At 33.2% G+C, this 144,179-nt stretch overlaps 3 protein-coding genes and 1 long non-coding RNA gene across 4 annotated transcripts; 1 reads left to right on the top strand and 3 right to left on the bottom strand.

Annotated features, from left to right (window-relative positions):
* Window positions 1-10,869: 10,869 nt before the first annotated feature.
* On the top strand, window positions 10,870-26,518 carry LOC132721722 (uncharacterized). Its single transcript, XM_060706093.1, is given in 10 exon segments — window positions 10,870-11,246; window positions 11,786-11,849; window positions 13,952-14,060; window positions 14,331-14,722; window positions 18,582-19,098; window positions 21,514-21,521; window positions 21,756-21,815; window positions 22,214-22,364; window positions 23,421-23,501; window positions 23,504-26,518. Coding segments are annotated over 10 exon segments (2,610 nt in total). The 5' UTR covers window positions 10,870-11,100; the 3' UTR covers window positions 24,586-26,518.
* A 131-nt stretch (window positions 26,519-26,649) lies between these two features.
* On the bottom strand, window positions 26,650-32,830 carry LOC132721725 (ATP-dependent DNA helicase RecQ-like). Its single transcript, XM_060706094.1, has 3 exons — window positions 32,580-32,830; window positions 28,985-29,031; window positions 26,650-27,004 (listed from the first exon to the last, which is right to left on the bottom strand). The coding sequence occupies exons 1-3, from the start codon at window positions 32,669-32,671 to the stop codon at window positions 26,751-26,753; spliced, it is 393 nt and encodes a 130-aa protein (XP_060562077.1). The 5' UTR covers window positions 32,672-32,830; the 3' UTR covers window positions 26,650-26,750.
* A 10,950-nt stretch (window positions 32,831-43,780) lies between these two features.
* On the bottom strand, window positions 43,781-46,698 carry LOC132721724 (uncharacterized). The gene is made up of 2 exons (XR_009624505.1): window positions 46,328-46,698; window positions 43,781-45,534 (listed from the first exon to the last, which is right to left on the bottom strand). It is a non-coding gene; the product is annotated as an uncharacterized LOC132721724 (long non-coding RNA).
* Window positions 46,699-54,788: 8,090 nt separating this feature from the next.
* Window positions 54,789-132,207, bottom strand: LOC132721719 (uncharacterized). Its single transcript, XM_060706091.1, has 9 exons — window positions 132,189-132,207; window positions 131,563-131,694; window positions 126,336-126,440; window positions 102,476-102,610; window positions 95,047-95,073; window positions 64,998-65,100; window positions 63,662-63,697; window positions 61,950-62,021; window positions 54,789-61,037 (listed from the first exon to the last, which is right to left on the bottom strand). The coding sequence occupies exons 1-9, from the start codon at window positions 132,205-132,207 to the stop codon at window positions 60,848-60,850; spliced, it is 819 nt and encodes a 272-aa protein (XP_060562074.1). The 3' UTR covers window positions 54,789-60,847.
* Between the last annotated feature and the right edge of the window lie 11,972 nt (window positions 132,208-144,179).

The raw sequence follows: 144,179 nt of genomic DNA, 5'->3' as shown, positions 1-144,179 counted from the left end.
ACAGGTGCTCCCACCGCGCCACTGTTCTGTCAATCTTATGACTCTAGGTCAAATATTTTTTGAAAACTAAAAATCTTTTACTAAGTAAAGGGCAAGAACTTTACAAATACTGAATAAATCCACAAGCAAACCCCAAGGTGCATAAGTACACATGCTGACCTGAACATTCTTGTAAACTTTCAGGCCTGCAAGTGAAATACTTGTTAGCTCTGCATGAACAAGTTGAAACTACTGAAAGTCAAGGGCAATAACTCTTAACAAAACTTCACAGTGATGTGAATCATTATTCCTGTAATTTAGTGATGTTGATCATTATTCCTGTTAAGTTGGTTGATTCTAACTCAAGCACTCAAGAAACAAATAACAACATAATGAAACGGTTTTTACTAAGTCAAGGGAAATAACTCTACAAATACTGCATAAATCCACAAGTGAAACCCCAGGTGAAAAACTAAATATGCTGAGCAACCTTCTCGTAAGGTTTAATGACTCGATATCAAATCCTTTTTGAGTTTCATGCGACACAAGTTGAAAATTACAAAATTTTACTAAGTCAAGGGCAATAACTCTAAATATACTAAATGAATCAAGACAAAAATACCCAGGTGACAACTACACATGCTGATCAACATTCCTGTAAAATTTCATGACTCTAGGTCAAATACTTTTTGAGTTGCATGCGACACAAGTTGAAAATTACAAAATTTTACTAAGTCAAGGGCAATAACTCTAAAAATATTCATAATATCAAAACAAAAATACCCAGGTGCACAACAACATATGCAGATCAACATTCCTGTAAAGTTTCATGACTTTAGGTCAAATTCTTTTTGAGTTACATGCGACACAAGTTGAAAATTGCAAAATTTTACTAAGTTAAGGGCAATAACTCTAAAAATACTAAAAATATATAGAAGAAAATACCCAGGTGCACAACTACACATGCTGATCAACATTCCAGTAAAGTTTTATAACTCTAGGTCAAATACTTTTTGAGTTACATGCAACACAAGTTGAAAATTGCAAAATTTTACTAATTCAAGGGCAATAACTCTAAAAATACTAAAAATATCCAGACGAAAATACCCAGGTGCACAACTACACATGCTGATCAATATTCCTGTAAAGTTTCATGACTCTAGGTCAAATTCTTTTTGAGTTACATGCGTCAAGTGGAAAATTGCAAAATTTTACTAAGTCAAGGGCAATAACTCTAAAAATACTAAAAATATCCAGACGAAAATACCCAGTTGCACAACTACACATGCTGATCAACATTCCTGTTAAGTTTTAAAGTGGGGGCACGAAAAATGGATCTCTGATTCTTTAAAAAAGTAACCAAAGATTACTAGATATTTAATTTTTCCTTTGCCTTTGTTTGCACCATTATTCATGTGTTTATCCGATATCCCTTAGTGATACAATGTTATAAATTCAATGCAGTACTAGAGACATTTGAATGAATTTTATACTTTAATTTTTAAAATAATTTTCTACTTTTTTAACTACACTGTTAGCGAGTTAATTAAAAGTTATGGATGTTTTAAGATCTTTTTGAACTAATGAGATGAATGAACATATACCTGTACATCGGAGAAATGGTTTTAAACAACAATTATTATAGAACATGTTTTTCGACCAAATAACCATTCTCCCAGATTAGCCCTGCACCATTTGGAAAATTCAAGTGGTCTAACGGACCAGTTTCCTGTAAAATTAGGTGGTCCTTGCCAAAATCAGGTGGTTTCGGACCAATGGACCCCTAATGTCGAGGCCTGTATAGTAATCTATAATTATACTTGATATTATTTTACTACAACTATTTAAAAGTTAATATAAGTTGATTTCTAACAATGTAATCGTTCAGCAGTTGCCAAATATAAACAAATATGGCTGATGTAAAATCTTACTATGATCTAAAAACGTCACCTAAATTCAGCGATTCTGACTGGTTGCAGTAAATTTTTAGCTCACCTGTCACAAAGTGACAGGGTGTGCTTTTGTGATCGCTTTTCGTCTGGCGTCCGTCCGGCATCTGTAAACTTTTACTTTAAATGACATCTCCTCATAAACCGCTGAGCCAATTTCATCCAAACTTCATTGATTTTCCCTATATGCATAAAGTAAAAACTTTAAAAAAATCTTCTTCTAAAGAACCCAAAGAGCTAAGGCTAAGATATTTAGCATGAAACATCTTCTAATGGGTGTCTACCAAGTTTGTTCAAATAAAAGCCCTGGGGTCAAAATTGGCCCGGCCCCAGGGGGTCATTGATTTTCCCTATATGCATATAGTAAAAACTTATAAAATCTTCTTTTAAAGAACCCAAAGAGCTAGAGCTAAGATATTGAGCATGAAACATCTTCTAATGGGTGTCTACCAAATTTGTTCAAATAAGAGCCCTATGGTCAAAATTGGCCCTGCCCCGGGGGTCATTGATTTTCCTTATATGTGTAAAGCAAAAAAAAAATCTTCTTTGAAAAAACCCAAATAGCTAGAGTTTAGATACTAAACATGAAACATCTTCCAGTTAGTGTCTTCAAAGTTTGTTCAAATAAAAGCCCTGGGGTCAAAATTGGCCCTGCCCCGGGGGACATTCATTTTCCTTATATGTGTATAGCAAAAACTTAAAAATCTTCTTTGAAAAAAACCAAATAGCTATAGTTTAGATATTAAGCATGAAACATCTTCTAGTGTGTGTCTTCAAAGTTTGTTCAAATAAAAGCCCTTGAATCAAAACTGGCCCCGCCCTAGGGGTGTCATTGCTTTTAATATCAAATAAAAGCCCTAGGGTTAAACTGGCCCCGCTCTGGGGGCCTATATACAGGTGAGGGACTTCAGGGCCATCATGGCCCTCTTGTTAATTTTGGCGGGATTGTGACGTAGTATGTTGACCTAGATCGGCAGTAAAAATAGTAAGATAACAGACAGCAACTGTCAAATTATTTTAAGCAACAATATCAAATAGAGGAAAGTGTAGATAAACTTGAAATTGCATCAGGTAAAACACACAATTTTCTCCAAGTCATTTTAACGTTTACCAGCTGTATCGCCATCTTTAGCGCAGAAAATCACTCGAGTTGTAAAAATAGACCGTGGGACATAAACATATGATACATATAGTAAAAACTTAAAACAATCATCTTCTCGAAATTGACAAATGCTAGAGGTTAGATATTTTGCATGAAACATTGTGTAGTGAACCTCTACCAATGATCAAATTATAGCCCTGGGGTCAAAATTGGCCCCATCCCGGGGGTCATTGATTTTAACTATATGTACTTAAAATACCTTTTTGTCTGAAGGTACAAGGCTTAGAGCTTTGCTATTTGGTTTATGATATCATCTATAGGTACTCTACCAAAGTTGTTCAAATTTTGCCTCTAGTGTCAAAATTAGCCCCGCCCTGGGGGGTCATAGGTTTTCCTTATATGTTTATAGTAAAAACTTTTTAAAAAATCATCTCCTACAAATTGACAAAGGCTAGAGGTTAGATATTTTGCATGTAACATTGTGTAGTGAACCTCTAGCAAGATTGTTTGAATAATAGCCCTGGGATCAAAATTGGCCCGCCCCGGGGGTCATTGATTTTCACTATGTACATATAGTAAAAAATTAAAAAAACTTCCTTGTCTGAAGGTTTGCCAGTATGAGCATTAGACAAGGTAGATTTTTTCCTAATATGCTGTAATTAAGAAATAATGTATCCCAAACAGTGATTTTGCTAAATAAAATGATTGTTTAGAGTTCGGATGCGAGGAATTTTATCAAGAGGGCGTAGCCGGAGTGATAAAATGATGCACATCCAAACGACAAACAATAAAATCACTGATATGGATATATTATATTGATTCTAAAGCAATTTAACAAAATAAATGGCCTATTTATAAGCAAAAAGGCCTGTGTTTCAGCCCTTTTTTAAAAGGTTTCTCATATGTCAAAAAGGTTTCATACATTCAAATATAGAAAAGTCAAAAAGTATTTTTTTGGTTTAATGACCAAACCCAAAATTTATATTAGTTCAGTAGGGAAAAACGGGATGTTAGAATTATATACAAACTGATGGGTAGACATATGTTATTATGGTGTTAGTATGGAAACTATTTACACATATATATTACAGATTTATGTGAGACGATGAAAGTTGAAGATGAAAAACAAATGAAGAAAACACAACCAATGTTACAACAACAAATTGCCAATCAAATAAGAAAGGAGATATTGAAAAAGTGTTCTCTGTTCGTAAGTCACTCTCGGCTGTTGAAACTGATTGTGGGAGCCATTTAATTGTAAACAGATTGAAAAAAAAAACAAATACGACTTCATTCCTAAACAAAAAATAAGTGGCCAAGGACACTGTAGAACAATAGAAAAAAACAAAATGGCCCCTGTACATTGAAGTGGCATGTGAGCACACACTCTCAGGTGACATTATGGGATGACTGTCTGTGTTCATTCCATACAGACTGTACTTGCAGGGAGAAAAGTTGCTAATGTGGTGAAGAAGTGTTGCTTATGGGGTTTTAGAGATCAAAAAAGAGAAAGAGATATGAACCCATAATGTCTACTCGGTGAGAATGTCCATTCAGACTCAAGAATCATATCTTAGAACATCACTGTTCAATTAAATTTAAACTTGGCAGAAATGTTTATATAAATTGACAGATAAAGATCATCCAAAATTTTCAAGGGTTTTTAGCTTGCCTATTTGAAGAATATGGAGAGCTATTGTTGTGGCGTTGGCATCCACGTCGGCGATTGCGTTGGTTAAAGTTTTTTGTAAAGTCAAATATCTCAATTATTGCTTGAGATATTCAATTGAAACTTACAATACTTATTTATAGTAACAATGTACATCAGATTGACAAGTTGGATAACTCTGCCTCCAATATTTACGCAGTACGATTAATTCTTTTTCTTTTTATGTTGAGTAGTTTGGGTGATTCTGAAAGATTGTTCCGCCATTGTAGTCGTGGTAGGATGTCACACCAGATGATATGAGTGTCAAGAAGAGTATCTCTTAAATATTTGATGTCTTTGTTTATGACTGATATAAGTTTTGTAATTTTAGTATTGTGGATGTTGTTACCTCCAAGGTGTATGATGAGGATTCTGGGTGGTGGATTATGAAGCATTTGTAGCTGGATGGTTTGAAGAAGGCCTTCCCATCTCATGCCAGACTTGCCGCACCTCCACACAGCATATGCAATCTTTTGTTTATTCAAGTAGTTTAATCTTTAATAAATAAGTAAACAATACGTAACAAAGAATTGATATCAATTTATTTATAACTATTATTTGATATTACAGACATATTATCGCTATTTGTAAAATAACAGACAGTTCGTCCTCAAAATCATTCGAACATTATGCAATTCGCACCAATATTTAAATGGACATTTTTCCCGGCACATATTGTCTTGAATTAATTTTAAGTTTACCAATCGTTTTAATTTCACTTGTTATCCAATTTATTTTGCTTCGACCAGACGTTTCAATCTTTGTCGCAACAGACAAACATTTCAGAATTTCAGACATACCAAGAACATGGAGAAAAAAATAATTAGTGCTTTGGATATTCAACTGTAATAGAGAACGATTTTCAATTCTGATTTTGTAAATTACCTGTTACTGTTCACATCATTTGGCGGCGTCTTTGATGTGCAGCATCAACATTTAACCTGTCACTTCTTGTAATGAAAGAAAAACATTTCAACACATTAATTAATATATATAATGATAAACTCAGTGTTTTTTTCCCCTACTTTGGGAATGGTACCGGTATGGGACAGATTGGGAAAAAATCCATGGGTTTGACTCAAATTGGGAATTTTACATAGGATGCAAAATATTCTTTGGGAATTTCTTTACTCCAGGGAGACATGAAAATTATGCATAATATACACTTTAAAACGATTTATTATTAACTTAAATGAGGTTGAAAAAAAATTGATAATCATAACAATTGTACATAAATAATGGTAAGGTGTGAAACGCTAAAAGTACAAAATTAACTAGGTACGAATATCACTCATGTGGTTATACTTGGTTTTTATCGCATATCACTTATCAATGGCATTTCTGTTTTTGTTTACCTTTAAATTTGCCGATTTTTGAGAAAATTTTCATTGTTATTTTGAGAATTTATCAGTCATGAATTGGGAAATTTGTTGTCTATTTTCTATTGGGAACGGTACCATTTTCCGGTATCAGTTATATAAGGAAAAAAACACTGTAAACAATTGTTTAGGGATCGGGAATAGATAAACCAGCGGAACACCTGCCTTTCTAGTCTAGAGTATTAGAATGTTCAGTTATAAGCTTAAATATATCCACTGAAAAAATAAAAAGAGTAACCCAAAATAGATTTTTAAGTTGAACATAATCAAATACTGCATCTGGCACAGTTAACATCATAAGTTTCTGCAGTGGACAGTTTCCAAGCACGTGCAGAAGATAATAATTATGTTAACATCAAAAATGAACAATCACTTGCAAATAAATGCCAGCTTGAGTAATTTTTGCTGGCAATATTATATTTTCACTGGCATTTTTCCAGTATGCAAGCTTAAATTCGAAGCCTGCCAAGTGTCCGCACAGATATGTATATGACGTTGATTTACTCCAGATAAAGGCTTGGGTGTTTTATTTCTTTATTTTTAACATGATATACAGTAGCAAATGCTGAAGTTTTGGATATTCTATTGTTTACTCTGCAAATGATTATAGCTAGTGTAAGAGGTCAGGTATTGCACTCTTGATGTTCAAATTTTCAATGTCAACATTCTGGAAATAGACAAGATATTACCATTTAAGAAAATTGAAACAAATTTTGTCATTTAGTTTTAGAAGAAATATGCATAAAATGTTGATAACAAAAGGACTGATAGATCTGGACAATCACTGGACAAAGAAAAAACTGAATCAGACATTTTTCAGTGCCGTTCACAACTTCGGGTTTGGTGGTTGTAGGGTTTTGGTGGTCGCTGACCAGTAATATATGTATATTTTTCAAATATCTTTGAAGTTCATCCCAATCAGGCAACAAAGAGTTGGATGGCATCCAATGATACCCCTGCCTTGAGCAGATAATACTTAATACACTGCATTTTTATATGTTGTTGTGTTATGGGGGACCTGAAACCATGGATTAAAAGAAGAGCACTTACAGAAAGATTTTCCTTGTTCAAATAATATTTTAATACACCATTTCTCTTTTCAGGTTATATTCAATGCAGCTTTATTGTCCCCCGCCTTTTCGAAGAAAAAAGGGGGATATAGTAATAGGCTCCGTCCGTCCGTCTGTCCGTCCGTCCGTCACACTTTCGTGTCCGGTCCATAACTTTGTCATTTATCAAAGGAATCTGAAATAACTTGGCACAAATGTTTGTTATAATAAGACGATGTGTCATGCGCAAAAACCAGACCCCTAACTCCAAGGTCAAGGTCGCACTTGCTCATTCAAGGTCACATTGTCTATTTGATGGTATATGTCGTGTCCGGTCCATAACTTTCTTATCTTTGAAGGGATTTTGTAAATACTTGCCACAATTGTTCACAGTAATGAGACGATGTGTCGCGCGCAACAACCGGTCACCTACCTCCAAGGTCAAGGTCACACTTGGAGGTCAAAGATTAACATAGTCTATTACAGGGTATATTTTGTGTCCGGTCCATAACTTTTTCATTTATCAAAGGAATCTGAAATAACTTGGCACAAATGTTTGTTATAATAAGTCGATGTGTCATGCCCAACTACCAGACCCTTACCTCCTCATTCAAGGTCAACATTGTCTATTTGAGGATATATGTTGTGTCCGGTCCATAATTTTCTTATCTTTGAAGGGATTTTGTAAATACTTGATGTGTCATGCGCAACAACTGGTCACCTCCCTCCAAGGTCAAGGTCACACTTGGAGGTCAAAGATTAACATAGTCTATTACAGTGTATATTTTGTGTCCGTTCCATAACTTTTTTATAGATCAAAGGATTTTGTAAATACTTGCCACAAATAGTCACTATAGTAAGACAATGTGTCATGCGCAACATCTGCATCCCTACCTCCCAAGTTCAAGGTCACACTTAGAGGTCAAAAGTTTACGTATTCTGTTTTAGGGTATATTTTGTACTTCTTCAGGATTTTGAAATAACTAGGCACAAATAGTCACAATAATAAGACAATATGTCAGATACAACACCTGCACCCCTACCTCCTAGGTCAAGGTCACACTTAGAGGTCAAAGGTTAGCTGAGTCTGTTATATGGTTTATTTTGTGTCCCGTCTATAACTTCTTCATAGATCAAGGGATTTTGAAAATACTTGGCACAAATAGTCACAATGATAAGATAATATGTCATGCATAACACATGTGTCCTTACCTCCAAGGTCAAGGTCACACATAGAGGTCAAACATTTACATACTCTGTAATAGGGTATATTTTGTGTCCAGTCCATAACCTGGGATTTTAAAAATACCTTGCACAAATAATCACAATAATAAGATGATATGTCAGGTGCAAAACATGGGCCCCCTACCTCCAAGGTCACACTTAGAGGTCAAAGATTGACATAGTCTGTTATAGGGTATATTTTGTGTCCAATCTATAACTTCTACATAGTTCAAGGGATTTTGAAATTACTTAGCACAAATAGTAATATTAATTAGATGATATGTCATGCACAACACCAGTTCATCACCCCTACCTTTAAGGTCAAGGTCACACTTAGAGGTCAAAGGTTAACATGATAGAATTTTACATTCCGTGTTTCATTTTACTAGTATTTCTTTAATAAATTCATTGTTGCATTTGTAGATCTAGCATTGATCATAATTTTGGAATGAAAGTCCTGACAGCCATACCTCAATCTTTTGAAATAGCGCAATTTTATGCTTCATATAAAACTTCCCGAGGCGGGGGACGTTGGTAACTCTGTTACAAATTCTTGTTACAAATGTAATGTATATATTTCATTAACATTCATTGCATAACTGTCAAAAACCATATGTACTAAGTACAAAATTTGTTTATACTATACAACTAAATCTTTTACACTGGTTGCATCGGCTTGAGAATAAATGTTTTAAGGTGTAACCAGGCAAATTCTGCACTGCTGAGTTACCTCTAAATAGTTACCTCAGAGCCTGATTGTCTTGTCAGTATTGACAACCTGTGTTTGATTCTTTCAGAGTCCAAATTACAAAAAAAGTAATATTCGGTTAGTATAATAATGATTGACAGTATTTTTAGGAGTAGTGCATGAATTAACAACTTCATTTGTATGCAAAAATGATGTCATACTCAGCATCCAGATATCAATTTCAATATAAGTTCACCAAATCTACTTTCAAACAATATACTGTTCTTCTCATTAGCTCATTATTTACCTGTATAATTTTCAGTACTTAATTTGAACAATTTATATGCATGCTTGTTTACTAAAATTTTGGAATAAATACATGTGTACAGGATGGAAAGCGTCAAGTTCCATGGAGGATGAGACAATTTTTCTGGAGAGCTTCATAAATGACAATAGCAGTGTAGAGAATGGTGAATCTGCTATGCAGTATTGGAGGAAATGTGCAGCTGCACTAAATAATAAATGCGATTTAAAATTTTATACAGAATTGAAATGCTTATGAAAAAAAGATAATAAGGAAATAAGATAATGATTTCAGTATTCATTTGCATAACTTCAAGAACCATGCATTTTATTGTTAGACATTGGCAACACAAAACATGTTATTTTATAACTTTTAAGTGAGGTGTTTAGGGCTGCTATAATATTTTTTATTAATAATGTTACATTTAATGTATGAAAACTAACAGAGAGGAGCTTTTTTATATTGACTATGAAACTATGAAGCAAACAGAATATTTCTGCAAAAAAAATCTTCATAATGGTGGAAAGTTTGACAATATAGTATATAATATTATCACATAAACCGCGGTGCAGGAGTGTAATAAAGCCATTTAATAAAAACAATACACTAGTGGAATAACACTTTGACGTGACGTCATTTGCACTATATAGAAACATCGCGTTAAAATGTGCTAATGTTAGCGTTACACTATAGGCGCGTCATTGAAAAATACTCATTTTAACAGTTTATTGTTCTTACTTTATATATGTGATAAATAGAATATTATATTCGTGTAGATTCAATACTAAATAGAGCTGTCACTGCCAATTAGAATATCTTTTTATTGTGTTGCAATACAGCTTTTATTTTGTGATCGCTTTTCCTCCAGCGTCTGTGCGGCGTCCATCAGTAAACTTTTACTTTAAACGACATCTTCTCATAAACCGCTGAGCCAATTTCATCCAAACTTCACAGGAATGTGTATTTGGTAGTCAACTTTAAAAATTGATCAAAGAATTTAATTCCAAGCAGAACTCTGGTTGCCATGGCAACCGAAAGAACAAACTTAATATATTTTCTTTTAGAAAAGCAAAAGAGCTAGAGCTTAAATATTTTGAATGAAACATCATCTAGTCAGTGTCTACAAAGTTTATTCAAATAAATGCCATGGGGTAAAAAATGACCCCACCCCAGAGGGTCATTGTTTTTTGTATATTGTAAAAACTTTAAGAAATCCTCTTTTAAAAACCCTAAAGAGCTAGAGCTAAAATATTTAGCATGAAACATCTTCTAATGGGTGTCTACCAAGTTTGTTCAAATAAGGGTTGAAATTGGCCCCACCCCAGGGGTCATTGATTTTCTTTATATGTGTATAGTAAAAACTTTAAAAAATCTTCTTATAAAAAACCCAAAGTGCTAGAGTTTAGATACTAAGCATGAAATATCTTCTAGTCATTGTCTACCAAGTTTGTTTAAATAAAAGCCCTGGGGTCAAAATGTTTTTGTTTTTCCCTATATGTTAATAGTAAAAACTTAAAAAATCTTCTTATCAAAACCCCAAAAGAGCTAGAGCTTAGATATTTATCATGAAACATCTTCTAATGGGTGTCTACCAAGTTTTTTCAAATAAAAGCCCCTGGTTAAAAATTGGCCTTGGCCCAGGGGCCTTTATACAGGAGAGCGATTTCAGGGCCATCATGGCCCTCTTGTTTTATTAAATAGAAGACTCATGCAAACGTATGGCCAAGCGTCTGTCTGTCAATGCCTGCAAACCAGTGTCATCAACTGTTAAAGAGCTTGAACTGGGGTTCAGAGAACTAAATGACATAAAAACAGTTGACATTGGGACACAGACCGATTTATCACTGCCAGTAAATTGTGCCAGGTATATTCACCCTTCAACAATTTACTTTAATTTCTTCAAAATATTTAATTTAGAAAATAAATTAAAATACATCTGTAAATATTATTATAATACTGCATTTTTATAACATCAATTTTCATTGGATACTTGTGACGTTTATATAGTTTTATATACATAGCTGTTGTCAATTTATAAAGAAATCTCACCTTTTTCTCTGGAAAAGGAAATTTTCTATATTACAAATTCATCATAAATATTCCTGACAGGTTATATGACTGTATATAAATGGTTTGTTTCTCAAAAATCTAATAACTAATAATACTTTCAGCTTTTTTATACAAACAACAAGACATGAATTGTTTTTACATAGCCATAAGTCAGGTAAAGTAATGTTACAGGTAATTTGTGAAAATACAGGAAGCTGTTCATAAAGTAAAATTGAACCCATCAATGTATCAGTATGGATTAATTTAATATAAAATATATTATAAATTTATATGACCTTATTGGGAATCTGTAACTGTATGAAAATGTTTAGCTATCAATTTTCATTTATATAGTTTTGGTGAAACTGACAGGAACCCAGGAGATTGGGTGTTTGTTGAGCCCAAGAGAGACTTAAAGGTATACCTCACAGAATTTAATCATAACCTAATGCTTTTCATAACTATGTTTAAGGCAAAATCTGTAGTGAGCAATAATACTTTCAAGTCATTGTTTTATCCACATGATGTATTGCGATATGCTTTTTAGCTCACCTGAGCTTGCTCAGGGTGAGCTTTTAGGATCGGTGAATGTCCGTCGTCCGTCGTCCGTCGTCCGTCGTCCGTCCGGCCGTCCACAATTACTTGTGAACACTCTAGCGGTCGCATTTTTGCCTCAATCATCATCAAACTTGGTCAGGATGCTTATCTAGTTGAAAGCTCGGATGAGTTCGAACATGGGTCATCTCGGATGAAAAACTAGGTCACAAGAGCTAAAAATAGAAAAACCTTGTGAACACTCTAGAGGTCACATTTTTGACCCAATCATCATCAAACTTGGTCAGGATGTTTGTCTAGGTGATAGCTCGGATGAGTTCGAACATGGGTCATCTCGGATGAAAAAGTAGGTCACAGGAGCTATAAATAGAAAAACCTTGTGAACACTCTAGTGGTCACATTTTTGAACCAATCATCATCAAACTTGGTCAGAATGCTTGTCTAGTCAATTGCTTGGATGAGTTCGAACATGGGTCATCTCTGATGAAAAACTAGGTCACAGGAGCTAAAAATAGAAAAACCTTGTGAACACTCTAGTGGTCACATTTTTGACCCAATCATCATCAAACTTTGTCAGGATGCTTGTTTAGATAATAGCTCGGATGAGTTCGAATATGGGTCATCTCGGATGAAAAACTAGGTCACCGGAGCTATAAATAGAAAAACCTTGTGAACACTCTAGTGGTCACATTTTTGCATCAATCATCATCAAACTTGGTCAGGATGCTTATCTAGTTGATAGCTTGGATGAGTTCGAACATGGGTCATCTCGGATGAAAAAGTAGGTCACCAGAGCTAAAAATAGAAAAACCTTGTTAACACTTTAGCGGTCACATTTTTGCATCAATCATCATCAAACTTGATCAAGATGCTTGTCTAGGTGATAGCTCGGATGAGTTCGAACATGGGTCATCTCGGATGAAAAACTAGGTCACAGGAGCTAAAAATAGAAAAACCTTGTTAACACTCTAGTGGTCACAATTTTGCCTCAATTGTCATCAAACTTGGTCAGGAAACTTGTCTAGGTCATTGCTGGGAATAAATCGAACATGGGACATTTCGGATGAAAAACTAGGTCACAGGAGCTAAAAATAGAAAAAATCTTGTTAACACTCTAGTGGCTACTGTTGTGATCCAAATATTCTGTTAATTGGTCTGAAAGTTTGTTTTGATGATTTCTAAGTCAAGATCGAACATGGGTCATCTTGGATGAAAAAACTAGGTCACACCGCCAAATATGGAAAAACCTTGTTAACATTCTAGTGGTCACATTTTCGACTCAATTATCATCAAACTTGGTCAGGATGTTTGTCTAGGTAATTGCTTGGATGAGTTCGAAATCGCATGTGAAACTAGGTCACCGGAGCTAAAAATAGAAAAATCTTGTTAACACTCTAGTTGCTACTATTTTGATCCAAGTATCCTGGAAATTGGTCTGAAAGTTTGTTTTGATGATTTCTAGGTCAAGTTTGAATATGTGTCACCTGGGTAAAAAACTAGGTCGCACTGCTCAAATATGGATAATCCTTGTTAACACTGTAGTGGTCACATTTTTGACTCACCTGTCATGAGACTTGGTCAGAATGCTTGTCTAGGTAATTGTTTGGATGAGTTTGATAATTCAGGTGAGCGATCTAGGGCCATCATGGCCCTCTTGTTGATATAACTTTCAGGTGTACTGCTACAACATAGGGATAGTTTATTTGTTATGAATAAGGTAGCGAATTAATTGTCCAGTAAAATTAACTATAAAAAACTAACATTTTTAAAACTATATAAATGAAAATTGATAGCTAAACGTTTTCATACAATTACAGATTCCCAATAAGGTCACATAAATTTATAATATATTTTATATTAAATTAGTCCATACTGCATCAATTCTATTCAAAAGCATCTTAGGAGGTTGTATTTTAGATTGGGGGTAGGGGAAGTTGACAACCATGCATTTTAAATATTTTTCAGGAAACTTCAAATCCAGGTGCAAAATTATTAAATAAAACAGCTGTGAAACGTCTCCGGTCATTTCCAGATATGAAGAAAGGGGACAGAGCTATTCTTATAGACTTATTATGTAAGTAAACAATTTTGCTTCTGTTTGATTGTTTGAAAGTTCTCCTGTAAATGACATAACTGCTGTTAGCTGTACTTTTCAGAACCATAAAGATCGAACAATAATGCACAGCTTATTTGCTGATAAACTTATTTTGTAATAAATTTTGGAAATAACAAAATGAATTACTATTTATAAAATACATGGTATCACGTAGTGTTCTTCTTTGTTAACTCTGTTGAAGAACAATCTAAAATACTTATATAAAATACAGACATTATCATAATTCAGGTACTGGATCTTCAAGACAAATAGCTAGGGCAGTCATGGCATCTCCTCTGTTTGAAGAAATTAAAACAATGATATTAAGTGACATAGAGATTGATGCCCGTGAATGTGCCAATACAGGCAGTGCCTTGTACTGCAACAATTACCATGAATTAATGCAGTTCAAATGGGATGCAATATTGACAGAATTAATAGATAAACAAACATTTTTAGCTGAGGTTTTGATGGCTGTTGCTTATCCAGTTCATATGATTGGTAATAGTAAGAAATCAGAAAGTCTTGTTCCAGTTTTGAGCACTGTTTATGGAATTTTAATGAAACATAGGTTCAAGAAACTTTCTCTGATACAGAAAGTGGTGTCCATTGCCCTAGCTAATGAGCATACACATCAAAAGGTTATTATGGATGTCAATTGTTTTCCTTCTTTTTTTTTTCCTTGTTTTTAGCTCACTTGAGCACAAAGTGTTCAAGGTGTGCTTTTGTGATCACAATTTGTCCGGCATCCATCATCAACTTTTATACAAACAACTTCTCCCCAGAAACCACTGGGTCAAATTTGGTGAAATTTTCCAGGTCTGTTCCTAGTAATAGTTACATGAATATAGTAAAAAAAAAGAAAAAGTATTATTCTCTGATTGTGCATGGCCTAGAGCTTATGTATTTTGTATATAGCATATATATAATATTGCCCCCCCCACCCCACCTGGGGTCAAATACTAGGTCACAAAGCCTAAATATTGGAAAACCTTGTTAACCTTCAAGGAGCTACTGTTCCAGTCTAAATATCTTGGAAAATGGTCAGAAACTTTGTAGTAATAATTTCCAGGTCAATTTCCAGGTTTTCACCCTAGAGGCTACTGTTGTGATCCAAATATCCTGAAAATTGTTCAGAAAGGTTGTTTTTGTGATAGCTCGGTCAAGTTCGAATATGGGTCATATGTGGGCAAAAACTAGGTCACACAGCCCAAATAAAATGGGATTGAGCCTTCATAATCAGGTGAAAAGCCATCATGGCCCTCTTGTTTGTTTTTTGTTTTTACAATCATGTTTCTGATATATTTCATAAGCTTTTACAGTAAACTTGGCTTAAAGCTAAAATTGATATAGCAAATTTCTGGCTATAAGGAAACATCATTTTTGGCCCAAATCAGGCCGTTCCTAATTCAAGACAAAAAAAATATTACTTTAGCAAACACTGTTATAAAGAGTTATTGCTGTTAAGGAATCTTATATTTTAATCCAAATTAAACAAAATGCACTGAAAATAACTCCAAAAGAAGCTTCTGATATAAGGAACAAATTGTTATTTGCTACAAGGAACTCTTAATATATATGGAACAAATTTTGAATGCCTCAAGCAAGGGCTAGTTTACTGTAAATTGGTTTTATGACTGATGTGTATTTTTAAGTTTTAAAATGCTTATGACAGAATAATTTAATTTACATGGTGACTTAAAATTGAATTTGTGTATGAAATTTAAATTTTATATGTTAGTGTTTCCGTTGAAGAGTTTATTTTGTCATTTATTGTGTTGCCTCTACAGAGTAGTGGCAACATATAGGGATCACTTCTCCATCATCTGTGTGTCCATCAAAAAACTTGTCCGGACTACTCCTCATAAACTACTGGTGTAATTTCATCCAAACTGTACAGGAATGGTCAGTACCAAGTCTAGTTTTCTTCAGCATTTTCCGGTTGCAAAGGTTTTTTTTTCCAGAGTTTTGACCCTTTAATTTACTTATTTTTAGCTCGACTATTCGCAGAATAATCGAGCTAATGCAGTCACCCATTTGTCGGCGTCGGCGTCGGCGTCCCTGTGGTTAAGTTTTTGTATGTAAGCTGGTATCTCCATAACTACTGAAGGGAATGGATTGAAACTTCACACACTTGTTCTCTGTGATTATCTAAGATGATTGGCACAAGTCCCATAACTCTGATTTGCTTTTTTTTATAATTATGCCCCTTTTTCGACTTAGAAATTCTTGGTTAAGTTTTTGTATGTAAGCTGGTATCTCCATAACTACTGAAGGGAATGGATTGAAACTTCACACACTTGTTCTCTGTGATTATCTAAGATGATTGGCACAAGTCCCATAACTCTGATTTGCTTTTTTTCATAATTATGCCCCTTTTTTGACTTAGAAATTCTTGGTTAAAGGGACTCCACTGAGGTTTTTTGACATGAGGGGACTGGAAATAGTTTTTTGAGATTATTACTCTATTTGATGTAGATCTGTACTAAAAGCTTATGTGCAAAATTTCAGATCATTAGCTCATTCCGTTTTTCCAAAATAATAATTATAATAGTGAAAAATGACCAAAAATTTAAAAGCGTTTAAACGCTTTTCACTCGAATCGGACAGAGAATAGCACAAACATACGATTTTTAATGTATTTCCTGTATGTTTCATAGTTATATTTCATTTATATTTCTGTTTTAATAGCTCATGTTGATCTATGTGAAAAATTAAAATTCTATGTTTTTAGGCTAATTAACCTCAGTGGAGTTCCTTTAAGTTTTTGTATGTAAGCTGTTATCTCCATAACTACTGAAGGGAATTGATTGAAACTTCACACACTTGTTCTCTGTGATTATCTAAGATGATTGGCACAAGTCCCATAACTCTGATTTGCTTTTTTACATAATTATGCCCCTTTTTCGACTTAGAAATTCTTGGTTAAGTTTTTGTATGTAAGCTGTTATCTCCATAACTAATGAAGGGAATTGATTGAAACTTCACACACTTGTTCTCTGTGATTATCTAAGATGATTGGCACAAGTCCCATAACTCTGATTTGCTTTTTTACATAATTATGCCCCTTTTTCGACTTAGAAATTCTTGGTTAAGTTTTTGCGTGTAAGCTGGTATCTCCATAACTACTGAAGGGAATGGATTGAAACTTCACACACTTGTTCTCTGTGATTATCTAAGATGATTGGCACAAGTCCCATAACTCTGATTTGCTTTTTTACATAATTATGCCCCTTTTTCGACTTAGAAATTCTTGGTTAAGTTTTTGCATGTAAGCTGGTATCTCCATAACTACTGAAGGGAATGGATTGAAACTTCACACACTTGTTCTCTGTGATTATCTAAGATGATTGGTACAAGTCCCATAACTCTGATTTGCTTTTTTTGCATAATTATGCCCCTTTTTCGACTCATGAATTCTTGGTAAAGTTTTTGCATGTAAGCTTGTCTCTCCATAACTACTGAAGGGAATGTATTGAAACTTGAAGAGTTTGTACCTTTTCGGACAATTTTATGTATTCATATAGGTAAGCATTATTATACTCAATGAAACACCCTTGTGACAAATTTTCGAATAGTCGAGCGTTACTGTCCTCCGACAGTTCTTGTTAAAGTTTGTATGGACTACTCCTCTTATGTCACTTATATTATGCAATTCCAATAAAAACTTTAGTGGATTGATCTGTAGCTCAGGTCCTTAGGCATACTGCTAGGATTTTCCAATTGAATGATTTTTAACCGAGTTATGGCTCTTTATGAAAAAAAGATGGTTATCTTGTGTGTTGCCAGATATACAAAAGCTTGTCCGCACTTTTTCTCTTAAACTACTGGTGCAATTTCATGCAAAATTTACAGAAATGATCAGTACCAAGTCTAGTTGTGCATATCATTGACACTTGATGGTTCAGTGAATTTTGTTGGAGTTATGGCCCTTTAATTATTGTTTATTCTTTAAAGTTTGCTCGCACTACTCCTCTTATACCACTTATGCAATCTCAATGAAACTTAACATGATTGATTGGTAGGCGAAGTACATGTGCATAGTACACAAGTTTTTGGCTTGAATGATTTTCAGCCAAGTTATTGCCCTTGAACTAAAATGTGTTTTGCCCTGTTAATGATTTTTGGGTCCCCTGCTTCACAGTAGCTGCAACATGCGAATGGCTATCATGAGGTGACACTTGTCATCACTGATGGCCCTTGTTATGTTTTTTAGGTTCTGTTCATCAATTGTCAAGTTAATTGCTTTCAAAAAACAAACTTAAAACAATGACAAAACAGTACCACTTTAAGTAAAAGTGAATAAATACACTGGAAATAATATGAACTTGTAGTCAAAATCAGAAAAGTTTTATTAAGAAATGTTGCATTCTTAGGTATTTATCAGTATTCAGAACAATTTTTAATTGTCTTGTGTTACATAAGAATTATTAAAAAAAATTACATTAATTACTGTCAAAACTTTTTAAGCAATAATTTTTATTTTATTTTGCATAACAGGTTTATGACAGACTACAAAGACTTGGTGTTTGTTTAAGCCACAGTGGTATGCTTGAACAGATGTCTGGCATTTCCGGAAGTTTTAATGAAGAGTTAATAAATGAGGTTAGAGAAGGCAAAAGATTCAGAATTGTAGGAGACAATGTTAATTTCCATATGCAGGTATCACAGGAACGAAGTGTTGGGAAGAAGGCTCATATTGAACATTGGTTTGGGTCTGCAGCAATCATCCAAAATGTCAACTTCAATCACTTGTCAAATGTTACACCACAGAAAGATTTGCGTCAGACTGATTGTGTATCATTCATTCCCACAAATGATGAAATGGACCTTATTGTTCATGACTTCACCATGCATTCTGCTGAAATACTTATTGAACATTTTAGTTGGCTGCAATTTGCCAAGGCTGCAGTAACTGACACTATCTATGACTTACCTGTTGGAATGGATAAAAAAAATAAGGTAATACCTTTGCCAGTTCTTCATAAAAATGAACAAAAATGTTATATGTTATACAGTTAAGATAAGGTAAAATAGGAAGAAAATTACACGTCAACACCAGGGATGTTTATATTATTTAATTATCTACCAGCCCGTCCCTAGATTTGCCACTACTTGCCAGCTATTTCCACTGAAAAGGGTGGCATTAATTGTAAAAAAGGTGAAATTAACTGGAAAATGACAAAATTCCACTCTTTTTCCACTGTAGTGGCAAAATTGCCACCAAACGCCACTATCCTTTGGTGGCATTTAGGTGGCATTGAGTGGAAATTTGAACATAGACTTTTTTCATGGTGGCAAAAAGGTGGAAATTGGTGAAAAATGAAACTTAGTTTATTTTGAAGGTGGAAAATGAGTGGCTTTTAGTGGAAAAGTGAAACTCTAACTATTTTCTGGGTGGCAAATTAGTGGAAAAAACTTAGAAATTTTTTTGAATAACTTTTAGTCGAAGAGGGAAACTCTTCACTATTTTCTGGGTGGCAGAAAACTTGGTGGAAAAAACTGAAAATTGATTGTGCATTGCAGGGTTTATAAGATTTATTTAAGTTAAAGTTCCAAACTGAAATAAACCTGTTTCTAGTTTTTAACAAAGCATCAAGTGAACTTTTTATCAAACTGACTTAAAGTCAAAAATGCCTATGTTCCATTCTATGCTTGTAAAATAAAGTTACGGCTGTAAAAGTGTACTTAGCTTTTTTAGTTGCAATCTGTACATTCAATAGTTGATATTTTCTTCAATGCCCAGAAAATGCATTTTTCTGCATAAAGTTTGTTGTGATATTTAATGTCAATCTTGAATAAAGTTTGACTTTGGTCTTTTCTTCTAATTAAGATTGGTCTCTTTAATATTACTTTAAACTGATATCTGGTGAGTACAAACACTTTTCATGTAATGCTTACAATAATTAAAGTGAAAAATGCAAAGGGCAATAACTCCAAAAGTATGCAAAAGAGTTATGGTTCGTAAACACAGCACATTACTCACAAAGATCTATATCTGTGAAGTTTCAAATTAATATCTCCAATACTTTTTAAGCTTAATGATCAAAACAAAAATTAAGCATGGAGAAGTACATAATGGCAATAAACCCCAAATCATACAAAAAAGAGTTATGGTTCCTAGGCCTTGTACTTCTCATTGAATCAATGAGATTTAGTTATATGTGGAGTTTAAAATTATTGTATCAAACATTTTTTGTACTATGCTTTGCAGATTAAAACTTTCAAAGGGCAATAACTCCATAACTTTGCAGGAGAGAGTTATGTACATGTATTTTAAAGAAGAAACAAACATGAATCAAACTTGTTAACAATAATATTTAAAAGCTATTTAATAAATATACATAAAAAATAGATCAGACTTCAAGATAATGAAGTACTGTGCTTGCTTATTATACATACACAATATAGTAATAAGTATGCCTTTCAGAGGCTTTAAATCTATTGTAAAAATAATTGTGTGAAAAGTAATTAGCTAATAATGTCTGATAATTTCTTATAATCAGGATAAGTAAATACTAGCAAGTAAATACTGCATCCTCTAAGATTTAACACACAGATCTGATAAAACTACTGCCCTCTTATCTAGTAATCTCTTCATGGGGGTTAATAGTTTACTCAAGCTGACCAGACTGTTCCATTTGATTATTTTGGGAGAGGCAACATTATACATGTTATATGTAGAATCTGTGTTAAAATAGCATGCTAAATTATCTTTCAAAAACTTATTTCTACTCAATCTATTTAGGTATTAGACATAGTTTATACATTCAAATGAATGTAAAAAATAAAATGATGGGTGCTATGGTTTTTGAATAATCCCTCACAGTTTAAAATTATAATGGAACTTTCCAGTTGTACGGTTGTAAAGTTTGAATTCAAAGGAATTGAGGTCAGTTAAAGCTTGCAAACACAAAGCAAATGATTGGTGTTGTAGCAATTCTGGAGATATTATTTTGTTTAAAATGTAAAGGTGCATATTTTTGATTTCTCAAAGAATACATTAAAAGTCTTATAAGTGTGGCAAATAGAAATGAAAAGTTTTAACTGAAGTGTGAATGTGTAGATTATAACATTAGACAAGAAGATAAACAGCAGAATCATTCCAAGTCAAAGTTTCAGGTAAGCAACTTTTACATATAACAATTATAATAATTTTTGCAGAAACTATTAATTTTTTTAACATTAAAAATATGAAGTGGTATAATGTATAAAATTATGTTTTAAATTTGTTATGTTTGTAACTTGACTAAAAAAGAAAGCTGCATTTACATATAAAGAATGTAGGAATATAAAGAATGTAGGAAGAGCTTCATCATTTCATAAATACAGTATGTTAGAAATTTTAAGTTTGAGAAAATAATTATAGAAATTAATCAGTAAGTACAAAATAATCATTAATATGTACAATATTACATCAATCAAACTATAGATAACCAGGTACCTATTACTACAACTTTCATGCTATAAATAATTTTCCTTGTGTGTCACATGTGAAGCAGATCAACAGTAACTGTTTTAATAGTAAGCTTCATTCCTTCATTGTTGTAATTCAGCTTTCATGGTGCAGTAGATAATTATATAACCATAACTAGACAGTCTAGAGTAACAAGCTGTTAGGAGAATGACAGTTCATAACAGAAACAGCATTAAATAAGAATTTTTTTTTTGCAGACACAAAGCAATGAGGAGCAGCCTGGAGCAACACACTTGTTCTTCAGTGGCTTTACAAAGGTATCTTGTTAATTCAAAGTTATTTTAGAATTGATAAGAAAGAAGTGTCACAGTACCCAATAAGACACTTTTCAGTTCTTAATAAATAAAGCTATAATGCACTATTTACAAACTTACTTTTATTCAAACTCTTAATGACACTTAAATTTGCATTAACATTTAGTTTTACAAATTTTAGAGTTTTTGTGCACCTAAGTTTGAAAATTTTGTCAAATATTTATCCTGATGAAGGTTCGTTAAGAACTGAAACTGGAAGATTATTAAATTACTTAACCTGTACTGATGGTGACGTGTTGTATTTCTTTATTTCTTTCTTAATATAAAATTTTGGAGTTGTATACATATACCGTGTTTCATTTTCTGTCTTTACTTATTGGATATTGATAATTATATTTTAGGACCAAGTGATGGCAGAACTGAGGCACTATGCCTCAAATGAGAAAGGTACAACAAGGCTCTTCAGAATGCTATTCAATATAGAGGAGATTAAAGGCTGCTCATTGTTTGGTATGAGGAAATGGAACAGAGAGTCTGACGCCAGACCTGCTGGTGCAGACAAGGCAAAACTTAAGTTCTTGAAAGGTAACTAATGAACTGAATGAAAATATCATTTTTGATTCTGCATATATTTTCTGCCTTGGAGTATTAATAAATAAGAAAAGTTTGATTCTTCCATGTCTGCAATGCTGTTTTGTTAAGGTTTAAATCATATCTATGCACTCAACTTGAATATAGAAATATCCAATAGTCATGTAAAAAATAATGTAAGCTAATGTTTTTCATTATTGTAACAATTATTCAAAATATTTGTTTGTTTTAGATTGTGCGCTGAAAAAGTGGCTGACAACCCAAAGGACTGAAATCCATAGGGTGATTCTGCACCTCCTCAAACCGTCCAGGAATAGAAAGATAAACTGAAGATAATAAATGGACTAATGTGTTGCTATTTTTTGAGACAATTATTTCATATGGAGACATTAAAAAGATTATTTTTAAAATTTGTTTGTTTCTCTTTAAGGGTACAGGGTGACTTTTAAGCAGTTTCCAGCTATTGCCACCCACAAGGTGGAAAATTTCTGAAAGGGTGAAAATAGGTGGCATTTAGTGGAAACTGAATTTGCCACTTTGTGGTGGAAAAATGGTGGAAAAGTGTCTAAATACTCCACCAACTTTCCACCCTAATGGTGGCAAAAGCTGGAAATAAGTGGCATTTGGTGGAAAATGAGTTTGCCACTCAATGGTGGCATAATGGTGGAAATTCGTCTAAATACTCCACCATCTTTCCACCATGATGGTGGCAATTAGTGGAAACAAGTGGCATGTAGTGGAAAATGAGTTTGCCACCCTAAGGTGGCATAATGGTGAAAGTTTGTCTAAATACTCCACCAACTTTCCACTCATTGGTGGCATTAAGCGTAAAAAAGGTGGAATTAACTGGAAAATTATATAGCATCAGTCCTGCTCAAATTTTTCACCATTTTCATGATTTGGGTGGCGTTTTGGTGGCATTATTGGTGGAAAATTGTCTAAATACTCCACCATTGAAAACGGTGGCATTTAAGTGGCAAATCTAGGGACGGGAGTTGTTAGATTCATAACATTCAGTCTACCATTCTGCTGAAAAGAATCTCCCTACAGTTCATATAGGTGGAGACCAACTTACAAGGGAACGATTTTCTGGAGCAAAAAATTATGTGCTGCTAGCTTAACTGAGTCTGAAAGATTAACAAATCTACAACCAATTACCTTTGAATTGTTTCATTTGCAAATGGCAGTTTTAACAGCATTTTATCAAATTCTTTATGATACTCAAAATACAGAACAGTTTACTTTGCACTGCCAGAAAATACGTCTTATAAGGAAACAAGCGGATGGTAAAGATGTAAAAAATCATTACGATAGTTGCAAAGACTTAGCTGAATCATTCATCAAAGCCTTTATTGTTGAAGCAGCGTGTGAACATATTGGACTTCCAGACACAACTGTGGTCCCAGACAATATACCAGATTATTCAAGTATGTCTTTAGACGAGATTAAAGTTTGGGTGTCAGAGCAGTTTACACCTATATTTAATAACATTACATCTGTAACAAGAGAGTTTCTGAATGGCACTGATAATCAGCAAAACAATAATGATGGTGTAAACATTTATGCAAATCTAGTTGTTGAGTTGGGTCTCGTTTACTTGGAATTATGCAACATAGTGAAAAGGCCAAACAGGGACAGACTGCTCAGACTGATGAAGTACATAATGCTGATTTTGAAAGGGCATAATAATTATTCAAAGTATGCTTTAGAAATTTTAAGACTTTTGTGTCAGCAGTTTGCACTGCTTAGCGAACAAAGTGCACATGAAGTGATATATGGACTATTTGTAAACACTGGCAAATCAATCATTCCTGCTGATTTACAAATGGAATACATAGTAAGACTTACAAAAACACACCTGCGTTCTATGTGTTCAAATGTTACAGAAACATCATTGAAAAAACGAAGTAGTGCCTTCTTTGGAATGAATGAAGTGTCTGAACATTTGGATGTTGAGACATCAACATTGAAAAGAGCTCAGAAACACAAAAAATTGTCATCACTAGAAGATGAAAAAAAAATCATTACTTGTTTGAGGAGGATTCGCCCTTTCCTACCTGTAATAGGTCGTAAAATTAGCTCACAGAGAAAGGACCCTAAAAATCCTATTTCAAAATTGAATATGGATGATTTGAAGGAATGGATTGAGAGACACAAACTGAACTTTTATTATGAACTGTAATATGTCACATCCAAAGCTGTCATCAATATAAACAACATCCAGTAACAATCAATACATGTTTGAAGAAATTTACAATGTTTACTCAAAATTAATTGTCTGGAAATATTGTTATTCCATCCAATATATACAGAAGCAGGCGTCCATGACTAACACTTAGGTCTTTTTACATAGTGGAAATAAGTCATACAGTTGATCACAAAAAATTGTCAGGAAAGAATTATGCAATGGACATTTAGAAACAAGTCAGAATATAATTGTATGAACAGAACATGTTTTTTACTGAAATCCTTTAATCAGGTACGAAAGAAAAATACAAAAAGAGTCGTGATGACATCATGAGGAAAGAATTAGACATTTATGATAACATTTACACCATAATCCATGATTTCTATGAGAGGCGCAAATCCCAAAAGTAATTGTGACCTGTCACCACGCAAGCAGAATGGTTTAGAAAAAATGAGGTTGGGGAAAAATGATTGCATTTTATGTATTGGAAATGTAATTTGTTATCACTTCTTTACTCATATTATATTTTTATCACAAATTATGCATTACATATTATATAAGACACAGAATTTATTTAAGAGTGAATATTTGGACTAAGTACTTACTCACTTGTTTCAAGTAATATTTAAATGCTTTCTTAAATTGTTGTCTTAAAAGATTACATACAAAATTAGTTAACGCTATCAGAGTCGTTAAATTACTCTATATATATGTGTGTAAATTATATCTCTTTGATCCAATTAAAAATATGTATTTTTCCCAGTAATTATGTAAATGTTAGTTATTTTACAAATTATTGACTCAAGTCAAGTTGGATATATACAGAATAATATGTTGTAGTAGCTTTTTGGGAAAATTTATATGTTTTTAACAAAAACATTTTATATTAAGTAAATCAGATGCTAATTAATACATGTATCTTTCTAAACTTAATCTTGTTAAAAACTTAATGTTTCAGTACTATGAGACATAAAAATCAAAGTTCTGAACATGATTTTTTTTATAATGCATTGACAAATGTTACAACTGGCTATTTGAAACATGTCAGAATTTGTTGGATTATAGTTTATATTTCTTGTAATATTTATTGTGGAAAACCTATATATTGGTTCTTGAACAGATATGGGGAATTTATCTGTCTCTTTGGTCATTGGAATGTTAACTTTAGATGTTCCATAGTCTGTCATGCAAAGTATAAATTACATACATAATATATTATAAAATGATTGTCTGAATCATGTGAAAGAAAATTTACACTTTATATATGATTGAACTGACATGAATATGATTGAATTGATGTGTATATAATTGAATTGATGTGTAAATAATTGAATTGATGTGTACATGATTGAAATGTTGTGTATTTGATAAAATTGATGTGTTCATGTACTACATGTATTTTTTATGCAATCTCATAATGACCATCAATATAAATATTTTAGGGCCAGTTTTTCATCTTATAATTTTGATGATATCTTATATATATTATAAAAATGACTGATGTAAAGTTTATTTCATACAATTTTAGAGGTTTAAATGATAATAACAAAAGATAAGATGCTTTTCGGTTGATGCGATTAATTACACTGTTTGCAAGATGTTCACTTAGTTTGCAGTATGCAAAAACATTTATATTCATTATGGAATGCTGAATGTTATTTAAATTTTTTTAAATTAAATGCTCGAGGAGTAGCTAAAGTAAGTTGGTCTCCACCTATATGAACTGTAGGGTAGCTAATCTGTTTAAAAGAAATCTAGATGTTTATAATTAAAAGTAGTAAGATGATGTATAGTAATAACATACAATCTTTTCAAATAGTATGTGCATTTCATAGAGGATATTGAATGAGTCTTAGTTTATTGCTGAATTTATTGAACAAGTTGAATAAAGTTATATTATGGAAGTCTCTGGCAAATAGAATTTTATCATGCAAGTCTCTGACAACCATAATATTTATTATTCAATTATTCCAATTAATTCAGTTATGAACTTACACAAATGTAATGTTCTATTTATCATATAAATTAAATGTATTGTACACATAAGTAAAGAATCTGTACTTATTACAGAATTGCTAAAATTATTAGCTTCATATTACTTTCCTGTCACATACAAATGTAGCACTTGGCACAAAAGTCACACAAATTGTAACTGTTTATTACAGAAGTAAATTTCCAAAGTCCCATTCTATACTAAGTTCACTTTGGCAGACACTGCAGCAGTTTAAAGGTTTGATTTCTGTGGAAAACCCAAAGAATTCATTAATAACTTCTCTTAAGCATTTTTTTGTCTGGCAGTAATTCTTCATTTCTGCACGTATGTGCTTCACACCAAGGTCACTACTGTTATAGAACAGTATAGCTTGTGCCTGCATGTCCTCTCTCCCAGCCCTTCCAACTTCTTGAACATAGGCTGAAAAGATATTATTTGCATGTTCAAAAGGCTTTGAAATATAATCAGCATCATATACGACTTTCATTTTTGTTCAATCCTGTAATTCATTAATAATGTTGTCACTCAAAACCAAAAATAATATCCACCTTGTAACATGACTGTCATTGACAGCAAATTTTGTATTGATATATCGAGAGACAAATATCGACAATATATTGATATATGAGTATCGACTTTGACAGTAGAGACAATGAAAAACATTTAAATATTGTTATAAATCAGGATCATCATTAATTGGGAATATAGTGTTATGCAAGCTTGTATTAGAATTTACAAATACTACAAACTTACTGTTTTATTCTGTTATTTTTGTCACTGACATTTGAAAACGTAATTTAAAGTTCAAGTTAGCAAAAGTCACTTCTCTTATAAGTCAAAATAGGTATATTATCTAACAGAATTTTGTTTTAGCTTGTATCGATATTTGAAAGTATGTTTCGATATTGCATGGGATGATGAATATCAATGATATATCAATATTGTGATATTCCATGACAGCCCTAACATGTAATAAGTATGTTATTTTATATATATTTTTACATTATTGTTATTTCATTGTGATAATTGCATATATAATTATGTTTTTCATTGATTGTTACTGCAGTGAAATATTTAAATAAAAAATATGTTTTTACATGTTTCAATGATGCAATTCTATACATCTGTTTTCACATCATTGGTAATCCATTTCATACATAAGTTTTTACATGATTGGTAATTAATCATAGTTATTCCATACATATGTTTTCACATGATTGGTAATTTATCATAGTTATTCCATACATAAGTTTTTACATGATTGGTAATTTATCATAGTTATTCCATACATAAGTTTTTACATGATTGGTAATTTATCATAGTTATTCCATACATAAGTTTTTACATGATTGGTAATTAATCATAGTTATTCCATACATATGTTTTCACATGATTGGTATACCATTGAAATTATTTCATACAGTCATAAGTTTGGTATTTCACTGAGGTAAATCTATACATATATTTTGACATGCTTGGTATTGTAATTTAGTAAATGCACTTACATGCTTTTGCATTAGTGATATATGATTGCAGTTTTAAATGAGTTATGTTCCACTTTATTTTTGACACAAGGTTTTAAAACAAAACAGATTTAAAGGGACTCCACTGAGGTTTAAAAGCCTACAAACATAACATTTAAATTTCTTACTTATATGAGCTGGGGTACTTTAAACAGAAATATATGCAAAAATAGTTAAGAAATATACTTTGAAATAAATTGAAAAATGTATTTTTATTTTTTTCTCAGCCCGATTTGAGTTAAAGGCGTTTAAACGCTTTTCGTTTTGGATCATTTTCTTATAATTTGAATAATTATTCTGGAAAAACGAAGTGCGCAAATGATCTGAAATTTTGCACAAAGATTAGTGGTCTAAACCTACATCAAATGGTACATTTATCTGGAAAAAATATTTTCAGTCCCATCATGTCAAAAACCTTAGTGGAGTCACTTTAACATACATACATAATCAAGTGCTACTCTCACAATGTAAAAATAAGATTGAAGTTATTTTTTCACCTCTTTGGCAGCATGTGATCTAAAATCTATGGACAGACATTACATGGTCATGCATGTAATCAGTTTATACATAACATAATTTATTTCAATTTGATTCTATATTACATTATGCCTCTGTAACAAAACAGTAATATTCCATCAGTGTAAATTCTCTTGCTTAAGAAAACAACAGTTTGCCCCCAGGACTTTTTCTGGTATTTTGTTAACATGACCAATACCCGTGGAAATGGGAATTTCAGCTATGTTTTGCTAAAAATTGGGGAAAAATGCATGAATGAAGTAGAGGCAGGCATTTGACTTGTCATCTCATCAGCCTAAGTATATTTGTCAATTAACTAAATAAAACGATATAACTTAGAATGCTTGACATATTGTTTTACCTTCCATTGTTGTAGGCGGTCCTGCATGTATTATCCTACTTATATGCCTTAAGGTAGCTCGCTACTTTCCGACCGAAATTTGACAATATCTCAGATCTTGATGATTTTTGGTATACAGACATGTAGATATGTATGCTTTACTTCTGCAGCATTATTTTATAATTAACAGCGTTACTATGACGTCAAAGCGCCCTCTATCGGTGGTGGCGAAATTGCGTCTTTTTTATCAATAAACCGGTCTGTTCTTATCAATTTTCATCAGATTTCCTTCATTTTAATTTTATAATGTTCAGTAAATGTATGTCTTTGTAACGATGTCTTTCTTGAACATTTGCTTAATACTCTGCGATTCTACGTTATTTTCCCTCCCGTTCTGACGTCCATATTTGATGCAAATATCGCGCGATATCGCAATAAAGATTGTGAAATAATAAAAAATCAACACGGTGAATTTTGCTATAATTTTTTTAACATGTAGTGAAGTCATAAAAGAAAATCTTTATGCAATAAAAATATAGGGTCAACGCGTAAGATATTTTGCTATTACTATTTGAATATAAAATAAAGGGTGAGTAAAACGTAATGATTTTGGTGACGTCAAATATTTTTCTCAAGGAAATTTTCACGACTTTTTCGATAAATATCATACTGACAGGAATAAAAATGTGTGAAAACCATCAACAACAATAGTATTATGACATGTTCCGTAAAAATGTTTTTTTAAAAGTCCTGTCAGATGCCTGCATTTCGATGAATATCTTCAATTATATACATGTACAACAAATCAGGGTAAAACTGCAAAAGTTGGTATCAATCTCTGAAAAACTGCAACGAATGGATATAAATACTTCGAGGACTGAAAGACAATTCAGAATATTGAAAAATATAATTAAAAGGCCACCTAAGTGGAAATTATAAAAACATAAATTTTGCAAAGAATGTCAGAAAAAAAGAATGAAAAGGCTGGTGCAGTCGCAATGTCATCATGTTATGTGTATCCCGGTACAAACTTCCATGTTATCATATGTAACAATTTTGAATTGTATAATTTTTATATCAGTTAGTAGGAACAGAGACATAGATAACATCTATGTCTCTGGTAGGAAATGAATCAAATTTACGTTTCAAAAATATATGATCAACTGGAAGTAGCAACGATTTGTACGTAAGTCATGATTCACTGGTAGTCTTAATTATATTATAAAATCTAGCAGACATTAAATTCAAAAATTTCTACAAGTATAAAAATTTATCTATTAAAAGCCATCAGTTATTCTATTTTCTCTCGCAGCTAAATACCCTGCACTAAGCGTGAGACTCAGATTTAAAGCAGGAATCACGCTCTCATGCTATGGCTTTAATTTCTCACGTATTTCACATAATTACAGATATTCTTATTTATCTTAAACCAGCCGCCCCCCTTCAAACTCCCCAAACAGAAGGGGCCACATCCCCCTTCTGGCATACCCCTCATGTAACATTTGGATGGGGGACGGCGCCGAAAAAGTGGTCACTTTTTTTAACAACATTTCTCAAACGAAAACCAGTGTTTGAGGCCTAAATAGGGCATTTTTTCACTGTTTGAGGCCTGAAAAAAGGGGGGGGGGGCAAAAAGCCGTCGAAACACGCTTATTTGAGGGAAAAGGTTAAAGCAAACTGTATTGTATTAAAAAATGAACACGATAACGTCAACATAATACATTATTCGTATTCAGTGGTAACAAAAGTTGCACAAGTTATTTAATAATTATATTTTGTATTTAATTAAAATATAGTTACAGTATAACCTTTACAGAGAAATGCCCTTTGTTGCCTAGAGTGGTTGCTCTACAGAGGTAAAATGTAGTGGAACTTTTTAGAAATAAATAATACTTTGAGCCCGCTATGTTATACTGTAATGAAAAAGCGGTAATGAATCCGAGTTGAGTAATGGTTATATTGGGTGTTTCACATTCGAGTCTGCAGTTGCGAATATGCTTATATAATTTTTTATTCAGTATGATTTTGCTTCGAAAATAGTTTATAGTTTGTCACACAAGTGCTCATTTTCTAATTATCATGACATTTTAATTAGATTATAATTATATAATCTATGTATTGCACAGACTTAAAAATGGTAAGCAAAAATAAAAATAAAATAAAGGTTTTTGTTTCTTGTACAGGTTGTTTTTAAATATTCTTAAAGGGACTCCACTGAGGTTGAAAAGCCAAACACATAACATTTGAATTTCTTACATAAATGACCTGGGGCACTTTAAACAGAAATATATGCGAAGATAGTTAAGAAATATACTTTGAAATAAATTGTAATCGTATTTTTATGCTTTTGTTAGCCCGATTTGGGTGAAAAGCGTTTAAACGATTTTCATTTTGAATAATTATTCTGGAAAAACGAAGTGCGCGAATGCTCTGAAATTTTGCACAAAGATTAATGGTCTAAACCTACATCAAATGGTACATTTATCTGGAAAAAATATTATCAGTTCCATCATGTCAAAAAACCTCAGTGGAGTTCCTTTAACATATTTGAATATTATTTCTGAATTTTATTTATCACTTATTTCGGCACATTTGTATGCATATCTATTTTAATTGTATTTTTACGATGTATTTTAACACCGAGGCTCGTCTGCCTTTGTGTGATTTTATGAAAGTGTTTAAAAGCTGAATGTAACGTAAAATAAATATTCTACGGGTATAAGCTAAGCAAACTAATATTCTTACTTCATTCATACAGCAATATGTGAATCTTATTTTTTGCGCTGAAACTAGTTACATGTAATTCATATAATAATATAACACTTTAACAACATCACATTATAAAATTAGAATTAAAAGATGTATGAGACTGTGTCCTGCAAATTAGGAAAGTATTTAAAAAGGGATTGTCGGATTAAACATTGTAAATGTGCTCATCTAGCGCATACTTTCAATGAGAAAATTATCAACAATTTAAAAAATATACATTTCATCAAGTCCCTGTGTTGTTTATACTTACTATCGTAATGTTTGACGTAAGAAAATTGTTATTTGGTATTATTCTTTGAACTCCAACATCTATTAACGTCACCAAAATCATTACGTTTCACTCACCCTTTATTTTATTTTAAAACAGTAATAGCAAAATATCTCACGCGTTGACCCTATATTTTTATTGCATAAATATTTTCCTTCACTATCTCACTACACGCTCGGAAAATTATAGCAAAATTCACCGTGTTGATTTTTTTTTATTACACAATCTTTATTGCGATATCGCGCGATATTTGCATCAAATATGGACGTCAGAACGTAGAGAAAAATGACGTTAAATCGCAGACTATTGAGTAAATGTTAAAGAAAGACATCATTACAAAGATATACATTTACTGAACATTAAAAAATTAAAATGAATGAAATCGGATGAAAATTGATAAGAACAGACCGGTTTATTGATAAAAAAGACGCAATTTCGCCGCCACCGATAGAGGGCGCTTTGATGTCATAGTAACGCTGTTTATTTATAAAATAATACTGCAATATTTATACGTTCGCATACAAAAAATCATCAAGATCTGAGATGTTGTCATATTTCGGTCGGAAAGTAGCGAGCTACCTTAAATCAGCACCCATTCCCAGAGCAATAGAAGAAATTACAAGTCGGATGCAACAATCTGTATCTGACTTTTGCAAGGTCTCTAATATCATTTTCTTAAGCTGAAATATTAATTGATTTCTCAATTACGACAACTAATATAAAATATATGTATATGTTTTGTATTCTGCTTAAACAAAGAATTAGAATGAGGTCAAATTTGATATTGAATTTGAACAGCTGATAGAAACAAGTAAACCATTATTTAATCTCTAAATTACTTATAAATATAGAATTTTTAATATCATTATTTTCATGTACTTGCCATTCCATTTCCAGACTCCTTTTCCATTGAAGAATGAAACATGACAACCCTTGCTGTTTCAGGAGAGCTGACTTCTTCATAAAAATTGTTTCCCAGGTACCTTCTTGCCAGCTCATAGCAATATCCAATCCACTGCATAGACTTGCAGTAGATTATTGTTATTGGGAATGAGCCAAGCTTTATTTTAACTACTCAAGAACTGGTTTGAAGATGCCCGTACGAAAATTCCAGCCGTAAAGTAGCAGGAAAAGACACGGAAATTGGACGTAAAACCACTTTTCCAGGCGTAAAACACACGTAATATTTTAAGAGCAGGAAAAACATGAAAAGTATGGGCGTAATCTACTACTACTACTAATGTTCTTCTGTTACTGCTTTGCTACTGCTGTGCTACTGTCACTGCTACTGTTGTGCTTCTGCCACTGCTGTGCTACTGCTACTGACAATTTAACGTTTTATAATTTTGCTACTGCTACTTCTGCGCTACTGTTACTGCTACTGCCATTGTCACGTTTTATAATTTTGCTACTGCTACTGATGTGCTATTGCTAGATCTACTGCCAATTCCACTTTTTATAATTTTGCTTCTGCTACTGATATGCTATTGCTACTGCAAACTTCACGTTTTATAATTTTGCTACGGCTGCTGCTGTGCTACTGCAAACTTCACGCTTTATAATTTTGCTACCGCTGCTGCTGTGCTACTGCAAACTTCACGTTTTATAATTTTGCTACCGCTGCTGCTGTGCTACAGTAAACTTCACGTTTTATAATTTTGCTACCGCTGCTGCTGTGCTACTGCAAACTTCACGCTTTATAATTTTGCTACCGCTACTGCTCACTTCTACCATTGATAAAATATATAACAGACGACATAGATCTACATCCAGTTTCATGATGTGAAGCCCTGTATTATCATTTGAAAATAGTGAATAATCCAAAATAAAATAGGGTCGGTTACTACGGTTACAGTATTTTTCTCGAACTCTATCATTAACATCTCACTGAATGACACTGTAATTTAAATAAAGGGAAATTGCACATTCTTTTGAAACCAAAACGTACAATAAATTGCTTGAAATGTCACCCCTTTGAAAATTGATTAAACTGATAAAATAAAATTGCAAAGATCAACATATCATATTTCATAATGAACACTGGGCTGGAGTCGTATGTCTCTCTGTCATCTCTTTTGAATTAATGAACTAATTTTAGATGAAGCGCATATTATTTACATCAACAAGTCTATCTGAACTATTTTATATTGCTACGTGCGTGCTTGGGTGAGAGAATGAATGCGTGCGTGCGTGCGTGTATTAGTAGGCAATTTAAAAAAATGTTTGCATATAGTTTTCATTTTCGGTAAAGGAATATAAAATCGTATGATCCTGTTTGCCGGTAAAACGAAGTGCATTCACATTTTTCCTGGCCATGATTTTTCATAATAAAAATTGACCCATCTATAATAAAGCGCTGATTTGAAGTAATATATAACTCTGTAGGGCCTACATATGTATAAAATATTGCCCGACCCAAATCCTATCGATCTATAATCGACTACTTTTTATCGTAGAAAGAGTAATTATTAATTCAATTCAATTCAATTCAATCTTTATTTAGCAATCGGCATAAATATGCCTTTGGCCACTTACAAGTAAATAATTATAGAATATGGCCAAGACAAAATAACATATCAATGTACAATGATAATTCAAATGCATATGATTAATCAAACACATAACATATAAACATTACAATACAATGAAAATAAATCTACAATTAAGCACTGTTAATTAATAGTAATTGTTTTTGTTGCTGCTGTTTTTTTGTTGTTGTCGCATTTTGGGTACTTGTTAAAGGCACACTATGCCTTAAGAGTGGTTTGTTTACTTCTTTTCAAAATACTAAATCACTTTAACTTTACTAATTGCCAAAATTCTACAGACGCAAAAGATGACACAGCCATATGTCAAATTAGTATTCTTTAGGATACCTAAAATAAAACGCCTTTGAAATATAAAAATTATGTAGCATTTTTCGGACTGAATGCGTCTGAAGAGTTTAGGTGGTGAAGTTAAAAAAAGAGTGCCTTCATTTTTGTTAATGTTAAATTATGACGAGCTGCTTTATTAAATGCGAAAAAAAGAAGAAATAATTCTGAACATAAACTTCATATTACTTCATAGAAATTATTTTTCTCTATACCTTAACGAAGATCTCCAATTTTACAAATGTAGTTATTTAAACAAACCACACAACTCCCGAAACAAACAAAAACCGAGCGCTACTTGGAGGCAAGGTCATTTCTTTTTCAAATTCATAAGCATATATTTGTACTATATAATACTTGTACAAGCATTAAGCCTCAGAAATGAAGATTTGTTTTCTTTACACACATGTTTTGTATCGTTTTGATGATAAATTTAAAACATATAAGATGTTTATCGCCTGAATTAATAGCTCTCTTTGGTGGCTGATTCGTGCCATTCGTATTTTCGCCTCGCGACCCCTCCAAGCGAAAAGTCGGGGTCGCGGGGCGAAAATATGAATGGCAAAAATCAGCCACCATAGCTCTAAGTGTAAAGGTTACACAAAGTGTTTTTTTTTTTTTTGGCTTCCATACAAGATACATTATAACTATAACTGTTCTAATTGACAAATTTCGAAGAAGTAAAAGAAGGCTCAGGTATATATTATGGTCAATGAGTATTTTTTCATATAACAAGACACATGAATAAAACAAGTTTTTTTTGGTTTTTTTAGATAAAAAATTATAACATCTTTTGGCTTAATGGGCCTTTAAATCACACAAAGTGTGTGATACATGTAATATGAAAGAGCGGCCATTTAAAGATAACCAAGGAGCATCATTCATATGCACACTTAACTTCCTAACATTGGGACAAAGTCCATCAGGAGGTATAACGAGACTTTCATCTATTAACAGAGAAAAATAATGTTTGCTAGTATGCACACACTCACAATCAAAATAGTGAAATATCTAGTAAATATGGAAAAATAAATCGAACACAGGTTTATTCTTCATTTTCGGGTTATGAAAGTTAACTTGTCTGAACCGACTTTGTAACTAAGTTATTGAACAGACGACTGCTCTTAAATCAATAGTTACTAAAGGGGCTATAACTCCACAAAGCCTGGGGAGCCGTTATGTACACATAGTACTGTGACATGTTGCCAAGTTTCATTAAGATGTCATACATATAAAACAAAATAATCAAAATAAAACACTAGAAAGAAAGTGTTATGGGAAAAAAAACTTACGATACAACAAGACATCAAGAGGGAAATTAACATGGCAGAATTTTATAGGAAGACTTAAGCGTACTCCTTTGTCATGAACAGTATTACACCAATAAATAGGTTCGATACTAACTACATAAATAACCAATGAATATCGAATGAAAACCAAAGTTTATAAGTAAAGTCGATCTTGCAAATGCAAAACAATACAAATGATGTTAGTTAATAACGACTTTCGAAAAGCTCGTGACCTTAGCTTCGTATAAATAAACACTTCAATATATATATTTTTACAATACACTTAAACTAAAGCAGCACGCCTCCAGATTCAATCTAACTTTCATGAACATTTTGAAAATGTATTTGAATGTATAATATTGTGAAATTTCCAAAAGGAAGCAATTTACATATTATCAATAGCACTTACAACCCACGTTTATTACCAAAAAAATTTGTCAAAATAAATTATGCCTCACTGCGTAAATAACGCAGTAGAAATATAATTGTAAATACAGAAAAATCAGTCAGTAACCGCACATAACATGTACAATATTACTTGAATCATGAATCATTTTACTTTTCCTAAAGTCGTAGTACATATTTCTCAAAATTGATTTTATTTATATAGTGGCATGCAGCTTTAAGGTATTAAGCGTATTAGATACATAGTTTATGTCGGGCATGAGTTCAAGCCCAACTGATGACAATTTTTTTGTACTTTTTTTTATCTTTATGCTTGGTATAATTGTGGTTTTAATCTTTATTTTATTTATTTTTTTCCCGAAAGATAATTAATAAAGAAATATTTTCAAATTTATATATACTTTTTAGATTTAAATGAGTGTAAATAGGGTAGTTTTACAACTTAAAATATTTATATTTCCAAACCGCGATGATAAACCTCCCTCAATTTTGACACAAATGTTCAGAATTGTATCTAGATAATGATATAATGACGTGCCATTGAAAAGTGACAAATATGAACCCACCCTCTTTCTGTTTTATCAAATTTGACAGATACCGGTTTCAATTTACCTCATTTTTTGCAGGATATGCTTTTCGTTTGCTTTGATTCTTTTAATTTCAAAACTATAGTAGTCTCTTAACACTTCTAAAGTTAGATTAAGAATTTATCTTTTACTGATGAAAACATATGTGTTTTTTGTATTTGTTGTTATTGTTGTTGTTGTTCTTCTTCCTCTTCTACTTCTTCATCCTCCTCCTCTTCTTCTTCTTCACTATAATAAACATTGTTTCAAAAGCCATCTAAAACTTCCCATTATTTACCTTTATCATAATCTATACACAAACACAACGTTTAATAATGTGAACTTTACATCTAATACCATAACTAAACATTTATCGGCATGTTTGCATATTATTAATAAAGAGAGTCATGCAGCCGGTTACATAACAGATAAGAAAATGTTGTCGTCTGCAAGTTAGGAAATTATTTATTGGTGTATGATCAATAGATATAACTGCCTGGTTAGATAATCTACACCGACATTTTTTTAGTTCAACGTAGCGCAACTGCTCAGTGGTGAGATTTTATTATGGCAATTTGTCCGTCGTCATCAGTCGTTGTTCGTCGTTATCAACAATTTGTTTAAGCAGCACCTAAAGCAAAAATCCGACCAACCTTCACAGTGCTTGTCATTAGTTGACCATATACACACATATAATATAATGGTTCAAGTCCATAAGCAGGTCACAATAGTTCAAACTAGACTTTAAATTAAGTCATTGAAAACTACAATGCCTAGCCTAATCTTAAATTATTCGTGGCATCAATTAATCATGCTCCTGATGCAATATTGACCCCGCCCGAGGCTTAATTATTATACATGGATATATTTTGGCGTGTTTCAGAACATTGTTGGTGATTTATACACAAAAGACATGCATGTATATAAATTATGTTCCTGCGGTCAAAATATTCCTGTCCTGAGGGTCAAATGGTTATCAAAGAGTTTTTAACATTCACATTCACAAAGTCTCTGAAACTACAATGCCAAGAGCATGTTACATCCAAAGTTGGTCCTCTACAAAATTCTATGAGTCATGCCATACAGCGCCGCTTCGGGGTTCACTTACGTTATATAGACTTGTACAAAAAAAATTAGTGTCCAGCTTTATTTTGTCATCCAATGAAAACGCTGTATTTCTTAAAAAATGCTGGGTGCTTTTTAAATTTGTCTTTTGACGTCGTATCTGTGATATGCAGGCTTATCTCAGATAAGCTACTAAAACAGGGCTACCGCTATAATAAATTACGTAAATATTTTACAAAATTTTACAATCGTAACTTTGATTTAATTTCAAAATTCAATAGTGATCTAGAAATATTTCTGCGACAAGGGATTAGCCAGCCTGATTTTTACGGGGATGTTGTTTACAAACTTCGTAAGATCTTGGGTCATTGTAATTTTTCTGTTGTGTTCACTAAAATTATTAAACGTTTTATTAAAAGGGGTTATGACCCTACTATTTTAAGACATACCGCATACTTAGTGTTCAACCCATTTACAGTTGGACACTACGCTTTCCTCTTTTGATTACATCTGACGGATCAAGTGGGAGACTCTATGATGGACAGTTCTTAAAGCCCTTTGGGACTGAATTGCCTTAATGTTTGTCTTCTGTCTTGCTTCGTCGGGCCCTTGTAGGTGATTTTCTTGTTGCTCTGTCTTCCTTTAAGACATCGAGTACTTTTGTTATGGTCATTGGGTTTACTTTTATATGTTTCTACATGATCATTTTGGTGTTTTACTTATTTAACCTTTTGTAACCATAACAACTGTTAGAATTTCACTTGGCGGGGATTCATTTTATTTACACTGTCTTGTTTATAGGAACATGGTGGGGCTAAGAGCGAGGTTTGGTGCACCATTAACCGGTTTAAACTCCCCAGCAGTATTTATGCTGCTGACCGTTCCAAGGCGGCGCCCCTCTATGTTCCTCAGATGTATGTCTATGTTATTTTATACTGTTATGGTGTCTCTTGTTATTTCTCGTCTCTACGGTAAGTATCTTTCCCTTTGCCCCTAGTTTTTATTTATTTTATTTATTCCCCCCTTTCCCCGGGTCTCATGTCCCCTTCCCCTGTGCCTTTTTTGACTTTATGGGCCTAATATTCAATCATTTATTTGTTTTCTTTTAGTTCCTTATCAGTTACTAATTATTTATTCTTATGTAGTGGTTTGCCTGCCCGTGCTCTGCCTTCTGCCCTGTCCTATTTTTGTTTGGGGTCCTCCTGGGCTCCTTGCCACTGACGCTTGTTACTGGGTCGGGTGGGGGCTGCGTTCATTGAACGCCGCCTTTCCTTGTCGATCTTGTTTATCATATTTCATAACCTCAGATCCCCTTTCAAAATTCCATTTATTTCGTTCAGCCCATTGTTTTCTCGTTTAGGGCACATGCATTTTTTTTAATTAGGAACCATACGCCGCTTCTCATGAAATGGTACTAACGTATCACAATGAAGCTTCCATGGTAAACTGCCGTAAAGGACACCAATCTCGGATTTTTCTTAAAAATTCAAAATTTTCACCGATTTTCAAAGTTTAAAATGGGTGAAACTCCCTCCTTATGCCGGTCAGGGGCCGTGGACGGTAACATGCACTTTCCAGGCGCCCATGGAACAGGGGCTCAATTTCAAACCGACCAATGCCAGCATTAAACAAATTTGGGTCGTTTTAGGCGTTTTTTTAAGGGAATCCAGTTTTTTCTCTTTTTTAAAAATCAAATACACTGTCCCTGAGCATAAAATAGCTTAGTTTTGCGAATCACCTTTGGTACCATAGTGCACAAAGAAACATAAATCAATGCTCCCTTGTCCGACCGAGATTTTCTAAGTTTATACATCACACTGGCCATAGCTTTTCGCAGAAGCGATGGTCTACCGGTGCGGCGATGGAGAATTCGTCGCAGAAGCGGTGGAAAAAACATGGCTGTCGGATAGTTTTTGCTGTGTCGGTAAGTTTATGACTTATTTTTACGTTATGTTTTTTATGTTAAACTGATAACACATAGTGGAGACTGGAGCCCACATATGTACTCTTCCAAACTTATTACACGCATGGGGTGCCAAATCATGACCAGTTATGCAAACACTTCTGTACAGTTTGACGAGGGGACGCCACTTTTGCCTAATTTTGTTTAAACACTACAAATGTACTCAAAAACTACCCATAGATACACTGGCATCGCATCGTATGTATGATAATTACACAAACAGAACCATATTCTGGAACTTTTGGAAATTGATATTACCATTTTCATAAAAGAAATTGAACAAAAAAATGATTACAAACGCAGACGGCGGTGGATTCGATTGCAACGCAGTGCGATGGGCCCGATATCATTTATGTCCTTTTTTTTTAACGTTAAAGTCACCGACACTTAGGAGTTGAGCCTCCAAACACCTAAAAATACAAATGAATATATATATTTGTTAATTCTAACACATAAAGTTGTTATATATATATCAATGAAAGTAAATATACCTTTTTTTGCATATGTACCTTATAAATATTTTTTATAACACAATCCCTGTTTTGATACTAGTTTAACATATTAAGGTTATGTTAACTACATGTATGGGTTGTTTAAAATTAATTATAATGTATACATTAATTATAAAATTATCTTGTATTCTATTTTTCTATTTTCAATCTAATGCATCATGTACTTATCAAATATGTTTTATAAAAACAATCCCTGTTTTAGATCTAGTTTTAACATATTGGGTGAATGTTAACTACATGTATGGTTTGTTTAAAATCAAATTATAAATGTATACATTAATTATAAAATTATCTTGTATTCTATTTTCTATTTTCAATCTATGCATATGTACCTTATTAAATGTTTTTATAAAACAATCCTGTTTTTAGATTCTAGTTTAACATTTCGGTGTGTATGTAAACTATGCAGTGCTTAAATGGTAATTTAACTTATAAATTGAATTAAAAATACTTAAAGTTGTATTTTCTTTACAAAACTATGCAATTCATTTAACTAATAAAATGTCTTGATAAATTAAATCCCAATTTTGGACACTAGTTCAACATTTGAAGTATATGTTAACTTGTATCGCTTAAATGATAATTATAGCTTAAACTCGTATATTGAATTTAATTTATCAAATTTAACAAATCAAAATGTTTTTGTAGTTTAACACACAAGAGTCATCATTAACTATGTATTTACACATTGATCATAACTTTATTTTGAACTTTTATTTTTACTTATGAACAGTTTGTGATAAAATTCTAATACATTGATCAGATGAGATAAGATGAGATAAGATAAGATCTGTTGATAGTGACACTAATTTTTAGCTTTATTGCTTTATCTATTTTTTTATTTTATTTATTTTTCATTTTTAATATAGCTTTATATGTTAACATTAAATTATATCACATTTTTATTTAACGTGTAAAAAGCTGTAAATAGGCTGCATGTAATATAAAAAAATTAAAGAATGCATTTTTGAAATAAAATATTACAAAATACCTGACAAAAAAGGTAGACGAAAATGTTGTTTATTGGCCTTTGAGCGAATTGCACATGCACGCGTTCAAATTATCGTATATTTTTGTTTGTAAATTGTAATTGTAATCTTTAAGTCACAATTAAAATGGCCGCTCTTTCGTTTTCGTTGCTTTTCACGGTCTGACGTTCTCCTTTGGTTGGACAGTTTGGTGGTTTTTGTTGTCCAACTTTGTGTCATCTATTATAACGTTTGCTACAATTGTTTTCTCTATATGAAAGCGTATTTGAAGTTTCTGGTTAATCTTTTTGATTATATCATAATCTATTCTTAGACAATAAAGACGTCTGGCTCTGCCAGACATTATCAATCAAATTTCTATGTTTATATTTTTAACTCTACTGAGATGACACAAATTAACAAGGAGGAACATGTACCGTGGTAAAAGTAAAACATAAATATATTTCCAAACTTTTCATGAAAATAAACATGAATATTGAGGCGTGCTGCTTTAAAATCCAAATGATTGTACATTTATTTATTCCAGCACATATGCTTATCATATATTTCAATAAAACTTACATATATGCTGTTTTGAAAAAAAGTAAATATTTATACGTCAAAAATATACACAAGATAAAAAAATGTGTTAAAAAATTCGCACATCCTTCAAATCACCTTGCAGACAGACAGACAGACAGACAGACAGATACCTTTATTGATCATCAGGTTACATGTGTTACATATAACAACATGATGTGAAAATACAAACATACATATTTTACAAAACTGGTGGAAAACAGGGTATTTGATAAACATGTGGATTGAGTCAACATTATTATAAGTTAAATAATCTCATAATTATATAGTTATTACAATTGTTTTCACTGTCGGAGCCCGATCCGCTAAACGTAACGTAATTGGGTTGATTAGATAACAACCCATCTTTTGATGCTGGGTTGTGATGTTTGATGTTGATTCTATTTCCAATATTTTCACATTATCCTTTTGTCAACAGGCGACACGAGTCATCTATTAAATATATATTACTGGTACTTATTATATATTTTCATCATATTTTTCTTTTTCAACAATATCAAACTTCACCTTCAATATACAAACAAACTATGTGAAAAAATTTAAACTATTGCCGTTTTATTTATTTATAAAATATTTCAACAAATTCAAGCGTGGCACTCAGCTCTGTCGTATTTAAATGCGGTGCGCTATGAATGTGAGAACCCGCATTATCCCAAATGACTCCGATTATAGCAAGGCTGGTTCAAAGCGCATCTATATACAGCATATCTGAGAGTCGTTTTGTTTTCAAAAAAGCGTATATTTACTACCATTGATATATATAACAACTATATGTGTTAGGATTAACAAATATATATTTCATTTGTATTTTTAGGCGTTTGGAGCTAAACTCCTTTAACGTTAAAAAAGACATAAATGATATCGGACCCACCGCACTGCGTTGGAATCGAATCCACCGCCGCCTGCGTTGTAATCATTTTTTGTCAATTCTTTTATGAAAATGGTAATATCAATTTCCAAAAGTTCCAAAATATGGTTCTGTTGTGTAATTATCATACATACGATGCGATGCCAGTGTATCTAGGGGTAGTTTCGAGTACATTTGTAGTGTTATAAACAATATTAGGCAAAAGTGGCGTCCCCTCGTCAAACTGTACAGAAGTGTTTGCATAACTGGTCATGATTTGCACCCCATGCGTGTAATAAGTTGGAAGAGTACATATGTGGGCTCCAGTCTCACTAGGTGTTATCAGTTAAACATAAAAACATAACGTAAAAATAAGTCATAAACTTACCGATACCAGCAAAAAACTATCCGACAGCCATTTTTTTCCACCGCTTCTGCGACGAATTCTCCATCGCCACACCGGTAGACCCACCGCTTCTGCGAAAGCTATGGCCAGTGTGTACATGTATATACCGTAATATAGATCTATATAGACTTTGATAGGAAAGATATTTTCGTCTTCATGTTTGAAACTGCCATTTAATATACTTATTACTATATATATAGCTCTAGTAATAGAATTGCCTTCAATTGGTTTCAAGTGATTTTCAGTTTCACGTGACCGAAGCCGAAAACTCATAATCATAAAAAAAAGGGATTTAACTCAATACAGGATTGGAGCAGTACCTCTAGACGCTTGCAGAAATCATGATCACAAAATAGACAAATATCGTTTTTTTCGCCGATTTTTACATTTTTCCTGTATTATCTTACTTAACTCGGTGTGAAAAGATGAATTAGACCTGTTAAAGTTCATTCCGTTGGGTAAAAAGACAGGATTTTAGCATTTTATCATTCAGTATAAATTCGGTATTTAGTGTGCTGCTCCAATCCTGTTTTTAGTCTCACTCATAAAAAAGTGTACAAACTGAAACAATGACGTCACATTTTACGTCATCAAAATAGAGAAAAACAGAATCCCTAAAGAAAGTCCAACACAACAAAATTGAAAATATTGCAGGCTCGGTTTGATTGAGTCTGTTCATTGATGATACTTGAAAGTGTATTAAAGACACGTCATAGACGGGCTAGAAAGTGGAAATATGTCCTGAAATGAATAATGCCATAGGGATGAAGCCCTCTGAACAAATTTTCATTTTGTAGGCCGATCATCATTTCCGGTATTAATCTCTTAATCATGTGCATTGGTATTCGGAATATAACATTTATTTAAGTTATATAAGTCATGCTGTTGGAGTTAGAAATGGTCACTTTAGGGCCAATTAATTTGCATATATCAATGATGGACCGATCATTAACAAATGAACATTTCTAGCAGCCGATGTCAGGTGAGCGATTTAGGCATTCGGAACTGCCTCGGCTACCTCGGAAACAATACGGATTGAAAGTAGTTCAACCGCGTGATTTACAGATGTAAATAGAAACAGAGATAATGTAAAACGAATTTAAATATTGACATCTAATGTCTGTTCCGGTACTCTTATGCTTGAAAATATGTCTGACAACAATTTGTAATTTAAAAATGCCCACTGATGTTCAATTTTAAACAAATCCGACTAAATGTCAACACTTTGGCAACAGGTTGGATTTTTGTACTTTCGTATTAGTGAATACATAAATAATGTATTGTTTGCTTTTGTACCTATGAATTCAGTAATTTTAGGTGGACTTTTACTACATGAATTGGAAATAAACTTGTCAACAACTCTCAGCATTAAATTACTATTTGTTTACATGTTTAGTTTCTTAGCGTAGGTTAGACCGGAATACCGCATTCGTTCTTTGTATTCATACTATTGTGTTCGAGGTCCTTATCCGAAGACTGACGGAAAGGGCCGAGTAGTTGCGATTGCGATTTAGGACACCAAACATTTGTAATCAATGATCCAGAAGGACCACAAAAATAAAAAGACGTGGGGGAGGGGATTACAGGATTTCCCACTCGTGCACAGATAAAATATAGATTTTTTCTAAATCTGTCAAAAATATTTAAAAAACTGTCCCACTCTTTTTTTTTTTTATAAATTTACGTTTCAGGTTAATTTTATACCGTTACAGGTTAATTTTTATACCGATGTATATCACGGTGCATATATCCATATCGGTACCCTCTATGCGAAATCTGCTCAAACGGTACCCTCTTTGCACATGCACAGGTCATTCTCTGCTAAAAACAAACCAGCGATGGATAACAATCCAGTAAAATTTCAATGTTATAAGGAAAGGAGGTATGACACGTGGAAAAGATGTATACCACGGAACACTAGAATGTTTTATTTATGTGCTGATTTGTCATGTGCCTGTTTTTCATGTACTGCAACTTCACAATAAGCTACAAAAAATCGACATGTCTTGCCTCGCCCATCACCTCGACATATTTTTCGGGCTGAAATGAACATGTGGCTTGATTATATATGCATCATACATAATTAGTATGTTCATTTACATATCATCTTCGGACAAATGGCAGTATATTGTCAAAAATAATTGTAAAATTTATAAAAACACCCTACTTTCGGTTTTGCAGCGGCACGGGCTACCTCTCTTCATTTGAATTTTTATATCACAGGTAATTCTCATTTTTTAACTCATAGGTACCGTCAAGGCACAACATATGCTTTTATTTGCGTTAATCGTTAGGTATGTAATATTTCTTACTTTTATGTTAACACATGCCATTTAGTGTATGTATACATGTATACATCTTACCAGATATTGAGTACCAATTGTCCATCTCATCAAAAATGTTTTCCGAAAATAAATGTTTCAATATCAAGCAAATGAAAACTCGCATCAGCCATATGCTGTACTGAAATGCAAGGGTACAACCGGTACACGGGTCTTCGCGCCCAAAGTGACGTAAATTATGCATATTTATAAGGTCAAATTCAAATGCACCATTCAGGATTTGTAGTGACGTGATCAAGTGAATATTAATGAGGCCAAATAAAGTTTGACACTAAATATGTTAGTATTCATCCGTAGCTGTTCTACAGAAATTAGAAACATTCTCCGGTCGCTACCGCTCCCATCGAAGTTTCTAATTCCTGTAGAACAGCACGGATGAACACTAACATATACTTGTATTTCAACTTTTCAGAAATATATGCGCATACTCCTTTAAACGATTTCAGTCATGTCTTACAAATTACGTGACTTTTTTTGAATATACGGCAAACCTGATTCAACTTTGAGCTCGTTCGTATGGCTCCTCCCTGATTCTGTCCATCATTTCTTAGCTCAGCCCTGTGGGTGTCAAGAATACTGTTATATGGGCTTCTGTTCGTCATCTCATGTAAACTTATATCAGTGTTTCAGCCAATTAAATACTTGGTTTGCCAAACCCATCACATCTAGGACATCGGCTTGTTTTTCTTTTCATGCAGCGGATTGCAAGTGGTTCAAGGCCATAGCAAAGCCTTAAGGAAGTCTTGTTCTGGTTACAAACAATCTGTTTACAATCATTCTGGAACAGAAAGGAGGAAAATGATGTCACCTGAAGGATAATTAATGTTATTTAACATTTTAAAGGGAGATTGTGTGACTTAAACATTTTTTTTTTAAAAATCCTAGTCTGGGGGAAATCCCCAAATTGGGGTAAAGGGGTTTAATGGGGGGAAAAAAGGTTGGTTTGAAAAAAAGTAAAAATTTTCTTTGTTAAAAGTCACCCCGTTTTTCTTTAAACCCTAAATAATTTTAATTTAAATTAAAGTTTTATAAAAAATAAAAAAAATTTTAACAAAACCCCCTTTAAAATTAAGAAAATTTTGGCCCATGAGTGTCCCTTCTTTTACTGTTTCCCCTTTTAAAAAATGGAATTTAAAGTTTAAACTTTAAGAATGTTTTTCAAACTGTGAAAAAAATCAAAATTGTACAAAAAATCGATGTATTTATGTGAAAAAAAGGGGTGAAAGGGGAAATAACAGTGAAAAACTTAAACAGAATTTGATTTTTTCCCAAAACTTTTGGTTTTAAGGATGTCAAATAAAAGTACGTATCTACAAAAAATTTTTAGAAACTGTTGGGAAAAATTTTATATTTAAAAAAAAACTTTTCCCCCTTTTTCCGGGAAAAGCATGAAAAGTAAATGATGTTTTTTTTTCTATAATTAAAAAGGATTTTGAAAACGACGAGGGTTCCTACAAAAAAAGAAAATAGAGAAAAATTTTCCCAAGTTTCAGGGCAAGAAAGAAATTTTGACATGTTAACAATTTTCCTCTTTGTGCAAAAAAAAAAAATTTAAAAAAATTTATATTACTAGGGGGAAAATTGTTTTCAATTTTTTTTAAACGGTAGAAATATACATATTTAAAAAAGTAATCGCAAAAAAAATTTTCTACTATGTAAACCTTATTGAAAGTAAGACGTCTGTACATGAAAAGTGTGCGCTTCTATATGAACATGATGTATGTATTAGACGTCAAAAATAACCTATGCACAATTAGCTTTCAGTTGTTTATGAATTTCCTTGTAAAAAGTTTAGTATTTTGTTACAGATTTAAGTGAAAAATGGTGCTCAATATATTAAATGGTTTGGTTAAATTTTAAAATAGATGTTACCTGATTTGGTTGTTTGGTATCATGTCTGCTAAATGATCTAAATGACAACAATTTAGTGCACCACTTAATGTAAATGCAACAATATTGATGAACTTACCTGAATAAAAATATTCCAGACTAAGTTATTTTCTTCTCTCCACAATTCTGAAGAACCCTTTTACACGAATACAAGCTCGACGTTCAAATTTCTAATACCTCTATCCAATGTCAGCGTCCATCTTGTCTACCTATAGTCTAAAAATAGTCAACTACAGCAATGACATGAAGAAAGGAAAACTGTCAATTTCATGATAGATAAATCATGACGATAAATATTTGTAAATTTACAAGATTTGTTTCTCTTGGATAAATATGACATCCGAATAATAAATAATTTTACGGGGAATTTCTGTTACTTTTCTTGATATAGCCAGATATTTTGCATATTAAAGTAATATTTTCGTGCATTTATGGTGTCTGATTTAGCATATAATCAGAGACATAGATAATATATGTCTCTGATATAAAGTACAAATGAAATATTAACAATGAAAAAAAAAAGAAGGCAAAAGATTTGAGCGCCCATCGCGGGTAAATTGAAATGTTACAGGGGATGTTTCACTATTTCATTATTCCTCATGTGCAGACTCAATCAAACCGAGTCTGCAATTTACGTGTAGTTTTGCTGATTTTAATGTTCCGGTAGATCACTTTAGCCAATATGATTTGTTATAATGCATCTAAGCATAATTTTTGGAGGTCATATCCGCATTTTCTCATTGCGCAGTATAAACTGGTTTTACATCTGCGGATGGTCTGAATTCAAATCTTTCGCCATGATCAAGTCTTAAAATGTAAAAATTCTGCTTAAGGCCGGTACTAGGAAGGTTTGGCGGTAGTTTGCAACCACCACTACCGTCCATAAACAGGCTGAATCAAACCGAGCCTGCAGCAATTTCAACTTTGCCATTTTGGGCATTCCTTTGGGATTCTGTTTTCGCTATTTTGCAATAATTTTAACGTTAAATAAGCAAAGACATAAATAGTACATTCATTTTTAAAGAAATATTTGTCACCTTTACCATTTATAAGTAATGTTTACTTGTAGTTTTTGTATTGTAGCCGCTGCCAACACCAGTGGTTCAAGCATCTTCATTCCATTATTTTTCTTCTCATGAGAAGGAAGAACTATGTTTGTTAAATTTCACTTACACGTGACATATTACATTTCACCTAGAAATCCAAAGCATTTAGAATGTATAAAAAGCGCACCATTTTGTTTTATGGACAGCGTCATTTTGATATCAGGAATGTTTACTTTTAGGAATAGTTTAGAGGTAAACACAGTTACTTGCAGCAGACGATAGAAAACAGTATAATTGTGATCATTCAAAAAAAGAGGTAAAGTTTAGAAAAAAGAGACAAATATGATGTTACCCATCCCACATTGTATCTTAACTATCATAAAATGCCATTTTGTGTGTGTTAATTTATTTCATGGTTTTCAGTAAAAACCATATTGTGCTCCCCTACCCCGTCAAATCGGACGAGTCTATTTGTTATTCGCATATGGTCTATTTCAATGTTAAATTGTCCGGTTAGTTATAGCCCGTTTCAAGTCAAAGGAAACTACATCTGTACTGCTTATTTTTTCAAATTTCTATACATGGACTCCTGTTTAAAATTACATAAATAAACTAAGTGTTGCCGTAGAGGGAATTAAGTAAGCTAACTTGTGAGATAATCAACTTCGTGATTTAAAAAAAAAACGAAATATTTGTCTCTTAAACCTAGCTAAACACTGTCTTTCGGTACTTTCTATACATTCCACACGTTAGTTGTGTAATTCACAAAAGCTAAACCCCTAACATACTGGAAAACAGTATTTGACTAGGTTTAAGAAAAGGTTAATTAAGGAGTCTTATAACTTCACCCTGTAAGCATTGTTTAGTGACTGGGTTTCATAACGTTAGATCCCCTGTCAATGTTCCATTTTATTCAGTTTCGTCCATTGTTTTCTCGTTTAGGGCACACACATTTTTTTTACTTGGGCACAATATGCCGCTTTTCATGGAATGAAACAAACATGTCACATTGATGGTTTCATGATAACCGTCGTAAAACACATATGCGGCTGTTTTAAAATTCAAAATTTTACCAGTTTATGTTAAAAGGTTGAATTATTCTTTAGACAGTGCTAGGGAGAGTGGACAGTAGCTTGCACTCACCACTACCGTTCATGAACAAGCCCATTCAAACCGTGCCTGCACTATTTTCATATTTCCCGCGTTTCGCTCTCTTTAGGTTTTTTTTCTCTATTTTGTTTAATTTATGATACATTTTACGTATTATATATAAAGCTATTAAAAACCTATAAAAACAGTCGTCTAAGCTTTTATTAAAAAAGATAAAACTCGAATAACAATGGAAGCAGTTATACTTATGGTGACTGGTAAGATGATTTCTTAAAAGATTAACTTTAACTGTGACATTGAATAATAAAGGTACTTAGTTTTGATCAATTTTTATTATTCATATGGACGGAATTTAGCGTTGGTTAAAATTGAGAACTATCCTTCATAAATTTCAAAATCTATCCTTTTCGCTCAATACATATTATTATCACGATGTGTAATTTAAATGATCACCGTGTGTCTATAAAGTTAGGTAAAAGAAATACTGAACTTATAAGTGAACAAAGTTAGGCAAAAAAGGGAACATCTCACAGTTGTTTATAACTCATCGCATTTCTTACATTTTAAGACATTATTTTGGACAGGATTAGGAATAGTTTTATCAGAAGTATTATATAAGTACATATTTAGAAGTTTCTGACATTGATAAGTCCTAAAACAGATAAATAGGGTATCAAAGTTTTGCAGGGTGTATCTTGTGGATTGTTTGAAATGCTCCCTCATCTCAATGATCTCGTTTTATGAAAATGAAGTTAGGCAATTCATTTTTATTTTTCCTTCCTGGTTTAAAAATAAGTATCTTCCGCATTCAGCTGGATAAAGAGCGGGTCAAATGCACACCTGAAGTACCCGAAAATAATGATAAAACATTTTTCAAGTAGACAGGTGATTTGCAAGGTTAGATAATGAGATTTAAAGTTCATGCGAAATCTTTAATTTTGTTTAAAAATATTTATTGACCAGGAAGATATGGTATACTAGGTTATCTTAACTACTTCAAATAAATGTCCTGATATATAAAAACCTACTTTAAAACGACACGTGGAGGACATAGATATCTACATCCTCATTTAAGTCTAAGTGCTTTCGCATTATGTTTTAAGTTTAAAGGAAGCGAAAATGTCCTCTTTCTAAAGTGGAAACTAACCAGGGATAGTTTTATCAGGAAAAGTATCAAAAATATAAGTAGTCATTTTAATGCAAATTTTCCGTATGGTATTGTTAAATGCTTGAAATTTGCACGTTTATACCAGGAGAACGTGTTAAAGTGGAGAGATACAAATGTATCTAGATCTAAGCCTGCCTTCATCATCAAGTGAATCATCCACTTCAATCTATAGCCTCTACTTATAAACAATATATTAAATCAGCAAGTATAAGTATTTCAGATCAAAAATCATAGTTCAAATTAATTGAACAGTTTCAGCTTAATGACCGAAACACCATTTGTCTCTTCCGAGAACGATTACTCATCAGCCGAGATAGGGGATTTCCCTTATTTTCCCGCCCTATATCAGTCAAGGCTAAAACCTGCGATATCGATATTTTCTATGCTTGTGAATATTTATTTCACGTACTCTATGTAATTTATTTTTCATGAGGCGTAAACATATTATTGGAGTTTTCAAAGCATATTTTATTGCACAAAGAGCCTATTCAAACCCTTTGTTCGTAATTGACAAACGGAATTTTAATCAGGTAAACCCCGGATAAAGTTAGAGCTGTTTCATTGGATAGGGTAGAAGAAGGAAGTTTTGTGATTATAAGAAAAACAAAGTATTTTTGTAGTACAGGTTATCGTGTTTCACAGAATGAATAGGTAATATATTAATGTCATGCGAATTTTTCATCCTTGTTGAGTTTTTATATTACGCACTTGATCAAAAACGAGTGCTTTATATAAATACCCCTTAGCTGTCTGGAATGATAGTGTCATTTTTAAAGAATAAATGTCTACAAGGGCATAAATTTAGTTTAAATGGACCTATATAACGCAGGTGATATAAATCCATAAATACTGTATTGGCCCATATTATACCTCTACGCCGTGGCATTTTTATTAAATCAAGCACCGTGTTGGTGATAACAAATAATCTTCAGTCATACTCAATGTGTCGATCCCTGCATGAAATTTCATACTTTAGTTTGAAAGATTTGTTACACTTAGATACTGTGTCAATCGTGTTGCATGGCAGCCCGCGCGCGCGTTTGTACCGCTGTTGCACTGTTTATGTCAACAAACGTTACCTGGCATTCATGAATCAATGAAATTCAATCAACATTGAAATGAATACGTGGTTAAGATTTTTTTTTAATCATTGCCTAATATTTTACATTCGAATACCATGTCAAGTCGTTTCACTTTATTTTTTTTTTCATTTTAATTACGATTAGTTCCAAACATGTTTATTGATAAGTAGTCAATAGGCGTTTTGTGTATAATGAAAAATATCAATATAATGCAGAGCAAAATTATTGTGCTTGATTTGCAATAGATAATGAAAAGTAAAGAATATATTTAACAAGTGTCAATGTCTTTAATTCTTCTTTATGACGTTAATCTTATGTATGTACCAGACAGAGCAATGTTAGTCTCGCCTGCAGATATATGTAGATTGTAGTCTCGCCTTGTGGCTCGTAGTCTCGCCTACAGTTGCATGTATGTATATCATGATCTCATCATGCGATAGGCATTAAGGAAGTATGGTAAGTCTCAGTGGGGGAAAAGGATTGTTTGAAAAAAACCACTGAAAGCTGCAATATCATTTGCTGACGTATTATGTAATCAGATCAGTATGCAACAAGATAAAAAGATAACACGTGACATTGTCTTGTTGTTATCTAGCAAGTGCGTTCTAATTTGCTGTCAACATAAATTTAAAAAGGGGAACAAAGAGGAGAAATAAACAGAAAAAAATGAATTGATAATACCAACATGTACAGATGCTATATCCATTGTATCAAACTTTTCTTAACAGATTTTCTGTATCAGTTACTATACATGTACTTATTTAGGTATTTCTTCCAACCGTGTTCCTGATGCTAGGGCTTGCCCATTCAGTTACGGGAATACGTACACTTGTAACCTCTCGTCATCAATGGCTGAACTGCACCATCAGAAACAAACATGCACGTTTATTTTTCTTGTGCCATTAAAGGCCTAGTGGTTTTTTTTAATGTACCAATAGATGGATGAAAACTTGACACACTATAGAAAGGAGAAAAGGAAATCTAAAAGAACTCCCAAAACGGCAAAATTGAAAATGTTCTGGGCTGGGTTTTATTGAACCTGTTCGTGGACGGTACAGGTCTAAGTCTTTATTTTAATAATGTTATTGTTAATTTTTCTTAAATTTTAAAGATCTCATTTGTTAGTATATTTGGGGAGTGCATAACATCTGTGTCATTAATAGATATACGAATTTAACGACGCAGTAAACCACCATAAATAACAATCACGTCCGCCTATCTCAAGTGTTCTTTTAATAGCCACAGATTGTCATCTGACCGACCTCCTCAGTTGTTGTATTGTTTAAGTTTGTTTATCTTTACTAGAACAATTGCATTCAAGCACTTCTTTGAGTATATGTTTCAAGATCTTCATGATTTTAACAATCGTGACATCACTGTTCAAAATATCAACTTTACCTGTTTCATTCTAGTTATATCCGGGAATTGGTTCAAGGACGTATGCGAACACCAAATAAGGAAAATAATATGATATACTTGTCAGGCGAGACAGCATTTTATTATTTCATCGCATTTGCCAGCTTTCTTCGTGTACTCTCTGCATAGACTGACCAAAAGGACTACTCATATTTTAACGCTAGTCTTCTCATTACAGTAAAGCTGATTGACCTACAGTGGGCAAATTATCCATTTGTATTTTGATAAATAGAAATCTATCATTAAGATATTCTTATTTACTCTTGCTTAAAAGAAATGTTGATGAAGTTCTAAGTGATTTAGTATGAGGATTTATATACTGAAGAATAATATTTTTTTCTAGACAATTGTGTACATGTATCTGCTGTACAATTATAGGTATTATAGTCATTTGTCCAGGTCTATATATATTGATGTATCTCACACTTGCCAGCAACATCCATACATAATTCTTATCCGATACTGAATAATAACAATCTAATCATTCATTGTATTATACACCTTCCATTATTATAAACCTATTCACTTTAACTACATGTTTAATCCCAAGAAATAAAGATTGAAGTGACTGGTTAAAGAAGGGACCTGTTATATATGAAATACATGTATATACACTGCATGATGTGAGAATACTGTGAACACAGGAGATTGTATAGCTTGCAACTACGAAAAACGTCCCATACCCTTTTCAATTATGTCGTGATGAAGGAAACCCTTGCAGTATTTTTTGTCCCAGATGCTAGCTAACATGCCAATGAGTTTGTACACTTTCAAAAGTACCATATTTTACGTTCATCAACACTAATGGTCCCAGCGTTATTATATTTAAGTGTAGGTCTTTAAGATTTTTTTGGTTCAGATTAAGTCCAATCAACACCGTAAAGGTCATATGATGACTTTCCAGCTTTACTGGTGTTGGAAGACCTCATGCAATAGCCACTATATACAGAAAACTCAGGAAATTGTAGCCAGTAGCTAGTACTGTCCTGAATTTCGGATGAAGACTGCCAAAATGAGTACAGGTGTGATAGGGAAGTTAAAAAAATGTTTATTATCTAAAACGATATTGGTCTATTTGTGTTATGTAAATACCAACCACTATGATTACTGTTCCAATATTTTGTACAATCTTTAGAATAAAGGGGGACTATTTAATTTGGCTAAACTATTACCAATGAATACCTTAAGAAAAATATATCATTTTCAGTAGAGATTGTGTAATGAATGACAACTAACGACATAATTTAGAGATATTTTTATTCACCACACACTCATTCAAAGCAAGTATTAGTGCAATACAGGTATACCAAAAAGTCAAATAAACACTAACTATAAATTATATAAAAGGTAAAGGTGTCCACCACAAGCTTGCATACTAGTACCTTTAAAGATCTGTTTGCTTGCCTGTAATTTGAAGGCATGTACTAGGAATTATAAGTTATATATCTACCAAATCATAGCAAGATCTTCTCCCTTATGTGTACATTGGAACCTGTGTCAGTTACCCCCAGAAAGAAAACACAACAACCCCCGCCCCTACATTCTGATAAGGGGGCTTTCCCCCTTAAAATATTATAATTTCCTATTTTTCAGAGTCATTTTGATAAAAGTCACCAAAGTTTGTGATGGACAACCTCAGTCAAATATTATCATTAAACTTTCAAATAAGATTCTTAACTGTAAATACAATATACTTTGTAAAATTTTATACCACATTCAATATACATATAAGCTTTGTAAATAATTAAGGCACATAGCAGATTTTACTAATCATTATGCACAGGGCAGACAAAGAGTTGATAACTGATGTATTCGTTATTATTATGCAGGACTTTTTTTTTTTTCAATCTGTGATAATATCAAGACCTTCCCAATCTGTCACCTATGTATTGTGAAACTTGAAATAAAAGAATAACTTGTAAGGAAAATTGTTGATAAGCTCAATTTAGCATCCTGTCATTGACAAATGCCCCCCACCCCTGAACTACTACCTGCATTATCAATGAATTTCTGAGTTAAATTTTGAAGTAATGTTAATATGCAAGTCTTATCGATAGTAACCATCAGTCAATTTGATATCTTAAAATGTACGTAATTAATGTAATAAAATTTAAATAATCATCAAAGATAACATGGTTCAATTGAATTAATAATCTTTGATGGAACCTTCCAAACTCCACCCCTGCCCCCAACCACTCACTACCCCTACCTCTTAATATCCTACCATTAACTTCAGTAATGCTAATTTTCAGGTCTCTTTGAAATACAATTTCCCTTGATTATTTTCTTTATTTTGTAGTTTCATGATTATACATTCCTAAATTATCAATATTGTCAAAACACATTAGTATATATACATATTATAGTCAGCTATGTGCCTGTTTTCACTCTTTAAGAAGGCAAGTATTTGGTTATAGAAAAAGAAAATATAAAAAAAACAACAGCTTCATACTTATAAAATACTAAACAATAAAAGTAAAAGTCATAACAAACTATTATAAGATAAGAAAATATAAGTATAAAAATCTTTATAAATTATGGCACAACAGATTTTATTTCAGTAGGCCTATACATGAAATTGTAACAACCAACATTTTATCCTACATTAACTTTCACAATTGCCTAGAATGATGTAGAGTTTGCGCAAAGGCTCGTACCTGGAGGAATCCGTCACCCTCGGGTTGGGATTTTCCATAATCCTAAATCGAACCCAGTGATAAATTTTATTTATGCAATATCACCAAAATTATAAGTATATAGGTGTGTCTGGCCGATTTTTTTTAATGAAATAAAAAAATTTTCTCACTCATCTACCCAACCCAAATATCCAAGGTTGAAAGTGACAAAATATTTTTTAAAGTCGGCCATAACAATTTAAGTTATCATGCTATATCAGAGAAAAAAATATTACAAAATATAAAAGTTAAATATGAATGGGAATAATAAAGCACTTGTGACATGTATAAAATAAGCATAAAGTTCATATTTATAGTATAAAAACATCAAATGCAGCAACATGTAATATATACATACACAAATAGTTACTATAACTAGGTTTATAATATAAAATTTCTCATTTTCTCTGTATAAATAATAAATCTTGTATATCATATGGTAACTATTGCATACTAATAACCTAACAACATTTCATACTGTATATACTATATGGTATATATAAAGTTTAACAATGTATGATGCCTGCTTGGAATTCTATATATATATAGAACATTGTCAGAATCACGCCATATGTTGGTTTTCCAATTATTCACAAGGAAAGTTTATTTTTAGCCACTTGTGTCATCTCTAATCAATAATGTCTGGATTTTAAAGTACATCATGTATTGACAAAACACTTGATTTTATAGCCATTGGTTACCAGTTATTTTACCTGCCCAGGTGTGGTTCTCCAATTACCAATTGTAATATATCTATGTAAAAAAACTCTTAGTTTCAGGTAAAATCTCATAATATCACTTTCCACATTTCATCAATGTTGTACTACAGATGTAACAGGTAGTTTAATCAGGTTAATGCTGACATCTCGAGAAATAAAATGCAAAATATATACAAACTACTGTACAACATTAAATATATACAAAATCTATCAACAGCCTTACCCTTTAACAAAGAAACTATTGTAATCTGAATTGAACAAAACAAAGCCCCATTTAATATAATACTTCATATTTTATACCATAACATTTTCAATAGGCTTATCTGTAATTGATTTTAAATAAATGAAGGCTATCAATATTTAAGGTAACAATTTTAAACAGGACTGTATATTTGCCTTTTATCTAAAGTAACTATATACTGATAACTGAGATGGTAAGAATAAAACTGACGTTAAAACCAACATATAATTTATTCACAAATGATCATTTACGTTGAAACTAGTCTAACTGTATACCTTATACTGAAGAACTTAGGATAGTTTCCCTTGGACAAAAAGTTGTAATAAAATCTTGCGATTACTTTTAGGAGAACAGATCATTTACGATATAATTAGCTACCCAATACATTTGTACTTCCTGATTTAAATACAGCCTGTATCATGTAGAAATACCACACCACTATAAAACGTATTAAAGTAGTCAAGACTGACTAAAGTGTACACAAAAGTTAATTGTTAACATGTTAATACTAACAACCATATATACAAATAGCTGCATTTATGTCCTTGAGCATAAAAAGAATAACAAGTAAACATAATACACGTAGGCCGGAAATTTGATACTGTCTCAAGATAATAGAGGTATAAAATATGACAATACATTATAGTAAAATAATGTGTAACCCTAGTCTAAAATAGTGCAAAATTCATACAAAAACAGTCAGTCATTAAATAAGATATATCAAATATGTTAAATAGCATTCATTCTTCAACAGATCTGTGCTTTAAGATAGGTTTACCATAACTACAATTCAATCAATACTGTTAACAGATAAAATAAGTATGACTTGACATAACTCTATACACTTGTGCAAGTTTTATTGATATATATGAATTTTTCAAATACGAATTTCATCATTTTGTTGATTTCCATTTCTGATAAGTTAAATCTAGTAGAATAAGTTTTACATTATTATTAACATCTAGCTTATAATCCATATCAAATTATGATAATACAAAAGTTTATATTAAAATAGCAACTATCTGTCAACCTTACAGAATAAGCCTAGTTTGTAAAAACTCCAGTTAGAAGCTAGTACATACACCGTTGGTCACTTAGGCTTAATTATAATTATGATTTTAGAACTTATGAGTTTCTGTAAAAATTAAATGGACTCGACTGAGATTTTTTTTTAAACATGACGAGACTGGAATCAATTTTTCTAGATAATGTTTAATTTGATGAAGGTCTAGACAAATACATCATTATCTCATTCCGATATTCCAGAATAATTGTAATTGTGAAAAAATGACCCAAAACTGAAAAGCGTTGCGTTAATTTGGGCTAAGAATAGCACAAAAATATTATTTTCAATATATTCCAAATTTTGTTTTGTTTGTTTGTTTGTTTCATTTTACGCCTTCCCCCAACAGTATTTCAGTCATATAGGCAGGTAGTTTCCTAACCATCGTTCCTGGAGAGTTACACCAGTACTAGACTACCTTCCTCTGCGCTAAACTACCGAAGCACCTCCCAGGGATCGAACCCATGCCAGAGAGGTTACTGGATTAGAAGTCATTGACTCTAACCCCTCAACCACGGAGGCGGTTTCCAAATTATGTATTACAATAATGTTTTGCATATCTTTCTTTTTTAAGCGCCCCAGCTGTTCTATGTAAGAAATTAAAATTTTAAGTTTTTTATGCTTTTTGATCTCAGCGGAGTTCCTTTAAAAGAAAAACAAGTCTATCAGGTAAAATCAAATATAAATTAACAAAACGTCAGTCGTCCAATTCAGCTTCTTACATACATTGAAAATACATAAATAAAAGTCTTACTATTTCAGGAGTAATATATACATCTAAATAATTATAAATACACTATTCCGATACATTAAGTTTTTTTTCAAGTGAGAATTTCTTACAAGTTATAAGTACTTTTTTTAAAAAAACAATTTCAAAACTTCTGTCCTCTTTTTCCAGTTCACTTAAGGATAAAGGCACCTTAATCAATTTCAATATTTTCTAACTCAGAATATGTTTTTAGTACATTAAAAACAAATTAGTATTTGAGACATACTTTAAGACTATTTGAGAATGCCCACAATTCTATAGCAATCAGAAAATTCAATCTATCAAACGCCAAAATCTTAGAATAAAACAGAAATTGCTTTTACATTTTATCATAATTATACATCATTTATTATTTTACAAATAATTTCTGTAATAAATTTAACTATCTTCAGTGGACATGAATGTGGATTTTTGAACCTTTTCACCATGGAGGTATAACCTGGCTGATGTGTTATGTACAAAGAAATCACATTGGTCATGGCAGTGATTATTTGGTCCAAAGTAATAATTCAATAAGTCATAAAGTAGTTGACCAGATTATTTGACCTCTCTATGTGACATTGTCAACTGGAGATAGTAGCCTGGGTACACTGTGCACAGTGTCATAATTGTGATCATTTGTGACACAATATTTAAAAACCTTCCCCAAAATCAATGAGTTATGGAGCAAGCACTAAATGTTATATTGTCTGATTTCTGTTATAATGTTTTATTATCTGACCTTCAACTGTGACCTTGGGGCTAGCCACCTAGTTGTTGTGCACCATCATAATGGTGTTTATTTGTACCATGACATCTGAAACCTTCCATATAGTTAATAAGCTATGGAGTGGACATGAAATGTTAACCAGTTAATAAGTGACCTTGACTTTCAGGGTAGCAACTACATTCATAAACTTTGAAAATTGTGTTATAATTGTGATCATCTTTGTCAAGTTATTTTAAAAACTTTTCCACATAGAGGGGAAACATAATGTGGACTAATTTTTATTTTAAACCTTTATGTATGACCCTGACTTTGATAGATGGACCTGCTTATTGCCCTCTGCATCATAAAGGTTCAGCCACATTTACCTCTTAGCATCCCATCCCCTTTTCTCCACCATCCCAAAATATTTCCATGTTTTTCACTTACAAGGATTGCTCCCTAGATCTGTATCTGAGATTACGGTTTATTAAAGTGGGCAGATTTATGTCCAGCTGATAGATCTTAAAAATGTAATTGTTTTCATTAGAAAATACATCAAAATTAATATAAAAACTAGAACTTTTCCAAGATCATACATAAATATTATACATTATATTCATATTCAATACTAATGATATGTAAAATGCAGTTTCTTTTTTTTCAGATTTCAAAATATGGATGGATTATAAATATCACAGATATAATGTATAAAAAGAAGAGAAAAAAGACTTTTGATTGACAGAAATGAAATCTTAAAAAAATAAATTTATAGAAATACAATATCACCTTCCTTCACTTTAAGGTATCATACCTTAACAACATTTTTTAAGTAGGACATAAATTTCATTAACCAGGTTTTGCTAAGTTGTCATGAGAATAGCATTACTATTACGAAACCACAATTCACGAAACAATTTATGTGTTTTTGATGTGCAAGCTTTTTTTATAGTTCAATCTTTCATTTTATTCCTAAAAATTACACATTCTTAACTTCTTGTTTTACATTTCAAAATATTTACTGAATACTCCTTAAAATCTGGGAAGGAAACATGTTTATCCTTGTTCAATCCATTTGCTGCAACAACATAACTGCATAATCTAATTTTGTGATGTCCTACTTTTGCTGATCTAAATGTAATATCAATTACTCATCATCATCATCATTCACTGCCTTCTTCTTTTTCTTTTTCTTCTTTCTTGGCTCTTCATCCAAAGGCCCTAGATCACCTGCCCTTTTATCAGGAATTCCAACGGTTATCATTGGGTGATCATCATCATAGTTAGCCGACAATCCACGACCTTTCTTGTCTGTTAGAGGAATTGGTGGCATTGGTCTGAAAATTTAAATATTTTCATAAATTTTAATTCTGATTCTTTATCTTTAATTGTTTGCAATGGTTTTACTGCTGAAGTACCTAGGAACTGGCGTGCTACCCTAGCTTAAATATAACAGTAAGTGCAATGTAAGGTTTAGCTTATACAAAACTACAAGTATTTCAAGGTGCAATATCAACTTCTGACATAATGACCACATCAAGAGACTGTCAGCTGTAATTAGCCTAAGTTAAGATTCATTGCTAAGGATTGTCACTCTATAGTGTATAAATGTATATAAGCTATATGAGAAAATCGCTGGTATGCTCTCTTGTGCCAACATATGTTTAAGATTGGTTAGGTACACACCATTTAAGATACCCTGTTGAATTTCAATATACACATATAAACTAAAAACTAAACATTTTTACATGTCAGCAGTTTATAAATGCTTACTAAATATAAACAAAAGGGCCATGATGGCCCCGAGTCTCTCACCACAAACAACTGCTTTTCAGTAAAAGTTTAAAGAATACCTAAGAATGCTACAACAAAGTTTGGTGATCATCCATCAATTAGTTCCTTAGAAGCAGATTATTTCTATTTTTAGCTTTAGCGGCCCCTAAAAGGGGGCAATCAAATTAATATGAACAAACTTGATAAAAGACTACCTAAGAATGCCACAGACAAAGTTTGGTGATCATCCATCAATTATTTTAGTAGGAGATGATGTTCATCCATCAATTATTTTAGTAGGAGATGATGTTCAAAGGTTTCTTTAGCAATTATAATTGCAGTTTTTAATATTATAAGAAACTGAGATAAGTGCTATAATGAATAAATACAGCAAACCTACAATATCATTTTTCAATGTAAAAAGATTAAAATGGAGGTTAAATTTCCCTATATATCCCTTTTAATATTCAAATTACCTTCCAGAGAAATTGTCTCTGTTTTCTTGAACATGAACATCCTTTCTTGACACTTCACCGTCACTGTTTGCTCTAAAACAACAACACCAAGAAAATCCTACAACCAATTACCATAGTAACACAGTGCAATATCTTATATTAACATGCATAAAGTTCCCTTTGCGTTTGCTAGTAAATGTAATTTACATCAATTCAGTATAACTTCAACATCTGAATTAAAGACCTTCAAAAATGTAGAACTTTTGAAATCCAAACCATTTTCTTGGTCCTGAAATTTCTCCTTCTGTTTTCTATGTAATTAAAACTTCTGAATTCTGAAACTTCTAAATTCCAAATGACTTTCAGATAAAATTTAGATAATATCATCCAGAAAGTGAAAAGGACAGAAACAACAATTATACTTGAGACTGCAAAATGTTAGTATCTCCCAATTAGCAGGGACCATTTATCTTGGCACCTATTATTAGAATCAGAACCTCAAATTAATCTTCTGAAATCTGGAAACTCACAAAATGTAAACTTTGTTCTCTATAGTGTTTTGATATCTGAAGTTTCTCAGTAATGCTGAACAAAACAATATGCTCAAGTTATTTGTTTGTGGTAAATTTTAGAATCATTAGTAAATACTATTTTGATTAATTAACCCATAACCAGGTATAGACACGCCTTTCTACACTTTTTACAGCCCCCCCCCCCCTTGTAGTCTCAAATGGTAAAAAAAAATGCCTTATTGAGGCCCCCAACACTTGTTTTTGTTCGAGAAATGTTGTTAAAAAAAGTGACCCCTTTTTCGGCAACGCCCCCTCATGGAAAAAGATACATTAGGGGAGTGCAAGAGGGGGGATTTGACCCTTTCTGTTTGGGGGTTTGAAAGGGGGGCTGCAGCCTCCTTCATCGCCAAGAAAGTTTGGACTTGTGATAGGCTAAAAATGACCCCAGGTTGATCATAATGTAATGCGTAACCAAGGCTGAAAAGCCTTTGACTATATCTCAATCCATTGAGAAGTTGCAGCAATTTTGATGGAAAAAATTAAGGAAAAATAGTGATTTTTGGCAATTTTGAGATGTCCCCTCCTTGCCATGGTAACATGAAATTTAAGACTGAGCATGTTGTTGCAAAGGCAATGGTCCAGTCAACATTTGTGTCAAGTTAATTTATATTGAAGCAGTTTTTATAGTTTTATAGCAATTTGAACTTGCAACAGGGGACTTTTCAATAAAATAGCCATTTTTCGTAAAATGATCATGCGGTAATGGGTAAATGAATACAAAACAACAATTTTTCTAAAAAAATTATTTTTAACATGGAAAAACGCAATTTTGGGTATTTCTAGGTATTTTCAAATAATTCAAATACTCTGCCAATGTAATGTAGCTTCGCACTGTAGAGAGTGACTAGTTGTTGTTCTTCTTTAGATAACAGTAATATGTTAATAATGAAAGAGATGATAGTCTTTTGTGGTAACAACATGGTAATACCTAGTTCAGCAGTCTTTTCCCTGGAAACTCAAATCAAGTCAGACATATATTGCTTTGTTCAATGGTTTGTCTTTCATAGCTTATTTATCAATATATATCTACATCATAAATGTGTAATGAAGTTAAATATATTGTGAAAATTAATGGAAAATGAAAATACTACTGACACACTAGAAATATCTGTGGGAGGGTAATATGCAGGAATAAAATTTGGGTAATGCATTAAGACTTACAACTTTTCCAAAGGTCTCTTTTCCTTCGTTTTGGTCCTTTTTGAAATAAAAATAAATGGCACTATTCTAAACATTTATACTATAACAGGCAAATAAAATACTAAAGTATGCAACTCGCACCAATCAAAATCTAAAAATAATGTGCACGGTAAATTAATAATGCCTAATATAATAGTAATTCAGTATCATAAGAAATGTGTCCTTAGCATATAAAGAGAAAACAGCAAAGACAAGGTGCCTAAGTGGGCCGATATTGCTCACTTAAATAAATGGGAAAGTTGGTCAATATTCTTAATAATGTAATATTTTTGGATCTATTGACCATGATTTGTACAAATTTTGATAAACTAGACAAATGCAACATATCTTTGTTTTGAGAATTTAGAATTTTATCATTATACCTTTGTTAATTTTCATAATTCATTTTTGTCCTGGCCATTTCTCCTAAACTATATTGTTCACAAGGCGACACATCCGACTCGCGGAGTTCTAGTTTATCATTAAAAGGGGCAGCATCACTTTAAAACCTGGAGCAAATTGTTTCAATACTATTAGTAACTGCAAAGGCCAACTAGACAGAACTACATATCCAATATCTAGTCTTCAAGTTCATTTGAGTATTACATCAGATTTTAAAATGCTTTTTCCATAAATAAAAGTGACCCTTGTGTTGTACCATTTTTTACACTGCTGGAGGCCTAAATGATTAAAAATGTTATTTTTATATCTATTTCCAGCTCCAATGACCAAATTATCTATCACACCAAAACTATTTTATCTTTTTTTGTAGATGATCTCCAAAAGAGCATGCATTCCTGTGAAGTTTCATTAAATTAAACAAGAGATGTTGTTTAAAGAAAACACATGACAGAGAATCAGAGATCCCAAAGACCAACACTAGCACTCATTAGCTAATAACATTTTGTCTATTTGTTATATTAAACTAAGTGACCATAGGAGGAAAAGCAGTAGCAAACACTTTATGAGGCCAATATAAAACAGATATATAAATGTTCAAAAATGTTAATAACCTTTAACCAGAGCATGACTGTGCAAAACAAGCTTTTACAAAGAGTAAACATTAGAATTTCAGCATGCATTTCTGTTACTCGCTTAAAATTTTGTTGGCACTTTTCTCAAAATTAAGAGCACTATATTTTAAAACAGATATTAATTTTATAAAAAAGTTGATATTTTATCATCATCAGCACAATCATAGGAAGTTTCTAAAACACGAATAACATAGTAAATGACTCAAACAAAATTTTAAAGAGTAACATAATTTGTTAAGAAATGTTAATTGGTATATTATGTTATATTCATAGATTGGTCTCACCTGTCAGATAATGTTCCCCGATGTGTATCTTCACGTTCAGAATGTACAGTACTTGAATTGGGTCCATGCCCATGATGATCCCCATTGTTTCCAATATTTCCATCTGTATTATTAAAACATTCTATGAAACAAATATTCATAGAAAACTGTTTATTGTTCTAAGAAATGTTACAATATAAGCTTAACTATTTCAATGAAAATATTGTTTTATCACATCAGAATTCATATGATTTTCATGTTAATTTAAGGTTATTTAAGGTTATACAAATCAAATACACACATATATTTCTCACAGTGAATAACAAATGTATGTCCACCAAAATGTGAACTTGTTAACTGTACACGATTTACTCAAATTTATATTATCAAAATGATGATTTTATTTCAAATCAGTGCAGATTAATTTAGAATATCTTTTTATATATTTTATATAATAACTTTATTATATTAGGGTGCATATTTTATACAATAAGCTGCTCATGATCTGCTTATTAGAAGGGTAGATTTACAAATTACCAAGCATTATGTAATAAGCATTAAATTTGAAGGTTTCTTATTAAATAACTATAATCAGACTGTATCTGTTACGAACCAGCAGGAAAATGTATACTGATGAAAATTTCTGTCTTATACACCAGTACTTGCTTTCAGTTACTGTCTGAATTGCTTCCTAAACTATTGTACGCAATGGTGAACTTGATTAACATCATTAAGTCCAACTTATATTTTATTTTAACAGATATTACTTTATGCAATATCTTTCAACATGTGTTTGTTTGGTATAAACAATAATTCTAACAAATTTTTCGTCATATCTTGGTGGTCTTCAATCTTTCCTGGTTAACTTACCAGTAATTACAAATTTCTACACAAATGACAGGTTACTAATTAATCGTGATTTCTAAATCAGCAGTGAGAGACAAATGATCATTAGACTCTTTATCAGAGATCAACTGTAATTTAGAGATCAAACCAGCAACCCATGAAAATCAAATGTTCTCCCAATAGTCTAAGCAGACAGACTGCTGTTTCTAAATCATATTGTGTAAAGCGCTTAACTATATACTAGATAGTTGTTAGATGTTCATATAAACATAATTATTCACAAACTTGCACAAGCACTTGCATGCTGAATACATAAAGTTCTGTTTAAAAATGTATATATAACATGTTAAAGAAATTCCTTGTATACAGATAGTTAATACACTGGCATCAACAACAAGAAAATCCATATAAAAACAGAACATGCATACTTGGATTGATAGAGCCTGTCCATACCCACTCTATCAAATAGTCTGTTAACATTTCATCCTTCAATTTTCTAGAATACATGTATACTCCCAGTATCAAATTCTTGTTCCCATATCAGTCTCTATCTTGAAAAACTTTTGAATATTTTTAAATGCGTCATTTTTTCTACAACCATTTCACATATAAATATTTCTTTAACATGACCATAAAAATAAGAACTATAGAGGCATGTTAAGAAAGCATTTACTGTGTATAGGGAAGCGGTAGCACTGAGATAGAAAAGCATGTCAACATGTTTGAACATGAAAATTCAACTATCCGGGATTTCTACCAGAGAGAAATCATGCATCTAGAAGCATCAAACCTTCAATTCACCCTCATTATTGCATCACGGAAAACCACAGTTAGATAACATTTGTTAACAAAAATCCATATAAACAAACAACAACCAGACAAATGAAGAAGAAACAAAAACTGAACAAAAAAGATCTTTAACAGCAGTAGAACAAGGCTTTCTGTTTAGAAATGCATAGTGAGCATATTTATCACATAAATTTTGAAAGAATGAAGCAAATAGCCTATTAGTAGACGTTATTACGAAAAAATAAACTTTTTTCTCATCAACATCTCATTTACTAATTGACCTACTTTTTGTAAACAATAAATATATAGAATCTAATAAATGTAGATTTGGAAAGAGTGGATGTTATAATGCATGGTTAAGTAAACATTATTAAAAACAGTTTATATGAAACAGAATGAAACATTTCAGCCTTCTAATTGGACAAGAAAAATAGGGCAAAGACTAAGTCTACAATAATATCTATATTTATATATCATCTCTCAAGTGATAAATATGCTTTTAATACATATAGTTTTGTTGTGATTAAGCATGCACAGATATAACAATACATATGCAACATGTATTTATTATGTATTTACTTACTTCTGCTGGTCCGAAGATCAAACATCCCAACCCGCGTCTCCGTAATAATAAGACATTTACCTAAACCTAGACTTCTTTATGAAAGAAAACTTTAACTGGGTATATAATATGCCAGACATCTACCCAATTTCACACAAAAATATGTTAAAAAACAAGTTTATTAGTGAAGACCAGCTCTGGAGGCTTATTTTATTTTTTTTTTTTACCAAGTATTGCAATACTAAGTACAGTACTATATGGATCTGGTTTTTTCATTGCTGAGTTTCTAACTAAATGTTCTTGTTCAGTTTCAATTTTGACCTGTCCATTTTAATTTTAAGGATATTGTAATGAAATTCTTAAGCCAGTAAAAGTCAATGTAAAAATCTGGTCACACTTTTGGTTCAAACCATAATTAATTTTGCTGCTGATGATGATGATAATAAATTGGCATTCAAACACCAAGATGAATTATAATCACAGTAGTTTAATTATAATATAATGACAACAGTTTTTTGAAGTATTACTTCTTGAAATTCTTTGTAATAAAGGAAAACATGATTGTATTGTATATTTTTTCCATTCAATTAAAGCATGCCTTTACTACAACTTGAAAACTCAAACAATGTTTCAATCATTTTCACTAATAGTTTCATGACGGAAGAAGAAAAACTGTTCTTAAGAAAAAACATAACGTCAAATTTCACTCTACAAGATTTATTCTAGAATACAATACATATATTAATAACCTAAAGCAAAAGAAGAAACCTTACAAAGAAAAACTGCCAAACGCGATTTCAAAATAGATATTTGAGTTTCAATAATTCTAATGTACCCCACCCCCTCCACACTTTGAAGAGCCCTAATCCTTTTCATACACTAAAACATCTATATTTTTTGCCAAAGTAGATTTTAAAACTGTTGTTTATATGAAATAAATATAATTGACTCATTTAAATAAAGAAAATTCAACATTTGGTTAATTTTAATAGCATTAATCTTTTGTACCTCTCACTGTATTTATTGAGAGAGTGTGCATAGGGGCGGGGTACATAATTTTTGTATAAACTGCAAAACATGTGAACAATAGATCCCACAAAAAAATTATATATAAACAACACCTCAAAGAAAATAAAGACTTCATAGACAAATATAATGCTTCAAGTTGAGTGTATCAAAAAGTTATTTCATATTTTCGATAAACATTTTTCTACTCTTAACTGAATAGCCATCAAATATGGCCTCAATTTAATCAAAGGCATAATCCTATATCCCAGTTCTAAATGTTCAACATATATGTACAGTCACTATCAATAAATGTTATCAGAAACAAAGGAAATTGGCAATTTAGGTTTTTCACAGCCCCCCCCCCCCCAAAAAAAAACAAAAACATTTATAGTTATATCTTCATGGTGTACTACCATTCACAATACAGAAATTTTTACACTTATTTTCGAAGTTGTTAACTGTAAAAGTATATTCTAACCCCCACCCTTCACCTCTCCAAATTAGCTTGAAAAACGAAACCAAAAATTATTTCATATTCTGGGGTAAGTCTATTGTAGCACAATCACATGATGATTGGTGATGTCTCTTAAAGGGTATCAATGAACATCTAGTCTGCAAATTTCAACCGAGTTCATTATCATATTGATCAACATATTAAACATGTCATCATGAGAGAAGAATCACCGGGGAAATCAATCTAAAATATGTACCACTGGTGAACATGAATAAATAATTTTATATAATCTCTTATATCAAGCAAGTATATATAATTATAATGAGTAAAATACTTTCCAATTAGCATTACTGAAGTTTCTGTTTAAAAATATCCTTGTTATTGTCAGAATTACTAAGAATTATTAGTAAACATATTCATCATCTTAAAATAATTTATAATTCTCTTGCAAGATATTGTTTAAGACTACTCATATTTTTTCAAAATTTTAATATGTTTCAGTAATATGCTCGACTTACAAAAATAAGATATGATAATAAATGTCATAACACTTTGATTGCTGCATCTAAGAATTTCAGTTTTTGTGTATTAAAAAATCACTAGACACTGTTCATATGTTGTTCAAGACTTAATGATCCTAGTAGTAAAAGAAATTATATGTATATGCCAAAATGGATGCCAAAAATAAGTCCTATTATTGTCACAATAAATTATTTAACACAAAAAAAAGAAAAAAAGAAAAAAGTTCTTTTTTTTCCATTTTATCCTGCCTGATAATTATTTTTGATATCAGTTTAGTAAGAAATAAAGCCCCTCCCATTTCAACAGACTTGTTTCAATAGCTTATAGATATTCTCATTTTTATCAGCCTTTGAATTCTACAATTTTATCTCAAGTCAAAATACAATATTAATTAATAATTTTTATTTCATTTCAATTATGAACAAATTAGATAGCTAATAGTTACGCACCAACTTTTATGAAATGAGGTCATAATTTATTTTGCAAAAATAATGACATCATGTTTCAGGGGCAGAGGGATTTCTTTTCAAGAATTATTTCTTTGAAGGGAAAAAAATGCCCCTTTTTCTACAAAATTCTCTATTTAAAGTTACATGCCTCCAGATGAGTCAAAATATTTCAATAAAATCAAACTTTAGAAAAATGTACTAAGATGTAAAGAAAAGTAAAAAGTTTCAAGATTCAAGTAATATTTTACATTATTATGTCTGATTAATGACTTATTTTTCAGTATTTACAACTATATTTCTACTGCGTTACTAACACAATAAAGGCTATTTTTGCATATTTTGACCACTTTTTGGTAATTTACGGGGGATTGTAAGTGCCATTGATAATGTGTAAATTGTTGTCATTTGGTTACTTCACAATATTACACATACAAATCCATTTTCAAAATTTTCATGAACATTAGCATGAATCTGGAGGCGTGCTGCTTTAAAAGTAGATTATTTTGTAATTTTGACAGTTTTTATGAGTTACATCATAGATAGGAAATCATGCTACTGTCTATTGATATCAATTTTATCAGGCAATATATGGGCTAGAAGGGGGCGAGCCTTATTTAGCAAAAGTGACACAAATACTAAATGATGATACAACATCTATATCACAATTATTTTCTTAGGACACACTATATAGATAATTATTTACAGTCTAAGCCAAAGACAAAAAAAAACTTTCAGCCAATCAGAAGTTGTTAAAGTTTGAACAGGGTCTTTCAATGTTAAAGACTCTGGTTGGAACAAAGCCTGAAAGATTTTCTTTTTTATAATCTTTGGCCTAGGTACATTTAATTTTGTATCAAAAGACATTTTAAATCCACATTACATCAAATATTCAAACTCAAAAAAGGCCACAAAATTTCTGGGACTCTTAAAGGTGTACTATGCTAAAATTTAACATCAAAGAAATTTTTTGTCAAACAGTGCATGTTTAAACATACATGAAAATTACTGCTACTGAAATTATCAAAAATTACATTCAGTACAATGTATTTGATCTTAAAATAGCTAATTAAGGCAGCTAACTACAGGCAGTTTCTTAATAAATGTCTCCCATTTATCACAAAATTCACATTCAGTTTATTCTTCTCACCAAGTTTAAAAGGGCATCATCTTTCCTATTATGCTTTAAGATATCTGATAAATTAATTTCATGAAATGATTGGCATAATACACCTTTAACATTAAAATTTCTTAAATAAAAATACAAGATAAGCACACTTATAAAAGATTATCAATAATATATACAATACACATATATAACATAGAAATATAAATCATTTGCTTAAAAGAAACAACCTCACAGGAACATTTTGAAATTTGAAATTACTCAAAAATGCAAATGTGCAAACTTTTTCAAATTTATTCCAAACCACTTCATTGCTATAACCATCTGTGAGGTTCTCACTTTTTTAAATGTCAATGTATAAACTAAGCACTACTGGTTGTAAAGCTCTTTTTTAACAGGGAAATTGATATTTTATACACTATCTAATATTTACAGACATTTACAAGAAAAACACAAAAAAACAAAGAGAGGAGCAAAAAATCTCAGGTCATTCATGGAATAAACAAAGTTGATAGAATATATTTAAAACAGATTTGATAAAATTATTATGTTCATTGATAAATGAAAAGTTGTTACAATATTAACTATTCTATATTTAAATCACCTTATGCTGGTAAAAATGTGGTAGCAAGAAAAATGTGTTAAATTAAGTTTGGCGGTGATCAAACTTTTGCTCCTGACAGTTTAATAACTTTTGCTCCTTATAAAATAGTTTAATCATAATTTGGTCTATATACAGAGTTATGCTCTTAAAGATTGAAAGGATGTTATACATCAAAGCTTAAGTATAATTGAACAGTAATACCAGAGATTTGCTAGATTATAGACAATAAGACAAACAATCATTCAACCTATCTTTATAGCTGATGGTCCCAATGAGCTTAATGTTACTAAAAATGTTCTTTAGTAAAAAAACACTTTAAAATTCCAATACTTTCTGAGTAATTTTCCTTTTCTGTGACTCATTCTATCAAGCACTTAACTAACAGAGGTAGCCATCAGGAATTGAGCTAGATTTAAAAATTATACAAAATACATGTATTTGTTGATGACATCATACAAATGTTTTATGTGATTACACAATTAATCACTATTGCTGTTTCATTTTTCTTTTATTTTGTAATACAACAGCTATAAATTTGATTAAGAAATGTTTTTCTAGTTTTTAATTTTCAGTTTGAAAATATCAAAGTTTGAAAAAAAAGTTCTTGTTATTTGAATGTATAAAGTTAAGAACAACAATAATTTCTGCATTATTGTATCATATTGACAGAAAAGAGGTAAAATAAGTGACTAAAAACAAAGGTGTTGACAAAACATTTAACACACTGTAAGTTATAATATACACTAACCTTTGTGAATTATATTGTTACAAAGTGATAAAAGTGAAGCCTAAAATCAAAACACAATAGTTAATAACTATTTACAAAGTTGTAGTATGGCACTTTCAGGAGTATTCAAATTGTGCATTGAGGACAGTAATAATACTAAATACTTATGATCTTATGCTTCTAGTACATTTATCTGTTTGATTTTTCAGGTAACCTTTTCAAACATTTTATAATTTTGTGGTATAAAATTTGGAATTTCTCTAGAATTATAAGGAAAGATTTCTACTGTAAATGGACTGCAAATGACCTAAGGTATTCATTCATTTTAATTGTTTCTTAAATGAGGCAAACCTGTTCTTGTCATGCTATATGTAAGTATTTGTACTATGTACAACTAAGTATGATTAAACAAAACTAGAGCTATCACTGAAGCTGATTAATACCCCCACCAGCAACTCTGACTTTTGGAAAAGTAAGTGTTCTGAAGAAAAATTTGAACTCAACCTATCAACTGTGCACAAAGAATTACTTCAATTAATTGCAATCCCAACCAAGATCTTTATATAAACTTGCTATAAACCAAGTTTAATTAAAATATCTCATTCCTAATTTGTTTTTGTTTGGAAAGCACTTTTGAAATTGTGACCTTGACCCTAGGGGTCCAAAAGCAATACCAACAAGGGTTTCCACACAAGGAAGCTATATACCAAGTTTGATTACAATACCTTGTTCCTAACTCTGGTAATTGTCCCGAAACCATTTTTCTATTTTTTGTAATGGTGACCAATGCAATACCAACTGGGGTCTTCATATAAGCTTGCTATAGACTAAGTTTGATTACAATATCTCATTCCTGATTAAAGTTATTGTCTAGAAACCATTTTTCTATTTTTAATAACAGTGACCTTCACCCCAGGGGGTCCAAATGCAATACCAACAGGGATTTCCACATAAGGTTGCTATATACCAAGTGATTACATAACGTCATTCCAAACTCTAGCTATTGTTTGGAAACCATGACGTGGACCGACCAATGGACGGACTGACAAGCTTACTCCTATATACCCCCCTTAACTTTGTTTGTGGGGTATAAAAATACAACAACAACATTTATTTCTATTTAACCTAGATTAAATTTTGCATATTTAGTAAAAGAATCTCTATAAAAATAAAGAAATTACAATAAGGGTAAAATCTGCCAAGACAGACATTAATGGTTATAACACAGTCTTATTTGTAAAATAATTATCCACATTCACTTAAAAGCAACTGATGAATATACTTAATTGTCTTATCAACTTTTTTTCTGTTTTTTTTTTTTAAAGGTCTCTAAAACAACTAATTGTAGTTAAAAAAGTAAATGATGTAATGGTGACCTAGGTTAAAAGAGAGGATAGTCAAATAGAGTCAGTTTGAAAACAATAGAATATCTAAAAAGATTAAATATTTATAATGATTTAAATTTTGCAATAAAAGGAAATATTTATATAAACACTGAACAAACAAATTCACTAAACACTTAAAAACAACAACAATAGTAAAACGTGATTGAAGAGTGAAAAGTATCACATCATAACTTTCTGTTTCTAGAGTCACAGATTTACAAAGTGATGCATTCTACCCTCATAAAAGAGTCTAGATAACACTTCAAATATTTTGAAATAAAATTTTCTATATACTTGATAATTGCATAATTGATAATATTTTTGGATTTTGCTTATAAGTATAACTAATTAAACTATTTCAGCATGTATATACAAACTTCAAAACAGTAGCATAGAAAAATTGATTTTGACATGAATTATCATACAAGGGTTTGTTCCAGGTCTTAACTGTAAATTACTGAACTTTCAGGCACACCCCTATGTAAATTATCTAAAATATTTATAAAAGCATAGACATCAAAGTAGAGCCACTTTCTGCATGGCATCTCTGCAAAAATTGTATTAAAATAATCAACATTTAAAGAATTAAAAGAGAACTTCAGATAGCATTGATTCATTATGTATAATTTGAGAATTCTCCTCAGCAAGTATTATATAGACTCTATGGCAGGAACATACAATCTCTTTAAAAATAAAACTTAATCAGGCAAAAATATGACTCTTCCTTTAATCAAACACTTTGAAGGTTAAAAAAACCCATTGAAACATCATTTACCTATTTACTACTAAGTAAAAAACATTTTCTGATTACACAATAAACATTGCCATTTTATCATGCTTATTGAAAAAAAGAACAATAACTCCTCAAAAAATGTTTGGAAAAAAGTATACAGCAAATAGTTATTTGTTTTATGGCATTATAGATACCTAGATTGTCTTAATGTTTAACATTTGTCATAAAAAATGATTACCTTACTGGTTGTGTCAACCATCACTGGAGAATATAAAGTAGCTTTCACTGTCTTGGAAAATATTCATGTTTTTTAGTGTATCAGAGAAGCTTTTTTTAATCATTCCTCCATTATTATGATTTAAATGAGTTCAAAAATAAATTATAGAGAAATATTTCTAATGCAAATATGTACAAGCATAAAAAACAAAACACTTTCTTTCCAATAGGACTGATGTTAATTTCAAAACCTTTCAGATTTCATTCAGTAAAGCAAAAATTACACAGTTTATAAATAAATATGACTAAATTAACAATGATTATCTAGAACATTTAAGACATTAGTAGAGAAACACAGAACCCTTGTTGTATACCATGCATAGTAATATTACTAACCAAGGCTTGCTAATTTTAAATCAAATCAAATTATTAAATATTTTCTTAAAACATTACTGTTGAAAATTTGTAATAATAGAAAACACATATATTAGGTACAAAAAGGAACTCATAGCTATTATATATACATTGTAATGGCTGAACTTGAAATGAAATTCTTCTTCACAATCATTTCTGATCCTAAAAGCTGTCAAATAATCAGGTTTACTAAAAAAATTTGCATTGGGTATCTCAATTTTCATCACTCATACTATACTCTATATTAAATGATAATTCAATTAAATTCAGCCTTACAGTAAGAGCACAAGCATTTACACAACAATTAATGCAAGCCATTCTTGGAATAATCTTTACATGAAGCTGTCTATGCCATTTTAATAGCATAGGTATGTTATAATTCATGCCATGCATCAAGCATTAAAGCACCATGTATATCCACCATTCGTTCCTCTGTGCATTCTTCTGTCATATTTACAATATCAACTACAGATGATTAATATTCACAGTGCAAAATGATAAACATTCAAGCAATACTTGGTTGGTAGGTACACAAATGAGCAATGGTTATCAGACATGCAAATAAATGCTACTTCTATGCACTGTTATGTGAAGAAGCTAATCATACGAAACAATGAAACAAATGTTTGGTTCTATATTCTATATTCATCTATGTTTCAGCAAGATTAAGAAAAGAGTCACCTGCAAATCTACACACACCAATTTTTAATAAGCTATCTTAAAGTTGTCTGCAGTAAACTGTTTTACATGTTGACATACAAGTGACACTTTTCCGAAGAAAACACATTTCAATACTGTGCCAGACTGACATAATAAAAAATCAACACGCAAATTTAATGTCCATTTCAGACAAGCCAATAAACAAAGCACTTTTGTACACATTAAAAGTACTACTAACTAAAGTCCCCAACCAGATTTCCATTCGACAATCAAATTTCATATTTTAACTAACAGCAACTCCACTTCATAATTTAAATATTGACACATTGTTTCATGTTCAACAAAAAAAAGTTTGTAGCCATTTTAGAGATAAGGAATAAATAGATTTGCTGTCTCAAACTGTCCATTAAGAGTCCTAAGTATCCATGCTAAAGCAGTTTTGCTTGACTTATTAAGGGCAAATAATGGCAAAGGACAAATAACCAAATTTAAGAATTTAATTTACTTTTAATTCTTGCAGTTACTATCTGAGAAATTCATTCCAGAAAAATACATTTTTTTTTCACAATTTAATTTCAGCAGTTGTAAGATTTTGAAGTAAGGGCATTATGCATATTATGAAAAAGAAGACACTTTTGAAACAAACTAAATTCTAAATAATGTTTATGGAAAAGTAAAAAGATAATTGTCTATTATTTTTGTCAGCCACACAAAGAAAATGATTTTTCTATTTGACTGAACACACTGTTTTACTTTTGTCCCTCTATTGTCTTCGGACTGGCATCTCACGATTCTGTCCAGGCTGGTAAGTTTCGTTAGCTGAAAAAATTAGTACATCAGTGTACTTAAGTTTATTGGCTTGTCTGCATAATTATTACTATCTATGGTATGACATTAACACACAAGACTTTAAACTATGTATAAGAAGAGAGGATCAACTTTGCTTTTTATTAACATCCAATATTAGAAAGATAGATTGATGAATGGTACTATATGTGCAGCATAAGAAATTTAAGCTTGATAATTGTGTGTCTACATTTACATCTTGAAATATAATATATGGATATGCAACATACTTTTAATATGTCTTAATCTATGTCCTAAATAAATTTTGCTCATAACATTAATGTCTTCAACTAACTGGTTATATTGTGTTCAGACCTAGAGTGCATTCTTTTTTTTTTAATAAATAAATAATGATAAAAAGTGAAATCAAAGTGAAACAGTTTCAGAACACATAATCTTTGATTAACTTAAAGAATATGTTAAAATGTGAAATAGTGTACCATGTTTTTAGTTAACAAGCATTCAAACAGAATGCTGTCTGTTTGGGAGAGGAATTGATAATATCATATATCATACTATCAAACTATGATCCCAGTACTTTTCATCTAAATCTCATGAAACTAATACAATAGATCATTTGATACTAATGAGAGAAACAATAAGTTGATTCAATCCAGCAAAAGACAGTTATGCAACAAACCACACCATTTAATATGATGAACAAAACTGTCAACACAATATAACAAGCATTCAAAGACCTTCCTTCAGAAAAATAAACAGAATAAATACTGAGCTTTTCACAAAGATATCGAATATTCCTTTTTTTCTTCTATTTGTTAACAAAGCAACACAGGTTAAATCTATTGTTATGCAAATAAAGTAGGGATCTATCAATTATACTTTATCTTAAAATCAAGCCTTGGGTAGATTTTCATTTACACAAAAAAAATATTTATGAATGTTAATTATAATAATTAATCTACGACAATTCCACACCATTGTTTTAAATAAATACGGAACATTTTCTTCTGACAAAAAGAGTTTCTTTCTTTATTTCATGAAACCACTCAAGTTGAAGTCATTCATTGAGCACACCTAATTTCCTGCAATGTAAACCAATACTGTCTAAATTCATGGAATTTGCTCATATTTAATCATGAATAATTGTAACTACTGTAAACAACAACAAGAGGGCCATGATGGCCCTGAAGTCGCTCACCTGTATTATAGGCCCCCGGAGCGGGGCCAGTTTAAATCCCAGGGCTTTTATTTGAACAAACTTGGTAGACACCCATTATAAGATGTTTCATGCTAAACATTTAAGGTCTAGCTGGTCAAGTTTTTTCTTTACACATATAGTTAAAAACAATGACACACCTTGGACAGGGCCAGTTTTGACCCTAGGGCTTTTATTTGAACAATCTTTGTAGACACTTTCTAGAAAATGTTTCATGCTTAATATCTAAACTCTAGCTATTCGGGTTTTTTCAAAGAAGATTTTTAAGTTTTTGCTACACACATATAAGGAAAATCAATGTCCTCCGGAGTGGGACCAATTTTGACCCCAGGGCTTTCATTTGAACAAACTTTATAGACACTCACAAGAAATGCTTCATGCTTAATATCTAAACTCTGGCTATTTGAGTTTTTTCAAAGAAGATTTTTTAAGTTTCTGTTATACACATATAAGGAAAATAAATGACCCCCGAGGCGGGGCCAATTTTGACCCCAGGGCTTTTATAAGAACAAACTTGGTAGACACTCACTAGAAGATGTTTCATGCTAAGTATCTTAACTCTAGCTATTTGGTTTTTGTATTTTCTGATCGTAAGATCAGTAAATACATAGCTAACATCCACGGTCTAACACAAAATTTCCTCACAGTCCTAACAACGCAAAGTAGTTCTCACTCAAAACTGCTTAAAAACCAGCAATTTAAAAGAAAGAATAATTTTTAATGTAGGCATTTAACGAATTACAGTGCATTAAAAGTTTAGATTAGTCAACAGAAATATGAGGTTACAATCACAAATTTCGCGGATGAATATCTTTTTTACCCAATGAAAAATGTTCGGCTATTTCCGTAAAGCTTCGGATTATCATGAATATCATTTTAATCAATGAAAATGCTATTTTTAGCTATGTCGATTACCAAATACTCCAGAGCGTAGTAGCAAATAAATCTGACTGTCGAGTAGTGGAATATATACATGTCGGACTGTTTTGGCGAGAAGATTTTCGCTAAATTATTTTCATCAGTGTTAAACAACAGGTTTATCGTGAACAAAATACCTCGAAATTAATAAGGATTACAAACACAAAATGAAAATTCTCAATTTAGAATTACATTATGTATTCGTTTTTATTCAAGGTACATATGTATAACTTCGCCGCGGTGCAGAGGTAAGCGGTCTCGTTGAGGGTGTGAGAGGCCTATGGTTCAAATCCTAGTCGAGGCAATTCTATTTTTTTTTTCATGCAAAATTCCATATGTATCAATCTCAAACTGTTATAGAAGGAAATCAAAACGCTGTCGCTGCGTAAGATGAATTATAGTATAAAAAAATAAACTTATACAGGAAAGTACATACAGATAGTCAGTATGATTTAGATTGCAAAAATCAGAAAATACCATAGAGCTGCAGCCCTTTGATTTTTCAAAGAGAATTTTTTAAGTTTTTGCTATACACATATAAGGAAAATCAATGACCCCTGGGGCGGGGCCAATTTTGATCCCAGGGCTCTTATTTGAACAAACTTGGTAGACACCCATTAGAGGATGTTTCATGCTAAATATCTTAGCTCTAGCTCTTTGGGTTCTTTAAAAGAAGATTTTTTAAGTTTTTACTATATGCATAAAAGGGAAAATCAATGACCCCCTTGGGCGGGGCCAATTATGACCCCAGGGCTTTTATTTGAACAAACTCGGTAGACACTCATTAGAAGACGTTTCATGCCAAATATCTAAGCTCTAGCTCTTTGGGTTTTTTAGAAGAAGATACTTAAAGTTTTTTCTTTTGGTTGCCATGGCAACCAGAGTTCTGCATGGAATTAAATTCTTTGAACAATTTTCAAAGGTGACCACCAAAGGAACATTCCTGTGAAGTTTGGATGAAATTGGCTTAGTGGTTTATGAGAAGATGTCATTTAAAGTAAAAGTTTACGGACGGACCCCGACAAAAAGCGATCACAAAAGCTCACCCTGTCACTTTGTGACAGGTGAGCTAAAAAAAAAAAAAATAGAATCAAAGTGACAATCTATAAGCACCAGGGCTAAATATAGCAAAATAGCAGTCTGTATAATTTAGATGTTATCTCTGTCTAAACAGTGATAACAAAAGATTAAAACCTTTATAGAGGGACTACAGTAATATGGTCTACAGATTTAGACCCTTTCGGATAAAAAAATGACTGTTACTGAGAAATATTGCTCTAGAGAATTTTTTTTTTTAAACCAATAGTGTTGATGTTGAAAAGTTAAGAGGGTCCCTCTGCATTACATAATTATAAAACATTTTATAAAGTGAACATTTAAACAGGATTCTGATGATGTCCTGCATATCTTGAAATACTTATTTAGGAAGTGCGTCATTCAACATCACCATACAAAAACAAAGGCAAGCTGAGCATCATGTCATTACAAATTAACTTTTCAAATCTTATTTGCTTGACACCCTCTTCTTGTGGTACTTTCATATTCATACATTCTTATATCTATCCTTGAAAGTGCCCTGCTTGCCAATATAAATATATGATTTCATAGGCAACAAAAAAGTTAAGACCAGGAACTAAATCTTCAAATATGCCATAGGTTTTACATCCAGAAAACCAAGAGAGCAATTATGAACATGTTAATGTGATAATTCAACAATGTTTAAAATTTAAACACATGCACACTTGATAAACAAGAGCCCTGTTTGAACCGGGTGATGCTCCCCGAATAGGTTTTGGACCTCTTGTAGTTTCAGAGTTATGTCCCTGGAAAAGTTCAAAGTGCAATAATTCCAAAATTAGGCAAGGCAGAGTTACTTTTCCTTGCACTGCACTTCTAATCCATGCGATCTATCAACCTACAAAGTTTCTTGTTGATCCCTTTTATGGTTTCCGAGTTATGTCCAGCACAAAGTTAAAAATGTAAAAATGAACAAAGGGCAATAACTTCAAATTTGGCAAGGTGGAGTTCAAGTTCTTGTGCGCTGCACATCTACCCATTGAGATCTATCTACCTACAAAGTTTCATGTTGATATCATAGTTTTTTTAAAAGGGAAGATAATTCAAAAATTGGGCAAAACAGAGGTATGTTTTTTTTGTACTGTACTTTTATTTAATGAGATCTATCTACCAACAAAGTTTCATTATCTCTTATAATTTTAGAGTAATGTCCCAGACAAAATTAAACTAGAACTATCACTAAATGATACTAATACCCCCACAAGACTGCTTCGGAAATGAGGATGTTACTAGTAACAGAATACCTTGTAAAAGAATTGAAATATAGAGTTATGGTTGTGGGCAATTTAAGATAGTTGTGGTTCTTATATGTTGCATTTCCTTTCAATGTGGTTGGCCATTGATGAAGTTTAATTGAATTACTCTGTAATAAGTCCAGAAAGACAAAAAAAAAAGGAACAAAGGGCAATAACTCTATAAATACTGAAGATAGAGTTATGGCTCTTGTGCACTGCACTTCCTTTTAATGTCCTTGACAACTGTATGAAGTTGTATTGAATTCAAAACAGTAGTTTTCAAGTTATGCCCCGGACAAGGAAAAGTAACAAAGGCAATAACTCTGTAATTAGTCAAGATAGAGTTATGGTTCTTGTGCACTGCACTTTCTGTCAATGTGCTTGACCATTGTATGAAGTTATATTGAATTCCAACTATTAGTCTTCAAGTTATGGTCCGGACAAAAAAGGCAATGGAAAAGTAACAAAGGGCAATTACTCTGTAATTACTTTAGATAGAGTTATGGTTCTTGTGCACTGCACTTCCCCTTATTGTGTTTGGCAATTGTATGAAGTTGTTTTGAATTCCAACCAGTTTTTTTAAAGTTATGCCTGGGACAAGGAAAAGTAACAAAGGGCAAAAACTCTGTAATTAGTCAAGATAGAGTTATGGTTCTTATGCACTGCACTTCCTCTCAATGTTCTTGACCATTGTATGTAATTATATTGAATTCAAACTATTAGTCTTCAAGTTATGGTCCGGACAAAAAAAAGCAATGGAAAAGCAACAAAGGGCAATAACTCTGTAATTACTTTAGATAGAGTTATGGTTCTTGTGCACTGCACTTCCCCTTATTGTGTTTGACAATTGTATGAAGTTGTTTTGAATTCCAACCAGTAGTTTTCAAGTTATGCCCCGGACAAGGAAAAGTAACAAAGGGCAATAACTCTGTAATTAGTCAAGATAGAGTTATGGTTCTTGTGCACTGCACTTCCTCTCAATGTACTTGACCATTGTATGTAGTTATATTGAATTCAAACTATTAGTGTTCAAGTTATGGTCCGGACAAAAAAAACAGCAATGAAAAAGCAACAAAGGGCAATAACTCTGTAATTACTTTAGATAGAGTTATGGTTCTTGTGCACTGCACTTCCCCTTATTGTGTTTGACAATTGTATGAAGTTGTTTTGAATTCCAACCAGTAGTTTTCAAGTTATGCCCCGGACCAGGAAAAGTAACAAAGGGCAATAACTCTGTAATTAGTCAAGATAGAGTTATGGTTCTTGTGCACTGCACTTCCTCTCAATGTGCTTGACCATTGTATGTAGTTATATTGAATTCCAACCATTAGTCTTCAAGTTATGCTCCAGACAAGGAAAATGCAACGGACGTCTGGACCGACCGACCGACCCCCCGACCGACCGACCACCGGGTGACTCCTATATACCCCCCCAAACTTCGTTTTTGGGGGTATAAAAAGAAAATCAAAACAAAGGGCAATACCTCCAAAATTAAAATTAAGCAACACAGAGTTATGATTCTTGTGCACTGCACATCTACCCATTTAGATATATCTACCTACAAAGTTTTATGTTGATATCTCTTATAGTTTTACAGCTATGTCCTGGATAAGATTTTTCTAAAAGGGGAGATGATTTAAAAATTAGGCTTAACAGAGTTATGGTTCTTTTGCACTGCACTTCTACTCAATGAGATCTATCTACTTACTATGTTTCATGTTGATATCTCTTGTTATCTAAGATTTATGTTCCGGACAAAGTTCAAAGTGTTAAAATTAACAAAGGGCAATAACTCCAAAACTAGGCAAAAAAAAGTTATGGTTCTTAAGCACTGCACATCTACCCATTGAGATCTATTTACCTACAAAGTTTCATGTTGATATCTCTTATAATTTTAGAGTTATGTCCCGGACAAGATTTTTTAAAGGGGAGATTATTCAAAAACTGGGGAAAAGAGTTATTGTTCTTTGACACTGCACTCCCCCTCAATGCCCTCCACCACTGTATGAAGTTTAAACAAATTATCACCAAGGGTTTTCAAGTTAAGCTCCGGACAAGACAACGGATGGACAGACGGACGGACAAACAGACAGATGTACTTAGGAAATGTACTTATGTGACTTTTCCTTTGATCTTTTCAGCCATTTTTAGTCACACAAGGCCTAAAAATGACACACAAGTAAAAAACGGAATAAATAGGATCAAAGGAAATGTACCATTACCCATTGTTCCCCAAGTCACACAAGTACCTCTGGGTTTGTACAGACAGATGGACAAGATGGCGACTATAACCCTTTATGGAGCATAAAAAACAATCAATATGGCATAATATAATAAATGGCAGGCAACATATTAATGGCCCGATAGCTAATTTGGTTACACAACTGGCTGTCACTCCTCAGGTCCCGTGTTTTATCCTGGGTAACACCCTTGAAATTTTTCAGACACTTTCAGTGTTTCCCACCTAACTAGAGATGTACTGGTAAGAAATCCACGTAATCCTCGCATGTATCAGTGCTATACACTGGGCATGTAAAAGAACCAAGGGGTCTTTGCAATAAGAGTAAGGACTGGTCCACGGTTTCCCTTTTTATCTCACAGCTGTTTCTGAAGTGACTAGTCTAATGTCATGTCTATGTCCCCGTGAGGGGTTTGACATTAATGGAAGATAGATAGATAGATAGACATCAATAAATAAAGATCATAGGAGCAAAGACTTATGTTAAAATCCATTTTCATACAATCATCTATATTTTTACCCTATTAACCCCTTACTCCAACAAAAGGTAGAAGACCAAGAAAGGTATGTTCCTACTGAATATGAAATACAGTGTATCTTCCAAATTCTGGAACTTCTTAAATTCAGAAACTTCTAAAATCAGAAACAATTTTTAGGGTCCAGCCATTTCTCCTGTTTTCTATGTAAATCATACCTCTGAATTCTGTAACTTCTAATCTTTTTTGAATAATTAGGGTTATATCAATTAAAATTTAATTCCAAAATCAGGAATTTTAAAACGGCGTGAAGGATTATTATACTATTATAGACATATAAGGAAAATAAGTACCCCCGGGGCAGGGTCAATTTTGATCCCAGGGCTTTTATTTGTACAAAGTTTGTAGACATTCACCAGAAGATGTGTCATGCTTAATATCTAAGATCCAGCTCTTTGTTTTTTTTAAAAGTTTTTACTATATACATATAGGGAAATAATGCCCCCCCCCCCCTGGTGGGGCCAATTTTAACCCCAGAGCTTTAATTTGAACAAACTTGGTAGACACCTATTAGAAAATGTTTCATCTTAAATATCTAAGCTCTAGCTCTTTGGATTTTTTAAAAGAAGATTTTTTAAGCTTTTACTATATACATAAAGGGCAAACAATGATCCCCTGGGACGGGGCCAATTTTAACCCCAGGGCTTTTATTTGAACAATCTTGGTAGAAACACATTAGAAGATGTTTCATGATAAATATCTAAGCTCTATCTCTATGGGTTTTTTAAAAGAAGATTTTTAAGTATTTACTATATACATATATGGAAAAACAATGACCCCCTGGGGCAGGGCCAATTTTGATCCCAGGGTTTTTATTTCAACAAACATGGTAGAGACTCACTAGAAGTTGTTTCATGCCAAATATCTAAGCTTTAGCTCATTGGGTTTTTTAAAATAATATTTTTTAAGTTTTTTCTTTTGGTTGCCATGGCAACTAGAGTTCTGCATGGAATAAAATTCTTTGAACAATTTTTAAAGATGACCACCAAAGGAACATTCCTGTGAAGTTTGGATGAAATTGGCTAAGCGGTGTATGAGGAGGTGTCGTTTAAAGTATAAATATATATATAATGTGAATAAATAAATAATATATATATCACAAAAGTTTTTTACAGAGATGTGGGCATTATAGATATGCATATAGGAGATACTATATAAATGGTTAATTTTGCTATTTGGAAATATTTGCAAATTCACAAATATTTGATCACGCAAAAATTATTTCTATTTTAAGGTCCATCATCTAAAAACATACTTTTATACAGCATCTTACATGAATAAGTTTGACTGTTTGACATTAATGTTGCTCATTGCTTGTTTTTTTTAAGTTTGGTCGTAACAAATCACAAATGTTTTAATAAAACAGTATATTTAAGAAATAATATATCCAAAACTGATTTTATCCCTCAATAAAATCAATGTTTGAGTTCGGATGCGAGGAATTACATCAAGAGGGCGTAGCCTGAGTGATATAATGATGCACATCCAAACGACAGTGATTTTATCACGCGATAAAATCACTGATTTGGATATATTATTTTGATTCTAACACAACATTAACAAATAAATGCTGCCATACCTAATATGAAGTTAAATTGCTCCTGATTTGTTTACGTACTTATTTTCAGTGCGTTGCATTTTTAGTGGTTATGTCACATGTATAATGACTATGTCACATGTCTTAATATAGAACGTCAACAGTGATTTTATTGCATTAAATTATACACACTTTCAGTTCTTCTATGTTCAATAGGGAAAAATGTGGGTTGTGTTAGAATTGTGAATTATACACAAAAGGTTAATTATATATACAAAAGAACGTTTCAAAATAGGAAAAAATGTGTGATCAGGGTAACAATGTAATATTTCAAACAATTATACAAATAATAAAAATCACGTTTTCCCAAATATTTCTGCACACAAAAGTGCACTTTTTGACATTCGCAAAATTTTTGTAATGCATAACTATCCACTCATACAGTTTGCTCTGGGCAATATCCGGACAATATTTGGTTACTTTATCATCTCTAATGACCTTGGCCTTAAAATAACAACCTAAATTACATGTGCCACACTTGTAGTCATGATAGTTATCATCTCTATGTGACCTTGACTTTTGTAGCAGGCACCTGGATTATGTGCGTAAAACTTAGTAGCCTCACAATGGTTAACATTTGTACCAAGTAACATTATATCCCCCAATGAATGTAGAAGTTCAGCTCCAAACATTTTTCAATGACCACTAAGTGTGACCTTTAACCTAGAGATCTGGTTCATGCATGTGACACTGCTTCTCATTTCTATGAAGTTTCATTAGAATCCAACCATGTGTGTAGAAGATATGCTCTGGACAAAATCTCTAAATTATATCTTCTTTAGTGACCTTGACCATGCATATATTAACCTAAATTACATGTTTCACATCCATAGTCATGATAATGACCATTTCTGTTTCAATCCTTCAATACATGATAACTAAATGGTCCGATTACACATTTTCATATTTTTATCTGAAATTTGACCCCTATGTGATACCTTGACATTGGAAGCAACAGGACAATGAATTTTCCGCCTCACAATGGTGAACATTTGTGCCGAGTTATATTGAAATCCCTCTATGCAAGCAGAAGTTTTGCTCCAGATAAGCGTTTTCCAATGACCTCTAAATGTGACCTTGACCTTTGACTTAAAGACCTGGTTCTTGAGCGCCACACAGCTTCTCATAGTGGTGAATATTTCTATGACTTTTCATTAAAATTCGTCCATGTGTGTAGGAGATATACTCCGGACAAAATTGAATGGGGCCTGCTCATCCATCAGGAGGGAGGGGGGAACTATGATACAACCTGTTTTTTAAACGAGGGTAAAAAAAGTGCGAAGCCTAGAATAAAAAATCTTGAAGAGACCTTAACAAGAGCTGTTGGAGGACAGCAACACTCTAATAGAGTTGTCACGGGTGTTTCATTGACTATAATAATTAAGAAATACTGTATAAGTGGTTTTTTCTGTGGGCTCCAAATTCTCTGGATTTTCCAAATTTTGGCATGTTTACAAGCAAAGATTACATACTTAGCAGACAGCAATTTTATACAACTCGATGACCTGCTAACCAGTCGTTATTACTTTAGATGAAACAGGTCATAATGTAGGACACATATTGTAACAGGTTAAAAAACAAAACACGGAGAAATATTCTGCGGTTTTTATTTCTGTGATGCTGAAACTGACCACAGAAAACGCAGCAATAAAGTCACCGCACAAAAAAACACTTATACAGTAATATATCCTAAACTGTGATTTTATCGCTCAATAAAATCACTGTTTGGAGTTTGGATGCGATGAACTATATCACGAGGGCGTATTTCGATTCTAATACATTATTAACAAATAAATGGTGCCATATCTGATATTAAGCTAAATTGTGCCCGATTTGTTTCCATACTTACTTCAGCACGTCAAATTTTTAGTAGTTACATCACATGTTTATAATGATTACGTCACATGTCTAAATATAGAATGTCTACAGTGATTTTATTGGGTAGACAGACGTTTCACTATTGAGACGGTTCACACCAAGACGGTTCACACCAAGTCGTTTCACTCCCAAATGGGAGTGAAACATCTAGAAGACATTTCACTCCCATTTTATACCAAAATTATTTTGATACGTATGATATACTACAAATGGACCGTAATTTTACTAAAAATTGAAAGTTTGTATGTCATAATTGTTAAAGTTGTATTTTTTTATTTTTTACTTTATAAGAGAGATCTTTGATCTAATATCTTTTCAGATATTTATTCTTATTTAGGGAAGGATATCATGTATGACCGGATTTAATTGTATGAAAGTTGCAGTTCTCTAAAGATGTTAATGATAATAATTAATAAGTGATTTTCTTTGCATTAAGTATATTAATTTTTTATATCAATAAGTAAAAAATATCTGTAGATAATCTTACATTATATATTAAATATGATTATCTGATTAAATATTATTTTATTTTTGTTATAATTTATAACCAAATCTTATGGAGGAGTTTCAGTTTCCATTACTTTGGTTTTAATTGGCTGAACATTGTCTAAAAATATTTCAATGGTCCAATAAACAACTAATTAATAACTGTTGATGCTATTAAGTGCAATGTTTATACAACTAATTTAATAGTGATGTCAACTGTTAATTGATGGTCTCAGTGTTTATACAACTAATTAGGTGATGAGATTACTGTTAACACCATAATTACCTAAGTTTGTTTAATGGCTACTGTTAAATAAATTGATAAAGAAATAATTTAAAAGAAAAATTAATTTTATGCACAATTTCTGCATTTCATTGATAAATATATTTACAAAAAAAACTAATAAATATATTTCATATATTGATATTATTTAATTATACTGATAGTGGTTTCAATATTCAAACTGGTACTTACAATGTGTCTTTATTGTTCATGAACATTTTCATTTTGTTATTCTATTATCTTTCTTGATTTATTATAAATAGAATTTTTATTATGTTGTTACTCTTATAATAAAAACGATATTTCAGACATTTGTCTTTCATTTATACCTCTTATCATTCAAACCATATTTAAATGAATATAATGATAATCTTCTAATAATTCATCATAATTATGTCCTCATTGAAACCAGCATTTTTACTCATAATAATTAACAGGACTTCTTTAAAACACTGTTTAAATGGAACAAAATTCACTTTTCTGAGCTGATACTATACTTATTAAAGTAAAGATCATAATTATTTACATTTTCTCTTATATTTCAGAAAAATTATAATCATTCATCAAATTCATTAATTCTTCTCAAATTCAACAAAATGAATCATTAAATTGAATTTCCCCTTCATAATGAAAATAAATTTTCTTAATAAAAACCATATAAACAAGAGCTGTCCGTAAGACAGCGCGCTCGACTTTTTTATTGCTTGCCAATAAAAAAAGTTTTTGCAGTAAAAGGCAATACAAGAATCTCTGTATTTTTAAAGTGAACAATGGCCATGAGCATTAAGATATTTAGTGAAGATTTTTTAAGTTTTTTAGTGCTTGCCTATAATACAAAACATTGACAGTTAAGGGCCATAATTCAAATAAAATCTTTGACAGAATTACCTTCTCCTGGACATGTTTGGGAATCATGATTGTAAACAAGTATTCCAACTTTCAAATTAATATCTCAAACAGTTCAGTCAAAAAGTGGACTGGTACTAAAAACTTAACCAAGATTCTAAGTCGATAAAAGGCCTTAATTTTTAAAACAAATCCTTGACAGAGTTACCTTCTCTTGCGTACAGATGGGGGTAATGATGTGAAATAGCATTAAAAGTTTCAAAGCAATATCTCAAAGGGTTAAGGCAATAAGTGGATTTTACCCATATTCAATGTATTTTCTAAGTCAAAAAGGGGCATAATTCTGTCAAAAACCTTGACAGAGTTATGTCCTCTTGTCTGTTGATGAAGGTCGTGATGGTAAACAAGTATGGTCAGTTTCAAAGCAATACCTCCAATGGTTTTGAAATAAAGTGAGGTGGTACAAAAAACTTAACCAAGCTCAATACACTTTCTAAGTCAAAAAAGGGCCATAATTCTGTCAAAAACCTTGACAGAGTTATGTACTCTTGTCTGTAGATGGAGGTTATGATGGTGAACAAGTATGGTAAGTTTCAAAGCCATACTTGTAATACTTCTGAAATAAAGTGGGGTGGTACGAAAAACTTAACCAAGGTGTGACGCCAACGCCGACGCCGGGGCGAGTAGGATAGCTCCCCTTTTCATAGAAAAGTCGAGCTAAAAATGGGAGTGAAACGTCCATACAATTGACAAAATGGGAGTGAAACGTCTAGGTGTGAACCGCCTTGGGAATGAAACGTCTCAATAGTGAAATGTCTTGGGAGTGAAACGTCTGACATTCATATAATTGCATATAATAACACACACTTTCGGTTCTTCTATGTTCAATAGGGAATGCCGGTCATGTTAAAGAATGCTTAATAATACATAAAATTGTCCCTAAAAGGTACAAAGATATAAAGATGTTTTATCTAGAAAATTATTGCTTGATTATTATGAATGCAAAAAAATTGTCACAAAAAAGGCACAAAACCTTCAGTAATGCAGATACCTGCAGCTTACATGCAAATTACCAATAATTTTCAAGTTGAAAAAGTGGCTTAATTATTAGTGATGTTCCTATTGTCGCAAGTCGCCAATAATCAGTTACTGGTATGTAAAGCATTATGACTATATAAGGTTAAAACTGTGTTGAAAAGTGCTAAATGAAGTTCATGTTACTGAATATAATCAAGTGCCTTGGGAAGAAATGTTACTTCCCTATTTCTTTTTAACGCGACTTTTTTCGAAAAGTTATCAATTATGTCCCATCCGACTGAACCGATGATCGATTGGGACAAATTTCATCCGATTTCCATCACTATTAATTATGCATAAAAGCAAATCAGAGTTATGGTACTTGTGCCAATCATGTTAGATAACAATAGAGAACAAGTCTTTGAAGTTTCAATCCATTCTCTTCAGTAGTTATGGAGATACCAGCTTACATGTAAAAACTTAACCACAGGGATACCGACTCATGGGTGACTGCATTAGGTCAAATATTCTGCGAATAGTCAAGCTAAAAATGTCATTTGTTCTTTTTAGTGTTCACAAATTTTGTTATTATTGTTATATTTAGTATATTTTAATATTATAATTTTAGAAGAAAAGACAAGAGGGCCATGATGGCCCTGAGTCGCTCACCAGAAACAACTGTTTTTCAGTGTTATTTTTCAAAAAACTTGCTGAAAGACCAGTCCAGCTCAAATTTTACTTGCCCTTCTAATTATTGAAATATTTTGCCCTAATATTTTGGAGGCTTTGTTAGAAATATCTATGTTGCAAATGTGTTCCCATGAGACTATGTAGAATAAAATAATGCAGAATAAAAAGGTCTAGGATTTCATGATATTTACGGACAGTGTCTCTGTAAATTTTTGGACAAGCCATAATTTTACAGATTTTTGTATCTGTAAATTTAAAGACATTAAGAAAATAGTAGAAGCTGCATTAAATTCAAAACCACAGGTTAAAATTAACTAGAACTATCACTAAATGTGATTAATACCCCCCGCAAGACTGCTTCGGAAATGAGGATGTTACTAGTAACAGAATACCTTGTAAAGAATTGAAACAGAGTTATGGTTGTGGGCAATTAAAGATAGTTGTGGTTCTTGTATGTTGCATTTCCTTTCAATGTGGTTGGCCATTGTTTTATTGGATTACTCTGTAAGAAGTCCAGAAAGACAAGTAAAAGGAACAAAGGGCAATAACGCTATAAATACTGAAGATTGAGTTATGGCTATTGTACACTGCACTTCATCTCACTGCCCTTGACCATTGTATAAAGTTTCATTGAATTCCAACCATTAATTTTCAAGTTATGCATTGGACAATAAAAAGGAACAAAGGGCAAAAACTTTTAAATTAGTCAAAAAAGAGTTATGCTTTCTGTGCACTGCACTCCCTCTCAATATACTTGACCATAGTATGAAATAGTTTTGAATTCCAACTAGTAGTTTTCAAGTTATGCTCTGGACAAGGAAAAGTAACAAAGGGCAGTAACTCTGTAATTAGTCAAAATGGAGTTATGGTTCTTGTGCACTGCACTTTCTCTTATTATGCTTGACCATTGTATGAAGTTGTTTTAAATTCCAACCAGTATGTTTTAAGTTATGCTCCAGACAAGGAAAAGTATCAAAGGGCAATAACTCTGTAATTTGTCAAAATGGAGTTATAATTCTTGTGCACTACATTTCCTCTTAATGTGCTTGACAAGTGCATGAAGTTGTTTTGAATTCCAACCAGTAGTTTTCAAATTATGCTGCAGACAAAGAAAAGTAACAAAGGGCAATAACTCTGTCATTAGTCAAGATGGAGTTATGGTTCTCATGCACTGCACTTCCTCTCAATGTGCTTGACCATTGTATGAAGTTATATTGAATTCCAACTAGCAGTCTCCAATTTGCTCCGGACAAAAAAAAGCAATCGAAAAGTAACAAAGGGCAATAACTCTGTAATAAGTCAAAATGGAGTTATGGTTCTTGTGCATGGCACTTCCCCTTATTGTGCTTGGCCATTGTATGAAGTTGTTTTGAATTCCAACCAGTAGTTTTCAAGTTATCCTCCAGACAAGGAAAGTAACAAAGGGCAGTAACTCTGTAATTAGTCAAAATGGAGTATGGTTCTCATGCACTGCACTTCCTCTCAATGTGCTTGACCATTGTATGAAGTTATATTGAATTCCAACAATTATTCTTCAAGTTTGAGTCCGGACAAAAGAAAGCAATGGAAAAATAACAAAGGGCAATAACTCTGTAATTATTTTAGATAGAGTTATGGTTCTTGTGCACTGCACTTCCCCTTATTGTACTTGACAATAGTATGAAGTTGTTTCTAGTTTCAACCAGTAGTTTTCAAGTTATGCTCCGGACAAGGAAAAGTAACAAAGGGCAGTAACTCTGTAATTAGTCAAAATGGAGTTATGGTTCTTGTACACTGCACTTTCTCTCAATGTGCTTAACCATTGTATGAAGTTATATTGAATTCCAACTGTTAGTCTTCAAGTAATAGTCCGGACAAAAGAAAGCAATGGAAAAATAACACAGGGCAATAACTCTGTTATTACTTTAGATAGAGTTATGGTTCTTGTGCACTGCACTTCCCCTTATTGTGCTTGACAATTGTATGAAGTTGTTTCGAGTTTCAACCAGTAGTTTTCAAGTTATGCTCCGGACAAGGAAAAGTAACAAAGGGCAATAACTCTGTAATTAGTCAAGATGGAGTTATGGTTCTTGTGCACTGCACTTCCTCTCAATGTGCTTGACCATTGTATGAAGTTATATTGAATTCCAACCATTAGTCTTCAAGTTATGCTCCGGACAAGGAAAATGCAACGGACCGCTGGACCGACTGACCAACCGACCGACCGACCAACCGACCGACCACCGGGTGACTCCTATATACCCCCCCAAACTTCGTTTTTGGGGGTATAATAAGGTTACATACAAAATGATTAAATGTAACAGTACTGTGAGATTCAAAACAATATGATGACTTTCAATTTTCACTTTTATTGAATATTTCAAAATCATCATACAAAGATGAAACTCACCACATTACCTTGTAAATATAAACAATCAATAAAAAAAACAGTCAGAAGCTGCGGATTTTAGTGTAAAATTAAAAACAGCAAATTTCACATTGGATATAGATTTGTAAATTTATGGATTGAAAAATCTTTAAATCTCTAGACTATCCATAAATTTACGGACAGTCCATAAATATCATGAAATCCTAGACCTGATAAATGACCACTACAGCAGAGTTAATTTTGATGGAACATTTTTTCTTTATAACTTTTGTAAATGAATACACAAAATGTCACATGCAAAATATGCAAGTTGTTTACAGTATGGGATAACAAACTTTTTATTTGAGGGCAAATTCGTGCCCAATCGGTAAAATTATGGAGCTTTGGTAGCGTCTCTCTTACGGAACGGAATTCGTAAAAATTACCTTCCACGTCTGGATCATAGCCAAGGTAGGAATAGTTTACTACTAGTTATAAATTACACTAACATGCCCAACAGCTAAGCCTGACACACTAATTCCGAACTTCTGTCAACTCCAGTAACCAGTACCATAAGGTACTACAAAACTCTAAAGTTTGGGCATCCTGATGTGAATTACTTGTCTTTATTTTCAGTAATACAAACTGTGCAAGTCATTTTTAACCCAAAAATTCCTTTCAAGCCAGTCGCTACGAAAAACTCGCTTTGGAGCATTTATCATTTTGCTTGGATTTCTCAGTTGTTTCAGCATTCGCCGATTGATTTGGTTGGGAAGCCTCATTTGGTATAGGCGCAGAGTTGTTTACGGTAGATTCTGTCACTCCATCATCGTTAACATTGTCTTTATTGAAGAATGAAGTCAATCTTCGCTGCTTCTTTTTGGAAGCAGACATTGTGAATTTACCCAGATAATGATGTCACAATCTGAAGCGTCTGAGTGCTTTTAACATGTAATAATCACTAAAGCGTCTAAGATAAATCATGTGACCGATCAGCTGATGAAATTCATGCTATTTATAGAAAAAAATATATACTAAGACGCTTGCAAAAATATGCGCCACGGAAAACGCACGGCTATAATATTACCGCATCAAATGCAAAAGTACTGTGTCAAAAAGGCATAAAACGCTCTCCAGAGAAAACACTGCATGTAGTGATGTAATTAAGTGAATATAAATGAAACCAAATAAAGCTTGATACTAAGTCCTTATATATCTTGTATAATGAGCTTAAGTTATTTCATAAGAGGTCATGACCTCAAATAATTTCATCAGCAAACAGCAGGTCATTCACATGGATGAAAGAAATTCCAACAGGAGTTGTTTCCCTTTCATTAAACTATAATTTGAAGAAATGCCATGGTCTGGGGTATCTTAGCTTTAGCACTCCCTTAAAGGGGCCAATCAAATAAATATGAGCAATTTTTATAAAAGATTACTATAAGAATGCTAATAACAAAGTTTGGTGATAACCCATCAATAAGTTCTGTAGAAAAACCTGTCTAAAGGTTTATATTTTTTTTAGCTCCCTTGACCCCTAAAAGGGGCCAATCAAATTAATATGAGCAAATTTGATAAAAGACTACCTAAGAATGCTACAAAGTTTGGTGATCATCTTTCAATTGGTTCTGTAGAAAAAGATGTCGAAATGATTTTCTATTTTTAGGTCTAGAGACCCCTAAAAGTGGCCAATCAAATAAATATGAGCAAATTTGATAAGAGACTACCCAAGAATGCTACAGACAAAGTTTGGTGATCATCCATCAAATAGTTCTCTAGAAAAAGATGTTTAAAGTAATTTCTATTTTTAGCTTTAGCAGCCCCTAAAAGGGGCCAATCAAATTAATATGAGCAAACTTGATAAAGGACTATCCAAGAATGATAGAGACAAAGTTTGGTTATCATCCATCCATTAGTTCTGTAGAAGAAGATGTCTAAAGGTTTTTTCTATTTTTAGCCCTAATGACCCCTAATAGGGGCCAATCAAATTAATATGGCAAACTTGATAAAAGAATACCAAAGAATGCTACAGACAAAGTTTGGTGCTCATCCATCAATTAGTTCTGTAGTAGAAGATTTTTAAAGGTTTTTCTATTTTTAGCTCTGTTGACCCCTTAAAGGGGCCAATTGAAATGACATGAGCAAATTCAAGTGTGACTGTCACAAGGATGCTACAGACCAAATTTGAAGTAAATCTGTCCAGCGGTTTCAGAAAAGAAGACGATTGTTGATGCATGACGACGGATGACGAACGCCGGAGTATCCCCCTTTGATACTTATAGCTCACCCTGAGCCTTCGGCTAAAAAATAGATGATTGAAAAGAAAACTGAAATCTTAAGATCTACTTTAAATGATTGAAATAAGATGATGGATGAGCAAATAAGTGAAACATTATAAAATCTTACCATTATTGCCAGGTCCAATTCTATTCACTGAAAAATACAAGTTTTTATTTAATTTTTAATTTCACAAACCCTAACATGTCAATTTGTTAAACATCATTTGAAACTAAAGTGTCAAGACTTTTCCTTTTTTTTTTTGGCTTGATTTTCTGGTGCACCAACACAATTATTTAGGTCATATGGCACTGAAACAGGAAAGATGTTTTTGGTTAACCTTGTGTGTATTTTTCTGTTGTTTCTGGGTCTAATGTGCCACAAACACAATATAGGTAATAGGGTGACTTTCAACCTTTACTGGTGGAAGAAGACCTCAGGTACCCCATTCTGTACATTATTTCAGGCAAAAAAGGGCACTTTGGGTGTTACATACTTAAGCAATACTAGAGGGTAAAAATATTTCACCTCTTGGAGCTAACAGATGAATAGACTCCAGTAATTCAAACCCATTTAGTTTATGATCTGGCAGAAATAAACAGTTCTGATGCCTCAACCGTTAAAGGCAACGCTTAAGCCACAAGGGGGCATTAAATTTTCTGTCTTTCATGAAATCTTTATCTAAACCTGTTTTTGCTAATTCCTTCCTTTTTCATTTAAAAATAATGTAGTTCTTAACAGAAAGTGACCAAAGTATTCATAAAGTATTCAAGGTGTTTGTTCATAAAACAAGAGAGCCATGATGGCCCTGAGTCACTCACCAGAAACAACTGAGTTTTTTTAGTGTTGGAAATAATCCTTTGTCAATATTTTTCATATTAAATTTGAGCCTAAAATATGTTTAAAAAATAACTTGAAGAAATGCAATGACCTGGGGCATTTAAGCTTTAAGCTTTAGCTTAAATGGGGCCAATCAAATTAATATGAGCAAACTTGATAAAAGACTACCTATGAATGCTACAAAGCTTGGTGATCATCTATCAATTATTTCAGTAGGAAATGATGTTCAGGGTTTTTCAATTTCTGGCTTTTGTGGCCCCTAAAAGGGGCCAATCAAATTAATATGAGCAAACTTGATAAATGAGTACCAAAGAATGCTACAGACAAAGTTTGGTGATCATCCATCAATTAGTTCTGTAGAAGTAGACTTTTCAAGGTATTTCTATGATTAGCGTTAGCGGCCCCTTAAAGAGGCCAATCAAATTAATATGAGCAAACTTGATAAAAGACTACCCAAGAATGCTACAAACATAGTTCTGTAGAAAAAGACGTTTAAAGGTATTTCTATTTTTAGCTTCAGCCGCCCCTAAAAGGTTCCAATCAAATTAATATGAGCAAACTTGATAAAAGACTACCTAAGAATGCTACAGACAAAGTTTGGTGATCATCCATCAGTTAGTTCTGTAGAAGAAGATGTTTAAAAGTTTTTCTATTTTTAGCCCTAGAGACCCCTAAAAGGGGCAAATTACTTTAATATGAGCAAACTTTATAAAAGACTAACCAAGAATGCTACAAAGTTTGGTGATCATCCATCCATTAGTTCTGTAGTAGAAGATGTTTTTCTATTTTTAGTTCTGTTGCCCCCTTAAAGGGGCCAATTGAAACTAGAACTATCACTTAATGTGATTAATACCCCCCGCAAGACTGCTTCGGAAATGAGGATGTTACTAGTAACAGAATACCTTGTAAAAGAATTGAAACATAGAGTTATGGTTGTGGGCAATTACAGATAGTTGTGGTTCTTGTATGTTGCATTTCCTTTCAATGTGGTTGGCCATTGATGAAGTTTTATTGGATTACTCTGTAAGAAGTCCAGAAAGACAAGGAAAAGGAACAAAGGGCAATAACTCTATAAATACTGAAGATTGAGTTATGGCTATTGTACACTGCACTTCCTCTCATTGCACTTGACCATTGTATGAAGTTGTATTGAATTCCAACAACTAGTTTTCAAGTTATGCACTGGACAAAAAAGTAACAAAAGCAATAACTGTAAAAAGTCCAAATAGAGTTATTGTTCTTGTGCACTGCACTTCATCTCACTGCCCTTGACCATTGTATAAAGTTTCATTGAATTCCAACCATTAATTTTCAAGCTATGCACTGGACAATAAAAAGTAACAAAGGGCAACAACTTTTAAATTAGTCAAAAAGAGTTATGCTTTCTGTGCACTGCACTTCCACTCAATATACTTGACCATAGTATGAAATAGTTTTGAATTCAAACTAGTAGTTTTCAAGTTATGCTCTGGACAAGGAAAAGTAACAAAGGACAGTAACTCTGTAATTATTCAAAATGGAGTTATGGTTCTTGTGCACTGCACTTTCTCTTATTGTGCTTGACCATTGTATGAAGTTGTTTTAAATTCCAACAAGTATGTTTTAAGTTATGCTCCAGACAAGGAAAAGTATCAAAGGGCAATGACTCTGTAATTTGTCAAATGGAGTTATAATTCTTGTGCACTGCATTTCCTCTTAATGTGCTTGACAACTGCATGAAGTTGTATTGAATTCCAACCAGTAGTTTTCAAGTTATGCTCCAGACAAGGAAAAGTAACAAAGGGCAATAACTCTGAAATTAGTCAAGATGGAGTCATGGTTCTCATGCACTGCACTTCCTCTCAATGTGCTTGACCATTGTATGAAGTTATATTGAATTCCAACTAGTAGTCTTCAAGTTATGCTCCAGACAAAAAAAAAGCAATCGAAAAGTAACAAAGGGCAATAACTCTGTAATTAGTCAAAATGGAGTTATGGTTCTTGTGCATGGCACTTCCCCTTATTGTGCTTGGCCATTGTATAAAGTTGTTTTGAATTCCAACCAGTAGTTTTCAAGTTATGCTCCGGACAAGGAAAAGTAACAAAGGGCAGTAACTCTGTAATTAGTCAAAATGGAGTTATGGTTCTCATGCACCGCACTTCCTCTCAATGTGCTTGACCATTGTATGAAGTTATATTGAATTCCAACAATTAGTCTTCAAGTTTGAGTCCGGACAAAAGAAAGCAATAGAAAAATAACAAAGGGCAATAACTCTGTAATTACTTTAGATAGAATTATGGTTCTTTTGCACTGCACTTCCCCTTATTGTGCTTGACAATTGTATGAAGTTGTTTCGAGTTTCAACCAGTAGTTTTCAAATTATGCTCCGGACAAGGAAAAGTAACAAAGGGCAGTAACTCTGTAATTAGTCAAAATGGAGTTATGGTTCTTGTACACTGCACTTCCTCTCAATGTGCTTAACCATTGTATGAAGTTATATTGAATTCCAACTGTTAGTCTTCAAGTTATAGTCCGGACAAAAGAAAGCAATGGAAAAATAACAAAGGGCAATAACTCTGTTATTACTTTAGATAGAGTTATGGTTCTTGCGCACTGCACTTCCCCTTATTGTGCTTGACAATTGTATGAAGTTATTTCGAGTTTTAACCAGTAGTTTTCAAGTTATGCTCCGGACAAGGAAAAGTAACAAAGGGCAATAACTCTGTAAATAGTCAAGATGGAGTTATGGTTCTTGTGCACTGCACTTCCTCTCAATGTGCTTGACCATTGTATGAAGTTATATTGAATTCCAACCATTAGTCTTCAAGTTATGCTCCGGACAAGGAAAATGCAACGGACCGCTGGACCGACCGACCGACCAACCGACCGACCACAGGGTGACTCCTATATACCCCCCCCCCAAACTTCGTTTTTGGGGGTATAATGACATAAGCAAATTCAAGTGTGACTGTCACAATGATGCCACAGACCAAATTTGAAGTAAATCTGCCCGGCAGTTTTAGAGAAGAAGACGATTGTTGAGGCATGACGCTGGACCCTGAGCATCCCCCTTTGATACTAATAGCACACCCTGAACTTTCAGTTCTACTGAGCTAATATGAAACAATGACAACAAGAGCTATCACTAAAGGTGATTAATACTTTCACCAGTCCTGCTCCTCAAGTTTTTGAAAACAGCGCTCACCAAGTCAGACACATCAGAGGAAGAATACTGTAGTAAAGAATACTCCAAGAAACCACTTTAACAAAATATTAATCAAATTTCATATGTACCTTGACAGTCAGTCTTTCCAAGGTCAAGGTTGCAGTTAAATTTATCAGGTTTTTGTTATCATATAACTAAGTTATGAAAATTTAAACAAAATTTTGATTTCTGATCTTGACAGTCAAGGTCAATGTAAGGTCAAAGAAATATCATAATAATTCACCATGTCAGCTCTGTCATATGTGTTCTTTTGTCAAAGTATCGATCATATATGAAAATAAATAACAAATTTATGATGGTCAAGGTCAAATAATGGTCAAGTTTTGATTATCTGACATATCAGTTTGGTTGTAAGGTCTCATTTGTTCAAATCTGTAAATACATTATAAAGTTATGAAAATCCTAGCTATATTCAACATTTGACCTCGATGGTCAATGTCATTTATAGGTTAAGTTCATGTTTAAATTACTTAACATATCAGGTTTGTTATAATTGTTCTTTTGCCCAAGTAAGAATCAAATCCATAAACAAAAGCTATCAGTGATCACATGTGTGGCTTCATGATAGACATAACTGGATTTTACCTAAAAATCTGTGTAATATGCAAAGGAACTTGAGCTGTAAAGTTTCATTGACATTGCATTAGTGGTATAACAGGACTTGTCAAGACAATTTTTTAAATTTTAAATTAAAATCAAGGGCAAAAACTCTGACAACAAGAGGGCCAAGATGGCCATAGATCCATCAACTGATCTATCAAACTCATTTGTGCAATTACTTAGACAAGCTTCCTGACCAAGTTTGATGACAATTAAGTCAAAAATGTGACCACAAGGTTTTTCCATATTTGGCAGTGTGACCTATATTTGACTCCAAGTGACCAATATTCGAACTTGACCTAGAAATCATCAAAATAAACTTTCAGACCAATTTCTAGGATATTTGGAAAACAACAGTGACCACCACAGAGTTTAAACAAGATTTTTCCATTTTTAGCTCCTGTATAAGAGATGACCCATGAGCATTAAACTAGACAAGCATCCTGACCAAGTTTAATGACAATTGTGTCAAAATTGTGACCACTAAAGTGTTAACAAGGTTTTTCCATATTTGGATGATGGGACCTAGTTTATGACCCCAGGTGACCCATAAATTGAACTTGACATAGAAATCATCAAAACAAGTTTTCAGACCAATTTCCAGGATATTTGAATCAAAACAGTAGTCACTAGAGTGACAACAAGAGTTTTCGATTTTAAGCTCCTGTGAACTCGTTTTTGATCTGAGATGACCAATGTTGGAACTAATCCGAACAATTACCTAGAAAAGCATCCTGACCAAGTTTGATAACAATTGAGTCAAAAACGTGACCACTAGAGTGTTAACAAGGTTTTTCCATATTTGGGCGCTGTGACCTAGTTTTTGACCCCAGGTGACCCATATTCGAACTTGACCTAAAATTGATAAAAGCAAACTTTCAGACCAATTTCTAGGATATCTGGAACAAAACAGTAGCCTCTAGAGTGTTAAAAATATTTTCCTATATTTGCTTCTGTGACCTAGTTTTTTTATCTGAGATGAAGCATGTTCAAACTCAAGCAAGCAATTAACTAGACAAGCATCTCAACAAAGTTTGATGATGATTGGAGCAAAAATTGAGGCAAAAATGTGACCCCTAGAGTGTTAATGAAACAAGAGCCACCGCCGGGCGGGGGCAACGTTCGACTTTTTACTTTTTCTGAAAGCAAACATAGAAAGATTTGAACAAATCTTAACTTTTCCTTTTTATAAATTTAGTTGGTCTGTCTTGTCACATTAGTTTTGTTTGTCTATTTTGTATATATATATATATATATGAATAGATGCAATTCTATAAATAAAAACAAGCAATTCTATAAATAGAAACACGCAATTCTATAAATAGAAACACGCAATGCTATAAATAGAAACATGCAATTCTATAAATAGAAACATGCAACTCTATAAATAGTGACACGCAATTCTATAAAATTCTATAAAAAAAAAAAAAAAAAATATATATATATATATATATATATATATATATATATATATATATATATATACACACACATATACATATATACATACATACATATATGTATATATATATACACACACACACCAATTAATGCACAAATCTGAGAAATTTCAGCAAATTAACCTTCAAGGTCAAGGTCATTAAAGAGCCCAAGCAATTTGGGTTTGATATACAACAAGGTCTGGTCCTTAAGAATGACTGTTCTGTTATAATATGAGGTTGATCCCTTCAATAATAGCAAAGTTACAGTCAGTTACAGCCAAAACAATGAAAATTTCAATAATTTGACCTTCAAAGACAATGTCATTTATGAGTGAAGGTCAAGGTCTTTCGGGTTATTTTTAACAGTTATCCTTGAAGATTATTATGTTCAAGTTTCAAGACAATCCATTCAAAAATAACAAAGTTACAGCCAAATATAGCCAAAAAATGAATATTTCAATAATTTGACCTTCAAAGTCAAGGTCATTTATGAGTGAAGGTCAAGGTCTGTGTGGTTATTTTTAAGGGATATCCTTGATAATTATTATGTTCAAGTTTGAAGACAATTCATTCAAAAATAACAAAGTTTCAGCCAATAACAGCATGAACAAGCAAAATTGGACTTTTACCTTTAAGGTCAAGGTCATTTATGGATGAAGGTCACGGTTTGTGTGGTCTACTGAAAGGTCTTGTCCCAAGGGTTGTTGTGGCCAAGTATGAAGACAATACACCAAGAAATAAAAAAGTTATGATCCAGGTACAATTTTGCGGACGGCAACGGCAACATCAAGGCTACGGCAACGCCGCCGCGACTATAACAATACCTCTACTTTTAAAAAAAAAAAAAAAAAAAGTCGAGCTAATAAAAATGTTTGCCGGGAATAATCCAAATACCTACCCTCAAAATCACATTTCCATTTAATCCTTTTGTCAATCGACATGGTACATATTATTCTCTGAGATAATGGTCCATTTTTAAGTTCATCTTCAATATATTAAGTGTTCCCATACAAATATGGCTATAGTCAGAGCCATTTGGTAAAAAATGCTGGTCCCAAATTCAAAGCGTGACACATTTACAGTCAAGCTGAGAGTCCCTTTTCAATGTGTACTCGAAACATTTTGTAGATGGATTAAATCAGTGATAGTTTTGTTGTTAAATGTTCCCCTGTTATAAAATACAGTGACCCCCAGGTTGGGTTCGATTTTGACCTAAGGAAGTCCATACCAGAGTTCTGCACATCACTCATTATAGGTAATATTTCTGCAAAATAGTTTTTATTTCTTTTCATTTGTTCAAAAGATGCAAAGCAGACACAGAAATATAAAATTCATATAAAATGACCAAGTGTGACTTAGACCCTGCAAACTGCACATAATCACATTATCATAAACATTTCTGCCAAGTCAAGTTTCAATTTCCCATACAGCGTAAAAGAAAGGATGTGTATGATATATAAAAAAACTTACAAAAAACCAGGATAAATATGACAACAGATGGAACTATAGCTAAACATGGAATCACTATAAAAGCTATAGCTGAATGTTTTATCCAATCTTCACAGCATTTTGAATCCTCGCAGCATTCTGAATCCTTGCAGTTTCCTGAAATAATCAAAAATGAATTAAAAGTTAATTATATGAAAACACTGCCAAGTAAGAAAAGCCCCTACCTATTTACACTAAATAGAAACAAAATTCAAGTAAGCTGAAATCAATAGTTTGTTGTTCATTTTACTATATGTTAAACCCCTGTCACACTAGGGCGGCGTTCTCACGGCGTCCAAAGAAAATTTAGAACGCCGAGGTGAGCGCAGTAGGATCGCAAACATCGCCGCAGCATCGCCATAGCATCGCAGTGGCATCGCATAGAACGCCGACCGACGGCGCGCATTTTGAGCATGCTCAAAACAAACGCCGTCACTCGGCGTTCTGAAAAGAGCGCTGTGGGATCGCAGTAAGGACGCCGTAGCAACTCAGTAACATCTTCTACAACGCAACAGGAGCGCCGTGAAAGCGCAGAAGGATCGCCGAATAAACGCCGTAATTAGCCTCGGCGCTTGTACGGAGATTGTACGGCGTCGCTATCGCGTTTATACTCCGTGTGTACGGCGCTCTTACGGAGCTTTATTTTTTCTAAAACGGTCTTGCTGCGACTCTACGGCACTGTCACGGCGACCATTGCGCACTCAAAACGATTCTACTGTGTTCATCTGAAATTGCGGAATACGGTACAGTAGAATCCCTACTTAAGACCACACCAGATTAAGACCAACCCTCTTATTAGACCCATTTTTTAAAAGAACAGAATTTTCTGTTCGTAATGTTAATGGTTACATGATCCACAATTAGGACTACCCCACTTATCCGCATTTAAGACCACAGATTTAGTCCCAATTCATTGTTTTATTATCTAACCCCACAGTTGGGACTACTGATATTCCAGTAAATACCTATTAATATAACAAGTTTTTTGTTATTCATCTGCTTGAATTCTCTAAAGCATGACACTCGAAACATTGTGTTGATTCTGTTATGATTAGAATACTGTATAAAGGTAAGACAATAAATTTCAGATTGGTTTAATGTTACTTTCTGCTCATTTTTTTGTGACGATTTAATTTCTTAATTAATAGGTGAATTATGTACATGAAAAAAGACCTATGAAAATATAATTTATACATTAAATATCGTCAGATTAATGTTCTAATTAAGATTAATAAATTAATAAAATTTCACAACATCAGTTTATAGTAATATTTGAAGGTTATAATATTATTGTTTCAACATGTTTATACATAATAATTCAAATAGAGTGGTCATGAAATAGATATGCCTTGACAATTAATTATATCCACAATTAAGACCACTCGCAATCAAGACTACTTTACTGCAGTCCCTTTTGTGGTCTTAATTAAGGGTTTTCACTGTATATATAGAACGTGAATATCCTTTTAACCATGTATGATGAACGGCAGCAAGCAAGAATACTGCTTGCTTGCCGAACTTGTATGTGAAGCACGATTTCAGCTCAGTGTGAGCGCCGCAATACCGCCGTGTAAGCGCTGTGAAAGCGCAGGGGAAGCGCAAAGAACGCACTAGAAGCGCAGTCCAAACGCACACAATCACCAATGAAAACGCCGTAAGAACGCATTGCAACGCCATGGAAGCTCCGTAGCAACGCCATGCTTGCCGTGAGGACGCCATGAAGACGCCGCGAAGTATCCGTGTCATAAAAAAATTCAGATTTTTCTTGCGATCTCGCGGCGCTTTTAAAAATTTAACAACGCCGTGCAAACGCAGTGACAGCGCAGTCTAGTGTGACAGGGCCTTTACATACATCCCATAGTAACCCCAGCAATATTCTGATGGGCCAGTGGTTATTCAATTATGCCACTGAATGAATGAATGACCTGAATGAATTTAAATCTTTTGAGTTCTTAGTTTGTCTGTATCATATTAATGTGTAAAGAAATTATGTTTATACAACAGATAATCAAAAGATGAAATTTTCTCACAATGAATTTGTTTAACAAACAAGATAATGCTATGCCAATGCATTAATACAACATTAAATAGTAGTGTAGGAACAGATTTTTTTTTGTTTCTATACAATTGAAGATTGTCATAATGTATATCCCTGACCTATCTAATACTTATTATCAGATAAGTGGTTAAATCTATTGTAAATCCAATAAAAGATCAGAGTAGGAATATCTCAATGCACTTGAGTCTGGTGAATTTGGTGGTGAAGGTCATATTTCACACAGCCTAAATTTCGTGACTTCATCATAGGACAACATAGTAAGACACTTTGTCAAAATCTAGGTCAGCTGACATCAAAGTTCACTTTACATCTTAATCTGTGCACATGGTTCAAATTTCATAGCTGTAGACCAAAGGACAAGACAGTAGGTCACATCACCAAATTCTAGGTCCCCTGATATCAAAGTTCAATTATACAACTAAAACTGTGCACATGGTCAAAATTTCATTGCTGTACATCAAAGGACAAGAAAGTAGGTCACTGTCCCCTTGGGCAATGCAAAATTTTGACCCAAGGGTTTAATTCAAAACAATCTTGATATAGGTCCACCAAACAACATTTCAGGTCAAATATCTAAGCTATAGCTTTCTCCCATTCAGAAACATTTGTTTTATTTTCTGTTTTTACTATGTGTACATAATGAGACTCACTGCCCCCGGGCAGGACCAATTTTGACACCAGGGGAAAAATTTGAACAACTTTAGTAGAGGACCCATAGATGATATTATATAACAAATATCAAAGCTCTAAGCCTTGTTCCTTCAGACAAGAAGATTTTTAATTTTTTACTATATGTACATACTGAAAATCAATGATCACTGGGGGTGGAGTCAATTTTGACCCCAGGGCTATAATTTGTACAAATCTTGATAGAGGTTCACTACCCAATGTTTCATGCAAGATATCTTAACTCTAGCCTTTGTAAATTTAGAGAAGATGATTTTTTAAGTTTTTACTATTATACATATAAGGAAAACCTATGGCCCCCGGGGCTATAATTTGAACAATCTAGCTAAAGGTTCACTACACAATGTTTCATGCAAAAAATCTAACCTCTAGCATTTGTCAATTGCTAGAAGAATTTTTTTTAAAGTTTTTACTATATGTTTTTACTATATACATATAAGGAAACCAATGACCCCAGGGCGGGGCTGATTTTGACCCCAGGGCTATAATTTGAACAATCTGGGTAGAGACTACCAGACAATGCCTTATGCAAAATATCTAAGCTCTAGACCTTTTGGGTCTTTACAAGAAGGTATTTTAAGTTTTTACTATATGTACATATAGTGAAAATCAATGACCCCCGGGGCGGGGCCGATTTTGACCCCAGGGCTATCATTTGAACAATCTTGGTATGGGTCTACCAGACAATGCCTTATGCAAAATATCTAAGCTCTAGGCCTTTGTAGTCTTTACAAGAAGGTATTTTAAGTTTTTACTATATGTACATATAGTGAAAATCAATGACCCCTGGGGCGGGACCAATTTTGACCCCAGGACTATAATTTGAACAATTTTGGGAGAGGTCTACCAGACAATGCCTTATGCAAAATATCTAAGCTCTAGGCCTTTTGGGTCTTCACAAGAAGATTTTTTAAATTTATTCTTATAATTCCATTTGGTTGCCACAGCATGGAATGAAATTCTTTGAACAACTTTGGAAGCCCTTCACCCAATTATCAATCCTGCCAAGTTTGGTTGAAATTGGACTGGTGGTTTTTCACAAGAAGATTTTTTAAGTTCACTATATAATCTATAGAACACACACACAAACACACTAACACACAGAACACACACACGCAGGTGAATCGCTATATGCCACTGCATCGCAGATGTTGCGGTGGCATAAAAAGTGAGCATTTTTTCGGCGCCGCCCCCCATCCAAAAGATACATCAGATGTGCCCCCTTCTGTAAGGGGGGTTTGAAGGGGCGGTATTCCCCCTCAATGCCAAGAAAATTTTGGACTTGTGAGGAGCTAAAAATGGGCTTAGGTCGATCTTAACATGTAACCAACGCTGAAAAGCCTTTGACTCCATCTCAATCCATTGAGAAGTTGAAGCACTTTGAAATAAATTTTGATGGAAACAAGAGGGCCATGATGGCCCTGAGGTCGATCACCTGTATATAGGCCCCCCAACCCCCACCCCCCCCCCAACGTTGCAGGGCCAATTTAACCAAGGGGCTTTTATTTGCACAAACTTGATAGACACCCATAAGAAAATGTTTCATGCTAAACATCTAAGCTTTAGCTCATTGGGCTTTTTAAAAGAAGATTTTTTTTAAGATTTTACTATACACATATAGTTAAAAACAAATGACACCCCTGGGGCTGGGCCAGTTTTGACCCCAGGGCTTTTATTTGAACAAACTTTTAAGACACTTACTAGAAGATGTTTCATGCTTAATATCTAAACTCTAGCTATTTGGGTTTTTTTCAAAGAAGATTTTAAGTTTTTGCTATACACATATAAAGAAAATCAATGACCCCCGGGGCGGGGCCAATTTTGACCCCAGGTCTTTTATTTGAACAAACTTTGTAGACACTCACTAAAAGATGTTTCATGCTTAATATCTTAACTCTAGCTATTTGGGTTTTTTCAAAGAAGATTTTTTAAGTTTTTGCTATACACATATAAGGAAAATCAATGACCCCCGGGGCGGGGACAATTTTGACCCCAGGGCTTTTATTTGAACAAACTTGGTAGACACCTATTAGAACATGTTTGATGCTAAATATCTTAGCCATAGCTCTATGAGTTCTTTAAAAGAAGATTTTTAAGTTTTTACTATATGCATATAGGGAAAATCAATGACCCCCCCCACCCCGGGCAGGGCCAATTTTGACCCCAGGGCTTTTATTTGAACAAACTTGGTAGACACTTATTAGAACATGTTTCATGCTAAATATCTTAGCTCTAACTCTTTTGGTTCTTTAACAGAGAATTTTTTAAGTTTTTACTATATACATATAGGGAAAATCAATGCCCCCCTGGGGCGGGGCCAATTTTGACCCAATGGCTTTATTTGAACAAACTTGGTAGACACCTATTAGAACATGTTTAATGCTCAATATCTTAGCAATAGCTCTATGAGTTTTTTAAAAGAAGATTTTTTAAGTTTTTACTATATGCATATAGGGAAAATCAATGACCCCCCGGGGCGGGGCCAATTTTGACCCCAGGGGTTTTAATTGAACAAACTTAGAAGACACCTATTAGAACATGTTTGATGCTCAATATCTTAGCCATAGCTCTTTGAGTTCTTTAAAAGAAATTTTTTTTAAGTTTTTACTATATGCATATAGGGAAAATCAATGACCCCCCCCCCCCCCCGGGCGGGGCCAATTTTGACCCCAGGGCTTTTATTTGAACAAACTTGGTAGACACCTATTAGAACATGTTTGATGCTCAATATCTTAGCCATAGCTCTTTGAGTTCTTCAAAAGAAGATTTTTTAAGTTTTTACTATATGCATATACGGAAAATCAATGACCCCCGGGGCAGGGCCAATTTTGACCCCAGTGCTTTTATTTGAACAAACTTGGTAGACACCCATTAGAACATGTTTCATGCTAAATATCTTAGCTCTAGCTCTTTGGGTTCTTTAAAAGAAATTTTTTTAAGTTTTTACTATATGCATATAGGGAAAATCAATGACCCCCCGGGGCGGGGCCAATTTTGACCCCAGGGCTTTTAATTGAACAAACTTGGTAGACACTCACTAGAAGATGTTTCATGCCAAATATCTTAGCTCTAGCTCTTATGGTTTTTTAAAAGAAGATATTTAAAGTTTTTTCTTTCGGTTGCCATGGCAACCAGAGTTCTGCATGGAATTAAATTCTTTGAACAATTTTTAAAGGTGACCACCAAAGGAACATTCCTGTGAAGTTTGGATGAAATTGGCTCAGTGGTTTATGAGGAGATGTCATTTAAAGTAAAAGACTATGGACGGACGACGGACGGACGGACGACGGACGGACGTACGACGGACAAAAAAGCGATCACAAAAGCTCACCCTGTCACTTTGTGACAGGTGAGCTAAAAATCAAGGCAAAATAGTGATTTTTAGCAATTTTGAGATGTCCCCTTGTTGCCATGGTAACAGGAAATCTAAGACTGAGCATGTTGTTACAAAGGCAATGGTCCAGTCAACATTTGTGCCAAGTTTGATTAGAATTGAAGCATTTTTCATAGTTTCATAGCAGTTTGAACTTGTAACAGGAGGCTTTTCAATGAAAATGGCCATTTTTCACAATATGCTCATGAGGGAAAGGGTTAAGTAATCTTTCATTTTTTCTCTAAATTAAGTAAATTTGTTAGAAAGTTCCAAGTTCTCTAAAAGTGATCTCAGGATAAGTTTTTAGGAACGGACAGACAGACTGACAGACACCCAAGGGTAAAACTAAAAACATCCCTTGTTGTTACCAGAATATAACATTTTTAAAAGCAAAATTCTTAAACTAAAGAGGAGATAACTCTTGAAAAAAGATGCTAAACTTATACACATAGTCAAACACGATGTGAGAACAATTATCTTATGGTTAAAGAAGATACCATTTATAGTCACAAAGAAGAAAAGTCAACAAGAGGGCCATGATGGCCCTGAGGTCACTCACCTGTATATAGGCCCCCGCAGCGGGGCCAGTTTAAACCCCAGGGCTTTTATTTGAGCAAACTTGGAAGACACCCATTAGAAGATGTTTCATGATGTTAAGTTTTTACTACACATATATAATGAAAAACAATGACCTCCCCCCCCCCTTTGGCACGGCCAATTTAAACCTAAGGGCTTTTATTTGGACAAACTTGGTAGACACCAACAAAAAGATGTTACCTGCTTAAAATCTAACCTCAAGCTCATTAAGTTTTTTAAAAGAAGATTTTTTAAGTTTTTACTATACACATATAGTTAAAAACAATGACACCTCTGGGCCAGTTTTAACCCCAGGGCTTTTATTTGAACAAACTTTGTAGACACCCATTAGAACATGTTTTATGCTAAATATCTTAGCTCTAGCTCTTTGGGTTCTTTAAAAGAAGAATTTTTAAGTTTTTACTATATGCATATAGGGAAAATCAATGACCCCCTGGGGCGGGGCAAATTTTGACCCCAGGGCTTTTATTTGAACAAACTTGGTAGACACTCACTAGAAGATGTTTCATGCTTAATATCTAAACTCTAGCTATTTAGGTTTTTTCAAAGAAGATTTTTTAAGTTTTTGCTATACACATATAAGGAAAATCAATGACCCCCGGGGCGGGGCCAATTTTGACCCCAGAGCTTTTATTTGAACAAACTTTGTAGACACCCATTAGAACATGTTTCATGCTAAATATCTTAGCTCTAGCTCTTTGGGTTCTTTAAAAGAAGATTTTTTAAGTTTTTACTATATGCATATAGGGAAAATCAATGACCCACTGGGGCGGGGCCAATTTTGACCCCAGGGCTTTTATTTGAACAAACTTGGTAGACACCCATTAGAAGATGTTTCATGCTAAATAACTTAGCTCTAGCTCTATGGGTTCTTTAAAAGAAGATTTTTTAAGTTTTTACTATATGCATATAGGGAAAATCAATGACCCCCTGGGGCGGGCCAATTTTGACCCCAGGGCTTTTATTTGAACAAACTTGGTAGACACTCACTAGAAGATGTTTCATGCCAAATATCTAAGCTCTAACTCTTTAGGTTTTTTAAAAGAAGATATTTAAAGTTTTTTCTTTTGGTTGCCATGGCAACCAGAGTTCTACATGGAATTAAATTCTTTGAACAATTTTTAAAGGTGACCACCAAAGGAACATTCCTGTGAAGTTTGGATGAAATTGGCTTAGTGGTTTATGAGGAGATGTCATTTAAAGTAAAAGTTTACGGACGGACGACGGACGGACATACCAAAATTTGATGTTTATGAGGCAAATGAGCTCATAAACACCACCTGGACCAACGTCCATAAGCAAAATAAGCTCATAAAAGGAAAAAAATAGCTCTTAATTTGAATTTTATGAGTTTATGTTCTTTATTTAACTACGAAATGAAGCTTATAATAATCAAATGTTGGCTTGGAGGGACGCCGGACGGACGCCGGACGAAAAGCGATCACAAAAGCTCACCCTGTCACTTTGTGACAGGTGAGCTAAAAAGAGTAGGCCTTAAAACAACGGCAAAAGTACGGAATCAAACTACAGACCCCCAGTATATTACACAATCACTCTACCGTCTGTGCTATCTAGGATTTGACAAGGCCTATGCATTAAGCTGGTGTGACTTTTCAAAACATTAATTTTTTACTCCATATTAATTCTCGTAAACTACACGGACAGAACCGAAGTGAAATCGAATATTTAAATGAGTGCCATAATGTATTCAAAATTGACAGGTCAATAAAATCAGACTATAAAAGTATGAATTAACAAGAGGGCAATGATGGCCCTCGATTGCTCACCTGACTTATCAAACTCATCCAAACAATTACCTTGACAAGCATTCTGACCAAGTCTCATGACAGGTGAGTCAAAAATGTGACCACTACAGTGTTAACAAGGATTATCCATATTTGAGCAGTGCGACCTAGTTTTTTACCCAGGTGACACATATTCAAACTTGACCTAGAAATCATCAAAACAAACTTTCAGACCAATTTCAAGGATACTTGGATCAAAATAGTAGCAACTAGAGTGTTAACAAGATTTTTCTATTTTAAGCTCCCGTGACCTAGTTTCACATGCGATTTTCGAACTCATCCAAGCAATTACCTAGACAAGCATCCTGACCAAGTTTAATGATAATTGAGTCGAAAATGTGACCACTAGAATGTTAACAAGGTTTTTCCATATTTGAACGGTGTGACCTTGATTTTCATCCAAGATGACCCATGTTGGATCTTGACTTAGAAATCATCAAAATAAACTTTCAAGACCAATTAACAGAATATTTGGATCACAACAGTAGCCACTAGAGTGTTAACAAGATTTTCTATTTTTAGCTCCTGTGACCTAGTTTTTCATCCCAGATGTCCCATGTTCAATTTATTCCCAGCAATGACCTAGACAAGTTTCCTGACCAAGTTTGATGACAATTGAGTCAAAATTGTGACCACAAGAGTGTTAACAAGGTTTTTCTATTTTTAGCTCCGGTGACCTACTTTTTCATCTGAGATGACCCATGTTCAAACTCATCCGAGCTATCACCTAGACAAACATCTTGACAAAGTTTGATGATGACTGATGCAAAAATGTGACCGCTAGAGTGTTAACAAGGTTTTTCAGGCTGTCAGCCAGGTCTTATCCAAAATAAAGGAGGAATATAGGAATATTTAACAGGAAATATAGGAGTTTTTGGACCAAAATAGGAGTTTTCAACTTCAATTGTTTAACTTACCAATGCTTATATAAATGTAAATTATTCTTACTTTTACACATGCTGTTTCTACAATAAAACGTCTACCGTATTAGTGAAGGACACCATTAGCAGGCTGTCCAGCACCTTCCGACATAAAATTAGGGCGAATTTTAGGATAATATTTCAGAAATTTTAGGGCTAAAATTAGGAATGTTAGGGTACATAATAGAAATTTGAGGGCTAAAATACTAAATAAACTAAGGTCCCAAAGGACCATGATCAGGGCTAATCTTTGCATATTTGACACAAAAGTAACTCACAAATAATGCTCTAGTTTAGTTAGAGCAAAGGTGCTACAAGTGTGGACACACTGGTCAACTGCCTCCCATGCGGAAATAGTCATAGTCAAATCATGTTCAAACCATATTTTTTAAACTGGCTGAACATATCAAAAAGAACATGACTGTACCTATGTTTTGAGAATGTTATAACCACAAGACTTAGTGTCTTAAAGGAATTCTTATACAGTGACATTCTTGCACAATGCAGCTTTTGAATATGGACAAATGAAATGTTTTGTACAAGTAAGAAGTAAAAGGCATTTGCCTTAGTAGTCATTTGAATAAATGGGAAGCATCTATAATCAACACAAAGAATTGCACATCCAAAAAGTTCATCACACAGACCATTCAATTGCAGTTTATCTAGATCATATAATTGCAAAATGTATGTACATTGTAATTGGAAATGAGCTTTATATTACTGAACTGCCAAATTATTTTTGAGTGCAATTAATTACACAAGTCTGCCTTTTCCTAAATTGCACGATATGAATGAAAGAACAAGAATTGAATGAAATAGCACGTGACTTCCGAACGAGACGGTACTATTAATTATAATTTATCAACAAGCGCAATATCATGGAAATCGTGCCATCTTATCTACTATAGAAATACGCATTGTATGTATAGATTATAGCAAAAAAAATCCCACGGTAATTTTACTCAGAAAAGAGGCTATTTATACAATCCACAGTAATTTTGCCGTAATTGTCTAAGTCAATATGACAATGCCATATATAAATATTTATGTATATTTTTCTTTTTTTATTTCATAATCTATTTTACTGTCCCCCTGAAAAAAATCATACTTAGTTCTAAGTTAAACTCACATACTGTTTGAAACTTATATTGATTATATGTTATTATTATATTATATTATATGTTGTTACTATTGTAAACTGACTGGAAAATAAAAGTGATTGTTGTTGTTGATAACTTTGTGGCAAAATAAGCAATTTCTCCTACAAAGACATCGAAAAGGATAAATAAGTATGAGGGAAAGAATTAATTTTTCAAAGTCTACGTTAACCCATCCAGTACTTTACAAAGTTGTTTTGATATTATGCAGATTTAAATAAAAGAGTTGTGAGTAAACAAATTGTACATTAATTCTTGACAACTATTTATACATGTTTTTAATTAAGATTGTGTTACAACAGCTTCATAATGATCATTTTTTAAAATATGATATGATATAAATGGACCACTTCAGAAATTTGGATAAAATGAACAAACATAAAATTCAAGATATCTGGAGTTGGCAAAACAGTGTCAAAATATTCCAGAATAAGTGGACTCTTATACTTATGATTTGAGTTTCAGGACCATGATATGGTAGTATTTTTGCTGTCAACATGATTATCAACAACTGCTTTGATAATGAAATAGCAATGTTATTGACATAGTCAAAGTAACTTTTAGTTAAAACGAAACCATTTCAATGTCATCAATTTTGAGTTGGCAAATCATGGCCAAATCATTTTTGACCATGTTCAAAACATGATTGACTTAGTTATGTCCTTAAATTATTTTGACAGGGTGACAAGTTATAAGTTTGTTTATAACAAAAGATAAAAAGATTAGGAATTTCAGTGAAAAAATAGGGCATCTTTAGGAATTCCATTTGAATTTTTCACTTTTTTAGGAATTTTAGCCAACTGAAATAAATTAGGATTTTTTTTAGGAATTTTAGGGATGCAGCGGACAGCCTGCATTAGCTTTGAACCACAGCATCAGCATCCCGGCAGAAAGTTACAGCAATTCATGACCATCATCTGAATGGTCACCTGAAATAAAGTTGACATTCTGATGCACTGCTTTTCATGGTGACCATGCAGATTGCTATGTGGAGCACAGCAGCCTTAAGCATAGTAATGTGATGCTGATGCAGGCATAGACATTCTCTTACCTGTAAAATACAAAAGGCCAAAAGCAGTACCAAAATTTAAATCTCTTTGAATTCCTTGGCAATATATTTTTTAAAAAATATATAGGAAAAATATTCAAAATATAGGAGAATATAGGAAAAATAGGAGTTTTTTTAAAATATAGGATTCCCACCTAAAATATAGGAGTTTTATAGGAATATAGGAATTGGTTGACAGCCTGGTTTTTCTATTTTTAGCTCTGGTGACTTACTTTTTCATCCGAGATGACCCATGTTCGAACTCATCCGAGCTATCACCTAGACAAGCATCTTGACCAAGTTTGATGATGATTGATGCAAAAATGTGACCGCTAGAGTGTTAACAAGGTTTTTCTATTTTTAGCTCCGGTGACCTACTTTTTCATCAGAGATGACCCATGTTCGAACTCATCCGAGCTATCAACTAGATAAGCATCCTGACCAAGTTTGATGATGATTGATGCAAAAATGTGACTGCTAGAGTGTTAACAAGGTTTTTTCTATTTATAGCTCCGGTGACACAGTTTTTCATCCGAGATGACCCTTATTCAAACTCATCCGAGCTATTATCTAAACAAGCATCCTGACAAAGTTTGATGATGATTGGGTCAAAAATGTGACCACTAGAGTGTTCACAAGGTTTTTCTATTTTTAGCTCCTGTGACCTAGTTTTTCATCAGAGATGACCCATGTTCGAACTCATCCAAGCAATTGACTAGACAAGCATTCTGACCAAGTTTGATGATGATTGGTTCAAAAATGTGACCACTAGAGTGCTCACAAGGTTTTTCTACTTTTTTTTGCTCCTGTGACCTACTTTTTCATCCAAGATGACCCATGTTCGAACTCATCCGAGCTATCACCTAGACAAACATTCCTGACCAAGTTTGATGATGATTGGGTCAAAAATGTGACCTCTAGAGTGTTCACAAGGTTTTTCTATTTTTAGTTCTTGTGACCTAGTTTTTCATCCGAGATGAGCCATGTTCGAACTCATCCGAGCTTTCAACTAGATAAGCATCCTGACCAAGTTTGATGATGATTGAGGCAAAAATGCGACCGCTAGAGTGTTCACAAGCAATTGTGGACGGACGACGGACATTCACCGATTCTAAAAGCTCACCCTGAGCAAGCTCAGGTGAGCTAAAAAGTATCAAGTTGAAAATATTATTTTACAAGCTTAGATATATTGGTGTGATGTACGATTTTTTGAGAGTGCATTTTTTGCCGACACAAATAGTATACAGTCATGTACATTCAAAAGAATTTTTACTTTTTTGCCTTTACATTTTTTTTTGAAATTACATAGATTTATATTGTTTTCTTTTTTTGTCTTAGTAATGCTTAAGCTATTAGGACCCTAATGGGCACTATCAAGAACTAAAAAATTGACATCATAAGTCAGATGTATACCTTAATGTACACCTGTATGCAAAATTTAAACAAAGTTTACCGTACGGAAATCAAGTTATGGCCACTTTTCTGAACTCAAGCTAGGATGTTATGAGGGCCCTTTTTTAGAAAGTAGGAACCTTTAAATAATCTGCAATAACATTCTAATGAAAAATGTTTTCCCATTAATTTTTGATAAGAAACAAATAGTACCATTCAGCTAACAATCCAAATAAGCAAACTTATGGTTTCTACTTAAAATTTATGAAATCTGTATAAAAATGTTACCCTACCCCACCCATTTTTACCATGTGTCTGACCATTTTTCTACTTAGGGAGCCTTATTTAAAAAATTCTTAAAATTTACCCAAATGAGTGCCTGTTTTCAAAGTTTCCCTAAATTTTCAAAAAAGTATATTGGTTGATCTTGTAAAATATGAAATACTTTTACCGTCTTGTTTTGATTATATTACACTTTGAAAATATCAGGTACCAGTGATATTTATTACTATATTTAGCATAATTTAGCCAATAAATACCTACATAAATTAAAAAATCAAAATTAAACACTTTTTTCTTTCCAAATGGGACATGAGAGATACATAAATAATGTTAAAAGAAAAAAAGAAAGAAAAAAAAAGTTGACCCTTCTGGGGATTGAACCCATGGCCCTCATTTTCAATGTAGTTAACAGTAGTTCTAGCCTATTTGAATACTCTTCAAAGCGGAGGTAATGCATTAGGGTGCTAATACCTTAAATCAAAATGATTTTTAATAAACCAGTATCTTGCAATTAATTATTACGCAGCCGTTTTTTGAAACTACAGAATCCTTACATTTTTGAAACTCAAAATGTCTTTTGGGTATTGTATATTAGCAGAGATTTAGATACATTATCTATATCTCTGGTATTAGCAAGTTAGTACGATTTAACTGCCTGGTAAAATTTTCATTATTAAGAATCTAACGAAAATGGTAATCATGATCCAAGAATACGGTCTTCTATCAAAACAAATCGTTAAACATATTATATGGTAAACATATTTGTTCATTTCACCATCCTTTTTATGTAATATCTTTGAATTTTTTTGGCAATTTCAATCTGCCAATCTTACAAGAGAAAGGATTAAGATCTTTATATCCCTCTATTATTGTACTTAATCGTATTGGCAAATGTCCACCGTATCCCCCAATGACGTCATCCAAGGGCCACAACTTGAATACGGTCTCAAATGAAAGGGTCTATAAATGCAAGACCTTACCCTTTAACCTAGTGACCCAAAACTCCATTCAAACTTATAAGACCGGCTTGTATAAATGAGACATTGGTAAAAAAACCTTAACAACAAAGGCTGTATAAAGAAGAGCTGTCAGTAGAGACAGCACCCTTGACTAAGCGAGTATTTGATTGTAAAGAAAAGGTTTAGTTATTCAAAAATTAAATCAATTCAAAGCAGAAGAAAAATAGACAACAGTTTTTTCCATAACAGATAACACAATGTATTATCATTCTATCATTGATACTGATATGAAATATGCAGGATGAAATAATTAAGTTATTTATTTTATGAAAATGATTTTAGAGCAATTGTACCAACAAGAATTTGTAACAGAGTTACCAACGTCCCCTGCCTCAGGGAAGTTTTATATGAAGCATAAAATCAATGCTAGATCTGCAAATACACCAATAAATTTATTAAAGAAATAAAATGAAACACAGAATTTAACAAGATATGTTTGTAAAACATGTATGCCCCCTATCAGCAGCCAATTAGTCATGTGATATGGTTATTATGCATGACTTCAGACCCAGTGATCAAACAATTAATAAGGGTTATAAAGTATCTACTGGTCATGACCTTGACCTTTGACCCCTTGACCCAAAACTCAATAGGGGTCATCTGCTGGTCTCGACCAATCATCATACAAAGTTTGAAGTTCCTAGGCCTAGGCGTTTTTAGTAAATTGATCAGAAACCGTTTTTACCTACAAGGTCAATGTGACCTTGACCTTTGACCCCTTGACCCCAAAATCAATAGGGGTCATCTGCTGGTCATGACCAATCACCATGCCTAGGTTGAAGTTCCTAGGCCTAAGGGTTCTCTTATTATTGATCAGAAACCGTTTTAACATACAAGGTCAATGTGACCTTGACCTTTGACCCCAAAATCAATAGGGGTCATCTGCTAGTCATGACCAATCACCATGCCAAGTTTGAAGTTCCTAGGCCGAAGCGTTCTTTAGTTATTGATCAGAAACCGTTTTTACTTACAAGGTCATTGTGACCTTGACCTTTTACCCCTTAATTCCAAAATCAATAGGAGTAATCTGCTGGTCATGACAAATCACCATACCAAGTTTGAAGTTCCTAGGCCTAAGTGTTCTTGAGTTATTGATCAGAAACCGTTTTTACTTAAAAGGTCAATGTGACCTTGACCTTTGACCCCTTCACCTAAAACTCAATAGGGGTCATCTGCTGGTCATGACCAATCATCACACAAAGGTTGAAGTTCCTAGGTCTAAGCGTTTTTAGTTAATTGATCGTAAACCGTTTTTACCTACAAGGTCAATGTGACCTTGACCTTTGACCGCTTGACCCCAAAATCAATAGGTCATCTGCTGGTCATGACCAATCACCATACCAAGTTTGAAGTTCCTAGGCATAAGGGTTCTTAAGTTATTGATCGGAAAGCATTTTTACCTACAAGGTCAATGTGACCTTGCCCTTTAACCCCTTAACCCCAAAATCAATAGGGGTCATCTGCTGGTCATGACCAATCACCATACCAAGTTTGAAGTTCCTAGGCCTAAGGGTTCTTTAGTTATTGATCGGAAACCGTTTTTACCTAAGAGGTCAATGTGACCTTGACCTTTGACCCCTTGACCCAAAATCAATAGGGGTCATTTACTGATCATGACCAATCACCATCTCAAGTTTGAAGTCCCTAGGCCTAAGGGTTCTTTCATTATTGATCGGAAACCGTTTTTACCTACAAGGTCAATGTGACCTTGACCTTTGACCCCTTAACCCCAAAATCAATAGGGGTCAACTGATTGGTCATAACCAATCACCATACCAAGTTTGAAGTTCCTAGGCCTTAAGGTTCTTTAGTTATTGATTGGAAACCGTTTTTACCTACAAGGTCAATGTGACCTTGACCTTTGACCCATTGACCCCAAAATCAATAGGGGTCATCTACTGATCATGACCAATCACCATACCAAGTTTGAAGTTCCTAGGCCTTAAGGTTCTTTAGATATTGATCGGAAACCGTTTTTGCTTTCAAGGTCAATGTGACCTTGACCTTTGACCCCTTGACCCCAAAATCAATAGGGGTCATCTACTGGTCATGACCAATCACCATACCAAGTTTGAAGTTCCTAGGCCTTAAGGTTCTTTAGATATTGATCGGAAACCGTTTTTGCTTTCAAGGTCAATGTGACCTTGACCTTTGACCCCTTGACCCCAAAATCAATAGGGGTCATCTACTGGTCATGACCAATCACCATACCAAGTTTGAAGTTCCTAGGCCTTAAGGTTCTTTAGTTATTGATCGGAAACCGTTTTTGCTTACAAGGTCAATGTGAACTTGACCTTTGACCCCTTGACCCCAAAATCAATAGGGGTCATCTACTGGTCATGACCAATCACCATACCAAGTTTGAAGTTCCTAGGCCTTAAGGTTCTTTAGTTATTGATCGGAAACCGTTTTTGCTTTCAAGGTCAATGTGACCTTGACCTTTGACCCCTTGACCCCAAAATCAATAGGGGTCATCTACTGGTCATGACCAATCACCATACCAAGTTTGAAGTTCCTAGGCCTAAGGGTTCTTTAGTTATCACTCGGAAACCATTTGGTCTACGGACCGACGGACCGACAAGTGCAAAGCAATATACCCCCTTTTCTTCGAAATGGGGGCATAAAAATATATCATGTTAAGCTTTGACCTCTAAGTGTGACCTTGACATTGGAGGTAGGGACACTGGTGTTACGCAAGACATATCATCTTATCATTGTGACTATTTGTGCCAAGTATTTTCAAAATCCCTTGATCTATGAAGAAGTTATGGACGGGACACAAAATATACCATATAACAGACTCTGTTATTTTGACCTCTAAGTGTCACCTTGACCTTGGAGGTAAGGGTGCAGGTGTTGTACTTGACATAACGTCTTATTATTGTGACTATTTGTGCCAAGTTATTTCAAAATCCCTTGAAATATAAAACAGTTCTACATTGGACACAATATATACCCTTTAAAAGACTATGTTAACTTTTGACCTCAAAATGTGACCTTGACCTTGGAGGTAGGGATACTGGTGTTGTGCATGACACATCCTCTTATTATAGTGACTATTTGTGCCAAATATTTTCAAAATCCTTTGATATAAGAAAAAGTTATGGACCAGACACAAAATATACCCTATAACAGACTATGTTAATCTTTGAACTCCAAGTGTGACCTTGACCTTGGAGGTTGGTGACCGATTGTTGCGCATGACACATCATCTCATTATTGTGAACAATTGTGGCAAGTATTAACAAAATCCCTTCAAAGATAAGAAAGTTATAGACCGGACACGAGATATACCCTCAAATAGATAGTGTTGACCTTGATTGAGCGAGTGCGACCTTGACCCTAGAAGTAGAGGTCTGGTTGTTGCACATGACATATCGTCTTATTATAACAAACATTTGTGCCAAGTTATTTCAGATTCCTTCAATAAATGACAAAGTTATGGACCAGCCACAAAATATACCCTGTAACAGATTATGTTAATCTTTGACCTCCAAGTGTGACCTTGACCTTGGAGGTAGGTGACCGGTTGTTTTGCATGACACATTTTCTCATTATTGTGAACAATTGTGGCAAGTATTTACAAAATCCCTTCAAAGATAAAAAAGTTATGGACCGGACACGACATATACCCTCAAATAGACAATGTTGACCTTGAATGAGCAAGTGCGACCTTGACCCTGGAGGTAGGGGTCTGAATGTTGCGCATGACACATCGTCTTATTATAACAAACATTTGTGCCAAGTTATTTCAGATTCCTTCAATAAATGACAAAGTTATGGACCAGACACGAAAGTGTGACGGAAGGACAGAGGGACGGGCAGACGGACGTTCTCACAGGACAGTAATTATGTGGCTACTCTATTGTTCTCTCTATTGTTCTTTTTAGCCACGCAAAAGAAAATAGCCACATAAAAGCATTACGGAATGAATGACATCAAAGAGAAAGAACAGTTACCTATTGTCCCTCTAGCCACATAATTACTCTCCTGTGAGTGCGGACAGACAGACGGATGGAAAGACGGACAGACGGACGGAGCCTATTTCTATATCCCCCTTTTTTCTTCGAAAAGGCGGGGGACAATAATATACTGAAAGTTGATAATCAACTGTAGATATTACTGGAGATACTGTACTTCCAGAAAACAATAAAATATATTTTTTTATGTTTTTAGGAGAGATAATTCTGCCAAGTTCAAAAAAATTTCAGCGATTCAAAGTTATAGAGTGGATACAAAATGTTCATTTTTTCACACTTGACCTTTAAGTGTGACCTTGACCTTAGGTGTAGCAACCCAAATATTGCACTCTGCACATTATCTCATAATGGTGATCACTTGTGTCAAGTAATTTAAAAAAAATTTCAGCAATTTAAAAGTTATGAAGCGGACTTAAAATGTAGACTTTTTAACAATTGACCTTGAAGTGTTACCTTGAGGGAAGCAACCCAATTATTATGCTCTGCACATTGTCTCATGATGGTGATCACTTGTGCCAAGTAATTTCAAAGTATTTTCAGCAGTTTAAAAGTTGTGGAGCGGACACAAATTGTAGACTTTTAATACTTGACCTTTAAGTGTGACCTTAACCTTGGGGGTAGCAACCCAATGATTGCGCTCTGCACATCGCGTCATAATGGTTTTGGAGCAAACACGAATTGTAGACTTTTAATGTACACTTTTTAACACTTGATCTTGAGGATAGCAACCCAATTATTGCGCTCTGCACATCGTCTCATAATGGTTATCATTAGTGCCAAGTAATTTCAAAAATCTTTCAGTTGTTAAAAAGTTATGGAGCAGACATGAAAGTGTTACAGACCATCTAAGACTGCTACAGACAGTAGTAGTTTGTAGATCATTCATCAATTAGTTCAGTAGAAAAAGATGTTTTAAATATTTTCTATTTAAAACTCTGTTGACCCCTAAAAGGGGCCAACTGAAATGATATGAGCAAATTGAAGTGAGACTGTCACAAGGATGCTACAAATCAAATTTGAAGTAAATTTGCTCAGGAGTTTCAGAGAAGAAGATGAATGTTGATGGAAGACAGATGCTTGAAAATCCCCCTTTGATACATAAGCTCACCCTGAACCCAAGGAACAGTCCTGCAAAGTATTGGAAGCCCTTCAAACAAGGAACAATCCTGGCAAGTGTCAGTAGAAATTGGATACACACATGCACCCATACACACAAATTGCTATATGCCACTGATCCCAGACTTACTAATTGCTTCATATTGTTGTTGTGATATAAAGTGCAATGCATAGCAAGTTAATCACCTTGATTTTGGAGGTAGGGACATGGGTCTTGGATGTGACACTTTGTCTTGATGTGGTAGACATATATGCCATGTCATTTCAAAATACTTCAATGCATGACAAAGTTACAATCCGGCTTAAACCTCTTGTTTTTTGATCTGTGACATGGTAAACATATTAATTTCTATATAAACAAGAGCTGTCACAGGAGACAGCGAAGCTCGACTAATAAAATACTGGACACAGTAAGGAGGACAAAACTATGAAAGAAAAATCAATTATGTATAATTATGTATTAAGTTATAGTAAAAAAATAACATTTGTTAACATAAATTCCAAGATCAAGGGGAATAATTCTAGAAATAGTCATGCTAGAGTTATGGATCTTGCCACACAACATTTGTGTAATGATAAGAAATATATATATTTGAAGTTTGAAGTAGATACCTTAAAAAGTAAAGAAGTTATTATATTTCTTAAAGAAAATCCTAAGTTCAAAGAGAGATAAATCTGTAAATATTGCTTCAAGAGTTATGAACACTGTCACATAAAATGTAATTGATGATAAGGAATAAGTATTTGAAGTTTGAGGTAGATACCTTTAAAAGTAAAAAAGTTAAAATAAAAAATAACATTTTTCTAGTAAATAAAATCTAAGTTTATGGGGAGATAATTATTGCAATATTGGTGCTAGAGTTATGAACCTTGTCACATAAGATGTGGATGATGATAAGGTAAATATATTTGAAGTATGAAGTTGATCCCTTTAGAAACAAGATATGTTTGTAAAACATGTATGCCCCCTATCAGCAGCCAATTAGTCATGTGATAAGGTTATTATGCATGACTTCTGACCCAGTGATCAAACAATTAATAAGGGTTATAAAGTATCTACTGGTCATGACCTTGACCTTTGACCCCTTGACCCAAAACTCAATAGGGGTCATCTGCTGGTCACGACCAATCATCATACAAAGTTTGAAGTTCCTAGGCCTAGGCGTTTTTAGTAAATTGATCAGAAACTGTTTTTACCTACAAGGTCAATGTGACCTTGACCTTTGACCCCTTGACCCCAAAATTAATAGGGGTCATCTGCTGGTCATGACCAATCACCATGCCAAGTTTGAAGTTCCTAGGCCTAAGGGTTCTCTTATTATTGATCAGAAACCGTTTTAACATACAAGGTCAATGTGACCTTGACCTTTGACCCCAAAATTAATAGGGGTCATCTGCTGGTCATGACCAATCACCATGCCAAGTTTGAAGTTCCTAGGCCGAAGCGTTCTTTAGTTATTGATCAGAAACCGTTTTTACTTACAAGGTCATTGTGACCTTGACCTTTGACCCCTTGATCCCAAAATCAATAGGAGTAATCTGCCTGGTCATGACAAATCACCCATAACCAAGTTTGAAGTTCCTAGGCCTAAGCGTTCTTGAGTTATTGATCAGAAACCGTTTTTACTTAAAAGGTCAATGTGACCTTGACCTTTGACCCCTTCACGAAAAACTCAATAGGGGTCATCTGCTGGTCATGACCAATCATCACACAAAAGTTTTGAAGTTCCTAGGCCTAAGCGTTTTTTGTTAATTGATCGGAAACCGTTTTTACCTACAAGGTCAATGTGGACCTTGACCTTTGACCCCTTGACCCCAAAATCAATAGGTCATCTGCTGTCATGACCAATCACCATACCAAAGTTTGAAGTTCCTAGGCATAAGGGTTCTTAAGTTATTGATCAGAAAGCATTTTTACCTACAAGGTCAATGTTGACCTTGCCCTTTAACCCCTTTAACCCCAAAATCAATTAGGGGTCATCTGCTGGTCATGACCAATCACCATACCAAGTTTGAAGTTCCTAGGCCTAAGGGTTCTTTAGTTATTGATTCGGAAACCGGTTTTTTACCTAAGAGGTCAATGTGACCTTGACCTTTGACCCCTAGACCCCAAAATCAATAGGGGTCATCTACTGATCATGACCCAATCACCATCTTCAAGTTTGAAAGTCCCTAGGCCTAAGGGTTCTTTCATTATTGATCGGAAAACCGTTTTTACCTACCAAGGTCCAATGTGACCTTGACCTTTGACCCCTTAACGCCAAAATCAATAGGGTCATCTCTGATTGGTCATAACCAATCACCATACCAAGTTTGAAGTTCCTAGGCCTAAGGGTTTCTTTTGTTATTGATCAGAAACCGTTTTTACTTAAAAGTCAATGTGACCTTGACCTTTGACCCCTTGACCCAAAATCTATATGGGTCATCCTACTGATCATGACCAATCACCATACCAAGTTTGAAGTTCCTAGGCCTTAAGGTTCTTTAGTTATTGATCGGAAACCGTTTTTACCTACAAAGGTCAATGTGACCTTGACCTTTGACCCCTTGACCCCAAAATCAATAGGGTCATCTACTGATCATGACCAATCACCAATACCCAAAGTTTTGATGTTCCTAAGCCTTAAAGTTCTTTAGGTATTGATCGAAACCGTTTTTACCTACAAAGTCAATGTGACCTTGACCTTTGACCCCTTGACCCCAAAAACTCAATAGGGGTCATCTACTGATCATGACCAATCACCATACCAAGTTTGAAGTTCCTAGGCCTTTAAGGTTCTTTAGTTATTGATCAGAAACCGTTTTTGCTTACAAGGTCAATGTGACCTTGACCTTTGACCCCTTGACCCCAAAATCAATAGGGGTCATCTACTGAACTCATGACAATCACCATACCAAGTTTGAAGTTCCTAGGCCTTAAGGTTCTTTAGTTATTGATCGGGAAACCATTTTTGCTTTTAAGGTCAATGTGACCTTGACCTTTGACCCAAAATCAATAGGGGTCATCTACTGGTCATGACTAATCACCATACCAAGTTTGAAGTTCCTAGGCCTTAAGGTTCTTTAGTTATTGATCGGAAACCGTTTTTGCTTTCAAGGTCAATGTGACCTTGACCTTTGACCCTTGACTCCAAAATCAATAGGGGTCATCTACTGGTCATGACCAATCACCATACCAAGTTTTAAGTTTCCTAGGCCTTAAGGTTCTTTAGTCATTGATCGGAAACCGTTTTTTGCTTTCAAGGTCAATGTGACCTTGACCTTTGACCCCTTGACTCAAGAATAAATAAAGGTCATCTACTGGTCATGAGCAATCATCGTGCCAAGTTTGAAGTTGCTAGGCCTAAGTGTTCTTCATTTATTGATCAGAAACCGCTTTACCTTCCAGGTCAGCGTGACCTTGACCTTGACCCCTTGACCCCAAAATCAATAGGGGTCATCTACTGGTCATGACCAATCACCATATCCAAGTTTTGAAGTTCCTAGGCCTTAAGTTCTTGAACTTATTGATCGGAAACCGTTTTTTGCTTTCAAGGTCAATATGACCTTGACCTTTGACCCCTTGACCCCAAAATCAATAGGGGTCATCTACTGGTCATGACCAATCACCATACCAAGTTTGAAGTTCCTAGGCCTAAGGGTTCTTTAGTTATCACTCGGAAACCATTTGGTCTACGGACCGACGGACCGACGGACCGACAGACCGACGGACCGACGGACCGACAAGTGCAAAGCAATATACCCCCTTTTCTTCGAAATGGGGGCATAATAAGTTACAGTAAAAAATAATATTTTTTATGGAAAATTCTAAGTTCAAGGGGAGATAAATCTGAAAATATTGGTGCTAGAGTTATGAACCTTGTCACATAAGATGGGGAAGATGATAACGTAAATGTATTTGAAGTATGAGGTTGATCCCTTAGGAAATAAAGAAGAAACAGTAAGAAATATTATTTTTTGAGGAAAATTCTAAGTTCAAGGGGAGATAAATCTGAAAGTATTGGTGCTAGAGTTATGAACCTTGTCACATAAGATGGGGATGATGATAAGGTACATATATTTGAAGTATGAGGTTGATCCCTTAAGAAATAAAGAAGTATCAGTAAAAAATAGTATTTTTTAAGGAAAATTCTAAGTTCAAGGGGAGATAAATCTGAAAATATTGGTGCTAGAGTTATGAACCTTGTCACATAAGATGTGGTTGATGATAAGGAACATATATTTGAAGTTTGAAGTTGATACCTTAAGAAATGACAAAGTTATAGTGAAAAATATTTTACTGCACCAAAACTTTAATCTAAAATCTGGACGCGGACGCCGACGCCGGGGCGAGTAGGACAGCTCTCCATATACTTCGTATAGTCGAGCTAAAAAGTATGTATATTATATTCACATTTTTGGTCTTACCTTCACAACATTCCTTAACAACTGCGCTTAATACCAAGCTTATTACATCACAGACAATACCTATGCCACCAGAGACCAGTAGTGGTGTTCTCTCACCAAAAAATCCTGAAATGTAAGTTTTTATATTAAACATATCAAGTCAGCTTTCATATTTTGAAAAAACATCTTATAATTTTTTTTGCACACTTAGAATGAATAAAGTTTTATCATATTTCATACAGAATTAAAATGCTTTCAATATCCCTTCAAAAACCTTAGCATAATACAATGTTATTATGAAGATGGTACCTTTTGGCTTCTAAAGATTCCATAATTACAACTCATGGCACAATATAGGATGTCATATGATGAAAGTCAAACAGCTATGTCCATTTAAAAAGCAATGTCAATGCCAATTAGACAAAATTGAAATTTAAATTCTACCACAAACACATGTTTCTGAGCAGGTGCATGTCATCTGACTATTCCTACCAAAATATTTTCTTTTTTAAATTAAAAATTCAGTGTAGGGAAGAGAGACAGAATTCTGAACACAGGAGACACCTGTATTGGATCACTACTTCCCATTTTCAAGGATGTAGCATTCTTGCTACAATAATAAATAGCTGACATTACTTCCTGAAATATGTGTACACTTTAAGGTGGGGGATCTCTATGAAAATGTTTGCAAAAGTGTCAGTCATTGAAAGGTTAGTGTGTTTTCACAAATATAGATCATGTGTTCAATAAGTTTAAAATTTCACATGAGATGTTTGTGAAATATGCATGTCCCTTCTTCAACATGTCTGAAGTTGCATGCAATGTTGCTCTGTAAACTTTTTAGCATACAAAGTTTTTGTGACCTTGACCTTTGTATCCAAAACTTAAAGGGATTTTCTACTGGTTAAGTGCAATGTGCCACTGAAGTATGAGGTTAGAGGAACCACAGGTTTTCAGGTTGTTGGTTGGAATTTGTTTTGACATACAAATTCAATGTGACTTTGACACATTACTCTGAAAATCAATAGAAGTCATCTAATGGCCAAGACCAATACACCTCTGAAGTATTAGGGCCAAGGGCCCATGATTGTTGAGTATTTGGCCTGCAAACATAATGGCATACAAGGTCAATGTGACCATGAAATTTGACTCCTTGACTAAAAATCCTAAAAGGCCAAAGATCCATGTGTTGTCTAGTTAGTGGCCTGACATAGTTATGACATAAACATATATGTGACCTTGTCCTTTAACCCCTTGACAAAAAAATCATCAGAGGTCATCTATTGGTCAAGACCAATGCATATGTGAAGTACGAGGGTTAAGGGCTCATGGGTTGTAGATTTACCCATTAGAAACATTTTGAAAAACAAGGAAAATGCAACCTTGACCTTTGACCACAAAACAAAAGGGGTCATCAACTGACCAAGACATTGCATTTGTAAAGTATAACAGCTGAGGGCCCATGGAATGACAAGTTATTGGTTTGATACTATTTTCTATATTTTCTGGCAAATTCAAAGACAACTTTGAAGTTTTAGGATAATGAGCCACTGCAATTTCCATCAAAAACAATGTTCCTGTACATTTTCATCAATATTGGCAAAGATGTTTAGGGGAACATATTGTTAGAGTAAAATTGTTGAAGAAGGATGAAGGACATAAGGGTATCATTATTCACAACAGTTCACCTTGAGGTGAGCTTGAGATTTTTAGACAAACTTGTTAAGGGTACAACAATTTCAAGTCTTGAGTAAAAAAGACACTTTCAAAACTGTTTCGATAAAAAAGAAAGTTTTTTTCCAATTGGAAAAGTGTACCATAGATTCTGATGATGATCTTTAATGGGAAAATAGAATAAACGTCTTTAGTCCAACAGTAAATTTATTCAAAGAGTTAATTAACACTAGTTTTTCACAATACTGCATACATTTAAAGTGCCTGACAAAATAGTTTATAGCTGTAATCATGTTCAAAATTCTTACATAGATGCTTAAAAAGTAGATGCGCCAGTTGCCATTCAATTAACCATTTTCTATATTACTGAATAAACTAGAACTATCACTAAATGTGATTAATACCCCCACAAGACTGCTTTGGAAATGAGGATGTTACTAGTAACAGAATACCTTGTTAAAGAATTGAAATAGAGTTATGGTTGTGGGCAAATAAAGATAGTTGTGGTTCTTGTATGTTGCATTTCCTTTCAATGTGGTTGGCGATTGATGAAGTTTTATTGAATTACTCTGTAATAAGTCCAGAAACAGCATGCCCAGAAATGCACAAACTTGCGTTTTTCACGCAGAAAATACAATGAGTACGCAAAATTTTCAAAATATGTGCGTCCAAAAACGCACATTAATTGCCGATGGTAAATGAACAAAATCGGTAATAAATTGGTGGTCCGCAACCTATAGGTAAATAGCCAGAATATAGTGGCCGGTAGCCAAAAACGCTTGACAAATTTGAGCACCTGTGTGTTACGTCATAATACTGTAAATCATGGTTGACAATTTTCTGAAGAGTTAATAGCTTTTTTTTTACGTTGCAGACGGTAATTTCCTGTATTTCTCTCAAATAAAATAAGTTAATAATAAATTATGTATAATATATGCATTGACGACAAAACAAATAAAAATCAAGAAGATTCCACAGCTGTCATGGCCTAATTTTCCGCTGCGGTCAAGTGAAAATGATAACTGTCAGCTGACATGTCACATGACCAATGACTTTCGTAAACCTTGATGTCTGTCTTTATTTTGAATGTATAAAAATATTACATTGTCATTGTTTGATCTGTTCATATATTTTTGTCTTTTTAATTCGCTGAAAATTTTGGTTTTTGGTTGTCATGAATGTTTTTAATATCATATGATATTTTAGGGCTGTTCTTAATCTATTGTAATAAAATTAATAAAACCACGTATAAGGCGGCATTTTAATTTATTAAAATCTGAATATAAAATGAGTTTTTCTTTTATTTTTTCATCATTTTATTTGTCTGGAAAAGTGTACCCACATTTTTTAAGCTGGACCCACATTTTACAAAACAGGTGGGTACTGTACTTACTTTTAAAAAATCCAGTGGGCATGCTGCAGAAAGACAAGGAAAAGGAACAAAGGGCAATTACTTTATAAATACTGAAGATGGAGTTATAGTTCTTGTGCACTGCACTTCCTCTTATTGTGCTTGACCATTGTATGAAGTTGTTTTGAATTCCAACCAGTACCTTTTAAGTTATGCTCTGGACAAGGAAAAGTAACAAAGGGCAATAACTCTGTAATTAGTCAAGATAGAGTTATGGTTCTTGTGCACTGCACTTCCTCTCAATGTGCTTGACCATTGTATGAAGTTATATTGAATTCCAACCATTAGTCTTCAAGTTATGCTCCGGACAAAAAAAGCAATGGAAAGTAACAAAGGGCAATAACTCTGTAATAAGTCAAGATGGAGTTATGTTTCCTGTGCAAACAGGAAGTGGATAAGAGACAGACCTGAAATCGAATCCCACAGTATTGATGCTGTATACAAAATATCAAAAGGCTGTGATAAGTAGTTGCCAAGAAAACTGTTACGAAAATTTCCTACTATTGACCATTAATGTAGAAAATTTAACTAAGTCGGCAAATAGGAAGTAGATGAGTGACAGACCTGAAATCGAATCCCACAATATGATACAATGTGTTGATGCTGTACACTAAATATCAAAAGGCTGTGATATATAATTGCCAAGAAAACTGTTACGAAAATCTCCTACTATTGACCATTAATGTTGAAAATTTAACTAAGTCAGCAAACAGGAAGTAGATGAGCGACAGACCTGAAATAGAATCCCACAGTATGGGACAATGTGTTGATGCTGTACACTAAATATCAAAAGGCTTTGATAAGTAGTTGCTGAGAAAACTGTTACGAAAATTTCCTACTATTGACCATTAATGTAGAAAATTTTACTAAGTCAGCAAACAGGAAGTAGATGAGCGACAGACCTGAAATCGAATCCCACAGTATGGGACCATGTGTTGATGCTGTATACCAAATATCAAAAGGCTGTGATAGTAGTTGCTGAGAAAACTGTTACGAAAGTTTTTCCCCGCCCGCCTGCTTCCCAACATTCACCATACTATAACCCGGGTTTGCACCAGTGCAACCCGGCCAAAAACAAAAATATTTTTTGTTTTTTTAACTTTCACAAAAATATCCAACTGTTAAACAATAATATAGGGTTAACGCATGTTTTTTTAGTGTTATAATGTCTGCAGAGACCCGAGGAACGGTTGGTGTCCGAGCCCGGTAGGGCGAGGGCTGCAACAGTTCCGAGGGACTCTGCAGACTTTATAACACATTATTAACGTGCATTGACGCTTTATAGCATAATTTTTTAAAAAGATTAATACAAAACACATACATTAAATCCTTGTGCTTGGACGGTATTTATCCAATTCTACATGTTTTACGTATGCGTTTTATTTTTCTGGGGCCAACTACTTGGGAAATTCTAATGCTCAGAACAGTTCCAAAATTCGAAACAAAGCTTATCATAAGAGATTTCAAGGAAAAAAAAAACAAAACAAAAAATTACTCTGCTCAAGACAAAACATGACCCTCAGAAATTCTTAGAATGATTTCAGATTGACGGTAGAAAAAAGATCAACTGGTGTTATCAGAAATTACAGATTGAATTGTTGTTTTTTTTCAAGCTCACAAGTTTATAAAAGTGTATCAGGCACTAAACATTATTCTCTCAAAGAAATATAAATAGCATTTATCAATATAAACATCAATAAAACAACATTTTCTCATATTCATTTTGTGTTACCTTGTTTTGGAAGTTAATTTGAGGGTTAAACTGAATGACATTTATTTGTTTACATTGACAACTGTCCGTTTCTTAGAAAGGGCGACAACCAAGATTAGCAGCCATGTCTTTACGCCATATTTCCGGCATAGTTACTTGAATATGCGATTGAGGTCCTCAAATCAATAATTTCAATATAACACTTTGGCAAACAGGCCAAATCGTCACTTTTTTTGTTTACTTGGCCCTGTATATATTGCGCATAGGTAAAACAGGGCTATAACAAGAGCGCGTGACTATGTTAACACATGGTTTTGGTCCCGATATAACATGGACAAAAGAGGGGAAAATAGCAGATTTTATGCTATAATTTTCGTTAATTTTTCTGCACTTTCAGATTTTCTGTTAATGCTCTCTATTCAACTAGCTAAAAGAAGAAATAATTGACTTACCTGCTGGAATTCCAACAACATTAATAAGAAGACCTATTGCGCCCAATATGCCAAATACGATACCAACAATTACAATAGTTTTACACCCACAATCACACTCACATTTGCAATCTGAAATAGAAAATAATTTTGCTCAAGTATATTCATGTCTTTTATCAGTCACAATTAAAGATTTGCTTCTAGTTCAAGGCAATTTAAATAGAGTTAAATTATCAAAGTATTGCAATTTGCAATGGGATGGGGATATTTATGTATATGTTTTTATCTGTGCCAAAACGTTGATATTTCAGGGCTACCCAAATAATTATATTTCTTGAATCTAAAAAAAGACTTAAAGACACACCATAGTTTTTATCATGCCTTGAATCTAAGATAATTATCAAACTTAAAAATTCATATATTTATTGAAAGAAATACTGTATGTGTATTTAAATTCGCGGAAGCAAATTTTCGCGGAAAGGTCCATTTTGGGGGTATATACAAATATTCGCGCTATTTTGAATTCGCGGAGGTTACTGCAGAAAATCATAAATTTGCGCTCACCCATCAGGTTAAAAAATTAGGGAAATTACTCTTACACGATTAGGCAATGGTTTTCGCAAGCAGCCTTCTTTCATTTTACATACTTTTTACTGTATAAATCATTGTGGGACTTCACAGTTATTTTCAACACCTGGTGTCAAACAATACGCTATTGTACAGAACAAAGACATTCAATTTGTCTAGTGGACAGATTATGGCAAACAAATGAATGTCCGTTAACGTGCGTGCTTTTTCACAGTTTTAAACAGCACTGAATTAGACCATAATCTTTTCACGGAATTTGTTAAAATGTTGACTGAGTAATTGTGTTTTGTTTGTCATGTTTTCATCAGTTAAAATCGTTATTGTTTGTGTTGTTTGTATTGTTTGTTTAAAAAAACAAAATATAATCTGATCAGATGCCAAGACATTTATGACTCAGACTATGAAATAAATAGCGTGATGCAATGGTATTGTTCAAACATGTATATTCTTATACAAGAATCCGATAATCATATCAGTCAAACAATAATACACTAGCAAACTGATTTAAATACAGAGCTGAATGTTACATGTACAGTTTATACAACAGTAAAATCCCTCGGATACCAACTTATGGCAGCCGTTAACACACTGATATACATTGTTCTATAGATGCGCTAAAAAATATGACTATTAAGAAATTATTGCTGTAGAAATATTTGCGCTGAACATGAATTCGCGGATCGAATGTCACCGCAAAGATCGCGAAAATTTGAAGCCCTCGAATATTTCTACACATACAGTATTGAAAGAAAAAATAACAAAAATTGATTTTGAAGACAAATGATTATACAGGAATATTTGTAACAATATATAACAGATTATTAAATGATCTTCTGGAAATCGGAGTGCATGTCCAGTGTCTTTTCTAGGATACGAAAAACAATGGGGAATTTTATTGAAGAATAAGACACTGCATGTCTTAATATGTATATTGTATAATATCAGACAAACCAGAGACTCATAGAACTAAATGTCTGGCATCAAAACAATTATATTTCATCTTAAGTAAACTATAATATATGGAACAGACATCGGCCTGAATGTGGTTGAGAAGGTTGAACTAACATTTCAAACAAGCAAATTATCAAAGTATTGCAAGCAAAACTTAAGTCCCCTACCAGTCAGAAACCCACAAGAAGTATGTCAGCAACATTCTAAAGTGTCATGGCAATTCAATTCTACCATTGTGGAAGACATGAATGAACTTTTTTCTATATCATAGAAATGTGTTAAGTTCTTAAAAATTTATTTAATAAGGAACTTATCTTTATACAGATAATCAAAAGATCAAATTTTCTCAAGCTAAATATGTATATTTAATGTTTCAACTTTTCTTTATTTCAAGTAAATTTGTTGGAAAAGTTCCAAGTTCTTTTAAAGAGATCCCACTGGCAACAGGTTTTAGAGACTGACAGACACAGGACATCCCTGTTTGTAATCAGAATATAACATTTTTAAAAGCAAAATTCTTGAACTGAAGGGGAGACTTTTGAAACTAGAAATGTGTCATCATGCCACGGATGCCCCCGCATGCAGCCAAAATTTCAGATGTTATAATATTTAGTTCCAAATTTGTTTGCACAAATTATTTTTTTCATTCTAAGTTCAAAGCCCTTAAAACTTTTCAATGTTAGCACAAACCATTTTTATACAATGTTCAAGGCACTGAAATTATTCAGTCTTAACCATTTTTATACAATGTTCAAGGCACTGAAAATATTCAGTCTTAACCTTTTAAAAATAGCATATTGCATATTTGTAGCCAACATAATGGCTATATACATTTCCACAAAAGTATGAGTGCTGAAACTGAAAGTTCAAAATTTTTCCAACATTCAGGAAAGATAAGTTTGTCTAAAATCATTGAACCACGACCAAATTCAAACTTAAACTGCTTATTCCTAAGATGTATCTATATTATTTTCAAAGTGAAAGGGACATAACTCTGCCAAAAAAATCATCGAACCATGACCAAATTCCAACTTGACCTGCGCATTCCCTTTGACATATCTTATATGTCAATTTTGAGTTGAATATGTAACACTGTTGGGTTGATAATGAACAGAAACTGTAAATTTCATATCATTTTCAAAGTGAAAGGGGCATTACTCTGCCAAAAATCATTGAACCATGACCAGATTCGAACTTGGTCTGCGCATTCCAAAAACATATCCATATGTCAAATTTGAGTTGAATGTGTAATATTGTTGGGAGATAATAAACGGAAACTGAAAATTTCATATTATTTTTAAAGTGAAAGGGGCATAACTCTGCCAAAAATCATCGAACCATGACCAAATTTGAAATTGACCTGCGCATTCCTTTGACGTATCAATATGTCAAATTTTGAGTTGAATGTTTAATACTGTTGGGGAGATAATAAACAGAAACTGAAATTTCATATTATTTTCAAAGTAAAAGGGGCATAACTCTGCCAAAAATCATCGAACCATGACCAAATTTGAACTTGGCCTGCGCATTCCTTTGACGTATCGATATGTCAAGTTTTGAGCTAAATGTGTTGTACGATTGGGGAGATAATGAACGGAAACTGAAAATTTCATATTATTTTCAATGTGAAAGGGCATAACTCTGCCAAAAATCATTGAACCATGACCAAATTTGAACTTGACCTGCGCATTCCTTTGACGTATCCATATGTCAAGTTTGAGTTGAATGTGTTGTACCATTGGGGAGTTAATGAATGGAAACTGAAAATTTCTCATATTATTTCAAAGTAAAAGGGGCATAACTCTGCCAAAAATCATCGAACCATGACCAAATTTGAACTTGACCTGTATTTTCTCATGACATATCAATATGTCAAGTTTGAGTTGAATGTGTTGTACCGTTGGGTAGATAATGAATGGAAACTGAAAATTTCATATTATTTTCAAAGTAAAAGGGGCATAACTCTGCCAAAAATCATCGAACCATGACCAATTTCGAACTTGACCTGTATTTTTTCATGACATATCCATATGTCAATTTTGAATTGAATGTTTTGAACCGTTTGGGAGATAATGAACGGAAACTGAAAATTTCATATTATTTTCAATGTAAAAGGGGCATAACTCTACCAAAAATCATCGAACCATGACCAATTTCGAACTTGACCTGTATTTTCTCATGACATATCCATATGTCAAATGTCAAATTTGAGTTGAATGTGTTGTACCGTTGGGTAGATAATGAACGGAAACTGAAAATTTCATATTATTTTCAAAGTAAAAGGGGCATAACTCTGCCAAAAAATCATCGAACCATGACCAATTTTCGAACTTGACCTGTATTTTCTCATGACATATCCATATGTCAATTTTGAATTGAATGTTTTGAAACCGTTTGGGAAGATAATGAACGGAAACTGAAATTTCATATTATTTTCAATGTAAAAGGGGCATAACTCTGCCAAAAATCATTCGAACCATGACCAATTTCGAACTTGACCTGTATTTTCTCATGACATATCCATATGTCAAATTTGAGTTCAATATGTGCAAGGGTTATTAAGATAATGAACGGAAACTGATGATGACTGAAGGACGGAATGACGGAAGGACGGAATGACGGAACAGGGTAACACTATATGCCCCTGCCATTATATGGCGGGGGCATAATAAAAATGCTAAACTTATGAACATTGTCATACATGATGTGAGTCAAGAACAATTAGTAGATTACCCATATTAACCCTTTACCTCATATGTACGTGAAACAACGCACTTTCAACAGGCTCCCCCCTTTTAGGCCTCAAATAGTGAAAAAAATGTCCAGTTTGGGCTTGACCATTGTATGAAGTTGTTTTGAATTCCAACTAGTATGTTTTAAGTTATGTTCCGGACAAGGATAAGTATCAAAGGGCAATAACTCTGTAATTTGTCAAAATCGAGTTATAGTTCTTGTGCACTGCACTTCCTTTTAATGTGCTTGACAACTGTATGAAGTTGTATTGAATTCCAACAAGTAGTTTTCAAGTTATGCTCTGGACACGGAAAAGTAACAACAGGCAATCATCCTGTAATTAGTCAAGATGGTTCGTGTGCACTGCACTTCCTCTAAATGTGTTTAACCATTGTATGAAGTTATATTGAATTCAAACCATTAGTCTACAAGTAATGCTCTGGACAAAAAAGAAATGGTAAAGTAACAAAGGGCAATAACTCTATAATTTGTCAAGATAGAGTTATGGTTCTTAAGCACTGCACTTCCCCTTACCATGCTTGACCATTGTATGAAATTTAATTCCAACCAGTAGTTTTTCAAGTTATGCTGCGGACAAGGAAAAGTAACAAAGGACAATAACTCTGTAATTTGTCAAAATGGAGTTATGGTTCTTATGCACTGCACTTCCTCTTAATGTGCTTGACAACTGTATGAAGTTGTATTGAATTCAACAATTAGTCTTCAAGTTATGGTCCGGACAAAAAGAAAGCAATGGAAAAGTAACGAAGGGCAATTACTCTGTAATTACTTTAGATAGAGTTATGGTTCTTGTGCACTGCACTTCCCCTTATTGTGCTTGACAATTGTATGAAGTTGTTTTGAATTCCAACCAGTAGTTTTCAAGTTATGCTCCAGACAAGGAAAAGTAACAAAGGGCAATAACTCTGTAATTAGTCAAGATGGGGTTATGGTTCTTGTGCACTGCACTTCCTCTCAATGTGCTTGACCATGGTATGAGAGGATAAAAATTAGAAACCTGTAGTGTATATTTAAGTTTCGTATGTTATGCGTTTTTATATATCCACTATTAAACCAATAAAACAATGCAATGGTTATATTCTTAAGCATTATAATAAGGTTATCATAACAATGGGAGAGCAATATAACAGGGTAGCAGTGAAAATTCTTGATCTGATTATAATCCAAAGCCTAAATAAATTCAAATAATATGACACATAAAGCACATTTAAAGCAATTATATCAAACAACATGCAGATATTTACCAGAAATCATTTAACATTATTGTGGTTATTAAATACTACTTACAAGTAGGTGTTGTAGAAGCTGTACATTAATACATACAAAAATCATTATATAATCATGCTTCCTTAATTAAAACAATTAAAATGCTCTATTATAGAAATACAGTTTGTTATCTTTGAGACAGTCATCAATGCATTTTCAATCAATATTCATTTTTCTCATTCACCTAATTAACTTTCATTTCTTTTTAATATTCAAATTTCCAATCTTCATTCAGTCTTCTCATTCACGTTCTAATCTCTTTTTTATTTTTCTCATTGTATCAAGAATTTTTTTTTATATTAATGCACGTTCTTTTTAAGTTTGCTTTTAAATATGCACCATGCAAACCAAACTTAGCAACCATTAGGCATATATAAGGGTTAACCATGGGCCCACTTTCATTTATATACTTTACTTGAATTATTGGAAATAAATTAACAGTTGAACCAACCTTTTGTTACAGGTAAGTTTCATTCATTTTTCTCACTCTCCTTTTTAGTCTTCATTCATTTTTCTCAGTCACCTATTAAATTTTATCCTTCGTTGATTTCTATCATTAACATTTACTTGTTTAACTCCTCTCTTTATTTTTCTTTCATTCCACCATCTCTATTCTTCTGGTTCACCTTATTTATAATTCTTCCCCCCCCCCTCTCATCATCTTTTTACCTTCAATCCATCACCCTTTTAATCTCATTCATTTTCTTATTTACTTTTATTCATTATTTCCATAAACTTTTATTTATTTTCCTTGCATAGCAGACTGGCATTTCTGATAGTTTTACCTATAATGCCGGACATTTCATCTGGCATGGGGGTAACTGTAACACATGACAGATATCATTTTTTATTCACCTTTTTAATTTATGCATGTTTTCTAAAGATTTAGATTTGTGATGATACTGAAGCCATGTCCATTAAAATTCTGTTTTATAACCCAAGTTGTCCCAGTACACAATAGCCCCCAATTTATTTTAGGCAAGGGTCATGAGGTTTGGTAAAAAATTATCCAAGTAAGGACATACAGTCGCTCCGCTTATAACGAACTCAAATGGACATTAAAATATCGTTCGTTATATTCAAAGTTCGCTAAAAGCGAAACAACAACTCTTTTTGATTTGCTGGGCAGGCAAGTTTGCCGGGAAAAAGCCATATCTGTCACCGGTCACCGATGATATCGCTATATTACGGCAGCGGTTATTTGATGCGAGACATTTTATTTAAAAAAAATTATGAATGTATTTGATTAATTTTAGCAAAGTTTCAAATTTTTTATCAAAAATTTTTACATTATAAAAAGTTGAAACATGAAAAAACTGCATATATATTAGTATATATCCTGTTTTAAAAAACGATTAAAATTACAATTAAGGTCAGTGATAAAAGTTACATGTGAAGAAATCAGTTATTTTTGGATTGTTTTCTATTCTCCTTTAAAGCTTCATAACCAAATGCCTCAAGCTCTGAGCAACACTCAATGTACAGTTTTTCATCCGGCTTTTTTTGATTGAATAATTATTGGATAGCGTTTTTTTTGGTACTGATCTTTAATCGAGCGCATCCAGATATTTCAATCAAAACAGTTTGTTATAACCGACGAAATTTACATGTTTTTCATCGTTTGGGACTTGAAAAAATGGTTCGCTATTGCCAAAATTCGTTATAAGCGAGTAAGTATTAAGCGATGCGATTTAATATAAGTAAAGAAGGACTCGCCGGAGATTTTAGATTTAGTTCGCTATTACCGATAATTCATTACAGTGTAACTTCCGAAAACCGAACACCCATGGGACTTGTCAAAAAGTTCAGATTTCAGACGTTTCCGGAATTCAGAGGTTTATGATAATGTGGACAAGACTAAGCCACTTAATATCACTAAATGTCAAGGAAGATGTTGGCCATTTACTGTAATATTCATATTTATTAATAGTCTTTTAATCAAGATAAAGATGTGAATGAAAAGAACACATTTCATCTTTTACCTGCAAATGACTTTTGGATTTCAAATGCTTTTGGATTTCTATCAGTTTGTAGAATGTTGTTAATTGCATAAACTACATATCGTCCGATGCTAGTTAATTAATTATTAATCAAATGCAATAAAAATCCCTAAAGACGTTCGATGCATACATTGTCCAATTAATTGTCATTTAATCCGCTAATAAACACTTCAAATTAACTGACTCGCCGTAAATGACTTTGATTAACCGCATTCACTTCAAACATACCAATTCACAGTTTTGTGATTTTTTAACGCGTGTCAAATCACACGATCACCGCTAATGTAGTAAACAATCGATAGGGAGATTAAATCTTTTCCTGCAGTTTAAATGTATTTCACACCCTTTGGATATTTCCGGTTTTTTGGAGGTTAAAATTGCATTGATTTGACTCTAATTTTACGAAAATATCATCCGGAATTCAGAATTTAGAAGTTCCGGAATTCAGAAGTATTATATTAATAGAATATAGAAGGGAAAAAATCGGGACCGAAAAAATTGTTCGGTTTTTAGAAATTTCCGGATTTCAGAAGTTCCGGAATTCGGAAGTTACACTGTATAAGCGAGTTCGTTATAAGTGGAGTCGACTGTATAAAATATTTCAGTTTGAACTACAGTCAATTTCATTATAAGTAATAATATTCACAAAGCACTGTTATTGTATGCATTTTATTAACAGGTGCCCAATTTAATATATATAGCCCATTTATAGGCTTAAAGAGAAGTTGTTCAAAAGATTTCCTTTATATTGCATAACAAGAGGGCCATGATGGCCCTGAGGTCGCTCACCTGTATATAGGCCCCCCCCCCCCCCCCGGGCCAATTTTTACCCCAAGGGCTTTTATTTGTTTATTGAACAGACTGGTAGAACACCCATAAGAAGATTGTTTCATGCTAAACAGTCTAAGTTCTAGCTCATTGGCTTTTTTAAAAAGAAAAATTTTTAAAGTTTTTACTATACACATATAGTTAAAACAAATGACAACCCCTGGGCAGGGCCCCGTCGTTTGACCCCCGGGCTTTTATTTTACAAACTTGTAGATATTTATTTAAGATGTTTCATGCTTAATATCTTAACTCTAGCTATTTGGGTTTTTCCAAAGAAGATTTTTTAAGTTTTTGCTATAAACATATAAGGAAAAATCAATGAGCCCCCCCCCCCCCCACTTTTGACCCCCAGGGCTTTTATTTGAACAAACTTGGTAGACACTCATTTAGAAAATGTTTCAATGCTAAATATCTTAGCTCTATCTTCTTTGGGTTGTCTTAAAAGAAAGATTTTTAAGTTTTTACTATATGCATATAGGGAAAATCTATGACCCCCTGGGGGGGTTAATTTTGACCCCAGGGCTTTTATTTGAACAAACTTGGTAGAACATTCACTAGAAATGTTTTCATGCCAAATATCTAAGCCTCTAGCTCTTTGGGGTTCTTTAAAAGAAGATTTTTAAGTTTTTAACTATATGCAATATAGGGAAAATCAATGACCCCCCGGGCGGGGGCCAAATTTTTACCCCAGGGCTTTAATTTGAACAAACTTGGTAGACACTCACTAGAAGATATTTCATGCTTAATATCTTAGCTTAGCTCTTTGGGTTCTTTAAAAGAAGATTTTTAAGTTTTTACTATATGCATATAGGGAAAATCAATGACCCCCTGGGCGGGGGCCAATTTTGATCCAAGGGCTTTTATTTGAACAAACTTGGTAGACATTCACTAGAACAGAAAAAAAAAAAAAAAAAAAAAAAAAAAAAATGTTTCATTGCCAAGTTCTAAAGCTCTAGCTCTTACGGTTCTTTAAAAGAAGATTTTTTAAGTTTTTACTATATGCATATAGGGAAAAATCTATGACCCCAGGGGTCGGGGCCCAATTTTTGACCACAAAGGGCCCTTTTATTTGAACAAACTTGGTAGACACCCATTAAGAGACATGTTTCATACTAAATATCTTAGCTCTAGCTCTTTGGGTTCTTTAAAAGAAGATTTTTTAAGTTTTTTACTATATGCATATAGGAAAATCAATTGACCCCCCCCCCCCCCGCGGGGCCAATTTTTGACCCCAGGGCTTTTATTTGAACAAACTTGGTAAGACACTCACTAGAAGATTTTCATGCCAAAAATATCTAAGCTCTAGCTCTTATGGTTTTTTAAAAGAAGATATTTAAAGTTTTTTCTTTTGGTTGCCATGGCAACCAGAGTTCTGCATGAAATTAAATTCTTTGAACAATTTTTAAAGGTGACCACCAAAGGAACATTCCTGTGAAGTTTGGATGAAATTGGCTCAGTGGTTTATGAGGAGATGTCATTTAAAGCAAAAGTTTACCTACGGACGGACGGACGACGGACAAAAAGCGATCACAAAAGCTCACCCTGTCACTTTGTGACAGGTGAGCTAAAAACTCACAAGTTCATGAAGAGAAATGGAAAGTTAAATGATTAATGATCTGATGGAATCTAGAATAAGACTAACAACAGTCCACAGAAGGCAATCTCAGAATTAGAATTAATTAAAACAATAGTAGATGAAAAAACAAGAGAGCCATAATAGCTGTATGTCACTCACATGAGATAAAATTCTTAAATATAAAAAATCAGGTTTTAAAACTTAAACTGCGAGTATCATTTCTAAAATATTCTAAGTTGTCTGCAACAAAATACTTCATGTCAAATATCTTTAGATGTCTTGGCATTGTAATTTCACAAACAAGAAAATTAAAATATGTTGTTTTTACTCTTACTATATATGTTAATCTATTAAACAAGAGCTGTTGGTAGGACAGCAACGCTCGACTATTCTTAGTGCTTGATAGTAAAAAAACCTTGATAATGTAAAATTTTCAACGTTAACAAAAGGGCAAATTTTTTCTTTAAAACCATGTTACAGTTATAGGCCTTGAAGAGAGTCTTATTATGCATAAAATTTCAATTTGTTTCAAAGCCAGATGTCAATAGAATATGAAAATATCTGAGGTGGTATGCAAACTTAAATGTAAATTCTAAGTTGAACAAGAGCCAATGCCGGGTGGGGCAACGCTCCACTTTTTACTTTTTCCAAACGCAAACATAGAAAGGTTTGAACATATCTTAATGTTTCCTTTTTATAAATTTAGTTGGTCTGTCGTGTCACATTAGTTTTGTTTATCTATTTTGTATATATATATGAATAGAAACATGACACAATTTCTAAAAATAGAAACATGAGGCAATTTCTATAAATAGAAAGATGACGCAATTTCTATAAATAGAAACATGATGAAATTCTATAAATAGAAACATGACGCAATTTCTATAAATAGAAACATGAAGCAATTCAATAAATAGAAACATGACGCAATTCTATAAATAGAAACATGACGCAATTCTATAAATAGAAACATGACACAATTCTATAAATAGAAACATGACGCAATTGACGCAACTTCTATAAATAGAAACATGACGCAATTGACGCAATTTCTAAAAATAGAAACATGACGTAATTTCTATAAATAGAAACATGACGCAATTTCTATGAATAGAAACATGATGCAATTTCTATAAATATAAACATGCATGATGCAATTTCTATAAATAGAAACATGACGCAATTGACGCAATTTCTATAAATAGAAACATGACGCAATTCTATAGATAGAAACATGACGCAATTCTATAAATAGAAACATGACGCAATTTTATAAATAGAAACACGTTGTTGTTGATTTCGTTGTTGTTGTTTTTGTTGTTGTTGATGATGATGATGATGATGATAGATATGTATGTATATATATATATATACACACATACACACCAATAAATATATAATAATGGTCATTTAACCCATTACTTCATGAGCATTTTGTGAAAAATGGCTGTTTTCATTGAAAAGTCTCCCGTTACAAGTTCAAATTGCTATAATACTATAAAAACTGCTTCAACACTAATCAAACTTGGCACAAATGTTGACTGGACAATTGCCCTTGCAACAACATGCTCAGGCTTAAATTTTCTGTTACCATGGCAACGAGGGGACATCTCAAAATTGCCAAAAATCACTATTTTGCGTTGATTTTTTCCATCAAAATTGATTTCAAAGTGCTGCAACTTCTCAATGGATTGAGATAGAGTCAAATGCTTTTCAGCGTTGGTTACACGTTACCTTATGATCAATCTGGGGTCATTTACAGCCTCTCACAAGTCCAAAATTTTCTTGGCGATGAGGGGGACTCCGCCCCCCTTCAAACCCCCCAAACAGAAGGGGGCAACCCCCTGATGTATCTTTTGGTTGGGGGTCCGCGCCGAAAAAGAGGTCACTTTTTTTAACAACATTTCTCAAACAAAAACAAGTGTTTGGGGCCTAAATAAGGCATTTTTTCATCATTTGAGACAACAAAAAGGGGGGGGGGTGAAAAAGGCGTTAAAAGGCGTGTATATAAAGTAATGGGTTAATGCACAAATCTGAGAAAATTCAGTAATTTAACCTTTAAGTCAAGGTCATTAAAGAGCCCAAGCAAATAATGGTTTGATAAACAACAAGGTCTGGTCCTCAAGAATGTTCTGTTATAATATGAAGTTGATCCCTTCAATAATTAATAGCAAAGTTACAGTCAGTTACCACCAAAACAATGAATATTTCAATAATTTGACCTTCAAAGTCAAGGTCATTTACAAGTAAAGGTCAAGGTCTGTCTAGTTATTATTAAGGGATATCCCTGAAGATAATTATGTTCAAGTTTGAAGACAATCCATTCAAAAATAACAAAGTTACAGCCAATAATAGCCAAGTATGAAAAATAACAAAGGGCAATAACTCAAAAATTATAAAAGGTAGAGTTATCATTCTTGTGCACTGCACACCTCCTGAGTTAGATCTATGCACCTATGAAGTTTCATAATGATATCTCAAAGGCCTTTTGAGTTATGCTCTGGACAAAAATTAATTTTGAAAAATAAAAAAAGGGCAATAACTAAACAATTATGCAGGGTAGTGTTATCATTCTTGTGCACTGCACTCTTCCTCAATGAGATCTATCCACCTATGAAGTTTCAAGTTGATACCTCAAATACTTTTTTGAGATAAGCTTTTCCGGACAAAAATAT

This window comes from Ruditapes philippinarum, unplaced genomic scaffold (genome assembly GCF_026571515.1).
Source record: "Ruditapes philippinarum isolate M1 unplaced genomic scaffold, ASM2657151v2 ctg2703_1_1_1_1, whole genome shotgun sequence".
In the NCBI taxonomy this organism is placed as follows: domain Eukaryota; kingdom Metazoa; phylum Mollusca; class Bivalvia; order Venerida; family Veneridae; genus Ruditapes; species Ruditapes philippinarum.
The sequence above is the reverse complement of the archived record's forward strand: the minus strand, read 5'-3'. Positions and strand labels throughout refer to the sequence as shown.

Bases quoted from the DNA above. Each gene is read 5' to 3' on its own strand.
- LOC132721725 (XM_060706094.1), bottom strand. From the start codon at position 32,671: ATGATATTAGAGACCTTGCAAAAGTCAGATACAGATTGTTGCATCCGA. The intron at 29,032-32,579 runs GTAGCTCGCTAC...AGCTACCTTAAG, and splicing joins GGAATGGGTGCTGATTTAAG to GCATATAAGTAGGATAATAC. The intron at 27,005-28,984 runs GTAAAACAATAT...ATATCTTTTCAG, and splicing joins ACCGCCTACAACAATGGAAG to CCTATGTTCAAGAAGTTGGA.
- LOC132721719 (XM_060706091.1), bottom strand. The intron at 126,441-131,562 runs GTAAGTCAATTA...CTTACATTTCAG, and splicing joins TGTTGTTGGAATTCCAGCAG to GATTTTTTGGTGAGAGAACA. The intron at 61,038-61,949 runs GTAATTTGAATA...TTAAATTTTCAG, and splicing joins AGAGACAATTTCTCTGGAAG to ACCAATGCCACCAATTCCTC.